The sequence below is a fragment of the Cygnus olor genome, chromosome 3 (assembly GCF_009769625.2).
Source record: "Cygnus olor isolate bCygOlo1 chromosome 3, bCygOlo1.pri.v2, whole genome shotgun sequence".
Taxonomy (NCBI): Eukaryota; Metazoa; Chordata; class Aves; order Anseriformes; family Anatidae; genus Cygnus; species Cygnus olor.
Window position 1 is genome coordinate 36324069 of NC_049171.1, and position 144179 is coordinate 36468247.

The 144179-nt window shown below is 39.9% G+C and overlaps 2 protein-coding genes and 1 long non-coding RNA gene across 7 annotated transcripts; 2 read left to right on the top strand and 1 right to left on the bottom strand.

Moving 5' to 3' along the window:
• Nucleotides 1–22343: 22343 nt before the first annotated feature.
• IBTK (inhibitor of Bruton tyrosine kinase) lies at nt 22344–77874 on the bottom strand. Of its 4 annotated transcripts, none has more exons than XM_040554017.1 (29): nt 77647–77874; nt 69425–70082; nt 66669–66765; nt 65138–65262; nt 63398–63508; nt 62033–62203; nt 60714–60831; nt 58785–58965; nt 57446–57569; nt 54346–54523; nt 53028–53205; nt 51596–52192; nt 50307–50393; nt 49284–49366; nt 49161–49198; nt 47367–47463; nt 46873–46974; nt 45721–45838; nt 44841–44901; nt 44026–44153; nt 41627–41739; nt 41108–41256; nt 40566–40729; nt 38725–38817; nt 37293–37451; nt 32217–32369; nt 25309–25377; nt 25084–25216; nt 22344–23721 (listed from the first exon to the last, which is right to left on the bottom strand). In XM_040554017.1, exons 2-29 carry the CDS (start codon nt 69746–69748, stop codon nt 23596–23598), a joined length of 4077 nt encoding a protein of 1358 aa, XP_040409951.1. In that variant the 5' UTR covers nt 69749–70082; nt 77647–77874; the 3' UTR covers nt 22344–23595. The 4 variants fall into 4 exon arrangements, with proteins under 4 accessions (XP_040409951.1, XP_040409953.1, XP_040409954.1 ...); XM_040554019.1 differs by having other exon boundaries at nt 53028–53202; nt 77647–77871; XM_040554020.1 differs by having other exon boundaries at nt 37293–37448; nt 53028–53202; nt 77647–77849.
• Nucleotides 77875–78035: 161 nt separating this feature from the next.
• LOC121068662 lies at nt 78036–92224 on the top strand. Its single transcript, XR_005819018.1, has 3 exons — nt 78036–79531; nt 90749–90924; nt 91554–92224. It is a non-coding gene; the product is annotated as an uncharacterized LOC121068662 (long non-coding RNA).
• A 7663-nt stretch (nt 92225–99887) lies between these two features.
• On the top strand, nt 99888–106533 carry TPBG (trophoblast glycoprotein). Of its 2 annotated transcripts, none has more exons than XM_040554023.1 (2): nt 99888–99952; nt 100655–106533. In XM_040554023.1, exon 2 carries the CDS (start codon nt 100708–100710, stop codon nt 101917–101919), a length of 1212 nt encoding a protein of 403 aa, XP_040409957.1. In that variant the 5' UTR covers nt 99888–99952; nt 100655–100707; the 3' UTR covers nt 101920–106533. The 2 variants fall into 2 exon arrangements, with proteins under 2 accessions (XP_040409957.1, XP_040409956.1); XM_040554022.1 differs by lacking the exon at nt 99888–99952 and adding an exon at nt 100118–100274.
• Nucleotides 106534–144179: the final 37646 nt, after the last annotated feature.

The following is a 144179-nucleotide window of genomic DNA, read 5'->3' on the forward strand; positions in this document are numbered from 1 at the left end:
GCACAATTTATGAAATAATAACTCTAGGTATTATGCAGAGAGTAAGGTTGTTTTCAAGAGCAACTACCATCAGTCTCTGCACATACCACAAAAACACTTTGATCCTCGTTCTATGTGACTGCCTCAGACTTAGTAAAACCACTTTGGTTATATCGAATGAACATGAGCATCTTAAACATACCCGCTGAGGTACTAGAGGTGAGAGATGTAAGACGTAACATGCAGAAAAGCAGCAAGGAGGAAGCAATGAGGGACCTTTGAAAACTGCAGCATATTTTCTGTCTATAAAACACATTTCTGAAAATAAAACAAAGATGAAGCATTTCATGCAACACTGTGACAAGAAATTGTAAAAGAAAAGACACTGCATTGGAAAGAGTTAAAAAATAGAGCAGGAAGAAAGAGGAGGGAGCACAGCAGAACTCTTTTTTGCAAGAATCCATAAGAGGTTCAGGTTCCAGAGGTAATGCTCATGGTCAGGTTAAAACAGAAATAGATGCAAAATGTATTCAGACTTTGTTCATCCACAATGATCAAAATTATGCTAGCTTTCCTTCCAAGAGTTATTAATAGCTGTTAATACACAGGGTCTTACCTCTGCGCAAGGCTTGTACAGATACCCACATCTTAACCACCGTCTGAATCTTTCCTCTGCTGATTTAGAGGGTAGAGCTATGAAAAAACATTTGTAAGAATTAAGCCTGTACTTTTTACAGGCATTAACTAGAGTGGTGATTTCTGAGGTGCATGTCTGCATGTGGGGGGGCAGGGAGTAATGGGAGCACATAGCAAGAAGCCCTTGTTCTGGGCTGGCTTGGCTGATCCAGTTTCTATTCCAGTTTCCAGACCAAGAACACACTGCTTGTTCGTGGTCTGTGGACAGCTGACTGGTTAAAGGCTTTTTTGGCTCTCCTCCTCATTTCCACTTGCTAAATTGCCATATACAGCAGTTATGCTATGGCAGGAACTTTTACTTTTGGCATTTCAGAAATGTCTAGCCTTCAGCTTTCTTGTTTGTCTCAGTACTTCCCTGTGTCAACAACTGGTGTAACTTCAAGACACGTGGTATAGTCAGGATTAACAGAGAAACAGTCCTAAAGCACTGTGAACTCGTAGGCCAAGAAGTAAATGTGATCCACTTACTGGTATGAAAAATATCCCTGCTTAACCATTATGCCTTTGAGGCAACCTTGCTTAAAAGAAGAGGACCCCTAAAAGAAAATTCTGCTTTCTCAGTCCTATTGGTGTGTGTCAGAGATGCTGGCACAGGGAGACTCAGACCCTTCACCAGATCCATGCTCCAGCCCCTGATCCTTCTTCACCTTATACAGAGGTTTACCTCCAAGTTCACAGCCTAGACTCAGTAGAAGCTCCTGACCCAGAGGTCTGCTTAAATCTCCTCACAAGAGCAGAGGGCACAAACGATGTGATGGGGCACCATAGGAAACTTCATCATGTAACCCTCCACACAGACACCTTGATCAGACAAATCAGGCAATAAATAAATCTCTCCAGAATTTGCAACTAGCATTACTCTAACAATAGAGGGGAAAAAAAAAGTTAGGGCTGCAAAACACAGACAAAAGAGATGCTCTTAATGGTAAAATGTAAGTACTGGAGGTATCTGAAGTGAGAAGAAGAGATATCTGAAGGCAGAACAAAAGCTTTCCTCAAGATGGAGAAGGTTCCTTTTAGAGTAGCTTTTGCCTTTTTTTCAAAATTGTTTTGTGTTTTGCATGTTGTTTAGCTCTCCGTGTTATTCACAAACTTGCCTTTTCCGTAGGCCAACACAACATGCAGCTGTACAGTCAGGTCTAAATGCCCTCTCTGTACTGCACTGTGACTGTTCCTTCACCCCCTTTGAGATCAAGCACAAGTGGATCACATAATGTGGGGCTAATACTAGTTGTGCTTGTAAAAACCAAACCTATAACACCAATGCATACAGGTGCTACATACTGGACAGTTCTTGCTACGGTGTCTAGCTGGAGCAATCTCCAAATAAAACAATGTGTTCCTTCAGTACCTTCTCAGCTTTGCTCTTGCTTTTCTCAAGAAATATTAATTTATTTCCCTCGTGTAGATTTCATTTCTTTGCATTTCCGTAATAACATTTCAAAGGAAGAAGTGAACCAGGCTACAGTTACTTTGACTGAGCTAACCATAAATGCTACCAAGTACAAAAAACTTCAGGAAACCATCACCACAAGAAATGAAGTTACAATAAAAATATCACAATAAAGTGTGATTGGGACTAAATCACTGTGTTTAAATATATATATATATATATTTCTCTTTTTTTGATTGTTTTCATGCAAAGGTCACCAGAAAGTCAACTATGATGTCCTGTAAGCATAAACTCTGAAAGACCTCACGATTTCATACCAAAACAGTATCATACCCTGTGTTTTTCTTGGGGAAGGTTTATTTAATCTGAAACACACAGTTACAATTCCTAATTAAGAGGTTGGGCACTCCAGGGCACTTTTCACAACATGGCTTATTTTCTGCTTCTGTAGATGATTTGACACAAAAGAAGGTGTTAACAAGGTGTCTAGTAATTAATACTCTGTAACTGAGGGAGTTGGGGGTGGTATATGAAAAAGGTCAGGGCTAAAGAGATCATGCAGTAAACTATGTAAAATAGAGCAGATGCATTCTGTTGTTTGCATCAACCTCCTTTACTTTTCCATATGCACTTCCACATTCATATTGTTATTGAACATTTCCACTAAAAGTCAGGTACTTGCATTCTACACTTTTGCATCAGATTCCCAAGATAAAAGCACCCGTCTCTCTCTACAGTCACCAGATTTTCCAAATCACGATCACCATTTTTTAGGAATATAATGGGTTTTAAAAATGAGTGTTTTACATAAATTCACACAGGCATAGTAGTGTTAGTACGTTATTTTCATTGAGACAACACCAAGCTCTAGCTGCTTTGAATGGCACTTCAAGTGCATACATGCATATTAAAAGCCATTTGCTGAAATAAATTGAAATAATCATAATAATTCCTGATTACATTTAAAGAAAAGCAGTTTCAGAGCAGTAAAAATTGGTAGGCCAGTCAAATCTTGTTATTCAACCATGACACATTGGATTTATGTTTTGATGTCTATTAGTTCTTTAATTGTTTTCCCCTCAAGCATATATTTGTGGAGGTTTGATAGCTCTCTAGGGTTGTTATCAATTACTCTAAAATAATTTGTCCTAAAAAAATTGTCAGTGTTCTTAATAAGCGGTGAGTCTGAATGCCTAGCTGCATGATTCATGAATATCAACTGTTATTAAAACTCCTCACAAAAAATACTAAAAGTTCATTGTAGTAATAACAGTCTTTAATGCAGAAGCTTTTCTCATAATAACTATCTTTATGCAAAGGTCTCTGTTTCATACAGATGTCTGCACAGGCAGAAAGTTCTTCCTTTTGGGGAGGATTTTGGCCATGATTTCAGGCCTACTGCTAATCAGGAGGGTATCTGCACGAGAAATTGAATAAATGGTTTGGATTTGTACCTCTCCCACTTTATCCTGAGGTTGGCTTAATTACACTTGCCTTAATCCAGCCTGTTTTTAAAGACTTCAGTGATTAAGACAGCCTAGCAAAGTCACGGCAAGACTTCACCATCCTTGCTAGTATAATGGTTTTACCACTGTTTAACCATGGTCCTTCATGCTCCAGCATATTTATTCCTGTTTCACCATGGACATCAATGAGAGGTGTTGCTTTTCCCACAGTGCAGTATATTCCCACTGCCCATTACAATTCAAAGAAAATCTTGAGGTTAAACTACTTCAATATCTCCAGCCTTTCCTCAGTTGCGAAATTTTCAACACCTGAAATAATTCTTGATAGCCAACGCGTCCATCTCAGCCAGAGAAACTCCACAGTAAAGCAAGTCCATCCAACTTCCACCATTTTGCTGTGGAGGCATAGCAGGAGGTGCTCCAAAAGCCCAGTGTGCTACCTGAATGTAGCAGGTGCTCTGTGTGGGTGCTCCTGTGCAGAGCCAGGGGTTGGACCTGATGATCCTTGTGGGACCCTTCCAACTGGGAACATTTTAAGATTCTATGAATTATCCCCCAATGTCATATGCAAACACACTGAACAGATAGAGAATAATTAATAAAACAGCGATGACAGGAAACAAAAGCATTACAGGATCTGACTCCAGCCTCCACCTAAATCACAAACAAAACCTTAATATGAGCCTTGCTGATAACCAACACAGCTTCACTAGTGCTCCTTTCATTTCCCTGTTGCAGTCTGCTGTGATCCTCAATTTCTTCTTGGACCAGGAAAAAAAAATAAAAAATAAACAAAAAAAAAAAAAAAACATAAAAAAGTAGCATCTCTGACCTCCTCTGGAGTATCCCATTGCATGGGAGAAAGCCTTTCCCTACACCTTGCAGTCAGGCCCAGAAGAAGAGAAAACCCAGCAGAGACCTTCTGAACTACTTGTTTCTGCACACCAGAATGGCCAGGCACCATTTCTGAGACAGAAATATGCTGTTGTGCTTCCCATAACAATTTTAACATATGCTCCTCCAGTATCAGCTCATAAAAGCCTGGCTCTCCTTTCTCCAAAATTATGTCAGTTCGTACAAGAATCAGGATGCAGGAATCAGTCTTGGTGCTGGCAATTTTCTAATAGAAGTTGCTGAAAGATTGTTTTAGTTTCCTGGGCTGGCAGGGTTCCACTATTGATTCACATTATCTCACTTAAATGTCTTTGACTTATCTTAATTTCATTTCACGTAAACTTAATTAAGTTACCAAAACCATTAGCACTAACTACTGAAAACATATGTGTGAGATAGTATAGTAAAGGGATAGTAAAGGGTATCAGGGAAGGGGGATTGCCAGGTGGGTGTACTTCTGAAATGGCTTTGACTATGGCTTTGACTGTCCAGTGTGCTGGATTGTCATCAGCAAAATACTGTGGGAACAGAAAATTGCTTCCAAGACATGTATAACTGTAGCTGTACAGACCTCTACAGAGGACAGAATAGATAGCAAAATTTAATCCAATTTCTAAATTGTGTTAAAAAAAAAAAAAAACTTTAATATGGGCTAAAATGGGGGGGGGGGGGGGGGGGCAGGGAGAATTGCTTTAGAAAAAAGCTGGCATATGATTTTGGCTTCACAATGGATCAAAGCTAGAAATACAGCTAGATACAACATTGCAGAAGTCCCAGAAACGCTCATGAAATCAGACATTATGAATACTGCAAAGGCATATGTAAATAAAATATAACCAATGAGAATCTGGTAGCAGATCTGATAATTGCTTCCGAGCAGATGAACTTTACAGGGAAAATGTTTAATAAGTAAGTTTTCCCTAGCTAATGGCAGACACTATGAAATTGCAGAAAGAGGAGATAAAAAGAGAGGGGGAGGCAAACACAGTGGAAGAAGGAGCAGCAGTTTAAAAATGCTGCTACATAACACCAGATCATTTAAATAAACCAGGAGATAGCAGGCGGTAAGGGAGGGGAACCCTGGGATTTCTCCAAAAGCAGTTTAAATCCACAAAAAATGGCATGCATGAAAGACTTTTTTGAACAGTGTAATCAAGAAGCTGAAGGAACCACACAATAATATTTCACCAAGCTACATCAAATGTCTGACTCATGTAATTACCCAGTTTTCAGAAATGAACAGATGGCATTAGTAACAGAAATGGAAAAGGCAGTAGCTGAAATGAAAGCACAGAAAGCCCATCCAAACTCTACCAAACACCAGAGTATCAAGCCAGCTTGATAAACAAGCTTACATGCAAACACAAGCCACAAATCAAACAGAGGCAGAGACAATACACTGAGGAGGAGGCAGCAAGCAAATGAAAATAAACTAGCATGGAAAATAAATTGCCACTCACTCAGTACCAAATGTACAAGATACAAAGAGAGCACAAGAAGAAAACCAGTGATGCTCTTGCTCTGTAGAAACCTTAATGAGAATAATCTTTACACAGAGTCATTCTGTAAAGGGTTTCAAAAAAAAAAAAAAGTCAGTGACTTAGAAATTTCTCAAGTAAGATAATGCAAAAATAAAAGGTAAAGATTTGTCAGCCCCAAATAAAGAAAATAAAAAAATAAAAAATAAAAAATAAAAACAGCAGCAAATGAATCAGAAGCCAAAGAGAGAAAAATGGCGTGCTGAAACCTGTACCAAATAGTGTACGTTAAAATTGCACAACAAGACGGTAAAGGGATCTTCAAACAACTACTAGACACGTCAAAAGTTAAAAAGATTGAAATTTCATAAAGGGTGGAGGAGAAGTCAAACCTTCCAACAAAAACTAAGTGCATATATTAACTTGCACTAAACTTAATATAAGACAAATAAAAGACAAAAGCAAGATGGTGAGTCAGTCACAAATTCAGAAGTGAAAGATTTGTTGCTCATCAATCCTGAAGAAGTAAAAGTGCTACTGTGGGTACCCGTCCTGAGCGTTATCAGTGCAATAATCACTGGGGTTTTCAAGCTATCTGATACTCAAAGACATCCAAGTACATTCTCCACCTGTGACGACAAATGGAGTAATCTTCTACAAGATACTACCTCAGCATGCTGCAACTTGCGTATTGAAAGGAGATGGAAGCCAGCTACCACATCCTGAAGAATAAGGCGGTGAGTGAAAAGGCAACGAGCACACAGCGTGAAGTCAGCCCGGCAGAGCAGAACTACCGCGCCACTAAGAGGCAGCGACTTGCTGGCTTGCACCTCAGTTTCCTTATCAACTGATGATCAAGTAATACTTGAACATCTTGAAACAACTGCCTGCTTGAGGAAAGCTTTGCCAGAATTTTAAAAACTACCAGATAAGGAGCATAGCCAGTGGAAGAAAGGGTGGGTTTTGTTGTTTTTGTGTTGTTGTTTTCATTGTTTTCTCATTTATTGATTACTGGGTTTGGGCGGAAGGGCAGGAGGGGGTGGTAGGAGGGGTTATTTGTTTGTTGTGGGTTTTTAGTTGTTTTTAACAAAAATACCACAAACAAAACACGTACTTCACTAAAGGAGCTGACAGGTACCTAGCTGACTGCTGAGACTGAGTGGCCCTGCTATATAAAAATGCATTAGCTGAGCAAGAACATGAAACTCTCAATCAAATAGAAAGCACCAACCATCCCACTTCAGTAAGAGTTTTAAGGCTGGTGCCGGAAGGAAACAGGAAAATAAAGCAGAGGTATCCATGTGTTTGTATTCATCGCTCTGTCTGGCTGACCCTGCAGGGGAAGGAAGCCTTGTCTGTTCCCATAAACACATGAACTGTAGGGACACACTGAGCCACCTTGAAAGCATTACGTAAAAGGTAGAGTAGATCATTGAGAACAGAAGTATTGTAAAAAGAGACACTGTCCTGAAAAACCAGAGTTACCAAATTCTAATGAGGCCGTGGGGATGGAGTGGGCATGGTACTTGCAGAAGTCAAGCTAAGTGGCAAAGAGAGAGTGACAACTCATAGCACCAGCAGCAGGTCGGGGGGGGGGGGGGGAAAGGGGGGGAGGGGGAAATGAAGTGAGATTTTGCAGCACTATGGATTCATTTTCTGTCTCTCTCTGACATTTGAACTTCACAAAACTTAAGCTTTAGCTTCTCTCCCCATGAACTGTTCAACAAGGCTAAAAGGAATTTAACATCCAGCAACTGAAATTAATCACCATGAGACTGTCAGCAGTAAAGTCCAAAGAGACGCTATTAAAAATTAGAAATATTTAGACAAGAGTGGGAACCAAAATGCAAATTCCGCAGTCTCTTGGATGTGAGCATACTGCATTACAAACATCCAACCCTGAGCATAGCAATGTGACTTTTAATGAGTTAATTAAAGAAATATTAAATATCTACTCATAAAATCTTCCTCCTTCCAGAATGGGCTTTGATTAATTAGTTTTCAATAAACAAAAGATCATCAGCTTTTATTCTATGATAAATCTTTTAACTGCAATGAGTTCAGTCTCCTCTGCTACCCACTGCATCCCCTCTAGCTACTCTGAGTTCTCAGTAGTGTCTGCAGAATGAAAAAATGCAGCAATTCCTTTCTCTTCCCAAATGTCAGAACTGACAAAAATGAAACAGAATGACATCACCAGTGGTTTACACCTGCTCCCGTTATCCTTCCTGAAAATAAGTATACAAGTAATAACACAAGGCATAACTCAATCCCACTCCTACTTAAGCTAGCCAAATTTTTTCCTTCAGCTGAAGTGGGAAGAGACTCTTCATATGCCAATACACAACCCCTAACCAGAGCAGATATCTCTCACTCATTTCTCACCTGTAATTTCATTTGGGGTGAGAAGGCTGACTAACAGCTTTCAGTATCTCACAAATAGCAAAAGCCTTTTGATACTACCTGTAGTGGCTCTAAGGATGCCCACTACACTCCAATGGCATTTCTAGTAGTGGTTCAGCTTGCAGCAGGTAGAGATCTCAACTGGAAATTTCCTGATAGATTTGCGTGTGTGTGTGTACCCACACATATGCTCATGCATGAAAATAATGCAGCTGAGCTACAGGAATACAGTATCATACAAACAAGGACTGAAAAGTTTATTCGTTAGGAAGGTAACACTAGCAGGAGGGAAATATTTGGTTGTTATCCAGTTAAGAGCAGAGAAGTCCATTACCTCATGAAGGCTGTGTAACTTCCACTTCCAAGCCCCCTGTTTGTGTTCAGCCCAAGCACTGAGGGCCACTGTACAAGTGCAGAAACACTTCAGCATTCTGCAAGGTTTGAGAGCATTGGCACAAATTTATGCATGGAAACATAAAAACTCTATTGTGTTACACCACCACTGCACAAAACAACAACAAAAAAACATTAGGTTTGTGATGTTGTGATGGAGATGGTCTCCACTGCACCCAGGGCAGAAACTGCCCCTTTAGATTTCTTTGCCTTCCTCCAGCCAGAATCAGCAAGCACCTCCTGTATCGCAGATTGAAAGCATCAGAGCTTTCAGAAGAAAACTATTAAGACAGCCACAAATTGACAGAGCTAATTTGAAATATCCAGCACTGCAGACACCACACCAAGGCTATCAGCTCTAGAGTGACAAGGAGAAAGGCAGCTTTGAGAGCCAGGAGGTAGTTACACTGCCTCTGATCCTATAGGTTTTTGCTTCTTTGTTTTCATAAAGGCTTTCCTCTGCTTAGTGTAAATGTCACTCTATATAGCTCCTTCTTTATTTTTTTATTTTTTTAATCTCATCCCCTTAATGAGTTAAATTTTTGATCTTCAAAGCAGGAGACTTCGTTATGCTTTAAGTATATGATGAATGAATGCACATCCCAGGAGAAATTAAATCCAGCTTCAGAGCCGTATGCACTTGGACATTACTGAAATTAAAGTGGTAATTTCAGTTTCTGAACAATGTAAAAATCACACAGTTTAATGACAGGTATGCAGGGAAGACTTTCCTACTGGAACATTAGGAAACTTTGGGTACTGTTTATGTCCACTCTTTAATTACAAAAATAACAATAATAATAAATTTAACAAATCACACATTTCATCATTGCCATCAAAGTCTTGCAACTTCTGCAGCAACAACTGGTGCACTTTTGACATATCCAGTAGCCTTCACAGAACAAGTTTGCTCTACAGCATGTCACATAAATCATCACATCTCCTTTTCCACCAAAGCTTTACCAGAACTGTGATTTAGTTATTGCTGCTCGTAAAGCTGCAAAGGAGGAGGGAGAAAAGGACTGAGTAAATCCTAGAATTAGTGTTTCTAGGAAAGGAGAGGTTGGAGTTTGTAAGATGAGAATGAACATGGGACAGCATAAACAATTGCAGCTTGCAATTCACAGAGTTTTCAGAAACCCAGCCAAAACCTCCTTTTTGATGCCATCAGCCAGCAGAGAGCCCTGGGAGTGCAGTTTCCACCCCTGTCTGCTTGCGTCGCCGCCCAGCCCTTGAGGCTGCTCTGAAACTTCACACAGATCCAGTGACATAACATGCTTTGAAAAGTAACCAAATACTAGGGTTTTTTTTGCTTCAAATAATGAAATCAGGCTTATGATTTTACATTTGTATTGTTTTGTCATTTCCCTCCCCATTAACATTTTCAACCCCAGCTTAAATTTTAGTAATCATTTTGATTTTTTTGCTCAAAAAAAAAAGAAAAAAGGAAATTCAGATCAGACTTCCTAGATTTTCTAACAGAGATCTTAGAGACTCACGAGGTATCTCTCTCTACTAGATACTTCTATACGGTCACCAGGAAGCCACAGAGGACACAAACTCAGTTTTTGTCCCTGCAGCTTGCCCTCAGCGATGTCATTGACAGCCCCTCCAGGCAGGCGGCACGGGCCTTACATCTTGATGCCTTTCTCCCAGGAAATCATCCCCACCAGTCCCTCCAGTTGTGCTTCCCTGCTTCAAGTGAAATCACCACGCTAAAACCGCCTGATAGTAATCATCATAGGCTTGCCGAATGTTTCTTTTACAAGAATATTAGTTTACAAGATCAGAGAGCTGCGGCTTGACCAGCTTGCGAAGGGTGCGCGGCTCTGTCAGGCAGGAAGCAGCAGGAGCTGCCCAGGTCAAGCAGCTCAGACAAGCACTTTCTGGCAGCAGATCCCCTCGCTTTGTGAAGTGCAGAGATGTTTGCGAAGTGCAGAGATAAAGCTCAGATGGAAAGGTTCACTACCAATTTATGTATATTAAGAAAAATAAAATCTGCTGTTTTAGTGCCTGCACTATCAAATGAAAAGATTACTCGGTTACATAAAGATGGAGATAACAGATAACGTACTAACTCTGTTTGCTGAAGCGGTGCAATAATTTGATTTTACAAGTGCAAACAAATCAGACAAAGAGCTCTGGTTATGCACACACACATACTCCGTCAGCCCTGATGCTATCGGCCATTTGTGCAATACATTGACAAAGATGGGATCCTGAAAACCCTGCTGTGTTCACAGCCTTACAGCTTCATTTCATCTTCACAGCATGCTTGAATGTGGGCAGCGTGTCTTGTAAACATCTTAAAATATACACAGTTGGAAAAGGACTAGGATTTTATATATATATATATATATATTTATATATATATTTCCCCTTCCATTGCAATAAAGATAGCATTTAAAAGGCAGGATAAACAGAACAATCCTTAAATGTGCATAAGGAAAACAAGACACCTTTGTGCTTAATACAGTCTTTGTGTTTGTTTTTGTTTGTTGATTTTGTTAGTCTGTTTTTCTGCTAGGTTGTTCCAGGCATCGTGTCAGCAGATGGCACGAGCACAGTTCTTTCAGTGAACTGTGCCACAATCGTTGACATTTAGCAGAAGAGAGGTAGCGCCTGCTTCACAACAAACCTATAGACAGGAAATAACACTGAGAGCTCGGTCATCCTGCAAGACAGCAACAGCTGATGAATCATTACATCTGTAGAGAAGTGAGCCGGAGCAAGTTGCTCGTATTCGCAGTGCAGTTCTCATGAACTCTTCACCTAGCGTAGAGATTACGGACAGATTCACAAAGCAGATACAGCTCCTGTGCTTAAAGTAAAGGGTGCCTGGCATTCTCCCACCTAGAACAGCATAACCCACAAAACAGGCAGCTGTTTCCCTGGGGTCAGGGTTTACTGGCTGAAGAGTGGACGTGACATATTCCTGCAGAATTACAGGATGGTGAAATGGTTAGGTTAAGGCTCATCTACTTAAATGCCACTTCAGTCAGAGGAGACGTAGATTTGTAAATGGCTTAACACCAAAAGAAAACAATGCATTCTGGGTTGTTGTATTCTCCGTATCTTCCTAGAATAAACTTTCAAGGAATAGGAAGACAGAAAATGGCAGGAACAACAGAGAACCATAAAGTCACTTTTGGGTCAATTTTCCTTGCTTACTATTTTATTTGAAAACATCTCATGAAAATTATTATTTTTTGTATGAGGAGAGAAAAGTAGCCAACTCTTGGTTTCCTCCTAGCTGTACATTATTATTTCAGGGAAAACACTGTGGACCTGTTAAAGTGTGCTCTTATATAAACTTGCTTTTTGTGTGCTTGCTGGTTTTGATCAGTTTTTGACATGTGATGTACCATGCAATCAAAATTATAACTGTCCTGGTTTCAGGTAGGACAGAGTTAATTTTCCTCCTAGTAGCTGGCAGGGTGCTATGTTTTGGATTAGGATGAGAAGAGCGCTGATAACATGCTGATGTTTTAATTGTTGTAGAGCAGTGCTTACACCAAGCCAAGGACTTTTCAGCTTCTCGTTCTGTCCTGCTAGCGAGCAGGCTAGGGATGCAGCAGGAGCTGGGAGGGGACAGACCCAGGACAGCTGACCCAAACTGGCCAAAGGGGTATTCCATACCATCTGACGTCATGCTGAACAATATATAGGGGTGGCTAGCCGGGGTGGAGGGGGGGGCCGGCTGCTCGGGGATAGGCTGGGCATCGGTCAACAGGTGGTGAGCAATTGCATTTGTGCATCACTTGTTTTGTACACGTTATTATTAATACTATTATTATTGTTATTATTATTGTTATTTTCCTGTCTTAATAAACTGTCTTTATCTCAACTCACAGGCTTCACTTTCCCATTTCTCTCCCCCATCCCAGAGAGGGAGGGGGGAGGGTGAGCGAACGGCTGTGTGGTGTTTGACTGCCAGCCGGGCTAAACCACAACAGTCCTTTTGGCGCCCAACGTGGGGCTCGAAGGGTTGAGATATCGACAGATTTGACCAGAGTGTGTTAAACTAAAATTGGTATAAGTATTCGACCTGCTTAATAGTTGCTAGTCACAATGTTGATTGCCTTAATCTCAAGTCTGCTGTGCCTGTTTCCCAAATTGAGTTTTATAGCAAGTTACTTTCTGTATGTGCTCTCTGTCGCGCTGTTTATCCTTTCCGGGCCCTGGTTTAAGATTGTTATGGTACTGTGTGGTGTAATGATGGCTTATGAAATGATGAGATTTCTGGTCATGACTCTAACCTGGTATTTGTACTCAGCACTGTCGTCGACTCTATACTTCGGAAACCATATCTCAGAAACTATTAGCAATTACACCTATTGCCTTTTTTCATCAGGGAGTCAATCTGTGGAGGGGACAGGGGAAGATATTTTTTCCTACCTGTTCACTCTCCCTTCCTCCTTCACCACCCTCTTATCCCCCGAGCTAGTTACAGTAGCTCTCCAAGATGTTGAATATCCTTGGGATACTCAGACCAGCATGTTCTTGTTGTTATGTCTCCTGAATGCGCTTCAGGTTTTGTTTAAGGTTAAACAACTACTTAGGAATCTCATCCAGAGATCTGTCTTGAGGTGGGATATTTGCGAGTGGCAGGGAGTGTGGGAGGATATGGGCAGGTTTCTAGAGCAGTGGGCACCTCCAGTGTTTTGGACATTCACCCCTGAACAACTGCAAAATCCTAAAAAACTGGTAGAATGCTTGAAAAAAAGGTGTCATGACTCTGTGTTGTGGTTTAGCCCGGCTGGCAGCCAAACACCACACAACCGTTCGCTCACCCTCCCCCCTCCCTCTCTGGGATGGGGGAGAGAAACGGGAAAGTGAAGTCTGTGAGTTGAGATAAAGACAGTTTATTAAGACAGGAAAATAATAATAACAATAATAATAATAATAACAACAATAATAATAATAGTATTAATAGTAATAATGTGTACGAAATAAGTGATGCACAATGCAATTGCTCACCACCCATTGACCGATGCCCAGCCTATCCCCGAGCAGCCGGCCCCCCCCTCCACCCCGGCTAGCCACCCCTATATATTGTTCAGCATGACCTCAGATGGTATGGAATACCCCTTTGGCCAGTTTGGGTCAGCTGTCCTGGGTCTGTCCCCTCCCAGCTCCTGCTGCATCCCTAGCCTGCTCGCTAGCAGGACAGAACGAGAAGCTGAAAAGTCCTTGGCTTGGTGTAAGCACTGCTCTACAACAATTAAAACATCAGCATGTTATCAGAGCTCTTCTCATCCTAATCCAAAACATAGCACCCTGCCAGCTACTAGGAGGAAAATTAACTCTGTCCTACCTGAAACCAGGACACTCTGGCAGTTCCAAAGTGACACAAATCACTGTGGCGTGCTGGGGTCTGGCTTGTGCCTATCGAGCTGCAATTGATGCTACTATCAACCTAGTGACAGACCCTGCAGCTGTTCCAGTTCCAGCTCCTGCAGCCGTTCCAGCCCCTGCACCTGCTCCAGCAGCCTCTCCCACTCCTGTGGCTGGGTCAGAGAAACGAACTGTAGCAGTGCAAGTTGTCCCTGCAGAGGGTATTCCAACCCCTGTGGCAGACCCTGTAGCTGGGTCAGAGAAGCGATGAAGTGGCTAAACAACTCCAGCTGTACGAAGAAAATCTCTCCTCTTCCCTACAGGCCTGCGTCTCGGCTGTGGAGAAATTCTCTGAAGAGTTCCACCAAGTTAAAGAGAATTTGTCTTCCCCCCACCTGAACGAACCAGTGGCCACCAACTAAAAGAGAATACTTTGGAGAAACTTTTTGAAGAGGTCCACCAACTTAAAGAGAGTTTATTTTCTTCCCCACCTGTACAAACCAGTGTCTCGGCTATTAGGGGTAAACGTACATCCGTGCAAAGAAGACAATATGGTGGGTACACATCCCACGCCACCCTGTGGTTTTACCTACGTGACCATGGAGAGGACATGAGAAAATGGGATGGAAAATCTACTGCAACCCTAGAGGCACGGGTACGTGAGTTGCAAAAGAAAACAATTGGGAAAAAGGGGTTCTCTGAAAAGTTTGCTGCTCCAACTTCCAGCAGGCAGTCCTTTAAACACAGAAATGAAGATTCTGACCAGGACTAGAGGGGCCCTGCCTCCAGCCAGGGGGAGGAAAAGGGACAATCGAGTTTATTGGACTGTGTGGATTCGATGGCCTGGCACGTCAGACGCACAGAAGTATAAGGCTTTAGTAGACACCGGTGCACAATGTACTCTAATGCCATCAAGCTGTAAAGGGCCAGAGCCCATCTGTATTTATGGCGTGACATGGGGATCCCAGCAGTTAACTGTATTGGAGGCTGAAGTGAGTCTAACCGGAAATGAGTGGCAAAAGCACCGTATTGCGACTGGCCCGGATGCTCCATGCATCCTTGGCATAGACTATCTTAGAAGAGGATATTTCAAGGACCCAAAAGGGTTCCGCTGGGCTTTTGGCATAGCTGCCTTAGAGACAGAGGACATTAAACAGTTGTCTACCTTGCCCGGTCTCTCAGAGGACCCTTCTGTTGTGGGGTTGCTGAGGGTTGAAGAACAGCAAGTGCCAATCGCTACCACAACTGTGCACCGGCGGCAATATCGCACCAACTGAGACTCCCTGATTCCCATCCACGAGCTAATTCGTCAACTGGAGAGCCAAGGAGTGATCAGCAAGACTCATTCACCTTTTAATAGTCCCATATGGCCAGTGCAAAAGTCTAATGGTGAGTGGAGACTAACAGTGGACTATCGTGGCCTGAACGAAGTCACACCACCACTGAGTGCTGCAGTGCCGGACATGCTAGAACTCCAGTACGAACTGGAATCAAAGGCAGCCAAGTGGTATGCCACAATTGATATTGCTAATGCATTTTTCTCCATCCCTCTAGCAGCAGAGTGCAGGCCACAGTTTGCTTTCACTTGGAGGGGAGTCCAATATACTTGGAATCGGCTGCCCCAGGGTGGAAACATAGCCCTACCATTTGCCATGGACTGATCCAGTCTGCGCTGTAGCAGGGGGAAGCTCCTGAACACCTGCAGTACATCGATGACATCATTGTGTGGGGTGACACTGCAGAGGAAGTTTTTGAGAAAGGGAAGAAAATAGTCCAAATCCTTCTGAAGGCCGGTTTTGCCATAAAGCAAAATAAAGTTAAAGGACCTGCACGGGAGATCCAGTTTTTAGGAATAAAATGGCAAGATGGACGTCGTCAAATCCCAATGGATGTGATCAACAAAATAACAGCTATGTCTCCACCAACTAGCAAAAAGGAAACACAAACTTTCCTAGGTGTCGTGGGGTTTTGGAGAATGCATATTCCAAATTACAGTCTGATTGTAAACCCGCTCTACCAAGTAACCCGTAAGAAGAATGCTTTTGAATGGGGCCCTGAGCAACGACAAGCCTTTGAACAAATTAAGCAGGAAATAGTTCATGCAGTAGCCCTTGGGCCAGTCCTAACAGGACCAGATGTAAAGAATGTGCTCTACACCGCAGCCAGGGAGAATGGTCCCACCTGGAGCCTCTGGCAGAAAGAACCTGGGGACACTCGAGGTCGACCCCTGGGGTTTTGGAGTCGGGGATACAGAGGATCTGAGGCCCGCTATACTCCAACCGAAAAGGAGATATTGGCAGCATATGAAGGAGTTCGATCTGCTTCGGAAGTGGTCGGTACTGAAGCACAGCTCCTCCTGGCACCCCGACTGCCAGTACTAGGTTGGATGTTCAAAGGAAGGGTCCCCTCTACACATCATGCAACTGATGCTACATGGAGCAAGCGGGTTGCACTGATTACTCAGCAGGCTCGAATAGGAAACCCCAGTCGCCCAGGAATCTTGGAAGTGATTATGAAGGCAAATACTTTGGGATATCATCAGAGGAGGAGGTGGTCCGTGCTGAAGAAGCCCCACTGTACAACAAGCTACCAGAAAATGAGAAGAAATATGCCCTGTTCACTGATGGGTCCTGTCGTATTGTGGGAAAGCATCGGAGATGGAAAGCTGCTGTATGGAGTCCTACACGACGAGTTGCAGAAGCTGCTGAGGGAGAAGGTGAATCGAGTCAGTTTGCAGAAGTGAAAGCCATTCAGCTGGCCTTAGATATTGCTGAACGAGAAAAGTGGCCAGTTCTCTATCTCTATACTGATTCATGGATGGTAGCAAATGCCCTGTGGGGGTGGTTACAGCAACGGAAGCAGAACAACTGGGAACGCCGGGGCAAACCCATCTGGGCTGCTGCATTGTGGCAAGATATTGCTGCCCGGGTAGAGAACCTGGTTGTAAAGGTACACCATGTAGATGCTCATGTGCGCAAGAATCGGGCTACTGAAGAACATCAAAACAACCAGCAGGTGGATCAGGCTGCTAAGATTGAAGTGGCACAGGTGGACCTGGACTGGCAACATAAGGGTGAATTATTTATAGCCTGATGGGCCCATGACACCTCAGGCCATCAAGGTAGAGATGCAACATACAGATGGGTTCGTGACCGAGGGGTGGACCTGACCATGGACACTATAGCACAGGTTATTCATGATTCTGAAACATGTGCTGCAATCAAGCAAGCCAAATGGTCAAAGCCTCTCTGGTATGGAGGACGATGGCTGAAATACAAATATGGAGAGGCCTGACAGATTGATTACATCACACTCCCTCAAATCCGCAACGGCAAGCACCACATACTTACAATGGTGGAAGCAACCACCGGATGGCTGGAAACATACCCTGTGCCCCATGCCACCGCCCGGAACACTATCCTGGGCCTTGAAAAGCAAGTCCTATGGCAACATGGCACCCCAGAAAGAATTGAGTCAGACAATGGGACTCATTTCCGAAACAACCTTATAGACACTTGGGCCAAAGAACATGGTATTGTAAAGGACTGCTGTGGTATAGCCCGGCTGGCAGCTAAACAGCACACAGCCGTTCGCTCACCCTCCCCCCTCCCTCTCTGGGATGGGGGAGAGAAACAGGAAAGTGAAGCCTGTGAGTTGAGATAAAGACAGTTTATTAAGACAGGAAAATAACAATAACAATAATAATAATAATAGTATTAATAGTAATAATGTGTACGAAATAAGTGATGCACAATGCAATTGCTCACCACCTGTTGACCGATGCCCAGCCTATCCCCGAGCAGCCGGCCCCCCCCCCCCCGGCTAGCCACCCCTATATATTGTTCAGCATGACCTCAGATGGTATGGAATACCCCTTTGGCCAGTTTGGGTCAGCTGTCCTGGGTCTGTCCCCTCCCAGCTCCTGCTGCATCCCTAGCCTGCTCGCTAGCAGGACAGAACGAGAAGCTGAAAAGTCCTTGGCTTGGTGTAAGCACTGCTCTACAACAATTAAAACATCAGCATGTTATCAGCGCTCTTCTCATCCTAATCCAAAACATAGCACCCTGCCAGCTACTAGGAGGAAAATTAACTCTGTCCTACCAGAAACCAGGACAATAACAAAAAACAATCAGGCTTCTAACAGTGTTATTCCCATTGCTATCTGAAAAGCTTATGTAAGAACTGGAAAAATTGGCCTGCAATGTTTTTTAAAGGTATGCATTTTAAAGAAGTTCTATAGACCAATAGAGTTCATTTAAACCAAGACTGAACTCAGAGAATTCCTTTGCTATATCAAAAACAAAAACGTTAGCATATAAAACATATATTGCAATTGTGAATTTATCAGCCTTCTACAATTAATAAGTGCTTTTGAAAGGTTAGATACCTAAAATGACACTACAAGAATAATTCCAGAAGGAATGTAAGTATTCAAAGCTACTTTAACCTAGAAAGCAGGTAATGGCGGGGGGGGGGAAATATATATATATATATACATACACACACACACACACACACAAGATGACAGTGGAATGTGTTTTTTGCTAGGCACGGTTTCTTGCAGCTGCTGTATGAAAAGCTGCTGCTTCTAGGTAGCAAGATGAATAAGAGCCAAAAGGAGCCATTCAAGAATTGGTGGTAATTACTGCTTCAAATCTAATCTTCCAGTTTTACATCAGTGAACAGACAGGCTGTTCCACCACCTACACCCAGCACAGGTGCAGACACCCAGCTTCCTATGGGAATCACCATTGCAACACTCAAAGATGCTTTTCTAAGACAGTTTACACTGAAAGACTAAAAACTAACTTGAATGTATCAACAGATCCTGCCTGTTAATATTCCTTCAAGAGCATACATAGAAATACTATCTACATCGCTCTCACCGGGCTGAAGCAGTTGCAGGCAAACAAATGCATTAACAATGAACTTTCGGGTTTCACCGTACTAACCCATGGTCGGAAAGATTTCTGTCTTCCAGCGCACAACTGGTCAGCTATTCTGGGTCGTTTCCCTCTCAGCATTTCTGAGGTTTGCCACAAGCTAGACCCCAGACAGGAGGGACTCACCTTTTGGATACCTCATCCACATCTCACTTGCCCAGGGTCAAGGGCATTGGATTTTGCAGAGGAAAGAATTTTCCCTTCAGTTAACATAACAGGCTCCTTGATGGAGTTTCAGTTTTGCTAACCAGTTCCCTGTTACTGCAAAGGTCTTTGTAATGGTAGCACCTCAATCTTGCCCATCCTCAGATGGTATCACCCAAGTCAAACCTTCAGGGTTGAAGTTGCTTCATTCCAGTATAAATCTTATGTTTAGAACAAGATCTAGTAATTCAGTGACGTATTTTGACTTAAATTGTACGCATTGGAGGAAACATTTCTTCAGGCAATGTTGAAAGTTCAATTTGGAATCACGTTCTCCAATTCCTTAGCAATAATGGAACAAAAAATGGACTTTTCAAGTTGAACACAAAGTCACTCTTTTTATCATTTCCCTATTCCAAGCGTTTAAAAAAGGGGGGGGGGGGGGGGGGGGGGGGACAAAACCATTTAAAGTCCCAAAATATTTAAAGTAGTACCATAATTTCACTTTTCCCACAGAAAGCTTTGCTAGAGCCTTCATAAAGAAATTTAGGAATTTGTACCTAAAATTTCCTGTTGTCACTTGTAAATAAAGACTTACCCATCTCGTGGGCTGAGGGGGTGTGTAAAAATTAGGTTAAAATGCATACGTTAAGAGGGTATTATCCAGACTTGTAACACAAGTGAGATTAGTAATTTTCTGTTAATGTTCTTCTTTGAAAAATTGCAAAATCAGTCTTTACGCAGAGATTCCATTCAACAAAACTCTAGTCAATTTATTCACTAGAAATAGCCTCTCTTCCTAGGGAACAAAGGCTCAGAAGGGTTCTTGAATTGACTGAAGTCACCTACTTTTCCTGCGTTTTCATTTCAATACACAATGGAGAAAAGTTACACATTTCAAAAGTGCCTTGACACAGACTTTAATAAGTGCTGAAGACACTGCAGTAGTATTAGAATATTAGATGCTTAGATGCAATTTTGTCTCAATTTTAATGTTACAGTATTTTGAAGTTCTACTTTTCCTTACATTTTTTAAAAAGCAATGGAGGTTTGAGCTAATGAATGATGGAGGAGAAAAGTGTTTATCTGTACTCAAGAAAGTTGTTTTGAAGGTTTGTTTTTGAAATATAGCAACAATTTCATAAGAAGGCTTCTGCCAACTTTTCTTGAGCCAACTAGCTATAAGGTCTCTCCTGGAAATTATACACCAACATGCTACATATATACACACAGTTTTCACAGTAAACTTTCACATGGTGCCTTATGTTCATTAGGACCTGGGAATTCCACCCTTGACTTAGCAACAAGTTTTGATAGAGATGCTGTTCTGATGCAAGCTAAAGGAGTTAACATGCTCAGAAATGACTAGATGTTGTTAGAGCTAATGAAAGATGGAATTCACATTTAACATATGGAGTTCATGTTTTAACATTACAAGAAAAACCACACTTAGGCATCTGAGCTAGAAAATGCCAGATATTTGTTGCTGAAAACCTAGCACATGCACTAGGTCATTTAATTCCTGGTTACTCTTCCCTCAACCCTGAACATTCTCCTCATGTAGACTGGATGCAAGATAGCAGTTGCACAGACAACTAAAATGTGATGTTTCTTTATATGCAAGCTTCAGGTATGGATACCTGTCAATAACTTAAACTATGACTTCAGCCTGTCACTTTCTGCTTCATGTAAAAACAGTTTTATCAAGGTAAAACACCTAGGAAAATGTCCCTGTGGGACTTTGTTTTTAATTTGTCTAGGAAAAATAACTAGAAGAAATCAAACTGTGAATATTCATTCACTTGACACATATAAAATCTGTAACCAGATTAATGGTTCTACTTGTTTCCTCCTTATATACGACATACTTATTTCTTTGGCCTTACGAATTCTGATAGACTAGAACAAAAAAATAGGATTGCCAAAAAAGATTGTGACATCAAATTTTCAAAGGTCATATGAAAATCCATTTAGAGATGAAGCCAGCATAACATCCACAGGCACATTTACACAGATCATTAAAATCAGACACCCACCTACCTATTGAATGAAGTGAGCTGCACATCTCAGCATATTTCACTAGATGAATACAGATCCAGTGCTATATATCAAACAGGTATAAATAGAATAGAGTTTTAGAAGTCTTAAAATACCCCCTGAATATTTTTTTAGAAGACATCTGGTAAAATACCTCTCGTGGTGAGCTTGCACAAACTGGAGAGAGCTCAGCAAAGGACCACAAAGATGACTGGTGCAGCTGACGTATGAGAAGAGACTGAAAGAGCAAGGACTGTTTAGCCCGGAGAAGAGAAAGTTCAGAGGGATCTTAATGTGTATAAAGAACTGATGGGGAGGGACAGGGAAGAAAATGGAGAAACTCTTCTCAAAGGTGCCCAGTGACATAAGAAGAGACAAAAAAACACAGACTGCAATACAGGAAATTCTGTTGAAATGTGAAAGGGCCTTTTTACTGTGAGGACGGTCAAACATAAGACAGGTTACCCAGAGAGCTTGTGGAGTCTCCATTGCTGGAGAAATTCAAAGCCTGATTGGTCATGGCCCTGGGAAATCTGCTCTAGCTGGGCCTGCTTGGCCAGGGGACATCAGACTGGGCAATCTCCAGAGGTTCTGCTCAGTCTTGATGATGATGCGATTATAATGTCTATACAAAAAAATATACACCTACATCACATTAATCCCAGGAAATGATATTGGTTTTAGATGAAAGCGAAGTATGCAACTGAGAATTTAAAGTTCTACCACTTCCACAAAAAGACATTTTTATCTGTTGAGGTAACAGATTTTTGTTTGGGCTTTCACGTGTACCGTATAAGCTATCCCCAAAGTGAACCAGTGAGTTCTTTTTACAGTGACTACTTTATACTTGAGAACAAATTGGGTTCATATCTGGAAAAAGGCCGGTGCTTTTATAGCTATTTCTCACAGTACATAAGCTTTCTTTTAATTCAGGATAGTTTCAGCAGGCCCTAAGGCACTGCACTGCATCAAGCAAAGCACTTAATGAAAGTATCCTCATCAGTATATCGAATGAATCAGCAGTAGAATTTAAAACAGAACTAACATCTACATCTTCTGTTTTCTGCGTAGCTCCACAACACCTATAGTTCTTGTTTCACACATAGAAGAAACTTTTATATTACTCTGTAGTTACCTAAAGCATTGATTATACATAAACAGCACAAAAAAGTATATTAACTTTGTGTAAAGCAAGAATTTATGGTTTATTGCATTTGTTTACAACTTCCATGGGGGATTTTTGGTGTAGCTTAACCTGAAACCATTAGACATATCTACACAGCTTTTTTCACAATTCAACTCTTATCACACAGTGATCAATTCTCTTCATTCATCTTCTGTAGCTCTCTCAATTCCAGTTTTCCAGAGTTCATGAGTACTGACACTATTGAAAAAGTGGAAGTTCAAACACACCTATACAAACAAACTAGACAGAATATTGTAGATAAGGCTATCCTTTTTTTCGTTTTTCTTTATATATATATAAATTTGTTTAAACCAGGCACAGAGAACTTCAGAAAACACAATACTGAAAGCCACCTATGATACTCTTTGCAGGTTAGGAGTTTGCAAATTCCACAATCAAACATTCATCCCCATAGCTTTAACAATGAACATACAGATCTTGTACTTCCTCAGCACTTCAAGTGAATTGTACCTTAAACACAGTGGTGCTAAAACTGTACCATATTTACCAGAATAAGACTATAGATGAGCTAATTAAGTGCCACCATGTTGCATTCAACTGTGTACTTTACTTCACAACAGAACTGACTGCTCTAAGGCCAGTCTCACAACAAGTGAAAAAAAACATGCACAACTGAACTGAGAGCAGGCAATGGTTGGGCACTTAGGTACAGCATAGAGGTTTGTTGTGGAGCATAACAGTAAAAAGTACTGGTTCTCTTACTGCTGTGACCAGTACTTACATACAGAAGTTAAGGAAAAACTGCATTATCAAACTGTACTTTTATATTAAGTTCAAGCACAAACTTTATCATATTCCCAATTTGCCAGAACGCTCTGAAGAACATAACCCCCCAAAAAACTTTAAAGATGTATAATCCTGCACAATCAATTCCACATTAAATCACAAAATAAGCACTCGCTTTTCAGCCACCTATGAATTTAACAAAAAACCCTTACAATTTAAATTAGCAAATGCATTTCCAATCTACAGCTTCATGTGACACTACTAATAATAGGCCTTGTTAAAGAAATTCTCTCAAAACATACATACAATATATACTGTGGGTAAAGGACACAGTGAACAAATTACTTCCATTTTCTCTACCAAATACCTACTGATTATGTGCAATTTTTAATGCTGATGTTAAAAGTTACATGATTTGTGTTCTTCCAGTCCCATTCTAATTGAAAAAGAATTAGGATTTCAGAAGTGCACATATAATATGGACTGTGAACAGTACAAATTAGTGCTTGTTCCACATAGGTGTTGCCATAGGTCCCTGCGGAGCCCTTTCAACAGTCACAAATTCATCAGGGTTGTCAAAAGCTTCATAGTGCATCAATAAATCTTGAATAGCACACTCCTCAATCTGGAAGGAAAAAAAGAATATGTATTTCAGTGCCAGACCCACATTTATACAGTTACAAACAGGTTTTTGGGGCCCTGAGTATGTCTGCTACAGATCTCCTCAAGAGGGAGTAATACTAGATGAGGTCTTCATGCTACTGGAAGAAGCCTCGTGTTTGCAAGCCCTGGTCCTCACAGGAAACTTAAGCCACCCTAATATCTGCTCTTATGGCAAACACAGCAGGGCACAAACACTCCAGAAGGTTTGCATTGGTGACAACTTCCTAATACAGGTGATCAGCCGATGAAGTCGATCACACTGGTGGATCTCAGACTCACAAACAAGGAAGGACTGTTCAGAGATGGTAGAGTCAAGGGCAGCCTTGGCTGCAGTGACCCGAGACAGTAGACTTCAGGATCTCAAGAGAAGGGACCATGACAAATAGCAGAATCACAACCACAGACCTTCAAGAGAACAGATGACGATCTGATGACGGATCTGCTTGGAAAAGAAATCATAAAAAATGGTGCTTGAAAGAAGAGGAGTCCAGAAAAGCTGTTTGATTTTAAGGGGTCACTGCTTCTAAGCTCAAGAATGGTCATTGTCAACAAACAGAAAGTCAAACAAGAATGGAAGGAGGGCTGCATCAATAACAGAGCTCCTTAAAAAAAAAAAACAATCACAAAAAGGAAACATACAAGGTAGAAGCAGAGAAGTGGCCCAGAAGAAAAACACAGACACTGAGCACGCAAGAACAGATTTAGTAAAGCCAAAGCCCAGACAGAGCTGAATCTGGCAAGTGACATGAAGCTAAGAGAGCTGCAGTTGCTAAGCACGGAGAAGAGAAAACTCAGGGAGATCTTAGCAATGTGTGTAAATAGCTGATAGGAGAGTAAAGAAGACTGAGCAAGACATCTCAGTGGTGTCCAGTGACAGTCTGAAATACAGAAAATTGCATTCAAACTTTTTTTTTTTTAAACTGTAAGAGTGGTTGGATACTGGAACAGGCTTCCCAGTGAGGCTGTGGAGTCTCCATCCATCACTGGAGATACTCAAAAGCTTTCAGGGAAAGGTCAAGTAACCTTCTCTAGCTGATCCTGCTCTGAGCAGGGACTTGGACTAGGCAATTTATGGAGATTCCAGCCTCAACCATTTTGTGATCCTATGGACTTCTGGATATCAGTTGTGGGCTCGATAGCCAATTTGACTTTAATATAGACCTGCCTTATCAAACAGTGATTTAAAGCTATTATTAAATTATATTTAATATCATTATATAAATGATACTGAATGTATCAATACATAATTAGTCCTAAAAACTCATCTCTGAAACAACTAGTGGAAAATCCTTGTGTACCCAACCACAGTAACTTAGCACTTTACCTGGATCAAAGCCAAAGGTTTCTCTCTGCTCCTAATAAGAGCAGCTTCTTGCTGGAGCTCTTCCTCTACAATAGCTGCAAACATGACAGGTGCCATCACAGGAGAGTTAGTTGGTGATGTTGCTAACCAAGGGCTGCAAAAAAAAAAAAGCAAGTGATATTATGAGGCAACATCAGGAACAAGGTTAGCACAACACACAGAAAAACTCCAGAGTTTATGCCTTACTTATGATTCTCCAGTGGTGGAGAGTCCAGAACATGGTCTTCCAGACTTGGGCTACTTCTAGCTGTGCATCTGGAAAAAGGCAGGAAAGAAAAGTAAAGTAAAAGTTACTGACAAAGCATTCTCCTAAATCATAATGAATTACAAAGTCAATTTATTTTTTTTTCCCATAAGATAGGCATTGGGAAGTAATACTGAGTTTGTCTTTAAATGTGACATTGTGGCTAGTGGGGACACTGATACTCATTTCTGACTACCAGAACTTAACAGATTTTCAGCTTGAGCATTAAGTCTGGCATTTCCCAACTTTTGAGCATTTGAACGTGTTTTTTTGTTTTTATTTTTTTTAAACCTGGAAAATAGTCAACTGAATTATACACTAACAGCATTTAGTATAGATCTGTTTGCAATTCACGTGGAAAGAGTATGTCTTTAAGATATAAAAACCCCTGTATTCAAATCAAAACATTAAGAGAGCCAGTACTATAAAAGCACTAGCAAATTATTTCCTGAAGTGTAAGACCAGAAATTATGGACTTTCAGCATGTATCCTGCAAACACCTCCTATATTCATTAAGGACAGCATACAACTAGAATTAATGGAATTGAAAAAACAAATCCTATCCTGAAATACCAATAAAGAGTTCCCAACAAGACGACGCTATTCCTTCGTAAAACATTAACCTGTCTACAAAAAGAAATCACATTTGGTATATTTTATGCCTTAAGAGACAAATATTTGTGTCAAAAAAATCCTACATCAATAAGATGAGAGAAACCTATTCTTGTTATTTAAAATCTATCTTTGGCAACATGTGCAACTTCCAGAACTCTAATAAAGTGTTATAGTATAATATGAAATGCTAGCAGACTTTTTCTGAATTATTCTATGGCACTGAAGTACTCTAATGGTGTTGGTATTTTAATAAATCAGTCTCAATTTTCTTTAAGGCTTTGGTAATCCTTTGAAAGTGGCCACAAACTCTTGGAAAAGAGGAAACATCTATAGAAAGCTATCTAGTAAGAGAATTCCAGTAACTGCTAAGTTCTCTGCCGGGAATTTTTTCCCCAGAACAAAACTCCAAGGACAACAAGAACCACGATTCCTACTGCTAAGCAATGAGAGCAGGATGTCAAAAAAGCTGAAAGACATCCATCAGCAGAAGTGACATTTAAATAAACCATGCCCAGCTTTTTGTCACAAAAGCTAATTTTGCCCACCAAACAGCCAAATACTCAATAAACAGAATGAACACAAACGTTAACATCTGCCAAGGCACAACACTGGACTTCAGAAGAGGATCTCTGCAGTGTCACTCCCATGAATCAAACCCAGCAGATCTACCTTCTGCCAGCTCATATTGCTTCTGTGTTTCCACTGGAAAAGTACAGTCCATATGAGCCAAGATGATCACTTGCCTCCATTTTCAGTAATGCTGATCGTATCAGACTCTAGCAAGACAGCCAGTGAGACACTGTATGGAGAGGAAGCCAAAAAGGTGTGGTACTTTCCAAACTGAGTGTTTCTGGATAACCATTGTTCCAGAACTTTGAAGGAACTGACACAAGAAATAAGAGCTGCATGGCAAGAGAGGTCAAATCTGCTTTATCAGTCTCCACACTGAGTATCTATAGAGCCGCAGTTCATTTAGTTTGACATTATTAATTTGCAATTCTTTTTCCATGAGGATTGAAAAATAGATGGTGGAAAAAAGGTAGAAAAACGGTATCTTTATTTTTTTTTTCCATTTTATCTTTGGTAAAAGAAAAATGAGGGCAGGATAGACAATCCTACTTTCTTCAATAAAGGTATCGGTCACGCCAGGTAAGTGTAATAAACCGATATGGGAATTCTGTAAGACACTAAGTGCCGCATAATCATTAGATTTAGTTTTTTTTTTAATGAACGTCTTCTACCTCTCCTCCCTAGCTGATTTCTTACTCACTTTACAGCTGGGTTAATCATTATTTAAAAAAATAAGTTAACTAAAATAAATCTTACCATAAATTAATGTTGGTGAATGCAATAAGCAGCAATGCTCAAACCAACAAAATTATGTGTCTGTGTATTAATGTGTATTATGTGTCTGTGTATTAATGTGTATTATGTGTCTGTGTATTAATGTGTATTATGTGTCTGTGTATTAATGTGTATTAATAAATGTGTCTGTGTATTAATTTAGCAAAGAATAATATAAACAGAGCATCTGTGAAACAAAGCAACGGGAAAGAAAATTCAGAAGTACAAACAAAAGAGACTGTGTGAAGTGCAGCTATTTAAGCTAGGAATTTTTCAGCTTGAAGAGAAAGAGAAGAATCCAGGGTATACTGATCATGAATCAGAAGTATGTGGCTGGGAAAAAACAATCTTGACTGAGAAGTATGTCTTGACTTGGACAAGTTTCCATTTGAAACAAATATTTCTGCCACCATATACCACGCAGGATGAATATTATTTGAAAGAGCTTTCAGTTTTTGCCTTCGAGATTCAATGGAGAATAATATAAATTGTCATAGATGCAGAGAAGGAAAAATTGGTATTGAGTTTTCCACCGATCATTTTCTGAGAGACTACAAGTTATCTCTAACCTTGCAAAGAAAAAAATGAGAGGGAATATGACTGCACTTCACAGACAGGACGTGGACTGATTGCTGATCTTCAGAACAGCCTCCTCCAGACACCAAACCAATCATTCCAATGTGCCTGAAGGCAAGCAAGTATGGCAAGAGGTTGGCATGAATTAGCAGGCAACTCTAGACTGAGTTCAGATACAAATGGGACAACAGTCAAAGCGGGGACAGACTACACAGGAGGAAGATGGAAACATTACTTCACTGTATAGGGACAGAGTTGTAAGAGCCAAAAGCTCAGCTGGAGCTGAAACAACCTGTAGATATGCGGGGCAAAGAGAAGTGCTTCTACAGTAACAGGAAGAAAAAACAACCAATTAACCACAGAGGTTTCATGATGACTACAAACAGCTAAATGTTATAATACCCACTTTTCAAGAAGACGGATGTGGGGAACTACAGACTGATCAGTCTCACCTTTATCTCCAGGAACACTGTAAATTGTTCCTCAAGTCATTTCTGAGCACATGAGACCAGATGGTGAGTGGGAAGAGCCCGCATGAATTTATCACCAATGGCAAATTATCTGTAACCTGCTTTCTACGAAAGGGTGACTGGCTCTGGACACAACCAGAGAGCAGATGATGTCATTATCTTTCTTTTTTGCTTTTGCAAACCAAATAGTTATACACAGCCTTCATGTAATTTGCATCCTTGCAATCAGTTTGAAAAATACGGACTAGGTAAACGTACTAGATGTGTGGAAAATGGGCTGGACTGCAAGGCTCAAAAGGGTTCTGGATCAGCTATATGAAGTCCAACTGGAAACCAATTACTAGTGGCGGTCCACAGGGACTGATACTGGAACCAGTACTGTTTCATGTCTTCAGTTATCTGGATGGAAGGATGGTATGCACTCTTAGCAAGTCCACAGATGGATAGGGACAGGCTGAGGATGCACGCAGCAGTCCATGTGCTGAATGCCAGGCTGCCCTTCAGAAGGGCCTCAAGAGGCTGAAAAATGGGCAAACGAGGACTGATGAAATTCAAAGGCAAAAGTAAAGTTACGTACTTGGAAGAGAATATCCCCATAGAGCAGCACAGGACAGGGGCTATCTGGCTAGAAAAGGCTAACTCTGCAGAAAAGGACCTGTGAAGTCTGGACAGGCAGCAAGGTAAATATGAACCAGCACATGCCCTTGCAAAGACGACCAATGGCATACTGGGCTAGCAAAAGCATAGCCATACAGTCGAAGGAAATGATTCTTCCTCTCTGCGCTCTATTTATGAGGTTATAGAGTATCATATCCATTCTGGGGCTCCTCAATACAAGAAAGATGTTGGCATGCTGGAAGAAGTCCAGAGGAGAGTTACCAAGATTGGGGACACATGGCAGGAAATGGCTGAAGGAACTGTTTGCTCAATCCTAGGAGAAGGTGGCAAAGCGGAGATCTCATTGCCGCCTTCAGCTACCTCACTGGAGGGTTGAGGAAAGATGCAAGAATCTTCTTAGAGGTGTGCAGAGGCAGAATAAGAGACAATAGATACAGGCTGCAAAATGGGAAGTCCCAGTAAGATGTAAGAAAAAAAACCACCATAGGGATGATTACGATTATGTTGCCTAGAAAGGTTGAGGTATCTACATTCTTGGAAGTACCACAAGTCAACTGGGCCAGGCCCTGAGCAACGTGATCTAGCCAAACCTATTTTGAGCAGGAGTCTGGACTACAGAATCTAAATTATTCTATGATTTCAACATAGGGGACTGCTTTTGTCTAAGGTCTAGATAAATCAGCTTCCAGCTTTTGCTACAGATCATAAAAATAATACAAGAATAAAAACCAGTAAAGAATCAAAGAAAAGGAAGGGCAGAGAACAGGAAAAGACGACGATTTTCTCCTTGCTAGTTCATTTAATTAAGAGCATGTTTGTACAGCTTACTGAATGCCTTTATTCTGGTGTCATCTCTACTTTCTCTCTTTTTCCACCCGCTCCAATAACGCTCACCTTCCTGAACATTGACAGTAATCTGCATCTATCCAGCCCATTTGAATGATACTCTCCCCTTCCCACTCATAATCCACAGAACTCACAGCACTACTATAAATAAGTCCAAATAGGCTGCTGTACTTAACCAGTCTGTTACAAGTATAAGGAGTTTTTCTCCAGAGTAAGAACTTCCACTGACTGCTATTCACAGTTCCAGTATCACAGCACACTCTAGTGATCAATTAAATGACAAGTTTAAGTACCTGTGTCATCTACCTCAATTTAAGTAGGGCTTTAAAATGTAGGAAGCAGTCCAGATATTTTGAAGCTGTTTACACATATGTACATCTGTGTTTCTTGCTAGAAAGAAGCTTATTCCAGATATTAAATCAACTGCAGATATTTCAACATGCTAGATTAATTCCTCAGCTGGCACCAAAATGACTAGGAGAAATGGAACAGAGGGGAAACGGGAAGCAAGGATATATAGAAAAATGGAAAAAAAGCCCTAAAAACATAAAACTTGGAAACCTGGAAGTCTCGAAAATTAAAGACTGATGCAGAGATGTAAGTGGCTCTGCATGGAAACAAACCAGCCAAGTATCGGTACTGAACCAGCCTGATTAACTCAGCTGGCTGAACTTGCTGCGACTCCTGCACAGCCACCGACATGTCCCAACGCCTGACTTCCCAGTGTTTCTTGAGGATTTGTTCACTTGAAGCCATGTCAGGTCTGGTGCCTCTGTGACCTAATGACTGCTCTCAGGAAAAGAACACAGAGGCTGGTCTCCTGCAGAACCTCTTGGGTTTTGCTGTACCATATCACTCATGCACTAGTTATTAGCTCAATATTAGCCAAGCCAAAACTAGGCCATTCCCATGCAAAGCCAGAGACATGTTTCCACTAAGACTCTTTCTTCACTGCTCCCTGGAGTAACACAGTGAAGACAACCCAGGCTGCCACAACAAAGTTAAGTCATGTCAGGCCTATGTTTTTAGCTTGCATTATGAGCTACATATACACAGCTGCGCAGCGTAACCCCCATGGCTGAGCTGTCCCTGGAAACAACAGTGATCTGCCTCTGGACCCCATCCAGTTCTCATCTCCACATTCATGACATTGTTCATCTACAGAAAATTTCTGGATTGCAGAAACTGGAAGGAGACAGTGTATGGAAGCACATTTACACAACCCCCCAAAAATCTCAAAATTTCATCCAGCGACTTAAGAAGTTTCAGTTTAATTACTACACAGTTAATCCAGGAAAAAAAAAAGACAAAGCAGAAACAGTAGCTGTGTAGCATCAGTAAGTCTGACATCAAGAGAGAGATGAGAATTACTTATGCTCTACACACACTCGATTTCCTTTTCTTAAAAAGGAAGAGGAAAGGATGCGGATAATTAATCTTCAGTGAAATAGTTCTTGAATGCCACTGGCAGAAGTCAGAGCCTGCTGTGACAAGAACTGTACAATCAAAGAATAAAGTTACCTAAAAGTAGAAAAGCAATTCCTAACTTTCAGATGGATGAACTAGTCACCTAGGCTTTTTATACCTAACAGAGAGAAATAAGCATCTTCAGAGACGATTCAAAACAACCTGAAATAGCTTTGGAAGTGCCCTTTTTTCCAACTGATGATAGTCAGTCATCTAGGCTCCCACTAGCTTAATGGATCATTTTCAGACAACTAACATATTATGCCTGGATTCAGCTCAAAGAATCCAGTTTGCGAGCCTGCAGACAGGCCAGACTGCACAGACTAGACAGAGCAAAGCAAAGGAAATGAAGTGGCTTTATGGAGATCATAGACCACATGTGACAAAACTAGCAATGGCATCCGGTGCAAGTTCCCTTATCACCACCCCATGCCATCTTCCATGGGATGAAAAGCTTTACTATTTTGCCAGCAATGAAACTTATCCTGAATGAAACTTATCCTGCATCTCCACTCACCACAGCAACCTCAGCTTTATCCCTGTTTCTGAAGGACACCCCTCCATTACACACACTCTCCAAAACCTTCCTCTCTCCCACCAATACTTTTATATACATACAGATGTGCATGTATTTTGTTTGTAGTCCAAAGTGTTTGTGTACATGTGTCCATACGTACAAACTTCAAACAAAATATTAGCAGCAGCATTAAATTCCTTTAGTCTATTTTAAGTTTCCAATTCATAATATTTCATTCATAAAATCCTATTGACATTAAAACCATTAGAATCATTAGAAGAGTGCTTAAAGGATTTTGAAAATATGGCAATTTCATCCTTTCATATTGCAGCAAAAGTTTAAATAGGTTATCGTGGTTCTTGTATAAAGAGTTGTTCTCAATTAGGAAAAAACTTACTTTACGGTGTTTTGGACCAGTGAATCTTCAGTTCCTTTATATACAGCCCTTTTGATACCAGTACCAGGTGAATTATTCACACTCAGGCATTTTTCTTCTTCCATTACAAGATCACGGAATGACTTCGGCAAAGCAGAACGTGATGAAGATGACCTTTTAAATAAATACATAAATAAATACATACACACACAAAGTAATATATCTTAGTTTCTGTATCTAGCCCTTATGCCTGCTAGACCCCACCCACTAAAACGTTACTTTGGATCAAACAGGTAAACATCAGATAAGTTCATTACTCTGAGGTACTTAAGCATTTTGGACTTTCGCAGAATTAACAGACACAGCTGTCAAACAGAACCAAGATACTGAACGAGTTACTTGGAAAAATCCCTTAACCTAAAGTGAAATTCAGAAAATTCATATGCTTCATTTTCTTTTACTTGCATAAGCATAACGTACACTGCTACTGAACTAGAGCCTGCGTATCATCTTTCAAAAATAAAGTTTCACGAAAATACAGCACTTTAAAGTTATAGCTACTCTTAATGCTTTCTGATCCAAAGTTTTATTTACAGAAATCAAGGTACTTACCCTTGGTTTCATCCCTCCCCATTTAGGCTTTAGATTTAATTCTACATATATGTGCTTACATTTAACTTTACTAACCAGAGCAGTCCCACTCATTTCAAACAACTATTCACAGTAGTATCAAAAACATGAAATACATTTTAGAACTGATCTGCTCATCATCTACTCATAGAAAAAATAGATTAATTATAAGATTAGTTATAAATACCATTGAAGTAGAACAAGCTATCTATACGATGCTAATTAATTGTGCAACTACTGTAAGAAGGGAAGCATTTGATGTCAAAGATGTTTGAACTACACCAATGTGGTATATAAATTAAGAAAACAAATATTAGGCAATTAAAATGTTACAACAAAAGCACTTGAATGCTATATATGATATCTAAACCACACTAGACTACCCAGCAGTATTTTTTTTTCCTATTGCATAAGCAGCACATATGCCATATACTTTATACATAGACATATAAAGCAGAATGGGAACCACCAAATAGGACTCAGAGCCATTCCCCACATCCTCTATTTGTACTACCAGTTGGCATCCAAGAGTCCGGGCAAGCGTTTGACCAGAACTTCCCAAAACTTACTATACTGACTAGGCAAATGGTTACCTTGGGATATGCTGTCACAGAAGCCTCCTCTGATACTAACTATCTAAATAGCCTACCTATCTTCATGAAAATTCTGTACTGTGATCAGATCCACTTCCAACACTGCACCAAAAAAAAGCACACCACCACCACAAAAACACAACCGAACTGTGTCATTCTCAGATTGTGATTCTATCTGAAACAATGCAGATGGCTTAAAATGGTTTAAAATGGTTTGGCTTAAACTCTTACGCATTTTCCCAACAGTAACAGCCCTAAGTTTAAGCTTGTTCTTCCTGATAAAATTAGATAGAAATGACAGAGTAACATTAAAAAAATCCTTAAAAAAAGCTTCTCTAAGTTGTAACTGCAAAACTTCAAAGCATGAAATTCCAAAACAGCTGATGTTTCAGAGTAAGCTGAAATACCAACAAACTGAAAACCTAGACATTAAAATAGAGAAGTATTGTATGTATCAATTCTGAAGAGAAAGTTTCCATTCTTGAAAAGCCATAGGCTCTCCCATCTCCCCCTAAATTTCCACCATTCTTTGGAGAAGGTAGCATAGCAGTAGCATAGTTTCACTTCCCCCCCAAACTATGAAACTGTAGGTTACTTTTGGCAGAAAAGGTAGGGCATGGTAGAAGATATACTGTGCCTTTTAGTCAACGAAAAAAGAGCCGGAAGGTCCCACACCCTTCTGGCAAGCGTTCTCGCTGCACATCCAAGATGAGTATCTCATTTCATTGGAACACGAGTTCTAGGGCTTTGACTATACTGCATGCACGGAAATCTCACTCCACTGCCAGACACACTCTAACAGTCCATTGTGAATTTACAGAATAGAACTTTGCAAATATGGTGTTAGCGCAGATCAGTAACACCCTTCTATTTCACGTACAAAAACCACTTCGAACAACTAGCAGGGGCAATCAAATAATTGCTGGCTTGCCTGAAGCAACTTAAAGTTTCTTCAACAAATGCTCTTTTTTGGCAGCTAGGCATACATTAAAATATTCATATACCTCCCACTGGTTCTTTGCTTGAGCTCAAGCTAGTGGCATTTTCCAGCTCAGCAGCCAGGGGAACACTGCTGAGGAACATACAAAATCGTGTGTGGTGACCACATGAGCATTAGACCGGATTCCATCCTCCTGAAGTAGACGCTGGCCTTTCCACTTCAGACTATTTGCATAACACAGTAGAGCCCAGCTACTTTCAAAACCTGCTAAATCAGAACCTTAGTGTTTTCTGGAGAGAGTTATCTGACATACTCAAAAATCAGTCCATACTTGCTTTTTAAATGTAAGGAACAGTTCATGGGCAGTTGGTAGCTTAAAACTGAACAACACAATAAGTAAAGAATTATCTACAGGAGAGTAAATGAATAGTGCTAATAGCTTACTCAGATGTCAGACAAATGAAGTTACATTCCATATTTTGATACACCTTTTATCAGAGCTTCTCTTAATATCATTGCCTGTATTCAGAAGTAAATAATTTAACTATAGGCCACCTATCTCGTGCTTAAGTTCATTGGCACAAACACTTCTAAGGTCATTTATCTTACACTGAAAAACAGGCCTTCAGGAACACAAACTTCTGAAGAAATTCAGGTAACTCTATAAGTCACTCAATGTCCTCCAAAGCCTACTTCAGATTTTGTATCTAAAAAGCTGTGTATGAAGGGAAGAAGAGAAAGACAGACACCCATACAAACATCAGCATTGACATCCCCCAAGTCACCCACCAGATGGTGCACAAGAGCATCATTTCCCTGGTGCTGCCACACTGAGTCACTGATGGGTACAAATGTGGTAGGTTTCTAAGAACACAAACTGGTGTGTAAGTGAGCCCGACCGATTTGTGTTTAAGACTGCATGCATCGTCACTGTAGATGTTGGGTTACACACGCTGTTTATGCATAATTGTAACATTAGCAGTAAGATTAAGAATAGTAGCTAAAATACTATTGTAGTAACGTAACTCTGTATGTTGGACACTGGAAATATACGCCATAATTTATTTTGTAATTATAATCAACACGTAATAAACAGATGCCTACAGAGGAGACTTTGTCAGAATCACTACTTGAAGGACACTTCATGCCACAATACCTTGAATCTACCACACAACAGCCCATTTCAGATCAGACTGATGCGATCCTTGAAAGGCCCTATAAAATACTAATGCCCTTTAACCATGAGTCTGAATGTACTGATTGGTGTCAGTAGAGAAGCGAAGCTTGTTCTGGTGCCATAACTGCAAGTAGGATACTATTTTTAGAACCACTTATCTGTTTTAAAGTGCGTGTTTTTGAGATGATTACAACATGCTCTCAAATTTTTCCTGTGAGTTACTGATAAATATTTTGTAACCCCAGCTCTACTCTACTACTATTTATGTTCCGGAATATTTTTGTTATTACTGTCGTCTTAAACTAAGGTAACAGCATACCAACAGACCTATGTGGAATCTCTAATAAATCAAAGGACACTCCAAAATCAAGGTGGTGATCATACTAACATCTGTGCAAGAAAGATGAGATAACAAATACATGAAATGGAACAGAGGAAGCAAGAAGTTCTAGATGTTACTTTATATCTCTTGACACAGGATAACTCAGGAAGCAACTACTGCCAGAAAGCAGCCTACCTTTTCCTCAGCCAGCTCTTCATGTGATTTTTTTTCTTCTCCTTACACTCATTAAATAGCTAACAGGCTACATGTCTGTTTTCAACTTACATAGCAAATAGGCAAAGATTCCAGCAGATGCATACTACTCTTTTTTCTGAAAGGAGAAAGCAGTATATACAGAGGATCAAAGAAAAGAGTCCGAAGACACAAGAGGGAGGTGGCTCTAACTGTGGAAAGCAAGTCTATCCTTTGAAAGACATACTCCACTTTTACTTTGATATCTATTCAATATGAAACTACAACGTGTCTAAAACAGCTAAACTGTCTAGGTAACAGTTCCTTTAAAAACAAAAAAGGTTACTTCAGTGGGTATGCAGCAAGCTTTGTTCCCACTGAGGCACAAACAGGTAAACTCTAGAGACAGCAAACGGCCTAAAATTCTTCTAGGTATTCTGTATAACAAGTACAGAAGCAGTTGCAATGAAAAACTAGACCTCCTTGAATGGGGAAAAGCAGGAGAACCATTCAACATTTGCCTCCACATAAAAGCATGCACATAAGCATTTATTCTGTAGTAATTAAACACACCAAATTCACAAAGCTTATGGCTACTTCTTCAGTTATGCCTCTATGCATCATACAACACCAATTCTAATTGTGAAAAAGAAATCGTGAATCAGGCTAGCTGTAATCGTTCACTGCTGTAAACTCAGTTTATTGAACAGATTATAAACCATTCTTGTTTGATATACTGATACTTACTTGAACATTTAAATTGTGTTCAAAATGACTTTTAATGCTGATTACACACATTATACCTCCTCCCACTTTAAGAGTCCTTAATAGCAGCATCCATCACTCCCTTGCTCTACTCCAAAATCTGTTTAGCCTTTTCCCCCAGGAAGAACAAACTTTTTTTTTTCTGACAAAGAAAAACAGCATTGCTAATGGTTATTAATAACCTCTTCCTGACTAAGTTTCAGAGCTTGAGTTCTAACTTCTTTTTCTATACGTCCCTTTGATAACATCTGCAAATACCACATCAACGCAGGCAAGAGCCAGACAGGATGCAGCCCTCTGACTCATTATAGCAACCACTGCATTTCCCTGCCCCCTTCAAGTTTCTGGATTACTACCAAATGTAGATACAAATAATCTTTTCAATGAACAGAATCTAGGTCATTTTTATTTAAGAAACTGCTTTTAAGACAGTAAAAACCCTCTAAAAACCAGAAGCGATATTTGACTTGTAACATACCATGCGTTCCCCAGTTTTGCAACTTTTGTAGGTGTGGGTGGTGCGGTTATTAGTGGAGTAGGCTCCGTGCTGGTAGTTACTGAACCGTTATCTTTTGCTGCCAAGGCAATCATTTTCCTCTGCTTCTGAGAAAGCTTGATTCCATGAGAAGCCATTCTGCTGTAAATTGATATTGCAAATAAAGACATAAGATCAGTGTCCTTTCAGATGACTTGTCTTTAAAATTGCATATTAAACTGAGAAATTTATTTCCGAGACCAAAATACTTTATCCAGTATGGTGACGATGGGCAGATGGTGGGCAGGGGGGTTGGTTGGATGGGGAGCAAAAGGAGGATCAGTAAGTATCAAGAGTGATGGAAAGAAAAGCACTATAAAATGACTCCTCATACCAATTCCTATAAAAGAAAATATAGGGTAGGAATAATTCTCTGAGAGAGATCCTCCACCAGATTAAGACTATTTTTGTGACTTTTCAGACTGACAGAAATTTAGTTCCCTTAAACCAAAAATATTCTTGTATTAAGAAAATGTACACAACAGAATATAGCCATTTTTTCCTATGTGTAGTAATTTGTTTTCTAAATTATTTCGATTCTTCATTCTCGGATGTTTGGTTCACAGCTTCTGAATCAACCTAGACAGCAACCCTTTACTTGGCTCAAAGAAAAACAAAACAAAACCACAACAAATAGTTTCTTCCAATTTACCATAAGCATATATTACTGACTGCATAATACATTTCTCTCCTGTGAAACAAAGAACTTGATCAAAAGGCTCCAGGACTCTTTTCCTAGCTCTCCTTTACAAGAATGTCACACTTTAAAGTTCATGCAAGTCATCTCCAGTTCTCTTCCATACATCACCATGTAATAAATGCTTCGTTTCTCTCACTATGTCTTTCAGATGCTTCTCAGAGCAAGAACCACCCTTGACTAAGAACTGCCAATATCAACATATTGATATGTTGAGGTGATGGGGGACAGAATGTAACAGAAAGAATGTGAGACAAGATAAAACTTCAGGATCAGTTACAATATAGTCCACAAGTAATTTGCTAAGTGCTATGTACAACAGTTAATTCTTTTTGGTTGAAAATAGTAAAGTTCAGCAGAACAAACCAATTATTTAAGACAGCAGCTTCCTAGCACTTCTTTGCTTTCCTGCTTTTCATTTCAAAAGCTAGGACGTTTTCACAGTAGTTGACCAAGCAAGACTACAGTGAAAATAAGGGGATAAATTTTGAATGATAAAAACACAAACAAAAAAACACTATAATGAACTATAATAAGTAAACAAAGTTTTTCAACAAAGAAAGAGGACATCTTTTCTCCTACTCGTTTTCAACTCTAAATTGCCAGAACCACTAAGTAAATTCATAATGGCCTAGTCTATCACACTTTTCTTTTATAGATTTTGGTTTTTTTACCAACCTTGAATTTGTCTTTGGCATGGTTCCGCATTTCTGCATATTTTCTTCAATTTCCATGATAGTTCTTAGATCCATAGCAGGAGGGCTGGCAGGACTAAATGAAAAATAAAAAGTTACCTTACAAGGCACTCATTTTTACTTACATTCCACAGTTCCAACCTTCACTGAAATCCTCTAAATCATACATAAGATTGGTAACCGGATGTATAATTTATGTCTGTTTCCTCAATTATGGCAAACCTCAAATACAATGTTTCTGACAAAACTTTTATAAATATATACATATTTAAGAACATACTATAAAAATACTCTCAAAACTCATTATACTATGAAACAAAGATGTGAACTGTGATTACTTTAAAAAAAATTAGGAACCTAAATCCAGGATACTTATTTAGTAGCCAACTTCTTGTGTTAAGTATTAGAGGAGCATTGTTCACAGCTTCTTCATGCAGGCTGAAATATCTTTCTTTGAAGAACTTGTTTAAAAATATTTCACATGGCACAGAACCTTCTTCGCCAGTTAAAGCTCTGTACAAACACCAGCTACACTGTCAAACTTCAGCAATCTTTTTTTCTTGTAAATTGCCTACTTTTAAACTTCCATGGAAATAAACATGAATTGAATCCAGACATTTCCAAGATGTAAAACTATGAATTAAAACCTACGTATTTGAAGATATTTGTAAATTAACTACATTTATAGACAGACCCTGAAATCAGACATAAGCAGCACTTTCTCTCTCTCTCTACATAAAACCAACTGCCGTGGACTAAGTAGTGAATTAATCAGTAGGAAGTCACACCAAATCCTGTCATCACTGCTCTGAGCAGTACTTCAACCAAATATGCTACGCTATTAATCCTTAAAACGCTCAATAGAACAGTGCTGCCTGCCTTTTTTGGACATCATGTGCTAGCAATACTAGAAAAAGGAAAAGAGTGCAAGGGAAACCCGTAAAGGTACAGGGATATAACACCGAAGTTCTTTGGCTTTATTTGTTCCCTTGTTCCCTTTTCCTGTAACTCTCTAAAAAATATCCCAGAAAAATTGTAAGGCAGAAAACGGAGAGGGTGGTACTTCCAACTAGTCTGAACACTAAAGATTCAGTTGGGGGATGTGTCACCCTCTCTGCACAGACTACGTGACAAGACAAAAGTCGAGACCTAACGGACCCTACAGGCTGAATCATATACTTCAGAGCTAGGATTTTTAATTTCTACAGCTTTATCACCTGCATTCACAAAGCTCATAAGACACAACCAACAGAGGCTGGGAAAACTCTGGCAAGTTATCACTGTATGATTCCCTAAATCCTTGACCCTCTTCCCTCATCAGCTTTTATTGACAACTGTCAAAGTCAGGACACAAAGCAGGATGGAACTTCAGCCCATTAGAGTACTGCTGCTCTTTCACATGTAGATACTACTACAGATAAAAAATATCATATTCAATTATTTTATTACAGTACCAGTTAAAGCTGAGGTGTTGATTTTCACAGACCATTTAAGTTTAAAGGAATGGCTTAAAAATGCCAAAGTACAATAGTGCTTCCAAAGGCTGCAAGCATCATCTGATTCCACAGAAAACGGCCATGTATTTTACAAAAGGTTAATGAAGCAGGCCTCTTCAAAATAAGCTTGCACAAGTCCAGACTGGTAAGGCTTAAAATTATCAATAGCTTTTCTCAAAGAAAAATTCTCAAAGAATGCATTTTTAATGCATGTCAAGTAACTTATGATCATTTTGAGGATCAATGAACTTTGCAGACTGAATAGCATTCACCAGCACATGAAGAATACTGACTGTAACTTAGGTAGGTACAACAACTATTACTCCACCTGAAACTGGTTGCTACCCAATTGGGAGAGGTTGCAGAGTTGTTTTTGGTACTGGGAATGAACTGTGGAACAGACTGTACCAATGCTGACGATCCCCTGTATGACTTCATCTCCTTGTTAGGTTGAGAGGCTTTCATAGGCTGACTACATGCTTTGTCTTTCATCTAAAAAAGACAAAAAAATGTTGCATAAATATTCTCCAAATATTCTCACAATTTTTCCCCTCAGAAAAAAAAAGTGAATCCCTGCTCTGACTATTATTTGTACCCCCCCCTTTTTTCTTGCTTCACACTTCACCCTGCATCATCTAAGTTCAAACATGCATCTTATTAATGGAAAATTTACTCTGAGATGTTCATTTCTAAAGCTCTAACACTTAATGTAGGCAGAATTACCTCAAAATTATTTTTCTTTGCCAGTTAAGCAAAAGTCTCTCCGTCTTAAGGACGACAGCTTCTCAGAAACACTCCAAAGACGCAAACCCTGCTTTTGATGGATTAGATAAACATAAAAATAAATTGCTAGGAACAAATAGATCCAACCTCAGTCTTCTCTGGATGAAATCCTTTCGTGAAGTCAGGGGACTGCAAGTCTCTGGGGCTACCCACTCCTGCATAACTACCTTCAGAGTCAGAGGTTAGGAGTTCTGGAAGCGATTCTACGGAGTTAGTTTTATCCAGCTTTATGGAGCCTAAGAAATAAGAACAGGAAGTAAAACTATTATATCATGAGAGCAGGACCAAACAATGCTTAAAAAAAGCAAAGCAAAAATTATTAGCTACATAGCATGGGTACAAAATAACTAATTTGTTACACTGAAGTGTCCATTAGTTTTGTTTTTTACAAAAGCCATGCTTTTACAGAAAACTTTGCACACAAGCTTAAGATGACAACCATCGCTTTAAACAACTTAGTCTTAGGAATTCACCATTCAAATTCAACTGTGGTGTTTGCTAGAAAACAAATCTTTGCAAGGTTAATGGTTGAAGTATAAAAACTGCATTGCATGTTAAACTTTATGCTCTGTTTTTATACCTGAAAGGAAACTCTTTCCCACTGACCTGTAGAGGCTGGACTCTGAATAATGTCTGATAGATTATATCCCCCAGAACTGTCAGAGCGTTTCCGTGGCTTCTTTTTTGCCTTAGTTTTTGCTCTTTTGAAAAGGGCTTCCCTGTTAAAAACAGAAAATTACAAGATGGATTAAACCATGAAGGAAATCTAGTCTTAGAAGTATCAATGTCAAGTTTTTCAGGCAGCAGCCGTGGTTATACTTTAAGTAGTAATAGTCGCTCCCATCAGCTGTCACTAGCTGCTTCCTCCTCCTCTGGCATTACCCTTGTTTATGCATTGGCATAAATATTTAGTAAATGATTCAGAGAGGAAAAATAGGAGGAAAAGAAAAAACCTCTCATGTAGATCTAGTTTCTGATCTGTTCTACTGCACAAACACTTCTGCTGAGACAGTGGAAGATACAGCAGCTGCATAGGCTGGCACTGCCACCTAGGTCAGGTTAAGCTTGCTACACATCACAGCAACTGGCAGAAAGCAAAGTAGTTCCTTATGCCCAGCACAGACACTGACACCAAGTTAGCACCACCACTACAATAGAGTAGGTATGTGGTCATGTAACCAGAATGTCACTTGTTCCTACATATCCTACAACATTAGGGATAGTGGAATCAAATAAAAGGATTCTTTTATTTTAACAAAACTACTAGAAATTCAGAATTAAATGAATCACAGCTACAGTACCTCAACTTCTTCTCTACCTTGGGGAGATAAATATATATGAACCTATTCATTCCTGCATCAATACTGTAACCTTAAAATATTTTTCTTTTTAAAAGAAAATTTCCCTATCCCCTAAAGGCTATCACATAGCCTGTAAAAAAGACTGAAAGGATGAAAAAAGGATGAAAGGCTTTAGGTCTAATAACAAAACAGCCTCTCAGTTCCTTTGATCTACCAGCTCTTATCTAAACTAGTTCACTTTAGCACAACTTCACATTACCAAGTCATCATACCTTATTAACTTTTCATAGTTGTGAACATGTCACAGTCAATTTCTCCAGTTTAAAAACTGTACCAAAACAAGTAGCTGTAAGTTTATTTGCTCATCAGAAAAGCAGCATATTAAGTTAGCCTGACAAGACTCTACAAATCCTATTGGTCTCACCTCCCTGTCTTTAGAAGTGTAAAAGCAGAATAACAGAAGTCCAGAAAGCTACCAAGAACAAGTTACCTGATCTACAGTTGTTTGAATCACATTTTCTAACACTTCTTAAACATAGGCAGTTTGTTTTAATCACTCTTCAGCAGATAGTACCAACAGATTAAAAACTCATGCTACAAAACTTGCTATTTCACATGACATTCTGTTAACATTAAGAAATGCAGATTAACAGTATTTTCCAAATATATAGTACATTAAAAATATGTATTTTTCTCTTTTTTCCTAATTCAGTGAATTTCATAGTTTTTTCTCATACATACATAGGTGCTGCCACATATGCACAATGCCTAAACATTGTTTTCAATACTCATTTTCCTACTTTTGCTGGACAGAATAGGACAGATGGAAGGGACCTACAAACATCATCAAGCCCAAATGCGTGCCTGTTTCAGGGCTATCCAAAAGTTAAAGCATATTAATGGGGGCATTATCCAAATGTTCCTTGAACACTGACTGACATGGGGCATCAACCACCTCTTCAGGAAAGCCTGTTCCAGAATTTGACCACCCCTCACAGTAACAAAAATCCCCTTTTGATCTATCTAGCCTGAACCTTCCCTGAAGCAGCTTTGTGTTGTTCCCATGCATCCTATCACTGATTCCCAGGGAGCAGAGACCGGCACTTCCCTCTCTCCTCCCCTGCTCAGGAGGCTGCCGAGAGCCACAAGGTCGCCCCTCGGCCTCCTTTTCTCCGGACAACCCAAGTGTCCTCAGCCTCTCCTCATAGCACATGCCTTCCATCCCTTTTTACCATCTTTGCTGCTCTCATCTGGATGCTTTCAAGCACCTTAACATCCTTTTTATATTGTGGAGCCCAGAACTACACATAATATTCAAGGAGAGGCCACACCAGTGCTAAATATAGCAGGAGGATTACCTCTTTTGACAGGGCACATAGCTGGCTCATGTTGAGCCTGCTGCCAACCACCACCCCCAGATCCCGTGCTGCTGAGCTGCTCTCCAGCCACTTGTCTCCCAGTCTGTACCTGTGTCCAGCACTGCTCTGTCAATCAGATAGGGAGGGGGAAAGTGCTCCACTGCAATTTCACAACATTTTGTAATACTTAAGGGCACTGAGAAGTCTTTGAAATCTCCATTGCTCCTATTTCCTAATATATTTCAATTCTGAACCCAAAGGGAGTCAGTCAGGCACCATACAAAGGGGTATAAATACCATATGTACCTCACTTAGTTACAAATGTTGATGTAAAACAGATACTTACTGAGAACTCTGTTCCGTATTCATTTCTTCCTTTAAAAAAACAAAGTTCTCTCCATCTTCAGGCTCAAAAGAACTCAAATCAGGTCCATCTGGATATGGAGTAATTACCCTCCTGACCATAGCTGGAATCTGTAGTTGTAAAGGCTGTTAAAATCATTGCTCTTTAATTGCTTGCTAGTAAATATTTGATCTCTTGCGAAAGGACCAAAAATGATAGTTATTTAAAACACTTTTATACATTAAGCAATTGATTATTTAATCAGTTTACAAACTTCAGTTACTTCTCTAAGTAGCATGGAAGAAGAATTCTTTCATTTAAGCCATAGACTCAGAATGTATATATGTTTCAGCTGCCTCTAACTCCTGACAGAAGACATTTCATGTTTGCATGAACTCTTGTCCTTTACTTCCATACAGTTAAAGAATACAGGATAATGCACCTTGGTTTTCCCCTTATGCATGGAAGTTCAACTTTCACATTATTTTTCTCATTGCCCTTAAGATCTAATGACAACACTGTACTTTTCACTGGTGAAAGTCTTATTTGCTTTCTTCTCCTTTCTTCTAAGGGATGTCCTTTTCCACAAATCTTCCTTAATTTTTCCCACACAATTGTTAATTAAAGAGCATTTAATGGATTTATAGGACTGTACTGTTGTAGCAATGGCTAGTAACTAAGGAAATATGAGCTCCATGAGAGTGGTAATAGCAGCAGCTAACCTTCATTTTTTGAGTCATATGTTCCACTTGCAACCTGTCATCTACAGACCCTGCAGGTATGCATTATCCACCTTACACTTAAGTTGCTCAACTTACCATTTTCCTGTAATAAACAGAAAGATCCTTTACAACTTCATCACTTAAGACATCCAGAGTCCTTAAAAACAAACAAAAACAAATATTGCTTTTTCAAGCTTTGAAGATAAGCTTAGCTTGAAAAAGATAAAAATAAAAATTACATTAATGAAAAGCTCAAATGAATGTCCTAAATAAATCTCACTTAGATGCATTATTACACATCCATAGTAGTCACACAAATGGAAGGAAGTATAAACTAGTTAATGCTCTTGTTATAAGGCAGGATTAAAACCCTAACCTTTCCAGACAGTCTACATTTCCTTAAAGCCACAGCCAACACAGACCTATGTAGTTGGATTACAATGAACTGATTAGTGCCTTACCTGTTTCTGCATAGATGTGTCTTTGACACAAATCTAACATCCAAGTCTAAGCAAATTCTTCTGTAAAACTCAGCCACAATATCCTCTGACATTTATGCCAGAAAGTAATACTATAACAACAAGTTCTGCAACAAAATTTTATCATGCCTGCATGAATGGCTCTCCTTGTCCAAGGCTATAATGGCTAAGTTTTGTCTCAGGCCTACCAGATCAGAATTCTTGCTACCTATTAATGACTGGGTATGACTTCATATGTATGAAGATGTAAAGAGAAGTTTCTCCCCCTAATTCGGGCTTTTCATGCCAGATTGTAACGTAGTTTTTTGTACTCAGAGTACGTACAGATATGTAATTAGCTTCTCTCTCCGTTTGGCAAAAATGAGCCTTCCTTTACAGGAACAGCATTCAGTTGCACTTTAACATTTAACCGTTCCTTATAGTTCTTGCAAAAACTGCCTTTTTGGAATATCTGAATTAAACAGCTAGTACACAAACACGTATGCATCTCTCCTTACCTTGCTTCAAGCAAAGCTGCCATATTGAGTCCTATGAACTGCAGGCAGGACAGTTTTAACTGTTCAGCATTATACATTGCTGAGAACTCCAGCAGCTCAGCAGCATTCTTTAAAGTAACTGCAAAGAGAGAAAACAAACTAAGCTCACAGAATCCCGAAGGCTGGAAAAGACCTCCAAGACACCTGGTCCAACCGTCCCCCTACCACCAATATCCCCCACTAAACCACAACCTTAAATAGTAAACCTTAATAGTTATCCTGTTCTCTATGATTCTATCTCATGTAGCATTTTTTCGGAGTTGTTGCACAGCAAAAACAAGTTAATAAAACATCAAGAAATATTTTTCCTTCCTAGAAAAAACACTAATGCTCAAATACTCATAAACTACAGCAAGCTCCACATAACTTCATAGCAGCTTGAATGCAAGGGCTACTTCACAGAAATATAAAGATCCTATCTACAGATATATTGATTTCAGTATATTGAAATTCAGTGGATCAAGGGGAAAAAGAAAGTTAAAACCAGCAATTTTCATCCACACAGCACAAAACTCTTCATTAATCTCCAAATCTTCCTTTAGGTGGGAAAAAGAAAAAAAGCTGGGGGGAAGGGGAAGTCATCAAGAAATGACAAGCAAAAATTGTATGCTGCCTTTGCATATGAAGCTGAGCAACATCTAATGTTTTCTAGAAGAGACAGATCTTCATAGCCATATAGGAACACTACTGTGTCAACTAAACAGAAGACATAGGAGAACTCAATGCAAGGACAGAAATAGAAACAAAACAAATTTCGTCATGTTTTAAAGACAAGGAATCTGAATTTAATGAAGAGAGAACAGAAATTGGCAGAAATAAAGCTCTGATAAAAGTGTGGTTTTTGTTGTGATTTTTTTCTTTTTTTTAATAATTAAAGATGGCGAAATGAAAAAAAGGAATAAAGAAAAGGAAGCTTAAAGAAATAATGATTATGCTAATCTAGAACCTTACCCAAACTAAACAAGCAACAGTTAGCACTGTGCAATTAATGGCAGAAGGTAACCAGAGCAAAGAAATATAAGTAATTCCATGCTGAGATAAAGACGAAAAGCCAACATCTAAAAAAGTCTATTTTAATCTTTGAGCCATTATAATAGAAGTGGAAGAACTCACGTTTTTCTGCAATGGCTACTTCACACATTTCTTTTAGTCTGGATATAAGTAGCTGGTCTGCTACCACAAGAACGTTACATATGAATTCCACATTTTGAGAATCTGGAAAACAAAGCATCACACAAACAATGGGGGCAAGTCATGAGCAACTGTAACACACAGAGCTTCAGCAAGATTTTAGCTGGAGACAAACGTACTGGCTCTGCCAATTCTGATAGGGGTTTTCACAACACAAGGAATAAAATAGAAAAGCATAAAAGGTGGTTTTTATTTTTATTTTTTTTTTAAGCTAAAGAAGAAGGGAAAAGGGAAACTGGAGAGTCTGACAAACTGGGAAAAAAGGTACAACACAGCTTGGGGTAAACAGCCTCAAAATATAAAGACACACCAATTTGGATTTTCTACATAAAACTTCAATGCAAGCATTGAATTTCTATTTTAAAAATAAAAAACATGCAGAAGCTGCAGTTGAGTTACAAACACGTTACTGGCACCTTTTATTGCAAGAGCTTCATCTGTATACAGGTAATCTATAATTATCTGCAGTATGTCAGAATGGATTGGCATTTCCAGAGCAGAACAACAGGAAGCCTAAAATGCAAAAGGAGAGGAAAAAAGGTAAAAAGTTGACTACTTAGAATAAAATAAATTAAGCCAGTAATTATATTTAGCAAATCACTCAGGCTGAAGTTCACATTTTCAACGTTAAATAATTATTTAAGCATTTGGACAAAATCTCTTCAAATTCTTAAAGAATTGATTGAAGCAGTACAATTAAAGTCTGTCCAAACTTCTAAATAACCAGGAAACTGCTCAGTGTTTTTATCAGTTCAAGGGTCTTCTCTAACAATCCTCTTTAATTACATTATTTTAAACACAACCGTTCAAAAGTAGAGAACTGAACTTCTTTCCTTTCAAGGCAGAACATCTAGTGAAATCACAAGTTATCATTTAAGAATAGAATTGTAAGGTTAAATTTAGCATTTTCTGTGGGATTAACAGTAAAGAATGCCCTCATCAAACCCTTCATTTGAAGAACCATTGTAATCATTAAGGCAAAGCTTTCGTATGAGCAAACATTAGCCATTAAATCATGTAATTGTCATTGTTCAAGTTTATTCAGTGTCACTGCTTAACAATTTCTATTTATTTCAGTCAGGGCTGAAACAAAGTTTCATACTAAAAGATTTCTTTTGCTTAAAAGTGTGTTACTGGTACTGACACATCTGCCATCCTAGGTTTAAAAAACTCTTACAGACATTAAGATTTTTATACAACATCTATAGCACTTGATTCACAAAATATTTACTTATGAATACAGTATGATTTAGATTTGCTTATGAAATAATAGACAACTGAATCTACATACAGCTGATACAGCCATCACCAACGCAAATAGACACTCAACACCTCAACACTTTTTTTTTTTTTTTAAATCACTCATCTTCCAGTGTTTCAGATATGTTTTCTCATGGATGACTGAGGCAGCACAGTAACTTAAATGATATGTAAAGTTCTGTTACTCAGCAAAAAGAGCTGCCAGAATTTCACCAGGTTCTTAGATTCAAGTATTGCCAAAAAGCTATGGAAAGTTGAGAAAACTCTTGAACGTTGCTTCAGCTTTCAGTCTCTGAAAAATGCTCATCCATCTACATCTTTCCACTCATCCACTAAAAATTATCAAGAGTATTCAGACACTTAAACAGAAGCATCTAGTGAAATCCCAATGTCCAGGAACAGCTGAGACATTGATACACACAACTAGCAAATAGAAATAAGACACACAGAATACCAACACCTTTTGAAGCAGCATCTGGGGACTTCAGTGGAATAGCCTTTGATATACTCTATTCTATTAACAGTAGAAGTCAAATAGAGATTCTACACTTTGACTTTCAGTTTTGCTGTACCTTTCACTTATGAAAAGCTACTCAATAATGCGTACTAAATTTGTAAGATCTTTCACAGAAAAGATATGATAATACAACCAAAGGCATCAGTGTCTTATATGAACAGGCCAGCATCGACCTATGAACTAGCTCAAAATAAACTGCAAACAAAGTAGTAATTTGATCTCCTTTTATATATACTCTTACATTTATTATTCTCATATAATACAAAATCTCAGCAGTACAAATGTAATTTAACCAAACATGTTTTTTTCCTTGCAAATGGGAGCCAAGAATCCAGCCCTTCCCTTTCCCCATTATTTAAGATACATTAGTCTAGAAAAAAACTGAAAAGCTGTCACAAAACATACTACCACACACATTTATTGGCAAGCTTACCTCAATCCATGAGCTGCTTAACATGCTGTGAAAATAATCTGTAAAGAAAGGCATTTCAGTTCAAGATGCAATAAATGTTCAGTTTTAAAAATATATATATTTAATATATATACACACACATACCAAGTCTTGCACAAAGTACACACTTATGACACGGGAATTCCTTTCCATCTGAAGATTTCAGGGTCACATCACAGAGGTACGAGCTAGAAGACATTTAATAAGATCAGAACTGTGACTGTTCAGGAGACTGTCAATTGTATGCTAAACAAATACATTCTTACTTGAGCAAGTTAGGACTTCACATAAAATACATTTGAATTTTAATAATTTTAAATAAAATGAACCTAACAGTAAAGACACGATAGTTTCAAGGGAGAAGGGCTTTTGGGGCAAAGAAAAGATTCACAAAAGGCAGTCATTCCATCTCAGGTTTTTCCTTCAAAACTTTGTCAAGTACTGTTTCAAACAGCTACGACCAAATAATTAATTATGGCTAATTTTAGTTAATCTCAAGTGGTCTATATTAAGTTAGTTATTTCTGTTAAATTAATACTTGCTACAAGCTTTGGCAAAGCATTTTAAGAGTAAAGTAATCCAACTTCTTTTTAAAAAGTTACTTTTGCACAACATAGCTTTTATTAGCTATATAAGCAAGCTATTCAAGCCAATCATACCAAGGGAATTAAAGAACAATGAGCCCTTTTATAAGTGTAACAAATTTCTTCTACTGAAAGATATTCCAGAGATTTTTCTCCTTAGAAAAAGGCATCACACATTTGCTTATTTCCAAATCCATGTAATCTCAGTGTCATAGCAAGCATATTTGCAAGAAGTCAAACTGCTTTTGACTGGGCTACCCACAAAATCTCTCCTGGCATTAGTATTCTATGACAGTTAATCAATGGAACATATTAACGTACAGGAGAAAGAAGCCAAAATATACTACATATGACCTATCCCAGACTATTGAATCACAGATCAGGGTATCTACAGAGAACTTCCAAATACCTGTTACCGTGAAGGGGACAAGGGTACACCAGAAGCTAAAAACATGGCTAATCAACCTTAGCATACACTTAACAGGTAATGAGATGACAAGAGGAAGATGGCAGAGCTGAGGAAAACTTAATTTTAAAAGTTTACCATTTCTTCTGATTAAACTTCAGTTTGTTCCCATTCTTCCTGTTGATAACATTAATTTTTCCATTTTCTAACCTGACTCCATCCAATCTGCAAATCATTAATATCAGTTATAAGTAATATAATTAGTATACAGTCCAAACTATTCAGAAAAACAGTTTCAAGAATTAATAGCACTTCAGCGGGCTAATATTGTAAATACGAAAAAGAATCAAAACAATTTTTCATAGAAAACTGCAAAGAGCCAGTTGTAAAATATAACTGACATTCTTTCTACACCTTAGCAATCTTATTTATCTTTAATGAACACTATACGTAAGGCCAAAGTCCAATATTACACAGTCAAAAAATCTAAGAGTTATGTATTCTACTACCAGTCAGTTATTTGAGCAAAGACAGTGGTGTGGAAGAGGCGTATGTTTCAGCACAGGCTTTTTAACATCCTAATTTATGAAGAAGGTTTGTGAGTCAGAATGGTGAAGATGCAAGAGTGTTGCTGGTGGATTACGTAGCAATATACTTTCAATGAGAAAGTGTTTTATCATGACAATTTTACTTGGAAACTCAGTTTTAGCAGCAGCTTTACATCTTTGCTGATTAATTCTAGTGTTTGTGAAAAATACAGTGAAGACAACTGCCACAAAACAGCTCATTACCTCCTCCGGAACGGAAAGAGGAATGCAGGAAAAAGAGTAATATAATTCTACAGAGAATATTTGATCTCATTTCCATTAGTTTCAATACTAAGAGTGCATCAGTTAAACGGGAATTTGGACAAATAAATAAATAAAATAAAGAAAAGTTATCTGTGGAAAAATAGGTAGACTATGGACCACAGCATAGAAATCCATCAATCCAAAACTCAATCAGATCAGCTGAGTCTTACAGAAGAGATAATGTTTTATGACAGTCATTTTTGGAAAGTCGGGTCATTTGCAACAGATGCCAAGTCTTGGCCCTTAGAATTAGGGCCAACAGTACATCTACATCATGTAAAAGCTTACTGGAAAATGTTGCTTTAAGTACAGAATTGCACTAATGAAGTCTAATTCTGACATTATTCGAAAAAGTCATGTATGCTTTGTCTTAGGAAAAAACATCAGAACTAACTGATGTTGCTTCAAAGAGGTGACAGTGTATGCTGTAAGCTTTTATACCTAAAAACAAAAAAAAGCAAAAAAGGCAGACTCAGCAACCCTAACTAGTCTTCAACTTTAATAACAAGTTAAATCAGCTTAAATAACATACCATGAAGAGCTTGCCAGAATATAAATGTATTTCCTTTCACCTACCTTCCACTTAAATTGCTGAGTCCAAATTTTTTTGCAGTACTTTGCAGCATTTTTATGAGGTTAGATTCTTCACCAACAATTTTGCCTTTTTTAGACTTGTTCTTCTGTTTTTCATTTAGAACTTGCACTTGATTATTTCTGTAAATTTCAAATGCAGACTTTCTGTTAATATCTTCATCAAAACTCATTTTGTTCAGGTTAGAAATTAAAGTATTTTCATATTCTTCTGATTTTTCTTTATGCAGGATTTTTGGTTTATAACCATGAGTCAAAAGATCACAAGTATCAGTGTAAATGAATTGCAGAAGGTATGCAAACAGATCTGGATGAACTTTTTCTATTACATAAAGATCACATCCAACAGCATCTTCATCTTTACGGTAGACATCTGGAGTGTCTAGCTGATCATCACTGGAAACAAACAGCTTCTTGAAGAAGTCAGAGCGTACAGCCAAGATGTATTTGTGCAGAGGGTAAGTTCTTGTGCCAATCTGAAAAGTCACATCATGGATGCTGTCCATTTCATCTGTTTCATCTAGCAGCTTGCCAAAATCTTCTCCAAAACTTGATAATGACACACTTGGAATTTCATAGAGACTAGAAAAAAATTAATCCCATCAAAGAAAAGTCATTATTTACAATCCCATAAAATTTTACACAGCACAGTTAGTGAAGAGGATGAGGGCGTTCTCATTTGTTTTTTATTATTATATTTTCTTACGTTGCTGGACTACTCCATTTCATGCCCTATTCTTTACTAGAAGAACCAATAATATGCTACTTAGACTATTAAACCACATACGTAAAACCCATCATGTTTCAGAATAGCAAAACCAGCATTTCATCTTTATAATTAAGCCCATATACATGTATTATCAGATCTCTCTCAATTTTCCAACAACAGGACACAAATATTTGCTTTGAATTGTAATGTGAAATACAGCAATAAGAAAAAAGCTAATATCTACTCCTGTATCAGATGTATTAGAAACTATTACAGGAGTGCAAGGAATGTCATTCAGTAGTCTATTCATTTTTCCAAACAAAGATCCACTTTTCACTTTCATTTAGAAGTTGATTACTGAAGGGATGAATTTCTACAGTGCTTAGATCTCAGAGTGTATGAAGAACTACATTGCAAATGCTTGCCTTAAACTCTTTATCTAAAGATATCAACGGTACCTATCCTAATTACTCGAAGAACTCAGCTTATTCATTTGCATAACATGGCTGATTACTAACAAGTGCTATTCTCTGGCAGTATAGATAACCACATATACTGTGACTTCTATATGAGCTGAAAATTAAGCTTTTTTGAAAAGCAGAACAATTTAATTGTTATCACATGCATAAACACAGAGGAAGAAATATAGTCATTGGTATGTAATGGTAATCATTGGTATTTTAAATGGTTTAAATATTTTAAATATACCTTGTTTTAGGATCTGACTGTAAAACAGCAAAGTTGCATCCATTAGGATCTGTAGCAACACTAACTGCTCGGTGGACGAAAGTAAGTTTCTGAAGTCTAATTCTTTCATAGACACTGTTTGTTTCAGATGAAGAAGGCGTTTCACATGAAGCATTCTGAGGGCTCGATACAAGTTCTGCTAAAAAAAGATGTGAAAAAACACGAGATGGTCAAGCTAATTAAAATGTGCAACTGATAAAAGAAGGCAAGATTTATGACTTCAAGTCCACTGATGCAGTCACTGATAAAGTCTGGACTACGCTGAAGATTTCAGCTCACATATCAACGTGTGTATTAAAACTTTCAAAACAGTAATACAAAGAAAGCTCTCATTCACTGCCAAGCAGTCAGAATGTCCACTAGGCATTCACCCAGTCAACAGATCTGGATTCTAAAGTTTCCTTAAAGATACCAAAGCCACAAAATGAACATTAATAAGCAGAAAGATCAGAGTGCCTACAGATATATACCAGCACCACGACAAAGAATGCAAAAAGGTGTGTTTGGGAACTACTATATGATGTTGAATAAAGGAAAGTAATGACAGAGCAAAACTAGTACGCCACTCTGCAATAAGCAACAGAGGAAAGATTTTTGCTGTCAAAAAATAAGTCAATTTCTGCATAAAATTAAAGATGGAATCTATATATCAAATGAGGCAGAACTACAAAATAAAGCTGTAAAGCTCAAATACAGCCCAGGCTGGGAGTAGATCCATTGCTATCTATAGATTTTTAAGACATCTAAATAAATAGAGACCACAGTTTCAACTAAAATCCTGTCCTGTAGTAGAAGGGTATCTTCTTTGCAGAAAAACAATCCATTAGGACCTATTCTCAGCAATATGAGAGAAGTGAATAAGGAAGAAATTGCTCTGGAGACCATACTACTTTCAGATAAGGGTCTGAGAGGCAAAATAAGGTTTCACTGACTGAGCAATGACAAGCAAGTACGTGCTCCTCTTTTAATTCGATGCCAGTTTTCTAGGACTGGTCATTTAATATGTGACAAAATTGTTACAGTGGACCCTTGTACTACCACTGCGTTTTTAGAAGTACTCTTCTTCCTGAAAATCTCTACCTGAAGGTTAACCAAACTGTAAGCCTTAGGATTACTGAGGAAAGAAAACAGTAGCAGTCAGTGTACCAACCATGTAGAAAAGAAAGAACTTGACACACAGTACCATTAGATCAAGCAGCAGAAAACAAAGAGACTGCAGAAGTTTGATTAAACTATTTTACTGATTTAAAGTACTTCTAATTAGGAAGTCATAACTAACCTTTCTTTTCTGATGTTTTTTTCCCTTCTTCCAGCCACTTGCCAGTAAAGGCTTCACCATCCTGTGTGACAAACATCATTTCATTCCTATTTAAAGCAACATCGGACATGAAGACTTGCCGGCCATACACCCAACGACATTGCTTCATGGAATTGTTAGATGACTTCCAGCAAAACACCTGTAACATCAGTACCATTTTTTTCAGAGAACGGGAAAACACCCATACGGTATAAAGACAGTTAATACTATACAACACAGTACTTTTTAAACACAAGAACGTGCCACCTCAAAGTCACATATAAAAAGATAACGACATCCTCTAAAGTCTTATCCTAAAACATTATGAGCATCTATTACAAAGAACCTACAAGTAAAATGGGGAAACCCTATTACGATATCTAATCCATTTGCCCACGAAGAGCATTTGAAAAGCTGCTCTGAATATTTAAACATTTTTGTAACACTCATTTACAGGACAGCTTTTACTGCCATTTCAGTAAGGACAGCAAAAGGTAACAAGTCAAGTCAAGCAACAAGCTTAATCCAGTTCTTGATTTACAAGTTTGTTCCCCTGGTTTGCTTATAAATTAGGTCAAATTCAAAGCTAACAGAGCAAAAACAAACCATTTCTTGCTAATTGTTTGAAAAAAAACTTAAGTTTCTCTGAAGCATCCAAGGTTCTGCAGTGGAGACTATAACCAAACATAAACATGAAAACATGCAATACAAACATGAAGGACTACAAGCATGAAAAAGAAGCGTGGCCAGTAGGCTGAGGGAGGTGATTCTATTCTCCCCCTCTACTCTGCTCTCGTGAGACCCCACCTGGAGTCCTGCATTCAGCTCTGGTGCCCCCAGCACAAGAACGACATGGACCTATTAGAATGAGTATAGAGGAGGGCCTAAAAAATGATCAAGGGGCTGGAGCACCTCTCCTACAAAGACAGGCTGAGGGAGTTGGGGTTGTTCAGCCTGGAGAAGAGAAGGCTCCGGGGAGACCTTAGAACAACCTTCCAATACCTAAAGTTGGCCAACAGGAAAGCTGGGGAGGTACTCTTTGTCAAGGAGTGTAGGGTTAGGACAAGGAGTAATGGCTTTAAACTAAAAGAAGGTAGATTCAGATTAGCTATAAGGAAGAAATTCTTTACTCAGAGGGTGGCGAGGCACTAGCAAAGGTTGCCCAGAGAAGCTGTGGATGCCCCATCCCTGGAGGTGTTCAAGGCCAGGCTGGATGGGGCCTTGGGCAACCTGGTCTGGTGGGAGATGTCCCTGCCCCTAGCAAGTGGTTGGGTCTGGATGATCTTTAAGGTCCCTTCCAACCCAAACCACTCTATGATTCTATGCACAGCAGGACCCCACACACAGGTGTACTGTGGATGTCTGTAAGAAGTGGGCACACAGCAACAATCCTGTGGAAAGTAAGCCCAGATGTGACATCAGCCTGACTTTAGCACCACTTTCTTCTCGTCCCATTGAAGGAGGTGCAAAGGTCTGTCAACACCTACATAAGGGACAAAGGAGTTTGAGTGACCTGTTTCACTTCCCCTCTCTTATGCCTTGCAGAATCAGAGTGGTTCAACTGCTCTGCTCAAGCAGTGCCAACCACAGCAGGCTGCCCAGAACCATGTCCAGATGGCTTCTGAGCATATTCAAGGTGTGAGGCTCCACAACCTGTCTGGACAACCTACATCCATGCTCGGTCACCCTAACAGTGAAAAACTTTCCTGATGTTCAGAGGGAACCTCCTTGTGTTTCAGTCTGTGCCTACTACCTCTTGTCCTGTCACTGGACACCAATGAAAAGAGACTGGATCTGTCTTCTTTGCACCCTCCCTTCAGTTATATCAACATATGTATATATATATACACATACATACACACCTTCTGGTACATATATATCGACATTGGTAAGATTCCCTCTAAGGCCTCTCCTCTCTTGGCTAAGAAAGTCTCTCTTGAAGAAAGTACTAGACTAGGTAGTGTTAATTCAGGAAACAGAAGTACTAAGATCCCATGCCTCTCTTTACTCAACAATGCCTGTATCACTAAATCGCAAATCCTAGCATTTGCCAGCATTCAGCATGGAAAGTAAGCCATGTCGGTTGACACAGTTCCACTGATGCAGGAAGATAAGTAGTTTCTCACTGCTAAAGTGGTATCCCAAAGATGTCAAAAGGATGCTACCAATAGTACAGATGCTAGAGGCTAAGCCTCACATGAACAAATACTGAACTGGAAGTTTTGTCATCTCTGATACAACTAATGACCTAATAAACTGATAAGATCTGTTCAAATAAATGCAAGGAGAGAAAGGAACATACACACACTGATCTCCATTTTGATGTACAAAGTCACTTTTTAACATTCCTTAAGGCAGCACTTCAGCAACAAAACCTTTTCTTAAATGCCACTAGATGGCACTGAAGGCTTAGGTCTCCCAGTGAACAGACCTATGCTAGAAAAGGCTATTGAAGTACCCCATAAACTACTCCTCTATTAGAGAGCAAGGAAAGAAAACAATGAATCTTCCATAGTATTGCAGCTTTAAGAAAACAGAGCGTCTACATTTAGCTGTAAATCCTAAGCTATTTACCAGGTTTAGCTATAAAACTTTTCAGCAATACAAGGGACATTTCATTTACAGAACTGCTGCTTTTCAGCATATTCCAGAGGCTATTTCTGAGACTGTTTCTGGAGAGCGTAAAAGTGACCAGGGAGGTGGGATAACAGGAGAGAAAAAACACCACGCATGCTATAGCCACTAGCAGGCAAAAGTAAAGGAGCTTCAACCTCCAATGAAAAAGCATTAGATGTTCACAGATTTAAAAGTGAACTACTGTACATTACTTTGGTAGTTTTTTTTAATGAATTGCATATTCTTTATGAATGATTTTGTACCATCAACTTAAAGTAGAACAGTAAAAATACAGTTATTTGCTTATTATTTCAGCATGCATTTTAAATCCTACCCAAGGTAAGTTTTATTTCCATTCTTAAATTGAAACACAGGCTCACCAAGGGAGCCCAAATGGTTTCATTCTTATGAATCAGCTTATTTATGCAGCTTACTATATAATTATGATTTTAGGAACACAACTTACTCTTCCAGCTTCATCCAGTGCTAAAATACATATCTTCTGACCCCCATTTTCTTTAAGATGCTGGGTGTCTACCTTGTATTCCAAGCAGCCCCCATTAACCAGAACTTTTTTAAGGTTCAGCTGTCTGAAAGAACATAAAAGATTAAAGTAGTATTTCTTCATCATGTACAGACATTGCTCCTATGATAAAATGAGTTCTCTCATTTAGAGAAACAATTTTAAAAAAGCTGAAGTAGTGACACTGAAAGGCTACTTAAGTTTAGTTATCCCCTGATGGTACAACTAACAATTGCTAATAAAATACTATTAGTAGACTGCATTCTTTTGCTTTGTTGTTTTTTAGTAAGTCGCATCATATCCACACGTTCTTCACAAAATTCCATGAGTGAAAACGACTGTATGGTTTAGCTTTGATCTTAAGCATTACAAAAACTACAGTCGTAAGAGTTTCATTTAGCAGTTTGTATTAGAAGACCTATTCTATCCCAGTAAGCTGTTTCTCACTTTCATTGGGGGCATTGTTTTTTAACCGATCAAAACCATGCAAGATAACACTTTTCAGTTTCCTAATACAGGAGCGTAGTAAATGGAGTTAAGTTTTTCCAAGTATCAGCACTGTTATTTAACATGTAAAAAAAAAAGTATAAAATAAACCTTAAGCTAACACATGTATATGAACATTGCTACAATTTTAATTGTAGCTGAGAAGATATAACTGGGAGCTGTCAAAATTTGTTAATTACCTCTTCTGAACAGTTAATGCAAACTAAGTAAGAGAGAATAGGACCATATGATTTAATACTAACTTATGAGTCAGAGGCCTAGTTTCTTCAACAGGTTTTACATTCCGGTTTTAGCACATGGACCAGATGACTTCACAAGGTCACCCTTTCAAACCTAAGTTACTCCGCATAGCGTGATATATCCACATGTTCTTTATGAAATACTGAGCCAAACTTACTGACTCAAAATCATAACAACGTAACTAAATACAATAGCACACCTTCAGTGCCTCTGCTAAGACAAATTTAAACAAACTGAGTTCAACAGATGAACAAAAAATACCAGTTTTAAAATTTTAAAACCTACAGCATGGAATATTTCTTGCTAATATGCTTTTTTAAACTTCCTCGGTGTACTATGAGTGGATCTTAGTCTCATCTAATAATAAAAAAAAGGATGGCTCCAGTTGGTATGTAAGAACTGCAAATGAAGAAAACTTGGTGAAACACTGTATTAGCACTACTTTATACACAAGTCTTTAAAATAGTTGCAAGCATAAGACTACAGTGAAATCTTCACCTCATAATTCATGACAAATTAGAAGAGTACCACATACTTTGAAGCCATCTTTTTGCACTGATAGTCTGCAAGCAGATATATATCTCCTCTTTCAGTGACGCATACTGTAGCACCATCACTTGCAGACACCAGGGACACAGAAATATCTTTATGGTGTAGAGCAGAAACTTGGCGAGGTGCAGTTACACATTTTTCACCATTAGGATCCAGCAGATAACCTAGAAAATACAACCCACCCCAAAAGCATTATTTCACATTCCACACATTGTTCATTTAAAGGACGTTGTTATGCTACTCTGAAGAACCTTTAAGTTCTCTAGGACTTCCTCGGTAGTTAGATAATTCATCTTCAAAATAGTAAGACAGGTAACAGATGCACCACACATACACGTGTTAGTTTACCACAAATACCAGAAAATATTCAAGATCTGATACAAATAATAAAGTAAGACATATTCTACAGGGCCAGCTATTTAATAAGGTTAGACTCTACAGTCATACTGCCTTTCATTCCAAAGAAAGACCATTTGTTTGATCATATTACAGTTCATGACACTCGAAGTACTATCACACTGGCATAAACTATGGGTTATTCCAGCCACTGAAATAAACTAAGCAAGCTTGTAATACAAATTGCTGTAAGTGCACATAAGCACAAAGGCAGGGAGTTAATGTGAAAGAAAAGATAAGGTTGGGGTTGTAATGTAAGAACTCTGAAAACATAAAAATCAGGTCATCACTGCTCCGCTGCATTAAGAATCCTAAAACAAATAATCTATAAAAAGGTATACAGCATAATCCTGCTCTGTGTGCACTTATGTCTGCACCACAGAGCGGATCAGGGTACAAAAATCCAGGAATAAGCAGCAGAGCTACCTCTAAAGATGAAAGCAGCCCTGTTCTGACAGTGTAGTGCTATTCCCAAACCTCCTATAGAGGGCAAGGTTTATTACCACAGGTCCATCACAGTTCCCAGCTGATAAAACTATACCACTTATGATAAAAGTCACTGTCTCCATATGGTCCTGCACTGGGCCACGTGCATATCAGAAGAATCTCAACAGCACACGCAACCACAAAAAAATGTGATAGATGCATATACAAAAATGCATCAAAAAGAGAACAAATATGCAGTAGTAAGATACTTCTCAAAGACATTTTTTCACATGCCTTTCCAATCTTAAATAGGAACACAAAAGTGTCTAAACCTGATGTCAGAAGCAACAAAGATTAACTAAGTACCATTAACTAAGTACCAAGCTAGCTAAGTTTTGTATGCACAAAGATACAGAACTGTGGAAGTGCAAAATCCAAACCAATATTGCAACATCTGTTTATTAGAAAAGACAAATGCAATTCAAATATCCCATTTGTACAATAAATTAGGAAGTTCACTAGTTGGCAAAATATTTTTTTTTAAATGTTTTCTTAATTTCAGAATAATATTGAATTAAGTGAAGATTCTGGTAATGGTGTTGAAAAAAATCTACATATGGGAAAGCATTTCACTTTAAAACGTTAGTACAGAAAAAGCTATCAGTAGCTTGTTTACAGTGCATGGGGAAAAAAAACATAGGCAGGATCGATAAATGCTAGTTTATGATTTATTAAGGACAGCATCAGTGAGACTTGGGGTAATCTGCAACACAAACAGTAACATTTTGTTTCCTGAATGTCTTCAGTAGCAGAACCACACCAGATACACAGAAGGGAAATGAATTATAAAGAATTCAAATACCAAAGCTAAATCAGACTGGCTCCCATTATCTCAAAATGGGAAAGTCATTGCCAGTAATGAAAAATATTCTTCAAAAGAAGTGTGGAAGGTTGAAATCACCAGATTGGAAGAAGAAAAAAAAAAGAGAAAGCTTTAACCAGGCTTCTGTTGGAAGAAGCAAACAACAGCTTTAGTATGAGTAACATATTTTAATGGCTGGGTTTTACTTTCAGAACGCTTCTACCTTACCTAGTTGGCCGCCATTCAGCCCCATGGTATACACTGCTTCCTTAGTCCATAGCACTGTATGGAATCTGCCTGCAGCCACTCCAATCACCATTCTACCTTTCAGGTTTTTTGCCTGAACCTAAGCACAAATCCAAAGTACATCTTAATATTAAGCAGCGATGGGTAAATTTCACATGTACAAACTTCTGACAACATTTAACTTCCGAAGTCATTAAGAATACAGTATTGGTACAGTATCCATGTACAGTCTAATAAGTCAGGATTATTTCAGAAGTTTGTCAAGTGGGACACTATTACATTTGTGACCAAAAAATATTTTTTTCACTGTCTAATTAGAACTAGAATCTAATCTTCTTAGGCTGTCTTCACATGTAGGATGCCAAACAGGACTGCACAGCACACATGTAAGACAGGCAAAGACAACTCAGGTGCTGCTGAAGCATCAGTTAAAGTTTCAGCTTGTAAGCCCTAATGCCCTAAACGCACTGCAGAACACTATAGTACTAATTCCACGTGTCAAACTTGACTTGATATTCCAGATAATTCTTGATGATCAGGATTAAAGTAAATACCATGGATAAACAGTTATCATTACACAACTGAAGAGCATCCCATTGTACCCCAAAACACTGCCCTGTTGCACTTTTGCCAAATATTATTCCCTACTTTTATAACACTGACAATACGTGTTTTTTTTTTTTTTTTTTAACTCCAGATGAAACTTCTTTTCAATAAAAGGTGAAGTAATTCTTACTTCCTTTAAAAATATATATATATTTTGATTGAGCATAGAAATATAGTGAAGTTGCAGATGTTTAACCTCTCCTGAAGCCTCATGGGTTCTCTTTGGTTATTCCTCCTTCCTGTTTCTATTCTTTCCGAAGTACTACAATTCCAGAATCAGTGCTTCCACCAAAGGACACTAACGTCAAACTCTTTGGATCACTGAATGATGGATGTAAAAGTTTTAAGATTATTAGTCTCAAGTAATATATACTTGTTATTCTTAGTCCATTTCAGCTACAGAACTGTTTGGGGGTAAAGGTTTTTGGAAATTGGAGCTTGTACTATGCTTGTTACTAAGAACTTTAGCATTTTCCAGGTTACAAACTGAGACGTAAATCAGGACATCAGTAAGTATTTAAGATTGAGATGTATGATAACAGAATCAAGATTTTATCTGAATTCCGATTCCACTCCACTGTCCTGAAAAGCTTTAAAAGTTATTTATATAATCTTTATATTTCACTTTCTGTTAAAAGAAATAATAATAATAAAAACCAAACCACACCACAAGTAAGTTTTTGGCTGATTTTTACCTGTCTGGGAACATTGCAATTAGCAGGAGGAGGAAGAATACCCAACTGATGGAAAGTATTTAGACCAAATGTGTAAACACATCCGTCTTCTGTTAAAACAACAGTATGATCCTTAGCTGCTGTTATCTGGGAGCACTGGTGGCCAGCTAAGCCTTCCACAAGTCTTGGAACCTAAACAAGAAAAAAAGTTTAATATTAATCATTGGCCGCATAAGTAGTTACAATGACAAAGTCATGAAATATTGAAATACAGATGAAAACCTACGTGAAAATACAATATACTCATTAACAAAGTTACCACCTCCAATGCAATGGGACAAATTACTTTCTTTGAGCTCTGTGAAACACATCATTTGCTATCAAGGGAGAGATTATTTTTAAACTACCCGCTCTGAAATCAGGGTGGGAACTATACCTTGAGGACAGGTAAAAACGTATTAACTGTTACATCTTTTGTTTTTCTTTTTAAATTACAATGAGCAACAGGTTTCTCCCTTCCACCCGAATACAGGATAATCCAAAGAAAATAACACAATAAGGAAACAGTTCTGTATCTTCAACACTTTATGCCCTCTACCAGGAATTCTCCTTTATTTGACTGGGCAACATCCCATTTTTAAAACACCAGTTTGCATCCCTTCTGAAAAAAAAATAAATCTGATTTTCTAGAACTGTGTTCTTTAAAAAGTGTATTCAAAAGAGATCTCCAGTCTTCACCTTAGCATCCAGCAACATAGTATCAAGTTCTACCAGATGCCCAATATTAGTAATTTTTAAAAATTAGAAGTACTGTGCTGTAAACTAAATACACACTACCAGGTAAACAGGATAAAATACTGAAATCTGAATTGTATTGCCATCGTATCTGTCTTCTCTAACTTTGGTTTTGTATACTGCAACACTACTATTCAAATGAATTCACTTAATAGCTGTGCAAGTCTAACAAGAAGCAACCACTACCAACTCCACAGTACTGCTTCTGCCAGTCTTGACAATCATCTGACAGTATCATAAACCTATTTAAGAAGCCAGCCCCACAGAAAACCATTTGCTTCCACTTATCTGACATCATCTACCTTTTGATCCAACTTTACCCTAACCTGAAAGTTTCACCTCAGCATAAAGTTATCTTAAATTATAATACATTTAAATGTACGTTCTTCTACTCTTTGCCACATCACTTCTAGTACTGGAGCAGTTTTCTTCTGTTATTTGGTGGGGAAAGGGGATATTGTTTATTTAAAATCAACAGTAAATTGACTAAAAAAGTTTTAAGAGTACACTCACAGAAACTCTAATTCAGACTTCCTGTTTGATATCAAAGAAATATCATGCTAGACTACACACAAGACAGGATTAAGATACCAGGCATGTCTGTTCATCACCATGACCCAAACGTCCTCCTTGTCCATGTCCACACGTATAAATTTGACCTTTGTGGGAAAGGAACACCGAGTGGAATTTGCAGAGTACCACCTGAAAGAAAAGGGATAAAAAAAAGGGCAGGGCAGGGGAAATACAGGACACATTAGCTTTCTTAGATAATCCCAAAACACCTGTGAAAACTACCTCACAAACAAGTTCAGCGTTATTAAAGATAACTTATCACAATACAGACAGAACTCGTAACCATGAAACTGTATGCAATGCTGCAATACAGAATCTTTAACCCAAGGCTTAAATAACCTAAGCAGTGTTTTCAAAAATGCAAATAATCAAAGTTGTTACTATGATATCCTGTTTAGCATGCTTTTATAATTATCTCATCTGAATGCTAACGAACTAAAAAAAGAGAAATTGTAATTACTGAATAGATAAAAACACAGGGAAGAGGCATGATTACAGCCTCACACTGTTGGTCCCCTCAATTGCAAAACCTGCCCTGAAGTTAGTTCAGTTAGCCAACGTTTTTTCTATTACCGCTGTAACCAACACAAACCTCACAAGGAAAGGGAGAATTCAACTGAAAGTGAAACGCATCTGTTGCATGCATCTCCCTGACCTTTGCTTAGATAGCGAAGTTACAGTAGCTTGTCATACAGATCTGATGACTAGGCTGACCACAGTACAGAGTCCCCAGAACAGATTAAACTACGGTGTAGGCCACTTTATAAAAGAATTCCCATGATTTTAAGTGACAAAGGTACAGGACACCAAGATTTAGGCATACTTCTAGTTATTTCACTGTGTTACCTGTGTAGTAAACCTCTTTAAAAGCTAAGATTTAAGTGAGACAACAAATACTCTCAAAGGTTATGATTTACCTTTTCATGAAAATATGGGTAAGATTCTAGTATTACAGCACAGGCACTACCAAATCAAGTCACAAGGAACACAAAACGCTTTAAATTTAGTATATATTGCCTTAACTTACTTGAAGAGTTTGTATTTATCAAAGGCACGGGCCCTGCAGGCTAGCAAAAGCCCAAAAGATTCAGTTTTAAGTGCAACAATACCAACTCAGAATTGCTGAAAGAAACACATTAAAACTGCTGCAGATTGTTTGCACTAAACACTTGTTCAACTTCTACTGTAAACTATTCTTAAACAGAAGTCACAAGTTATTAGGAACAAACTACATTAACAGAAGTGCTGTAACAGCACAAGCTGCTTTCAACACAAGATGACTTTTAATTAAACACATACCAAACAAATTCACTATCCCACTTCAGTTCACTATGGGAGCTGCATAAGAGGTTAGAAACTTAGAAGATACAGAAGCATCACACTTCTGCATTATTTTAGTCATCTATAAGCCATATATCCAAGGTAAATCATCAATAACTATCAAAAAGCATTCTCCCCACCAAACACAGAGAACCATAATTTCATTGGGGGATATGGGGACATAAAGCAGCAAAAACATAATACAGCAGGCCAAGTCAAATATTCCCTGGCTGCTCTAAGCTGCTTGCCAGATCAATGGAGACTGCTTACTGAGAAAAAAAATAGGAAGAAAAAAAATGTAATAATAAAATAAAAATCAGACCCAAGATTTTTTTTCCTCTGTATGTTTTCAAAAGTTGACATTTTTGATAGTTGTTTCCCCCTACACACCCCTCCAGGTTCACTGAGTAAGATGCCTACGTAATACTTCCAGAATACCTGTTTGATATAAACGCTGTTACGAGGAAAGAGGTCCACCAATTCAGGATGATGTTTACTCTGTTGACCGCCATGACCCAAAGTAAAATTTATATTGTTTCCCCAGGTGTAAACTTCTGTGGGATCTGCAATGAAAAATATTACCTCTGCAGCTTGTCAATATAGCAGTTTCATGCATACTGAGTTTGAAAAGTAACTCCTGCTGTTTCTATTAAAGATTTGAAGAGAAAATTTGTTTAAAAAGATATATTCTTATGAAAAGTAAGATGCTACAACAAAATACTTTGACTACAACGTATAGAAAACAACCACCATTATTCACGCTTATTTTCCAGCTGCATAAAATGCAAGCATTCTACAGCAGTAGATTTACTGTAGATGTTTTCAGAAGATCATTACTACCACCTTAGGTTACATATGCTTTTCTTTTTCAATTTAGTAAAAAGCCTTTCCCAGAAACTCTTATGCACAGAAGCCATAAGCACCTTCATTATCCTTTATTATTTTTTAAATAACCTCTCAGTTACAGTGACATCCGAACACCATTTTCTGATGAGTAGGAAATTGAAATCAATGCACATTCGATCATGTTGCACTACTATTATAAGAACTAAAGAATTTCACAATACATTGCAATGTAAAATTAATACATGAAACTCAGGATTTGCATAACCAAAACCACTTAAATTGACTGGAAAAAAAGCTGAAAAGGACTTTCAACGTACAACACTACATTTGGAGACATGGAGAAAAGGACATAGAAGAGGGGTACAAAAAGAATAAAATAGCATAAAAATAAGTAAAAAACACCGGAAAAACTTGTTTCCTGTCAAAGAAAACCTTGTGTGCTATGAGTTATTCTTACACAATCATTTCCTATTTCAAGTTACTGTATTTAGAGTGACTGTAGCTAACATACCAAGTTATCTTACCTTAAAAGTATTCTGAAGCTTCAAGAACATATTCCCCCTCTTTTCACAAGAGACACAGAAGTGATGTAAACTACCCTACTGAATTCAAAGACATTGTCTTTGGTAACTTGATAGTCTCTCTGATAACTTGAATTGAGATAAAGAGAAGAATCGTGGAATGGCTTGGAAGATTCCTCTGGAAACCATCTAGTCCAACACCCCTTCTCAAACGCAGTCAGCGAGAGCTGGCTGCCCAGGACCACGTCTTTCTCAGGTTTTGAGTATCTCCAAGGTCCGAGTCTCCACAATGTCTCCGGGCAACCTATTAAATCACTTGCTCTCCCCATCTCCCCCCCACCCCCCCTTTTTTTATTTATTTTTTTTTACCTCTAAGCCAGTCATTATTTGTCCATTCAGGCTACATATGTGCATTCAGCATCTACTGCCAACATTTTGCACCTGCTGTCTTATGACATTAGTGACACCACATCTTCAGATATTTGATAACTTATACAGTCCTGATCAGAAACTGAAAATACTGTCTGTGCTGGTATAGACATTAATATGCTGTTGACGTATATCACCTTGTAAAATACAATTGAAGTTATTTGATTTCCTACCAGTTTTCTTGAACACCACATGGATTGGCCTGTCTTTCATCACAAGATCCAAGGCTGATAAGCCTTCCTTATCCTGAACATACAGACTAACACCATGCTGAAATAGAAGCAGAGAAGGGGAAGAGAAAAAGAAAAGCTAAGGTTAACTCCACAGCTCAAAGTAACCCAGGTAAACATTTACAAAGCTAAATAAATCTTTAACTGAACTTTAATAGTGATAAAAGAAAATCTTCAGAATATTTATGGTTAATTTTAAGTAGATCTGGGGAAAAAAATAACACGACAAAAAACCAATAGTTTAATTCTGTTCAGCTACACACATTTCATGTTGATTCATTAACTGCGAAATTACTGCATGAAAACTGATTGAGTAATAAGACAATCAGGGAGACACAGAGGAAACTCACTTGAAGGTAAAGCACTGCCATCTAGGAAAGGCAAGAAGCAACTATGTACCAAAAAAGCATTTACTATCTTTGAAAAATACATTTTCTCCTACTGGCAAGTTTTTTTTTTTGTTATTTAAAAAAAAAGTTTTGACATGCTAGAGAAGTGAAAAGATTGAAAAAAACTACTATGACTTTGAAAACAAGCAGGGAACAGTAGTTCACAGTTGCTGAGAAAAAAGCAAGAGGACACAAATAGCCAGACAAGATAGACAAGATGATTAACCTAGAGAAGATTTACTGGGGGGGGGGAAAAATCTTATCAACAGGTATAAAAAAATACCTGATAGGAGATGGGTTAAGAGGCATTATCAGTGGTACCCAGTGATAAACCAAGTGGCAACGGGCACAAATTGAAATACAAGAAATTCCATTTAAATATATAAAAACATTTTTATTGGACTGGTGTTAGAACACCAGAATGCAGGTGTTTGGATGAGATGATCACTCAGAGATCCCTTTATAGCTCAGCTATTTCATAATTATATTCTATAATCCCTTCCTGTCATTGCTATAATACCTTAAGAACACTTGCTCTTAATAACACAGTACAGCAGAGAGACTTTGGTTAAGGAACTGGAAGGTAGAGCACTCTCTCTGACTCATCCTGCTTCTTAAAGAAATATCAACAGAGCCACCTATCATAAAAACCTCACTCATTTATGCAACTGATAGAACAGTAGAATACATTTGGGGAAACCAGCACAGATCTCATATAAGCAAGCATCAAAAATGCAGACACACGTTAGAGGATGGAATACCTTTTCAAATATCACATACGGTTTTGAGTTTTCTAAAGAACAGAATCACTTACAATTCTCATAAAAACATTTATTTTGAAAAGAAAACCTCTTCACTATGTAGGAGTATGGCACATGAAATATGTATTTATCAGTTATGAGAACCTCAAGAATAACTACTGGAGCCACAGCTATTTTGGTTAAACTGCTTGTTGAAAGCAGAGAGTTTAACACTTAAAATTCCAATGACTAGCCATTTGTAAAAGGCTAAACTCAAAATGGAAAAATCTCAGCCTTAACAAGTTTACTTTAAGTCACCCTGAACCAAATATTTATCTCACATGGTTAAAGGGAGCCTGACCCTCTCAACCACATGTAGCTCTTCCTGTTGCTGTACTTGGGGTAGGAGGAACAGAGGGAAGAGCAAGCAAAAATTAAAAAAAAAAACTTGCTGAGAAGCAGGGAAGAAACAGCAATTGCAAGAAAGGAAGGAAGGGAACTGAGTGAAAGCCCTGGTTAAACCATAAATGAAATGGAGATTCACTTAATAAAATGCTGTGCATCTTGAACTGCTTCTCTCTCAAACCTAAGATCCATTGCTAATTGCTACTCCATCCAAGCTCATGTTATTTTACGCTGTCTAAAAATACTAATTGGTATAATTACTGGCGGGTTGTCCTGGTTTCAGTTAGGACAGAGTTAATTTTCCTCCTAGTAGCTGGCAGGGTGCTATGTTTTGGATTAGGATGAGAAGAGCTCTGATAACATGCTGATGTTTTAATTGTTGTAGAGCAGTGCTTACACCAAGCCAAGGACTTTTCAGCCTCTCTCTGTCCTGCTAGAGAGCAGGCTAGGGATGCAGCAGGAGCTGGGAGGGGACAGACCCAGGACAGCTGACCCAAACTGGCCAAAGGGGTATTCCATACCATCTGACGTCATGCTGAACAATATATAGGGGTGGCTAGCCGGGGTGGAGGGGGGGGGGCCGGCTGCTCGGGGATAGGCTGGGCATCGGTCAACGGGTGGTGAGCAATTGCATTGTGCACCACTTATTTCGTACACATTATTATTATTAATACTATTATTATTATTGTTATTATTATTTTCCTGTCTTAATAAACTGTCTTTATCTCAACTCACAGGCTTCACTTTCCCATTTCTCTCCCCCATCCCAGAGAGGGAGGGGGGAGGGTGAGCGAACGGCTGTGTGCTGTTTAGCTGCCAGCCTGCTAAACCACAACACAGGTCTATTTTTGCAACATCTTTAGTCTCACATCAAGTTCATTCTGCACTTTTCAGATCCTAACACCGATACTGTTCGTACAAACCAGTCTTTAAGGAAGTCTCCAATTGATCAAGCAGCCTGACTCACTGCTGATTTCTGTATGGGCAAAGACAGACACCTTTGATAAATACAAAGACAAGTTTCAAGTAAATCAGTGCACTGTGATCTAAACATAAAGTAAGTCTCAAGAGGCTTTCCATCAAGTTTAAAAATCTACTTTTCTAGAAGTGATACAACTCTAAAAATTGTAGATACCAAGGAAAATGGCAGCTGCAAATTACTCACCTTCAGTAATGACAAAACACAATCAATGTACCCATAAAATATACTTCTGTGCAAAGCTGTCCATCCAGATTCCTTGTCTTTTGCCGAGAGATCTACTCCTTTGGTCTCAGCCAACCAGTCTAGCACACCCTTTTTGCCACAAGATGAAGCAAGATGTAGAACGTTTCTACCAAAGGCATCCTTTATAGTTGCAGCATTGTAGCAGTAAGAAGAGAGAAAGGCCTTGATCTGGCCTTCACTTCCTCTGGTTACTACAGAGATCACATCCAGAGCATGCTGTAGAGATCGACACTTTGCAGTGCAGTCTGGCATGAGAGAATTCATCTTCACTTCGGAGGCTGCTCCTCTCCTTAAGGGGAACAACCATCAAGGTATATCAAGGCACTCCGATTCAGTATACAACACAGTGCCTTCAAAAAGTTGTAATTCCAAGGATGTAAATCCAGTTTTATTGAGCTGCCATTAGAAAACTTATGTTTGGCACTTGATCCAAATAAATATTTATAAATATATATTTTAAGAAGTCTTATTTCACCATCATATATAACAAATATTGTTGTCCACAGAAATTCCAAAGAGAACTACCTCACGTGTGGGGAGGGGGATTCCCCCTCCACACACCCTTGTTCTTCTAAAACTCCATAATTGCAAGGGAGACCTGAAAGAGAACAAAACAGAACAGATCAGTCAACAGAAAATCTTTTCCCCATCAACTGTACCAAATTAAATGCACATCAAATTAGAGCTTATGAATACAAGAGCAATGTGGCAAAGGTTAACTGACTCCTCATGCCATCTGAGCTTAAATGAGGCATTCAGCCGGTCTAAAAATCCATGACTCCCTTCCCCACCCCATCCTCAGAAAACACCTCCTCCCTTCCTTTGACATAAGTCTTTGAGGCTACACAGTGAACTGCTGCAAAAAGTAACCTAAAGAACAACAACAAAAAAAAATCCTTTTCCAGCCTCCTTAGGATCCTAATAGTTTCCTAATCATATTATTACTTTGTGATCATAAAGCAAAGACTGAACTGAAGGACTGCTGGGAAAAACAAACAAAAAACACACAGGTGTTGAGTACATCTTGGCTGACAGAAGCTTTGTCAGTCCCACCCAGGCAGAGGGAGGGACCACCGCAGTTTCCTTTGGCAACTTCAATGACGGATTATCCTCAGGTTGTCTTCCCTGGCTTGAACGTCCACCCATTTCCCCACAGAGCAGGCTTCTCTCCACCACTCCCAGAGCTACTGACAAAGGTGAGAGGGAGGACAGCAAGAAATCAAAGAAAAGCAACTAGTACAAGAGACATGAATTCAGACTGCTGCAGTCACGCAAGGCAAAGGTCGAAAGCTCCTGGAATTGGCAGGAAGAAATGATGGTCTAGGTTGGATGGGGATGGGGCACATATCCGTGCATACTTATATATGTATACTTTAATATGCAGATATTATGGATATGCTTACTGTATTTTAGCATATCTATCCTTCTTTGGCATATACTTTATGAAATGTAAGCAAGGCCTGACAGAAGCACTCATCTAGCCTATTAAAAATGTGCAGGTATATTTAGAGTGTTACAGCTCACAAACTCGAGAGAATAAAAATTACACATAAAACCATCTAAAGTAGAAAAAGTGAAGTATACACATCACCAATGCATTGCATAAAGCAAACTGCTATTCAGTCCCAAAACACTTCACACTAACATTTCAAGCATAAGCATCAAACTGAGTTGAGGAGTGTTAAATCACATCAAACTCCTTGATGGTTTTGCTCGCTATTCAAACTGCAGTTTAAAATCATTCTACCAGTGAGTAAAATATTCCAAAAGAAGTCAGATAATGCTACCATGAAAGATGGATAAATAAAAATGTTAACAAATCCTCAAAAAAAAAAAATCTATCATTCCAGCTCAGCAGTCAATGTAGACCTGCATAAGTATAGCCATGCATGCTCCACTCCTTGCCCTCTCCCCAAAAGCCTGTTGATCTCAGCTTCCTTTGTTCTCAGGCGCTGAACATATAACAACATTTTGCTACTGCCTCTACCTGCAAAGATACTTCAAGGAAAAATGACTGGAACAAAAATCAGAAATCCCAGTCCTCCTCCTGTTTCAAGAATTATCATTGATTGCCACACAGTTTAAAGCGATCAGTGTAAAGCAAATGCTAGTGATGGAATCTAAACTTTTGAGAGAATAAACAAACTAATAAATAACCCACAGTTCTAATCCAAGAGCATTTAAACATCTCATGACAAAGCCTCCAACAATTATTTTTCCTCCTCATTCAGAAGGGATTAAGTACTTGGATTGGAAATCTACAGATCACAGTTGTTCACTAGGTACTTTCAAAAACAATTTAAGAGCAGTGGAGAAAAAGTCTTTATTCCCTATAATTTAGTCCCTCATCTGTCTGGGAGCAACATTCAAAAACGTTTCTGACTTTTAGATTGCCATTGCATCACACACTCTTCTAAACAGCAATCATTCTAAAACTTATTTGAACATCTATAGGAAAAACATCAGAAGTGCTATTATTATCTTCAAACCACTTTGTCATATTTCATCAATACTCCACTAGGCAATAAAATCATGCTGTGGAAGAAGTAGGAATTTCACTTCATGCCTTGTGAAGCGCATATTACGTATTATTAATTTTTAAGACATTGCTAGTAGTGCTACAAAGAAAAGTAAACATAAAAAGCATGAAGAAAAATTCCTCAGGGAAGTCATAAATAAAGTTGACTAATCTGTTAGGCCCAGTGGAACGAAATGGCACCACCACCCAAGGCAGCAGCCCTGCCATGCCCCACGGCATACCTTCCCTTGGCAAATCTCATCTATTTACAACACTGAACTGCACGGGTAAAGGGTTCAAGAGAACGTACATCCTGGTTCCAAAAACGTGCCATTACAAGAAAGGAACAGACGGGCAAGAGAAAAACTGCTTCTTTAAAACACCTGAGCTCTAGCCTAAGGAACCAAACACCAAAACACTGTGGACAACAAACCAATTATCAAAAGGATGAAAAGTCTTCAAATAGACAGAAATACAACCCTGCCTACCTCACACGAATGCCATTATGGTGATACTTACTGCAGCTATGTGAAACATGACTCTGCTGAATTACTTCTTTGTAAGTCATCCTAACCCAGCCCTCCTTTTCTATAAACATTGCAACACTAGGTACTATATTTGTACATCGATACATGCACCTTGCGTTTCAAGACAGATGGCTGTCACTCAAGGTTTCAACCCTCCACAATAATGACACATCAATAACACAGTCACATTATTACAATATCTGAAAGGAGTTGATAAGCAGATCTTGCTGTTTTGAAATATGAAGTAGGTCCTTAAGTGAAACCTTTCAACTTTAAAATTGTGAAGTGATGCTCATGTCTGCGTGAAAATCTTGCGATTGCTGTCAAAATGCTTAGTTCTAGTATATGTCTCAGCTTAATGACCAGCACCTAAAACAAGCTCAAAATGGGTACAGCACCAGCAGATACTTCTATAGACGTTTCACCATTATCTAAATTCATGCAATAACACTAGTGTCTTCCTAACACTGCAGTTATTGAAAGGCAAATATGTAAGTAAGATTAACACCCTTTAAACATTTTTACGATACAATGGGTTGGAATTCAAATTCTTCTTAATTAGCATTTTCATTATAGAAAAAAGTTGACACAAAATGGAGGAATTGGAACAATACTCAGACTATCTCGAAGATGTCTTTATTTCAGCATCAAGTGGTTTTCTGCATTTTCCCCCAAGAGACACGAGCTACTTAGTACAATATTCACAGCCCAAGAAAACTTAAAAAGATTACCGCCAAGCTGGAGGCAATTGCAAAGCAGGAACAAAGCCTTTGTGGTATCTGGCCTCCTGGAAGTGAGACCTCCTACTCGGCTCTTTCTCTAGAGAGGGCCAAGCACCACCGCTCCTCAGCTGCCAGCCTCCCTCCAAGCAGAGCTGCTTTAAAGGAATGTTTTCTCTTTACATGCTACCAAGTATAAGGGCTATGGATAGAGAGGAGCCCTCTGACTTTACAGAGTCAGAATTCCTCCAGCAGGAGAAGTCTCTACCTACTATGCTGTCTCAAATTTCTGTTTCTTTCAAGGAGTTACTGCAAATAGGCAGAAATTTGTCACTCTTACGAAGTCTAAGCTCAAAGCTGTCACATCTCTCTCAAGTATGAAACTAAGATCCTACACATCTGTCAGAGTAAGCTAAGAAATCCTATAACAACTAAGGATGACAATGGTACATGTCTATTCCTGCAACCATCAGAGTGCATCTTGAGATTCTGTTCAATGTTTGGAACAATAAACAAAGCAGGCAGAAGCAGCTTCCCACTGGGGAACTCTAGAAGTCTCGCAGCACATCAAAGCTGCTTACAAGGGATTGCTGGTGGGTTAGGGGTCTTCTAGTTCAAGGGTTCTGTTGAGCTTTCTCATTATCTGAGATGCTTTCCAGAAGAGAGAAAAATATATAATCAATTATATTCTGGTAACATGAAATCTCAGAACAATAAAGCCTGAAGAAAGAGGTGCCAGCATAGAGGCAGCCTTAGGAACTCCCGATCTGTTTCCTGGTCACTGTCTTCAGAAGCCAAATCCAGCAATGGCAGAGCGTATCCAACAACATTTTTGTGATGTCTGGAACACTGACAGTCAGCACAGAGAAATCACGAGCTAATAGGCAAAGGAAAATACCAGACTGTTCACAGCCACTTCTGCACGATCTTATTCTCTATTAACACTTTCTTTTTTTTCATAAAAAGCGTTTCCACACACACCTGGCTTAAAAGTACAGGGGTGCTCTCAGAAGAGAAGGGTAACCAACACCTACCTGGCATTTGCCACAAACAGACACTGAAAGTGCCAGCCTGCGAGGTGCACACACATTTGATACTGGAATTCATGTCTACGGTATTTCAGATTCTTCCTGAGGACAGCCTATTATATCGAACAATCAGAAATTATGTCTACAAGAAAAAGTACTGTATCTAGCAAAATCTGGCTAACACGGACGTGGACACCATACCAAGGCAGTGGCCAACTGCTGGGTAGTTTCTTTGTTGTTGTTCCCAATAGCACAAAAGACAATGGCCCTGGCACAGAAGTGAAAGAGAAAACAAGAAGAGATTCCGGCAGGGAGAATTCAATGCTCCATGAGGACAGACTGCTGGGCTTGCATCTCCCATGTGCACTGCATTACAGTAACTCAGCTGCTGAAAGAGCGATATGGCTTTGAAACCCAGCTTCTGGATGCTTTAATAAGAACATATTTCTTGAGACCTTATTTAATCATTAAATTAGCGTAACCTGTCCTCATCCCATTCACTGTTCTGTTTTTTTTTTTCTTTTTAATTTATTTTTAAGTGGTATTGATTTTTTTCTAACTAACAATTGCATCCAGGATGCACTTGGTGAAAAATTACCTGATGTTGGGCTCTCCTATAATCAAAGTGTGTAACGGTTTCTATTTTTCATAAAAGAAAGAAGACTAGAGTTTTCTTTGTCAATACTAATATCCCTCTTTTTTTTTTTATTAGTGTAAATAACATTGCTTTTAAGAAAATGCAAAATTCATTCACTCTTTCTTTTGATAGTAAGTTGCTAGAAGCTTAAACGAAGACTTATGACTGGCAACATCAGACTTCAATATGGTAAATCGAACCTACTAAGTGCACTGTGAGTTCTTAAAGATTTCCAGGGTGTTTTTTTTTGCTTTTGTTTTGATTTTCGAACCAGTATACTGATATTTACTAATATTCTCCAAGTTAGTCCATTCACAGTGGTTTCATAACATTACAGAAGACCTGTAGACATAACAGCATGGGAAATCTGAAAACTTTACTAATCAAGTAATCTGCTTTGTGAAGTAATCATAAAAAAAGATTACAGCTTACAGAATTGAAGACCTGGTTGTTTGCTAGCATGTTACTGATTTTCCAGGATCTTCTGATGACTGAAGTCTTACTTAAAGACATTAACACATGTTAGAGTAGCAGTTTAGAATCTGACAAAAGGGACTAGCAAATTGAAGCTAGGTGGTAAGGCGGTAGATGTAGCACTGACATTAAGCAATGTATCCTCAAGGATGCATAGCAAGATGCCAATGAAGACAGATGAATTCCTAGATAAATAACAGCAAACACACCCTTGAGCTATAAGCAGCACATTGACCAAGGCTTTAAAGAAGAGCGAGATTACTTCTAATTCCTACTCAGAAGATTACATCTCCATAAAGCATTTAACCTGTTCAGAAATCCTCTACACATTTGCTGGAAGTCTGAACACATCAATCAAGATTATTGAACCCCCTGAACAATATTATTTGAACATATTGGGGGGGCGGGTTTGTGGTGTCTGAGTATCAAAAAAGGGGAAATTAAGAAATTTAAGCTAGATGCCATCTCCAGGTGATTTGGAAACAAGATGGTCCCAAATTGAATCCTAAAAACATAGTTTTCTCAACAATTTTAATGGGGCATTGCATACAAGACATGGAAAGTAATGGTTCTGCTCTTCTCAATACACAAAGCAGCAGGTAGAACTCTGCCTCTAGTTCAGATATTAAGTTTTAAGAGAAGCAGGTAAGTGGAAGACGACTGTGGAAAGAGCAATTAGGATTCAAACGGTTTACAAAACAACCTGTGAGTACAGCCTGAACAAACAGGATCTGTTTTATCCCTCAGCTGTGCTTTCTACAGACCACAGTCTTCAAACAGGAAGGTTATTTACAAAAAGAACAAATATCAATCTGTTACCCCTGACAGTGGAGTACGTACTCATTCATTCAAATTTCACAGAAGATTAAGATTATGTCATGAATCACTTTCAAAAGATACGCTGATCGCAAATAAGGCTACCCACAGGTATTCTCAAAACGGACTAGACAAGCAACCTGGCAAATTTTAAATAGATATCACCTGCCTAGAAGTAAAGCTACGGACAAAATTCAACTGAATTTATAAAATAACAGGTTCCACTATGCCTGCTATGCTCCCTTAGTTGCGGCAAATCCAAGCTGCTGCATTTACTAGGCTGGGGCTTCTCTGCTACCACTTAGAAACCCTGCAGCTGGTGGCCTTTAGATGTTCTCCAGACTTTCTGCAACTTTTGCCTTTGCAGTGAGGACAGCAGAATCCTTATGGGGATGAGACAATCAGTGATTCAGCCTTTTGACATAACTTCTTTCTTTAAGAGAGTGCCAACGACTCTAGCCCATTTGCTCCCAAGACTGCTAACAAACACTCTGAATCGAAGGCAGACGGTCTGTCAAACAAGCACCAAAGTATCACTGAGCACTAAATTCAGCTGCAACACCTCAGAGAAGTTCAGCTTATCAGAAATAACAAGGTATCTCTGTTAACAGCTCATGAACAGGAAACTGTGAAATACCGTGCTTCGCTTTTCTGGAAACAGTGAAAACTACATAGTTTAATAGCATTAGCAAAAAATTAAAACGTAGAAAAAATGGTAACACAGAAGCACAGTTACACACATTTCCACAATACACTGGGATCCTGCTCTAGATTTTAAGAATATCTGTCTTTCAGTAAAAGTGAAGAGTAACGAACCAAGAGTGCCTTCTAGAATTTCACTGTATTTAAAGCTCCATGAGATAAATAAATCAAGTCTTAGACTTCGCAGACTTTTCTGTATGAACTCGGAACTTTTAGTAAAGTGTTGTTAAAAAGTACCCACATCAGATGTTCCTATGTGCTTTTATATTTACTTTTTGTAAGCCCCAAGCTGTGGTCCCTGAAGACAGACAACTACATTGACCACGTCAGCAAGGAAAGGGCCGGACGCCGAAGATCAGGTGGCCGGCCTCAACAAGGCCACACACAGACATTTTTTTGACCCAACTAGGCGATTTCAACTCTCCAGCGCTCAACGCTGCAGCTCGGCAGCAACACCGTGAGCTGCTACCAGAGGCAGCAGGCAAACACCCCCGGGAGGGCCAGACACAGCAAAGGCTTCCCAGGAACCTCCAGCTAAGGAGAGCGGAGGCTGCCGCCAGCGCCTGACGCGTCTCTCAGAGCCAGCCCCAGACTTTGGGGGGCGGCAGGGGGGTCGGTGGCCGCTTTAAGAGCCACGTAGCGCGGCAGCGAGAACCGCGCGGCTCCCCGGCTGTCCCAGCGGAGCCCCCCCCGGTGTCCCCGTCCCGGTCCCCCCGGACACACCGGCGGCCCGCCCCTTACCAGTCGCTAGATGAATGGACTCGGCCGGGCAGGGCGTGAGGCGCGCTGGGCAGCGCGGGGGCTCATCCTCAGTGACGCCGGGGCAGGGCCAGGCCGCTACGGGTACCGCGGCACCTCAGCAGGAGGCGGCGGCCGGTGCCAGCGGAGCAGCGAGCGGCGAACGAACAGCGGCCGCCGCACCCCTGAAGAAGCAAGCAGCCGATTGGCCGAGGCGCCGCCGCAGCTCGCGCGCTGATTGGCTGCGGCTCACGCCACGGCCACGCCCGCCGCGGCGGAGCCCGGATTGAGTGACAGGCAGGGTGGAAGGGGGCGGGGCCTGCGCGTCACGGCTGTGGAGGGACGCCGTGAGGCGGGCAAGGGTTAAAACAAAATGGCGGCCGTGCTACCACGGGGGGGCGCGCAAGGGTTAAAACAAAATGGCGGCCGCGATCGTAGTCCGCGTGGTATGCTGAGCGCGGGAAAGGACAGCGGGGAAGGAGCGAGTGAGGGAAAAACGTATAAGGTGGTTCACGGGTTTTTCCTGTCAGTTTTCATGGGAAAAGGAAAATTGTGGCCACGCAGCTAGAAGCGTTGGCTGCGATATCGTGAAACACTATCAATTGGTAGAATGAAACAGGCAAAGGGCACAGGCCCCTGCCTAAAAAAAGTGTTAAAACCATCTCGGAAGAATTATTATCAGCATCTGAGGCTGTCCCAAAGGAACAAAAGGTGAAGAGATGCAGCTTGCCTGGCTATGAGCAAAATTTCTGATAGGGCAGCGCCTCTCTGGGAGGTCTCAAGCACAAATCATTAAATAACCCATCTGTAGGTCTCTAGGAAATAAAGAAGTAAGAGAAAGCATCCAGAAGGCTTTATCGAGACAGATTGTCTGAAGCCAATGAAATTTCTCACTGACACTGCAAGTGGTCTAGTTTACATGATACACCTTGATTTTTCTGAGGCTTTTGACACCAACCCACAGGGCAGTCTCGTAAGCAAGCTTGTTAAGTGCACAAGGATTTGACAAATCAGTCTTGCAAAGTAATTACCTATGGTTCACTTAGTGGGTGTCTGAAGTAAACTCCACTTATACTTTTTAAATATATATATATATATTTTTGGATGATGTAATAGGAGGTGCAAATTACAGTTTAATCTGGAATAGGATTTGGATTTTGCATTGTTGGGTGGGAAGCTAGGAACTAGAACAAGTAGTACCCAGTGTAAAATAGAAAAAAAAATACCACTTTTTTCAAAATAGAACGGAAAGACAGGCTGTATTAATGTTTATGCCAATGGCCAGAATTTCTCTGTGTTTATTTAACGCCACAATTTTATTACCAGATTAGTGAAAGCATTAAGGAGTTTAAAACAACCTAGCTATTTTTTAACCACAAAACATTTGAAGTTGAAAAAAAAAAAAAAAGTATTCTTCAGCAGCAGTTTAATTTGGGGAAAATTGAGTAGAAGTTGTGTGTAGGTGAATCACAGGCATTTTTTACTCAGGCCATCTGCCCCAGTTAATGTGAACTCTGCAGTCAGCCTTCTGTATTTCACTGTACAAAGTTCAGTTTGCCAAAAGTCATTCCTCTTTGTAACTAACCCTGCATACTGTGTGAAGTTTATTTATGCATTATTTTCCTAGTGATAGCTTCTTTCTCCTTCAGTCACGAACGTGTCTCAGAGGTGGCCTTGCTACAAGTATGCTGCCAGCTGGCCTACAAACAGTAATGACCATCTGGGGAGATAAGGAGGTCCAAATACAACTGAAGTCAGCCATAAACAATGCTTTGTTGTACAATAATAAATTCAAGTGAATAGCTTGGGCAGGCATTCTTTGGAGAGGTAAACAGCACAGTGGAAAGATCAAGGGGCTTAAAAGAGAACAAGGCCCAAGACAACAGTGGTAAGTTCTATATGAGAAAAATAATTTCTAACGTGCTGGAGTGCCTTTTAGGTGCTTACTCTTTCACACAGCTCAAAATACAACTGTAAAGAATAGAAAACTACGGGGGATACAGAAAACTTTGAAAATAATCATGAGTCATGAATAGGACCTGATGTAGTCCATTGGGTCAGAAAAAGCCTTGGCAGAATAACCAACAGTCTTTTAGCAATGGGTTTCAATGCAAAAGTTTGATCTCCTCTGCAGGAGTTTTAATATTTTGGTAGAAAGGCAGGATATTAACTACTTTACCTATTGTTTATTGTTGAGGCTTTCCTACTTGTCTTCAGCTCAAAGGCCTACAGTAGAAATTCCTTCTATCTTGCATCACCTCTGCAAGAGCAGCCAACCAATGAATGCCATTCACAGTATCAGGATGATGTAGTTTGATTTGCAGAGATATGTTGAGGTGATAAAATAACTTGTAATAAAACAAAAAAAGGCTAACTTGAACCTCTGTTTAAATTACTGGTTTTGTCAGTTTTGTTTTTGTTTTTCAGCAATGGAAAATTACAACGTAGTTGTGGAAAATATACTATTTTAAGCCTTTCAGGAGGCTTCATCTCCAAACAGTGGAGATGAAAAAACTGTAGCAAAACCCTGAAGAATCTTTCCTAAGTGGATGATCCAATATCAAGATTTTGGGGTTCTTGAAGCATGTAGTACATGTCTGAGAGTTTGGAACTGTTCATCTTTCTTTTTTTTTTTTTTTTTTTTTTTTTCAGTCTATGGTGGAAAGGTCTGAATTATCACAAATAAGTATGTAATTGTTGTATAGGAAAAAATATGTCTCTGACCATTGCAGTTACCTTTTATAATAAGAATAGATTTGTAGCCAAAAATCCCTCAGAAATGGAAAGAGCAACACTTAAAAAGGAAAAACAGTATACTTACCCATCTCCATAATTTGCAGAGGAACAACAGTTTTGAGAGTCTTAATCAGCCTCCAGAGTGTATTTTTTGTGTTAGTATGCATCTCAGTTCATTGCCTGTTGAAGGAGCTATAGATTGACTGTGCTCCAAATGTGTATACTCATTTAAGGTAAGGGGAGATTAACCTAGGCTATAGGGCAGACATTATCCCATTAGGCAGCTTTCCGGCAATCCATGAATCCTTTCGATCCATCCAGAACAGTCTGCAGAAATACTGAGTTCTGTGCCTTGTCTGCTGCGCCAAGCTTAGGTCAATGGAGGAATTAGGGGAGAAGGTGTAAGTCGTCGTAAAGAAAAAATGTACTCTGCACTTTGTGCTATCTCTGTAACAATCTCATAACAGATTATTGAGATTGATTCTGAATGTTGAAAAAAGATAGTAATTACTTTCATCAGCCAGTAATCCAAAAGTTCAGACTATATATCAAAAGTGAGCATAATTAATCTTTTTCCTTTTCAGCTACACTAAGAGTCTGGTGATGGATTTCTGCCTTCAAATTTCTATTTATGTGCCTCAGATGGCCTAATTATTACCAGTGTCCTCTGGAGCCTTGAGTAATAATTCTTATTGGCAGCAGTAATACTCTCCACTGAAAAAAAAAAAAAAAAATCAACTCCAGGCTTATCTTCTGCTCATACTAAATAAGTTTCCAACGATCTTTTTGTTTTATGAACTTGAAAAGAGCAGAAGAATATAAAATATTTGGAAATTTGTATTACAAAGCTAACAGAGGAAGATTCACTATAGCACCCCTTAGCAGGTAAAGCTTGTGCTTTGCAATGCAAAAAATAAACTATTTATCAGATAGCCACACACTCAAAAAAGCTATTTTTATTACCACTAAGGGATCTCCAAATACATAAACAAAATTGCATTTTGCTTTAAGAAACCCTATTAAATCAGAGAGACAGGTTTACTGAATTCTATATACCAATAGTGTCTGAGAAAATATGAAGTCTGAGGCTAAAATAGCACGGAAAGGAGGATGGTGACGTGTGGAGACTCCCTGAAGTCTACTCAGTCTTCTTCAGAGCTTCCCTGTGAAGGTAAAGTAGGAAATGAAGGTGCAAGGAGTATCAAGGAGCTTTCACTCAACAAGCTTCAGGAAAGCATTTTCTTCACCTTGCAAGACTGGGAACTCCAATGTAGCCAAGGCGTGTCAGATACTCTGACATCTCTTCTTTAACGCGTGATATCTCCAGAGCGTCAAATTAGACCCTGACAGCATTTCTGATATCCAAGGTATATTTTGTGTTACTATGCTAGTTCAGAGACACAGAAAGAATAGTTAGTCACGAGCAATACAAGCTGTGTTCAATAAGAAAGCAGTCCCACTTTTGTACAGAATTGCAGAGAATGCACAGAGAATGAAATCCCCACAGCCAGTAGACACACCTTTGCACTTACCTTGCAGTGCCATCTACAGTCTAAAAACTCGTCTGACACACAGATGATACCACAGTATTATTTGGTTAGCAGCTTAGAGTTAGCAGAGTAATTCTGCAACAAAACTTGAGAGCCCTGCTGTTTTGTTCATACTCAGAGCTCACTGAGTGTCCAAGGACTTAAGGCACTTGTCTTGAGCTAATCTCAGCTGTGCCAGTGGCACACTGAGTATTGTGTCAGATACTGGGGGCATGTTCATAATTCCTCATTCCCAGCATGGTCTGTCTCCATACAAAATCAGAGAGAGAATATGCTCCTCAGCTAGGACTGCTCAAAACAGGAATTTAACTTACCTGCTTTAAATTGTCCCTTGTATGAGACAGTTTCTGACCGTTGACTCAGTGCAAAATAGGGTGGAATGCGATTTTGTTTGTCCAAAATTGTGTTGAAACCTGTGAATGAAAGGCTGTATGTGAAATAATAAACATTTCATTACTTACAATTTGAGATTCACTTTTGCTTTAGTGTATGACGAAAGTACAAATGAAGATGCAGGCAAAACTATAAAAGGCATGAGTAGAGTTTCTTTTTCTACAGTTTTTAAAATAAAGCTGTGCCAAAATTGGGGTGGGGAGAGAAGGAGATGTTAAAAAGGTTCATATTTCCTCTCAAGTAATTCCAACTTACCCAGCTATCGTCTAGGACCACTTTAAAAAGGTCATGCATATGTACATTTATATTTCAGACAATGTATCAGGAAATATATAGAATATATACGTATACATTTTAAAAAGAAATGCATTATTTATTTTTTTGTTACGGATTTCAAGTTTGATTATAGCAATTTTGATACATCTGTCTCATTTTTCTGCTGCGGATTCTAACTACAAAACCAAGCAGCAGCGTATTTATGAACCACTGCTTTACAGTGCATAAATATACACTGTACTTTTTTATCACCACAGAACCGTGGCTATAGTCTTTAAGGTTACTGAAAATTTATGAGTATTTTTTTCATCGTGAAAAATGCATTTTCATATGCTACTGAATGTTCATTGTGTTTGGTACAGTGTTTGGCCACTAGATGCCACTGTCGAGACACATTTGCTTTCCTTTCATCCGGCTTCTCCATAGTCAGGAAAACCAAATTATGTATATACATATGTATGTGTATATATATACACATATATATATATATTTGTTAGCAGCATTTTGGAAAGCCTTGTTCTTAAAACAAGAATTGAAGAAACTCAATTTTCTAGTGAATATGGGATAGTTTCCTGAACAAGAACCAGGGAATATTCTTTTGAGACTACTGCAAGTAAATGAATTCATTTTGTATTTAGCCACTTTAAATAGTTGTGGTACCATTTAGAGCCAGTGAATTTACTTCACCTAATCACAACCTATTCAAATATTACAGATTCAAAAACAGGGAGAGAAGGTGAGATTTCTATTTAATGTTAGTTCTTCCCTAGTTTTTGCCAAGGTCCATTTGTCTGGGAAGATACGCCTTCCTCGCTTGGGTGAGAAGCCCCCATTCCTTCTCACATGACAGAAGGCTAATTACCAGCAGCCAGGGGAAGAGAAAAGGAGCCCATAAACTGGACTGTTCTTCTCCCTTCTTTTCCCAGCAGGGAAGAAAATAAGAATTTTCCCATTATCCTGCAGGTATTGCATGGAGTAGGACTCCATCCAGCTATCTGATGGGGACTAAAGCAAATCTGCAATCCTATTTCTAGACCTTGGAAACTGCAAATGCCCCTTAGTCATGTGCAGTTCTGAATCAAAGTGTGTCAACACATTCCCACATTTGTTTGGTCTAGTGGTTATCTGAACAGCTATCCACATGCTAAATATTACTCAGCTCTTGATGAGGTGCACTGCAGGCAGCGGTATCGCTTACAGCCTCGGCAGGGCTGGCAGAGCAGAAGCCTGACCTGAAGTGCAGACAGGGAAATGGTCACCCTGTGCTGTAATTCTGATCCCATTCTGAGCAAGCACAGTGCTGTTTTAATACGGCAAATAAAAGGACTTACGCTCAAAATCTCTAAGTGGCAGTTTAATGAAAGTTAACTTCAAAGAGTGAAATAAAAGGTGTAGTATTTCAAATTTTAAAAGATGCTAAAAATGCAGAGGCATTCATTCGTTCTTCATTTTAAAAGTCTTTTTATTTTTATTTTTTTAAGACTTTTAAATATATCTGTGCATACATCCTCCCTTACTGTTGTTGCTTGAGAGTTTGGTCAGGAGTCAATTGCTTCCAGAACATGTGTCCACTACTTCTTGAAAAACAGTCTAATCAGCTTGTTGCCTTTTAAAACCTTTTTTTAAACAGAATAAACCTGTGAGGGCAGATTACATGCAAGAGCAAATTAAGTTTTTACCAAACCAGTAAGCACTTGCTCAGGTCAGTGAAGATGTTGTAGGCTCACATCACAAGACCTACACTGCATCCTGAAGTGATGAATATTTCAAAAATACTCTCCTTTTCAACCCAAAGTAGACCAAATCTTGTTTTCACCAGAGCCTCAGAAACCTAATTTAGCACAACAGAGCAAACTGCAGCACGGACACGGGAGTGAGCATCTCAGGCAGAGGACAGGATGGAGAGGCAGGAGAAGAAAACCTCAAGGACCTGCCCTGCTCCCAGGGAGCACCTGCGGCTCCCACTGCATGGCCCCGCTGGGTCCTGACACTTGCTTTATCTCAAGGAAGGGACAGTAGAAGCAGTAGGAAGTGTTATTTTTCCTTTTTTTTTTTCCTCTCCTAATGGTCATACTTATTTGTTTGCCAGGTAGCCTTCCTCTCTCAGCTCTATTTTTGTAGAAAACAATACGAAGGAAGAAATAAAGATCATTTTTCATGTCGAAGCTCATTAAGCAAATTTGATTCAGCTCTCCTCCCCTCCAAAAAAAATAAATAAATAAATATTAGGAAAGGAGCAATGTAACTCGTGAGCCAGTTTTCCCCTATACTTCAGTAACATCCTTAATGAGCTGAACTGTGAGAAATTATTTTTGTACACCTTTTGGTTCCCTTAGTGAAGAGTTCTCAGCAATGCCTTACCTCAGCATTGTCTTATGTCTTGGCTCAGCTATGCAGCAGCACAACAAAACCTTTATTATGTCCTTACCAGTGCAGGCATATTTTAGCCTAAGTGGCATTATGCTGTCCTTCCACCAAAGCACTTGAAAAGAAAAGGCTGGGGCAAAAGATACTCAGAGGTGGTATTGGGAGCTCAGAGTCACATTAAGGAATATTTGAGTGATTGGTGTTGCACTGCTGTGAAAGGGATGAGACACAATACAAGATTTTTGTAATAAACAGGCCCAAATAGATGGGGTTTAATGGTAACGTGTAGTGTGTGATGATTCACTGGCTACTCTGTAGGACATTGCTGTTACAAGCCTTCCTCTGGGTCCTTTTCTTTCTGCATCCTGCTTTTATGTGACTTAAAGTTTCGTGCTCAGCCTTTTCCAGCCTGAGCAGATTACAGCCAGGTTTTTCTCAACTCCTGACAAAAAGCCCTGTGTTACCAGTGCAGACAATATCCTTGCACAACCGTGTGTTCCCGATACCAAAGCTGGCGTGGCTTTATGCAAAAGCCAGGCTGAAGGAGAGGAAAATAACAGAAATAAAAGCTGTTTCTTCTGAAAAAATAGGAAGGTTAATCTGTCTGCTGCAGTCTCTTTACGGAGTGTCTCCCTTTAGCAGCTAGTAAATCTCTGATCTGGGACTCAGCTGCTTCTCACATGAAAATGGCATATGCCACTGAACCTTCAGATGCCTCAGCACCTACAGATATTTTAAACTCATAAGCACTCGCATGTCCAGATGGTATAAGACTTAAACATAGTTTCTCTCTCACGCTGGGACTTGATTATCTCCTGTCTTGCTCTCTAAATTTCTTGTACTGCTTGTACCTTAAAATTTATACCTCTGTAAAACATTGCCATTTGGGTAAGGTGACACTACACGCACACCTGTAAGTGGCTGCATAGGATATGAAGTAGGAGAAAATTAGGTCTTCGTATCCCATCTGTCCTGCAGGAGGAAAAAACAATCTAGAGAGAAAAGGAGAATAGGAATTGCCAGCCAACTAGGACAGCGGGAGATAAACAAAACTATTATTCTCCCATCACTCAAGGAAGCAGAAAAAAGCAATCTGTAGTGAACCCAGACACTTCTTTTACGATTGCTTTTCACAGATCCCAAGATGTAAGTATTTCATGAAAGAAAGTCCATTAAAATGTTTTCAGGAGTTTTCTTCCTGAAAGCATATGAACCAACGTGATCCCCTTACCTTCAGCAGAGTGCTAGGTCACTCTCGCAGGCAGCAGTGATTCATTCTACAGCATGCTTACGTGGCATTTAATCAGTCTTTATCTGTGGACAGCAAGCACAGCAATGCCTATTCCAATATAGCTGAAACACTAGGCATCTGCCTCATGCACCTGAAAAACTGGTAGGGAGCTAATTTCTTCTCTCAGCACAAGAGAGAATAGTCCCAATGCCTCTGTCGAGCTGCAAGAGAAGTACTGAAAGGATTCTGAGTAAGGAACTGGGCTGCCAGCTGCCCATGCTGCTTGCATGGGGAGGGAGGAGAGCAAAGGAAGGGGACAAGACAGCCTCTTGTGAGGCTGAGCTGCTGGAAAAAGCTCAGGTCTGTGACCCTCTCACATGCCTAATTGGTCTTTTTTACCAGTATGTGTAGTACTCATGCAGCAGTACTCATTTATAGTGTTTGTACATATTTCAGATGTACATATATACAGCTTATAATCTAATCGTATACACAAATGCTATACCAGCCACCAAACAAACAGAACTGGCTCAATGTACTGTCACCCACCAATGTGTGACAGCTATGGCCCCTGCTAAAGCTGTTTCACCTCGAAATACTTTCTTGTTTTCCCCCTGCCCCCCCACCCAAATATATCAACATTTTAAGTCTTCAAGATAAACACATAAACTTTAATACACCTTATGAAGGATGTAGATAGAAAATGAAAGGAAAAGAAAAAATTGCACAAGCTCATAACTGTCAGCTTTTCCAAAATGTAAGCTTTGAAGCCATCCTGGGAGAAGTGGTGCTGACAGTTAAGAAAAAAAAAAAAATTCAACTGTGTTCACATATCTATTGATTGCTATGAAACATTAATACTTAATGCATCTTTTATATTGTCTAGAGGCTGCTCTTTATGGTCAGTTAAAGAAAACACTGGATATCTCCAGGATGCTCTCCACATTGCCGCAGAAGCTTTTCAACAGCTGACGAGTTTCTTTGTCAGTGCATGGAGTATCAGAGAGCTGTAGAAGTTGTAGACACATTCAGAATACCAAAATACCGAAAATGAAAAACTTCAGTAATAAAATGGTATGATCTAATGGTATGATCTAAGCAATACTATCTGATGAACAGGTTTAGTCAGGCTCCCAAGGAAGTCCAGAAGTGGAAGGGAGAAACTCATAAGGGACAGGGATGGTTTAAAAGAGTTCAGCATTAGCCTGACTCTGCTTGCATTGAAATCACTGCCTTGCAGAGGAACAATGTGTGGTAGATGTTTTTTTCTTGTTGTTGTTGTTTTGTTTTGTTTTGTTTGTTTGTTTTGTTTTGTTTTTGAAAGCAGCACCTTTAATCTTTTCTTATTCATTGCCTTTTTTTCCTAGAGGAAGGTTTTCTTGTGAGGTGATAGGCAAGTAGAAATATTCTAGTTGATACAAATACCAACACAGGTCTGATCTTTCTGTCTCTGTGTAGATACTGCCCAATGGCATGCAGCCCGCTTCATGGGACACAGCTAGGAACTGAAATGTAACATATGTGGCAGTTTGAAGTGTAGTCAAGCAACTTCTGTAATTTTAAACCCATTCTGACCTAGCAGAGTTATTTTCTTTCCATAATTATGTCCATCGGAACTGTAACAGGAGCTGTATCTCATATTGAAGAAATGCTACTTTAGCAAAAATGAACATGATAAAAACTACCTCATCAAAAATGAAAAATATTCAAAGATATTAAATTTTCAGTAAGAAACAGGTGAATAAGGTATCTTATTTGACATGCTTACAGAAAAAAAAAAAAAAAAAAAAAAAAGAAAAAGGAAAAAAATTGCAATCCAGTCCTGTAAAAGTGATTGGTCCCATAATACAAACACAGTCCAAGCAATCTGGCATGCAACAGAAATGAAAGCAGCTGTAGCAGGTCAACAGTATAGAAAACAAAAGAAGACAGTGTAAGAGATGTACTTTAAATAAAATGAAAAGTTCTGGTTGATTTAAAAACTACAGAATGAGATCACTTCACTGATTGCCAAGGCTCTTTGACAGTGCATGAAACAGCCCAACATAGCTCGTAGATGGGAAACCAACATTTCCATATTTCACAACAAGACCAGTTTCAAGCAGGCAAATGTCACTGCCAGTGAGAAAGTGTTTGTTTACTCCAAAAAGGCACCTGTGAAGTGGCTGAGGCTACTGGCTAAGATACCCATATTGCAAAGGCTTTCTATTACAGACCTCCTCTCTTCCACATAGGATTGAGGTGTATGTGGACCCATTCTCCTTTAAAATGAGGAGGGCTTTATCCATGAGAAAGTAGGTTTGTACCAATCCAAAAATATAAATGGGTCTGAATGTGTAAATATAAGACAGGCTAGTTTTCCCAAACCAGAAAAGTTTTATTACTGCAGGTAGACAAGCCAACCACTGAGATGTAGAAAGTCAATAGTGGGCTTAACTAAGAATTCTCCTCGCAAAATTCACTTGACATCTTTGCCTAAAAAAAAAAAAAAAAAGTTTCAGCCTTTAGCAAACATAATGCAAACACAGAAAAGATGCTTTGTTCAAATCTTCCCCAAACTTTGAGGTAATGTTATGTTTTCAATTAACTGAATGAAATACTAGTTCTCTTCCCCATCCAGCTAAAGATCTGTACTATACACGATTAAGATTTACCTGGCCATGACTAGCTCTCTTGCCTTCTAAAGTTCAACATCTGACCTTCTCACACACTCAGTATTCCTTTCTACAAATTATTTTTATTTTCAAATTAAATAATTCAAGCACTTTTTTCTTTTTTTTTTTCTGTCTCATATATGAAGCTGTCATTAAAAAGTAAGTCCAGGGTACATTCTCCCCATTTATGTTTCACTGTTAAAGGATTAAAGGCATTGCCTAAACAATGAATAAACCTTCTTGAAGACCACATTTGACAAGGTAAGGCATGAGATTTAGTAACGTAACCCAATTTACATTTTTTTTCTGCATTATAGGCTGGATAGTAAAATTTAAGCAACAACAAAAAATGCTAGTTCTATTTTTTTGCTATCCCCAAGGGAGATATTTTGATATTATATGCAGCATATTAATTTCTTAAGTAGTGCTATTCTATTATCAGGAAACTGCAACCAGTATAAATCTGCTTTGTAGAGGTGCTGACTGTGAATATTGGGATGGAAGTATCTCTGTAACCTAGAAATAGTTAGAAGTCTTAAAAAGTGCCCTGCCTCAAGAATTTATCTACTTACGATGAATAAATTAAACTCCTGGAACCACAAGGTTAACATTTGCTAAGGTGAGGGTTTTGTTTGTTTGTTGTTTGTTTTTCTATTTTCTGTGTGAATTCATATTCACACAAAATCAGAATCTGAATTCATGTTATGATGGCTTATTCATTAGAATATTATCATTTATCCAGAAGAAAGCAAACAAAAGGCCTTAACTGAGGAAGAAATAATGAGAAGAGTCAACATGTTCTAGAGAAAGCAGAAAAGGAAAAGAGAAAGAAAGAAAGAAAGAAAGAAAGAAAGAAAGAAAGAAAGAAAGAAAGAAAGAAAGAGAAGGAGAAAAAGAAAGAAAGAAAGAAAGAAAGAAAGAAAGAAAGAAAGAAAGAAAGAAAGAAAGAAAGAAAGAAAGAAAGAAAGAAAGAAAGAGAAAGAAAGAAGGAGATAAAATGATTGTGCTAGCTTTCAATGTTCCGCATCTTCACCAGTGTAAACATGGCAACTATAAAACCTGGGAATTACTTCATCCAGTCTGAATTGAAAAACTATTTAATTCTGAGCCTGCAATGTGAGCAATTGTGTAATTAGATGAAAGCATTTCTACAGAGCTCCTGCTCCCATTAAAAACATCTGCAGTGTCACATTACCTGTGGCATTCATGACTCCACAGTGTTGTCTGTCTCATGCACATTTGGTTAAGATGCCAGTTCAAGCTTTTCCTGAGAGATTTTCTACATATGTTTTCCTTCTCTACTTACACGGACTCATTTTATACACTGGTCGACACCTTTAAAAAGTAATCACATGCCATCCCAGACAAACGTATAGGTAGGTAATGTTCCATCAGCAGGCATCACACAGCCAGGGTTTATTTGTCTTTCAGAGAGACTTAGGAGACCACTAATGAGATGCTGAGAGTTACGGCAAAGCACAAAATCTTCAGTGACCCACCTGTTTTGGGGGAACTGTTACTGCTTTACCAAGGCACTAAAATCCTTGACTCATGAAAGTGTGGTGTGTGCTCCAGTAAGGCAGCACCATGTTGTCACTGGGAGTGTGATTTTACAAGTACCCATCCCTGAAAATGCTGCTGTTTGTTCAGACTACAAGATAAAAGTGATTAAAAGCACCTCTATGTGGGGGTAAAGGATGGCACTTAAAGTCAAGCTGTGATCTGGAATACTTTCCCAGGACACTGCATGTACCCAAGTAAAGGAGTCAGCAGAGGCTATGCCTGGCCCTGTGTGGGAAGGAATGGAAGGAGCAGCTGAACACCCTGGTGGGAAGCTGAGAGGCACTCAGGGCTCTCTTTCCACCCAATGACTGGACTCATACAGTCTTTTATTTCAGAGAACTGCCAGAACTTGATGGAAGCTTGATACTCAAGACACACAAAGCTCTGATCCCCAATTAATCCTTCTACCAGGAATAACCGATTGAGATCCCAAAGACTGGTGACCATTTTGAACTCATGGAACAGCAGTACGAAGAGAGTGATCCCAAAGTGCTGCTTCTCACACGGCCAGGTAAGAAGAGCTTATGGTGCAGTGAAACCATGCTTATCAAACAGCGGTGGAGGGATGGCAGATGTCAGCCACTTCTGAAAACAAAAGTCAGAAACATAAATGAAGCAGCCTCCATCTTTACCGTACATTTCAGTGTAAGGGTAGAGATACCTGAATTAGCTCAAAACAGGTCAACTGAGATACTTTGAGCTTTCAACGCAGCCCCAAAAATCAGCCTCTGGCAGTGGGCATTGTGTACTTGGTTTTCCACTGGGTGGCTCCACTGGGTTTGAGGTACACAAATGTATTCTTTCCTGAAGGAACAGCACAAGAATACAGGCTTTTGAAGCAGGTCTAGCCAACACCAGAGCTCCTAGCAGCGTCAAATGAAATTTTGTCCAAGGCCACTCTTTTTTCTCCTGCATTTTTCCAGCTATTGAATTTGCCTTTGTTCTCCTGTGAGCCTGAACTGTGACTTGGCAACGTGAGATTGGCAAAGTGAAGGCATTTTTCACTCTGATACTGGATGCTGGACAAAATACCAGCTGACTGGAGATTCAGCTGTCATAGCATATAAAAGCTACCTTTATCTTATGTAGAAGCAATAGAATATTACTTTTTTAATACTTTTTTTTTTTTTTGAGTTTCAGTTGGAAACACAGTGAAGAACAAATGAATGCATCCTGGTCCTTTTTTTTCCTGCCTCATCTGGTTCTGGCTTGCAGCAGTTGTTTGAAGATACGTGAGTCTGCAGTTTGCCTAAGCATGTTGGAAAGGATGAATTGACTGGAAGGAATAAATGAAATACTGAAAGTGTGAAAAAGTGAGCAGGCTGCTTTTCTGTGACTGTAGAATTGTAGGAAAAAAAGAAAAAAGAAAAAAAAAAAAGTTTTACTTGTAGCCTCAATAATGCCAAAGATTACACAGCTTCTATTCACTAGAATATGAACATATAAATGTAACAAGCCGTGTCCCTGCATTTTTGCAAATACTAAGAACTGGTTTTTTCACAGTAAATAGTAAATTCTGAAAATGTTTGCCATTCAAGACAGCACTGGCAGCCTAATACCTGACCCCAGCTTAAATGAACCCAAGACCTCCCCACCCAGTGTGATCAATCCCCAGTTATGGTAATAAACATCATCAGCAGATTTATATTAAAAGCAATAAAACATTTCCAGCACTGAAAACTTCAGTGGGATCTTTTTCTCAGTATGACCTAAAGATGATTTAGCCCTGTTAACAACTGCTTCCTGGCCATTTTCCCTGGCACCACATTAATTTTAAAATGTCATGTTTATTTACTTGATATCATCATCCTGAACTTCAGAATAATTTTACCTACCTGTAAAAGAAACAACTATTGTCAGCTTGGATCTAATTTTGTGCCATAAATCTCTCCAAGCAGAAAAGCCTGAGCAAGAATGTCTTTCCTACATTGCCTACACCACCACCTTTGGAGGCTCAGCCAGGCCAGCACTTGTTACAATGACAACTCTGCTGTGTTTTAAGTGATGCATCTTTTTTTTATTTTATTTTTTTTCAACATCTCATCACAAAAAAATAGTTTAATTCAGCATTTAAAAACATCTTGTAGAAGCAGATTTCTCCCAGTTATGGGAACTCCATGTATGCTCATGTTGCCTTGAGATTAGAAGCAGATGGAAGCTTTTTTTTCCGGTTCTTTCTTTTACCTTTCTGGGGTATGAACAGTAGGAAAAGGGACGTGGGGAATGATAGCCCTAGTCTGTACTGTAGACTGTGACTGTTCTGTCCCAAATATCGGTCAGAGCAGTCTCAGTTATTTTCTGCTTTCCTCAATCCTCATGAAATAAATTGTAGGTATACATGGTTCACCCTAATACTACTCTTCAACGTGTTGCATGTCCATACCACAGTTCCATTTAGGTCATCTGCATCCAAAGAAGGGAAAAGGCTTCAGAAAGCCATTTTACCCATTAGGGCACATTTACCCTGTGAATATGGCACAAGGAGGTCCTAATAAAACAAAGAAACAACACAGAAACTTTATCTGCAGCACTTACATGGTGTGTGCTCCCAAGAGTTTACTCAACAATATCAAGCATACACTGTGGTGCTGAAATGCATTGATAGCCACGTATAGATCAAAATCTAAAATGAATGGGCTTGGCATTAAGGCATCTGTTGAATTTTAAGAGCTGGAAGTTTTAAATTCATTAATAAATATTTGTTAATAAATATATGCAGGTGAACGAAGAATTTCATAACTAAAAATGGTCAAAAAAATAAAATAATCTCCCAGAAACACGTTCAAATAGTTTTTCTTGTCATGTTAGTTACATGGCAGGGAAAGACAGATGAAAAATATTTTTTTAATGTTTTCTGTTTCTCTTCCTGTTCAAAAATTAATTTTTTTAAAAATTTATAGTTTTGCCCCTGTTATTTTCATGTCTCTCCCTTTATTTGGCCACAGACTGTAATTGAATTAATTAGATACACTGCTACACTTCCTTTTTTTTTCATTGTTTTTGATCCCTCCTGAGATCAAAATCTTTCAGAGCTTGAAACTGAAAAAAAAAATGTTGTAGAATTTTAACTGATTTACTTTTTTCTAAACATCCACAATATTAAGTGATTTGTGGAAGAACTCTACAACTCAAAGCAAATGAGTTATAAAGTAGGTATGTGGTTTATTTTGGCGTCGGGCACATGCAAGATAGCTCCCAAAGGCATGCACACCCCAACATGGCAACTTGCCTTGGTTATATGCAGTAAAGAGTTACATATGCATGAAGTTTCCCAGTATGTCTATACATATGCATAACCTATCCCCACTTCATATTAAAATTGGTTCCAAGAAGTCATTTCCATAAACTCTTCCTGTCTGTGCTTGCGCAGTGCCTTCTGGTGGTGGTCGCCAGGGGTCATGGGGATGAAGGCTGATAACTCTTCTTCATCACCACTAGCTGACCTCCTGCCTTTGTGCAGACTCAGCTGCTCCTTGGCTCTTGTCCAAACCACAGGGTCAGTTTCAGCTGGTTTTTGAGACAGGTTCCCCATTTTGGGCAGGAACCATCCTTTGTGAGGGGCCCCCAGGACTCCTTGTTTCAGTTAATTTGCACAGTAGTAAGCAAAGACATTCAGCAACATCTATTTTTAATGCGATTAAGCAAGCCCCCATTCTTCCATTCCTGGCTTCAATAATAATAATTGTTTTATCTAGAAATCATTAATGCGATTAAGCAAGCCCCCATTCTTCTATCCCTGGCTTCATAAGGATGCACAATTTTGTTTTGGAATTTCAGATTAAAAGAGAAGCTCTGGCCTGGGAAGTACTGAGGAGTTCACGTTTGGATGGAATTTACAGTCTTTCTTCAGCAATCTGTGCTGGCCACCATAAAAGGCAAAATGCTGAACTAAGTGGACTCTTGCTCAAACCCAGAGCAAGACTTTGTCTCTTTATCTGGGACTGAAGGTTTTTTTCCAGTTTATATTCATGAATAATAAACCTAATGGGGCAGACCTCAAACCATTTATGACATCAGGCTCATAATTATAACTGAATTTCTAATGTAAAATGCATGTGATACCCATAAAAGATATTAAAATTGTTCAGTAAGTGCAGTAAAATTAACTTTCAACGGCTAGCTGGTGATGACACACATCAGGTTCATTATTGTATTAAATCCATATAACTACTGTATTTCAAGCAGGCAAATTTGGACAGAGAAAGATGATGTATTTTGATCCTGATATTCATTTTATCAGAAAGAGAGTGACAGAATAGACATGTAATAGACTCTACATGTAATTGCAAAGGACATTGTGATTCTTGGCCACAATGTCACAGCAGTAGACAAAGGGAAAATTAAGGATATGCATTCCTCTCAAAACATTCAGTTACTGCATAACCTTTCTATTTCTCACCATAGCGGACTTAAAGACAGATGGTGGACTTCCAAGGGATAAAAAGATTGGACCTAAGTAAGAGGTTCTTGGATTGAAGCAATTGTGAGAAACTGCACAAAATTTTTAAGTGTTGACAACCATGATCTAAGGAAAAGAGATTCCCAAAGCTGTAAGAAGTGGTCAGGAAAAGTCCAAGATTTGGCTTTCATACATCAAGACTTACCTACACACACCTGCTGTTGTGATCTTTAAGACTCTTTCCCAGCATGGCAGAAAAACAGGTATGTACTACAGTCATGTCTTCACTGGTTTATTCAACTGAGTATAGCACAGAGATTGTATTATTAATTCTGAAGTACTTTAATTAATTAAGGCAAAATACCACTAGCACAGCGTGCTAGGAGACAGCTCTATAATGTAGGCAACTTTATTTTATACCAAGCATGCAGTTTTCTTTTCTGCGTTTTATCCCATCATCTCTGCCCACCTTGAATAACTACCTATAAGCAACTCCCTTCCTCACTCAGTTTTACGTTCTGCTTCCAGAGATATTTTCTATGGCCTTTTGCTTGTGCAAGCTTTTTAAAGTTAATTTAGTCTTTCCACATAAGTCAGTATACATCTAGCCTCTGAATCACTTTTACTGCTGTTTTCTTTGTTTCTTCACTCTATCTTGTCATTTTTTCTAGTCAGAGGATGCCAGAATGGAATGCAGTATTTCAGGTGGACTCACTGGTGCTAGAGGGAAAGGAAAGTATCATCTTCCTCCCTTGCTGTCTGAATGCACTATACAAACGAAGAGCGAAAAAACAAGTGTCTTCCTGGTCCCTCTCATCCCCTTCCAGTTCCTAAATATACATTCCTTTCCTAACACAGGGGGCGTAGAAACCCCTAAGATGCGAGGAATTGAGATAAAGCAGGAGAAGGCTGGGAAGGCAAAGCAAAAGAGTTCAGTAGACAAGGAACATACACACCTCAAGAGTTTAGAGATCTCACAGAGACAGGTCGCAAAGGATCAATGTTCACAGAGGAAAAGAGGTCGGGAACTGATTCACCAGGCTTTTTAATCTTGCATACTTGCATACAGGTATGATTTTTCAGTCATGCTTGTCACTAAGGGGAGGCAAGTCCTAACCAGGCAGCCAGGCTGCCCTTTACATTCACCTTGCCAGAGCACAGACAGCAACACAACGCAGAAGACAGTGGGGAATCAAACCCCCTATGTTCCCAAACCTGATGAGCCTCTTCTATGCCATTTTTTGTCACTGATCACAAGAAAACCAGGGCAAATGGGGGAAAACTGCAGCACCCCACAGCTGTGAAAACACGGGCCTGCACAGCCATGTTTTCCTGCCCTGTGTTTCTTGCCCACAGGTGGGAAGCGAGTGGGCCCAGAGGAACGCTTTGGCCTCGATTCCTTGCAGACTGGGGCTCTGCTTCTCAGAGCCAGGAGGGATCGGGGTTCAGCTCTCCTTTCCTGTCCCTGGATGCAAATGCCCTCACCTATGCCATCTTCCAGTCTCCTAGATATCAGCAGCAGATGGGAGCTGGAGCCCAGCACCTCGACCCAACCAGGTGCCTCCCTCGCATACCGTAACCATGACAAAATTGCAAGTTGGCCCAAGAAATGGGATTTTGAGCTCTCAGTGTCTGCTGAGAGTGCTTGTGCGAAGCAAGGCAGTCACTGTGGCGCAGAGGGGCACTAATCCAGCCGACAATCTGCTCTGCCCACATCCCAGGTGGACACGACCAATACACCAACATGCCGGCTGAAGCCTGCTCACATAAGCCATAACAAAAAAAATTACCATTCTTAAATACGTATAGCAATATATCAAAGGAAGTTAGAAAGTAAACGACCTGTATCGTTCCTCAGTAAGGGAAGAATAAAGCAAGACTGAATGTTTACCCTGACCCGTTTAAGCATGTTGAATTCTCAGTTGTATTTGTCCGAACCTGGAAGAGGCTGCTCAGTCCTCTGCACGTCAGACCATGCAGAGCCAGAGTAGGACAGAGGGATGTGCACACAACGGCAGAGCCTGGATCCCAGTGAGTTCTCCTCCCAGGTCTCTTTTCCTAGTGAATACTTGACCCCAGCTCAGGCGGCCAGCTTCGCTGACAGCAAGTCTCCATAGATTCCTCCTCATTTGAGAAACAGGGTTTCATAATAAACCACTACTGGGAGTAGAGATGGGCTTTCTGGAAACTGAAAGGGTGAGCTGTGTCTCTATAGCTCTAAGAATTTTTGGTGTTGCATATATTCAGGTGAGGACACTTTGTCTGCTATCATCCCTTCCATCTCCACCTAAAGGAGAGTCTCCGGAATTCATAAGAGTGCATTATTACAGATACCCAATTAACTTATCTTTTAAGACAAAAATGTTACTTATAGCTAGAATCTTTTTTTTCTGATAGCACCAGGAATATTTAACATACGCTTTCACTATATTAAAAATCGACATGGTTTGTATTAGACTGACTTGTGGTTTCTTCAACACAAAAACTGACAGTATGTGAGAAAATACAAACATGGTTTTATCTTGTATAGTGATTTATGACTGAATGATTTCCACAGAGGAGCATAGATAATCATAGGATTTATCCTGCATTTATCATATAGACAGTGAAAACCAGAGTAGGTCAGCAGATCATTAGGGCAGGGTGTTTTTGTGACTGGAACTAAGTGCTAATTAAAAAATAATGCGAAGACTGAATTCTGTATTGTTTCAATTTATATAAAAATCAATAACTACCATATAAATCTACCATATAAATTTAAGTGTACCTAAAAGGAAGACAAACAGAACATAAATGTTTATGTGTGTAGCATGTGAGTACGGAATAAAGAATTCACAAAAGAATTCAAGGTAGCAGTTGGTTGCTCAAGTATTTTTATGGCACCATTTTAAGTATTCTAATGATGTTTCTTCAAATGAAGCTGAGTCCCGAGGGAAACAGAAGGTGTCCTTTGGAGGACCTGCTGGATCTCTCCGTGTGAGGAAGCAGATGGAACTTGCAGCTTGTTCTTCCTTTTTTGTGGGAAGATATTTTGGTGAAAGAAAAGAATTCTGGTCCCTGTGCTATTGCTCATTTGGTGTATAAACTTTAGCACACCACAAACACCCTTCCAAGGCCACTTCCTATGAGTATCTTCAGGCACTGTTGAGGCAATGTAGAAACATTTCACAGAAAAGGCATAAATTTTCCTAGTTATTGCCAGTTCTCTCTACAGCTCTCTGCACTCCTTTAGGCAGGCATCACATTTTCAGGCTGGGGGAGCTGAAATGCTGGAGTACTGATTTTTCCTGTTAACAGAAGCTTCTCAGCCAACCCAGAGGAATAACAGACACAGGAACAATTTGCTTATGGTAAACTGTCTTCCAGTTTGAGTCTAGTCCAGACTGTGTCTTTTCAAATACTGCGTTTTAACTCAGTACAAAGTTTTGCATAAGCTTTATTCAAAAAAAAACAAGGAGATGAGATTCTATGGGCTGTGCAATGCAAATTCCCAAATCAATCAATCATAATATCCAAAACTGATCTAAAAATACATTTTTTTAATTATATTTTTTTCCTACATCTCTTTCCTAGCACAGATAGCAAACACATCCAGGAAATCCACTCAATAAAACTGTACTTACCAGAAAGCAGTTTCCTTCTTGGAGTGCACATCGGAGAAAAGCTGTTTTATGTAAACGGGAAGAGAACAGAGCAGATTAACAAGTGTTTTTCTTCTTGCAAACATAAGCAGGGTTAGCAGATGCAGTTCAGCACTGGCTAATAGGAAAATCCTTGTTATTTATTATTTGCATTACTGCAGCACTGACAAACATGGAACAAGGAGTTCCCTGCATGAGGAGCTAAGACTCTATACAGGGCAAGAGACGCAGATGCATCTAGACGCTCATGAAGTGTCAGGAGAACAATTTTGGTCAGCACAGTATGATCTGTATTTTTGTTCTTTGCATTATTACAGTAAAATTGACATTGTATCTAAACGTTTTATCAAAAAAAAAAAAAAAAACACAAACCAACAAACAGTTATGGGTACATTCAGTATTTTTTCTATGAGTGACCTCAGAGTTGTTAATATTTTTAGTTAACTATTTTAAAGGCTATCTTCTTTTAGGAGACTCCTGGAAACTTCTTACTGGTCACTGAATTCCACTGTTGTCTAACAGGCCAACTTTATTTTTTTCCTTTAACTCCTCCAAGGAACTCTAATAGATTAGAGAAACGTGTCTTTCTCTTACAAAACGCAGGCTCTCTCTACATATCCACTTCTCTAAGCTTTTTACTACAAGAGCCATTTGGATCTGGAACTCACATTCCCTTTAACAAACTAAAAACTCGTGCGGTGTAGTGCCACTGCTTTTCTAACCACACATACAGGCAGCAACCTCCCAAACTTCTGGGACTGCTCGTGACTCCGAGACCCCATGTGGCATCTCTGTCACTTCTGCTGTTCCCTATTTCGTTTTCCCTGTGACCTTCTCATCCAACACACTCCAGTCTGGTGGGAGCCCCATGCCACCAGGGAAGAGCGGCCCCACAGACGGCGGGCTTTAACTGGTTGTTCCACAGATCCTGGGGATCCTGCTGGAGGAAGTCTGAAAGAAGACAAAAAAAAACAAAGAATGGAGAGGCCATGCAGGGAATCTAGCTGGCCAGGAAAGCAGAAGGAAGATAACTCTGACGTACAGGGAAAAAAAAAAAAAAAAAGTGTTTCCCATGTGGGTGGGTATTGAGGCTTTTGCCTTACCACAGTAAAACTTTTATCTCAGTGTCAATCTGCCCATTTGCAGCTCCGGTTTATTTATTTGTTTTAGGGCCTCGAAAGGTCCCGCCAGCTTTATCTCCGTTTAGTTTTGCAGCTTGTTTGGGGCATTTTGTTGGTGGTGCTGCCCTTTTTTATTTCACTTTTCTCCCCACAAACGGTCTCCCCGGCAGGCATCGCCCCTTCCCTGCAGGAACCCCAACCCCTGCCCCTCGACGGCACGGGGCCGCGGGCCCCCCGGGCTCCCTCCTCCCGGCCGTGGCTTTGTGGCGAGGCTCGGGCGGCTCCTCCCCGCCGCCGAGGCGAGTATCGGGTACCCTCCCGCGCACCTCCAGACTTCGCCGGGCCACGCCGCTTGTGGAGACTCCGCTCGGCGGCCAGGTAAACCTCCGGCCGCACCACCACAGCCGGGGGGACCGAGGGGAGAGGAGCTCCGGGCGGGCCCCTCCGTGCCGGCGGGCCCCGGGGTCGGGCCGCCCCGCGGAGGGAGCGGGGCAGGGGAGCGGGGACGGCGGGCTGGGGCTGGGCGAGCGGCGGTGCCGGCCGTGTGGGGCGGGCGCGGTGCCGGCTCCCCCCGGTCGGGGCGGCGGTTGGTTTCTCCTGGCAGCGGAGGCAGGGCCAGGCGCGGCGAGGGTGGGCGCGGAGTTGGCGGCGGGGCTGGGGGAGGCGGCGGCGGAGTTGGCTCCGGACGCGGTGGCAGGAGGTGAGGGACGGGGCTCCGGCACCGGGAGTCGGTGCGAACCGGGAGCGGGGAGCCCCGGGGCGGGCGGTTCGGGTACAGGGAGCCCCGGGACGGGGAGCCCCAAGACGGGGAGCGCGGGGACGGGCAGACCCAAGACGGGGAGCGCGGGGACGGGCAGTCCGGGGACGGGGAGCCCCAGGACGGGCAGCCCCGGTACGGGCAGCCCTGGGACGGGCAGCCGGGTCTCGTCCTGCGTTCCGCCGTGAGCCGTGAGCGGGCAGAGCCGCGGGGCCGGAGCCGGGGCCGGGGCCGGCCACGTGTCGGGGGCGGCGGGCGAGGCACAGGGCGGCGGGGAGCGTGCGGCTCCGCGCTGCCCTCTCGCTTTCCTTCTCCCGCCGCAGGTCCGCGGAGCGGAGTCGGCTTCGCCTCGCCTCTCCTTGCCGGCCGGAGCCGAATGCGCCCGGAGGGGAAGGTCCCGTCGCGGGCCGGGCCGCCGCCGCCCGCCGGTGCCGGAGCCGGAGCGATGTCGGGGCGCGAAGCCGAGCGCGGCGGGGCGCTGTGCCTGGGGCTGCTGCTGCACGTCCTGTTGGGCTGCGGCTCGGCGCAGCAGCCCGGCGGCTGCCCGGCCGGCTGCGAGTGCTCGGAGGCGGCCAAGACGGTGAAGTGCGTGAACGGCAACCTGACGGAGGTGCCGCCCGACCTGCCGCCCTACGTGCGCAACCTCTTCATCACCGGCAACCCGCTGCGCCGCCTGCCCGCCGGCGCTTTCGCCGCCCAGCGCCTGGCCGAGCTGGGCGCCCTCAACCTCAGCGGCAACCACCTGCGGGTCGTGGAGGCCGGCGCCCTCTCGGCCCTGCCCGCCCTGCGGCAGCTGGACCTCAGCGGCAACCCGCTGGCGTCCCTCAGCCCGCAGGCCTTCGGCGAGGGCGGCAGCCCGCTGGAGGAGCTGGCCCTCCGCGGGGCTCTGCACGACCAGGGCGCGCTGCTGGGGCTGGCTGCCCTGCTGCAGGCCGGGGCCCTGCGCAACCTCAGCCGCCTGGAGCTGGCCGACAACGGGCTGCTGCTGCTGCCCGCCGGCATGTTCGGCGCGCTGCCCGCCCTGCGGCACCTGGACCTCAGCAACAACTCGCTGGTGGGGCTGCGGAACGTCTCCTTCCAGGGGCTGGGCCAGCTGCAGAGCCTCAACCTCAGCGACAACTCGCTGGGCGTGCTGAGGAACGGCACCCTGGCCCAGTGGCGCGGGCTGCCCGCCCTGCGGCGCATCGGCTTCGGCCGCAACGCCTGGGTCTGCGACTGCGCCATCGAGGACCTGGTGGCCTGGCTCAAGGAGAGCGACCAGGTAGAGGGCAAGGAGGCCCTGACCTGCGCCCACCCCGAGAAGATGCAGGGCAAAGCCCTGCTGAAGATCAACGCCTCTGACCTGAACTGTTCCATGCCCATAGACCTGCCTTCCCAGCTACAGACTTCCTACGTCTTCTTAGGGATAGTCTTGGCTCTCATCGGGGCCATCTTTCTCCTGGTTTTGTACTTGAACCGAAAAGGAATCAAAAAGTGGATGCACAACATCCGAGACGCCTGTAGGGATCACATGGAGGGATATCACTACAGATACGAGATCAATGCTGACCCCAGGTTAACAAACCTCAGCTCCAACTCGGATGTCTGACAGAGCGCCGCGGAAGCGGGGCAGCGCACAGTAGCTATGCATGAAACGTAGACTGATGCTTTACCCTTGTGCTTGCTTCCCTCTCCCCAGAGAAATCTCAGACGTGCTTGCAACATGAGGGGGATATGCCTCCATGTGATGTTCATTACCCTTCTCTCTTCGTTCTGAGATGCTGGGGAGCTGCGCATGGTGTTGGGCTGTATGTAAGAAACAAGCTGCTACTTCTCTTCCTCCTTACCTGTTTTCGTTGGTACTCATGGGAAGCTTTTTCCAAGATCTCAAACGAAAAAAAGGATTCTCTCTGTGACGCTCCAAAGCCACCAGAGTTTATATTATATATACATATATATATACATACACACACAGATACAACATTCAACAAAAGCTGCCTCAACTTTTTGGGAAAAAAGATTACAATCTTCTGTGCCAGTTTTGGTCCTGTATATCTGAATTGTGATGACAATGATTCCATTTCATAGACTTACACTGAATCTCAGAAAAACAAAGAAACTCCTTTTAACAAGTCCTCTGTAACAACGAAGGAAATCAAATAGTGAGCATGCACAAATACTTTATAGTTTTACATGTTAGGTAATTTACAATCTCAGTAAGTCTCTTAGTATTTTATACTAAGTTATTTTTGATTGCAGTTTACCTGAAAAGACTTTTTTTTTCTATATAAGCTGCATCTAAACTCCGTCTGAACCATTAAATTCAATAAACAGTCTTACAAGAACTTGTGTTGAAGTTTGCTGTTTAATGAGAAATGTATGGACATCTAAGAATGTTAATAACTTTAGAGTCTCTGGAGTATTAGCCTTATGGTAGTAATCCGAATAAAATTTTGTACGAACATGTAGCTTAGAGACATAAATATTTATGACAATTTTGTGAAATAGGCTTTAAGAATTACACTGATCAACGGCGAGAGTAGTTCCACTTGGCACAAAAGCCCCAGTCTGCTCTCCCTAAACAACTGCAAAACGTCGAGACAGATGCTAGTGTCTATCTAGCTGAGAAGGTACGAGCTAATAGAATTTACATAAGCTCTTCTCTACCAAATTCAAAAACATTCAAATTAAATTGCAGTGTTTGCAAGCTAAAGAAAATTTTACCGGAATGGAGTTGTTTGTTATAAAAGATATGCTTGCAGGTCCTGAACTAAATTAAATGCAGCTCAGTCATGTAGTCAGTGAGCTTCAGACTTGTAAGTCAGTGCAGTACTTAGTAAATTAAGTTCTTACTGTTTGATTTTAAACTCTGGGTGCGATCCTGTAGTGACTACATTGAGTAACTCGATGGAACTTTGCATTTATCTTAAGACTTCTAACAGGTACATTTAAGTATTGTGTAATTTCTCATGCTTATTACTTGCTTGGGAACGCATTTTCATGTAAATATATGAAGCATGCGAAGAAAAACTTCAGAAATGCATCATTTACTAACTAACTCTGAAGGCATATCGAAAGGTTAGCAAGAACCTTCCAATGGCCGTCAGTAATTAATGCACTTTTCCTAATACATTCTTAGATTTTCAATGAAAAAAAAAATACACCAAATGTGAAAGTGTAATGTAAATTGGTATCTGTCAGTATATTGGTGGAGCTTTTTCCATGGTCACTGTTAATGGAAGCTCGTAAGCATCTCTAAAATTTTATGAATTAGCAGCAAATTTCCTTCATTTTCAAAAATGACGGTTTTGTCATAGATATATGCCTTCGGTAAGAGCTCATAAATATAAAATAGTCCTTAAGGAATCAGAAGAAATATAATCTATCTGGGGCATCAGTATTATTCAAATGCATTTTTCTCTCCTTGTAACTTCAGACATTGTCAAAACAAGTAGCACAAGTTGGTTTAGACTAATTTTCTATTTCTTTAAATGGGCTTTATTCAATACCAGCAATTTTTTTAATGTGCTTTTGTACATTTGCCCTCAAAAGTTAAAAAGAACATTAAGTACAATCAATATTTTGATAAATCAGTGTATTCTACAATTAATATGTGTTCAACAATAGCCTATTTCTCCTGCTTTATTTAAATGTATGAGCAATACCTGAATAATAGCATATGAATTTAAGTTTGTGGATTCTTAAAAGCAAACTGCTGGCCTGAATGTTAGCTGCACATATTTTAAGAATAGTGTAAAAAGCCCGGTGTGAATAATTATTACTGTGCAACTATGCAAACTGTTCATACTTAGCATACGTCCAATAGTTTATGTAACAAGGTAGAGTTTACAATAGCTATGCAGTGTGCTGTGTTGTATTGGTCATTTTGGAGATTATCAATTTACAGTCATCTATACAGTGCCAAGAGGAGAGGAGTGTCATTCTTGCTTAAGATGCTTCTCTAATGTTATAGGTAAAATATGTACAAAGACATTTCTTGGGCAATTTCTTGTTTGTTTGTTTTCTTAACAGATGCTTTCAAGTAACTGCAGCGAAAACCTATGATCCGTAATGTGTTAATGTAACAGACATGCATTTATAGAACTGTGTAAGGATGGGCAACGACTTGAATCACCGTCTGTCACCACTGGACTGAGTATTTGTATAGTGAGCAAGTGTAACTCTTGTACCACACCTATTATTCTAAAGATTATTATTATTTTTGTATCATGGAACCTCATTGTAATAGACTTTAATTAGAGACCTGGTGATGGAGACTTTAAAATATTTTTTCCATTTGCTTGTATGTGCATTTGTTAGGATATAACAGTTAGCATGTGTGAATATTGTGATGGATGACATTCTCTTACAGTGTTTGACCGACAGTGAATGCTTTGGTGTTTTGTACAATGCATTTGGTCTTAAATCCCCTTCTATAACCAGTGCTTGAAATTTGTTTTCCTTTCCTATTATGAAATAGTTACAGTGGTACTCAGAAGACATTTAAAAAGTAGCTCCCAAAGTGCTTCAGAGCTTGGTTAAAAACTATTCCATTTAAAATAGCGTTAGTTTAAGGGTTCTTCTGAAGCATATTTTATTCTGCTTTGACACCTAAAACTTCCATTGATTACTATTTCCAGAGCAGCTTAATTAGCCAGGCTGTTTTATTCATTCATTCTTCAATAAAACACGTGCAGTACTAAACGCCTCTAAAATGTGTTTTGTATACATAAAACCCCAAAGTTCTGCATGACACAGTTGTCAGTGATGTTTCATGGAAATCGGAAGGGAGTGGGCAAATCTGAAGGGAAGGCAACGCAGCTAAGAAGCAAGAACGATAGATTATCCAAGGGTCAGCTGCTCTCTTAAAACTAGTTTTAGTAATAATGAGCTTAAAACTTTCTTAGAGAAGTAACACAAGGAATTGAAGTTGTTTTAATGTATCTTCCGTAAATATTTTCTATATGCCCTGTTGCCAAGTAAGAAACAGAAAATTCCCTAAATGTTTCTTTACCCAAGGTAGCTCAGTTTTAGATCACCTGACGTTTTTTACTCTCAGCAAGCCATAATATTCCCAATAATTTTTACATCCAAAAAGTACTTTGAATCTTTGTGCAACTGCTTTAAATCTTTTTATTCTGGGTAATTTACCTTTTAAGAACTAGTGGCAATCCCCGGCGACGTGGTAGCTCGTGAAGCCGCCTGTTCAGACCCATATGCAGTTGTTGACTGAGATGTCACTGAAGATAGGCATGACAAAATATTCGCAAGATGACTGTGCCAAGATCCCAACTCTCATTATTCTACCAGCATTTTCCCTGTGATATACTCTGCTCTTTGTGCATCTACATAATTTCTTTTTTTTGCTTCATTTTCCCAAGAAATCCATTAAAAGTAGTATCATGAATCTGCGCAGGTGGAGAAATCAGTCTGACTGCACCTGTATTTATGGTTTTGCATCTTCATTTCCCGTTACGTCTTAGCATGAAAAAGAGCCTTTGTCGAGGTGGACAGAGTGATAATCTGATATGCTCTTTTTCTTTAGCAGCTGAATGTTCAAGAAGAACCATTCATTCTCAGCATATGATGAAGGAAAATAGCATTTGGTAAGAAAAACATTTCAGTTTCAAGCTTCCAAATGGCATTTATATTCTTCAAGAGACAGTTGAAGGGAGAAGCTTATAAAGGAAAGAGAGATATCAGCACTGAAAATCAGAACGCTTATCGACAGGAAAAATCTGCATCTTTTATGTTATGGTCACAGTTTATGGGTATGGCTCTAATTTCTTCCTGTTGCTATAAATAGAGTTTTTGCTAACAGGTGGAGTCACGTCCTATAATATTTGCAATGCAGGTGGTTTTGGGGGTTGTAATAGAAGATTGAATTTAATTCAGTTTGCTGATTTAATAATGACTAAATGAGGCCCACAGCTCCATGCTCTGTTTTTATAAATGTGCTGCTTGCTAGTTGCAAAGCCCTTGACTTAAATGAAAGCCCACCAAGGCAGAGGGAAGGACAGTCTGTTTGGGGAGTGTGACATTTACTGGATATTTCATACATGCTTAAAGAAGAGAAACAAACCATGTGGGTGGCAAGGGTCCTTTGCTGAAGCAGGATTAAAACGCGTTTCTCTGGTTTCTTGAGTCAATTTAGCAGTAGCAGAAAAGTGGTGCCTTGTACTGACACAACAAACCAAACAGCACTCCTTTCCCAGCTTGGAGGGAAAAAAAAAAATCACAAGCTTTTCAAAGTGGAAATATAGGTCTGCAGTATAAGTATGCCCTTAAAAAGGAATTTTGCTTTCTCAACAGTGTTACAATTTTCATGTAGTCGCATCCTTGGAAAACCTTGCTATGCCAGAAGTCGTCTGTAGTGTAGGCAAAGCTTGAAATCAGGCCTTGCATTCCCAATCTTATCCTAAATAGAAATAGGGAACTATTAAGAGAATTAAAATGGTACTTTAGACACTATTTGTATTTCAGTTAATAATCTAATAGTTGCAATTACTTATATTTTTCAAAGTATTCATTAGATAGCTTTTCCTTTCTGATGACAGACTAACAAAATAACAGAACAGATTCGTGTTTTCCTGTAATTATGCATGAAAGCATCTGAATAAATTAGCAATGTTGTTTCAGTGCATACAGTGATGAAAAGTTTAGAAATCCATCTAGTGTTCTAGAATGTTTCGCTATTCTAGACATTTTAGATATGCAAGAAACTGTTGTTTTTCAGATTGAACTTTTACTTCATAATTAAAAAATGATACCTCAATAAAATAAAATGTCTATCAGATTGCTTATTAATGTTATGTGTTCTCAGTGTTGATTTAATTATTGTAAGTCCTCATAGATATTGAGGTCTTTGCTAAGTGTCATTGTTTTCTCTATAGGTCAAAGTGATTATTGCACTGTGAATTTGCATGACACGATAGTGAAAAAGCAACTTCCATCTAGGTAGTATGATTACTTTCTCTAGAAAGAAATTTCGTCAGTGAATTTAAGGGATTGTGATTTAATTATTCTTGTTATTTTTGGACATGATTTGGTAGCTTTTTCTTTTTAGTATATGCATTACTGATTTTCAAGTTCATTTTAGATTGTAAATTTAACAGTAATGGATTTTTGAGTTTTTAATGACTAGATCAAATTGTGTATTTTAAAGTCTTCAAATGTCTATTTACATAGTGAAATATAGAGGCACTCTTATTGGTGGCATGCATTTTCTTACTGTGATGGAAGTATTAAAGAAAAGTGTTGCTGAAATAGAGAATGAATGAATGAAAACAGAGAATGAATAGAGAATTTCAGAGAAAAAAAAGCATTCTGGTGGCAAACTATTTTGTTCTTACAACTTCTTTTAATGTAAGTACTTGGACTGTGACTATGTGGAAATTCAAGGGGGCAGATGTCATTTCATCTTGTCATAGCTATTGCAGATGTCTGAAATTTTAGCAGGACAGAGCAGTTTCTGGGGGCTGTCCCAGTAGTATACCTGATGACTTGGTTAGCCGTGTATTTAAGCTGCATGCTGTTGCTGTTTTTTCACATTCTTAGGGACACCAAACAGGGGAGGATGTTCAGTTTTGCCAGGAATGGGCTGATCTATCCTAGATTTTATCTTCAGGCTGATTTGTCTTAGTATCTGTCCACAGCCTACTTTAGCTACTCTGTTTGATCCAGTATAAATTTTGTCTGTGGCATACCCTGCGGTAGCTTTGCGTGAAATCGTGAGCATTTATGCAATAAAGAACTCATTTGTCAAATTGACATTATCAAATGTCACATAGACATTTTAACAGAATCCAGGGTATACTTCATGCTGGCAATGTACGAGCACTGAGTAACAGCAGTAAAATATCAAAATAATAAAAAATACCATTCCTTTCAAGAGTGCTGTAAGTGATCGTGGACTGACAGCACTTTGGGGCATTTGAACAATCTAAGCTTGTTTTGAAGAAGGAAAAAGAAGTACTGTATTGACAATTGTTTTTTCATCCTCAGGTATGTGTCTTCACTCATTCTCTTTAACAGCTTAAGAACAAATAGTAGCCAAATCCTGCAGATAAAAAATTGAGTCCGTTTAAGCCAGTGGCTTTACCCGATGCTTTTGTTTCCCTGTTTTCAGGAATGGGTGTTTTTGTTAGCCTGGAGGAGATCGAGAGAGCTCTTAAACATCAGAAACAAGAATTTTCATTATATATATAATATGTATACACATGCATGCATATTTTTCATATATAAATACATATATGATGTAAATCGAGGAGACTGAGGAGGAGCAAAGTCTGAGCCACACCAATCTCTTCAGTATTTTCTGTTGGCTAGGTTAGGTGCCTAATTTTCCCCACACATTGCAAAGAGGATCAAAGTGTCCACGTGGAGCAAGTATGCCCCTGACAAGCACTGGGGATTTACACTAGCACTGGCACTGAAGTTGGCACAGATTGCTGCTAAGCAGCCAAGGTTTTACTAAAGCATTTTCTAAAGAGATTGGGGATCAGCTTTCAAAGTAGTTTAAGGGGCTTCATTTTCAAAAGCAGTTGGAACACCTTTCGGAAAATCACGTAGTTGTTCGATTGTTTCTTTCAGGTGAATTGAACTAAACGTGGAAAAAAAAAATCAGTGTGAAAATGCATGTATCCGGTATACACTCGAGAGATGTTATAAATACATGTAAGAGATTTTCAAATCCCCCAGTCTTTGCTCTTTATTGCTTCTTGGATTAATTGAGATCTCCATAACACCTCTGTGCAGAATATCCTCTCTCTTCTCCAGCTCACTTATTTAATAATCTGTGATCCAAATACCCTTTTTTCCATTGTGCCAGGCTTGATTACTTCGCCTCGGTAAGAAAAGATACAATTCCTATGAAACAAGTCAAATAAAATAAAGAAAATCAAATATTGAAGATTTGTTGCTAAGTTAGTATGTGGTATCTGTTGTTAGACTTGCACATGGGTTTTCTCTTTTCCTGTCTGCCCCTTTCTATTTGGTTTTCCAGCATACCAGAAAACTCCTGTGGAAGCCCAGAGGCAAAAGAAGATTTTAGTTTGAGAAAATAGTCTAGAAAAAAAAATGCAGAAAAAGTGCTCAAACTTTTCTGACACCCGGGATAGTAAAATGGCACCAAAAATAGCTCCACTAACGCAGTCTTCATTTGTCAGAAACCCTACGGATGCAGGAAGAAACAGAGTGCTGAATTTGCAGTATGGGTGTGTGTGCTGTTTTAAGTGGATCGGGAGACTTCGAGCACAATAGCTTACTGCAGCTCGACTCTGGTGTCTCCTCCCCGAAACCCCCTACAATCCCCCATAAGCTCCAAGAAGGCTCAGATGAGTTTGGGACAGGCATTCAGCAGATCATGGCACTGTGTTTATATTAATAATCACACGTGAAGGCACTTTTTTAAGGCACATAAAGAAACACATCCTCGTGCTTGTCAATGTTAACACAGAAACAAACTAGCTGGCATAAGCCTGTTTTTGTCTGTAAATACAAAAAAAAAAATGCTCTAAATTTGAATTTAGAAGGAACAGATGTCTTTCAGCAAGCTCAAGTGTAAATTCAGCAGGATTTCCGATTTAATCCAGGATATGATGACACTGAAATTTATTGCAAACAGAAGAATGACTTGTTTCTCCTGGTAGCTATGCAGGCTATGCCTTCCCACAGAGCAGTGCAAGGTGTTTTATTCTATAGGTTTCCAGGGAGACAGTCACAATCCAGTAGGGGTTACTGTTGTTCTTAATAAAGCACTCTAGATTTTGTAGTTTTAGCAATTTTTCTGATGAAAATCACAGAGACAGCAGATAGCATTTGACAAATGACAATGAGTAACATGAATTGATTTGACCTATTTCAAACACATAATGCTGTGGTGCACCAGCTTAGAGCAGATGATACTGGTGCTTCCACCAGCTAAATCATTGTTTTAACCACTAAGAAAAAAACTCAAAACTGAGTATTAGTCATTACAAAATGTCCCCATCATTTAGCAGTTGATACAGCATTTAGGATATCCGAAATATTTTCGATACGGGGCAAAGCACCTTCTTCCTAGCAGCAATTCTAGGTTTGTTCATATACAAATTGTCCAATACTTCACAGAAAACTATGTTTGCTTTTTGATTCAGAAGGAAAACTGGAGCAAACAACACTGCAAAAATCAAAATCAAAAAACAACAAAAGTGAAATTAACAAATAAAAAAGTGTCTCATCTTTAAATAATAATAATAGTTACCGGTTGCATTAGTGATGAGAATTCAAGAAAATTTTGTCATAGAAATATATTTTTCTTCATCATACATTGGACGTCGTAAACACTGACGTGCTGAGGCAGCGTGTAGTGCCAGGAGCCACGTGGATGGTGCAGAGGAGCTGCTGAGGACCCTCCCAGTCCTGTTTTCCATTATTCTGCCATGCGGAAGGGAGAAGTAGAAAAGAGAAGATCTTTGACAGATCTTTGTTTAAGAGAGAAACGTGACAGAGCAAAAACCTCGTGTAATGTCAGCTGAATGACGTGGCAATGGTAAAGATTCTGCAGCAGAGGTACAGTTTCTTTCAGAAGTCTCAGGTTATTTAGGTTTATTCAGAGTATTATTGGAGCCACAGCTAGTTCACATATCAACATTTAATCCAGCGCAGCAGCAGATATCGATACCAGGATGTGCTATACATTTTCTTTCCATTATCTTTGTGCTGTACCCCATGCCTTCCAGCAATGCCTTAAACAGTTGTTCCCTCCTTCCCTCCCGAGGGGAGCGTGTACCCTGTCTGAGGGACAGCATCTGCACTGCCTTGCCTCATGTTTCGGAGAGAAGCAAATTAAAGCACCTTGTACTTAAAGCAGAAGGTTGATTAGTTTTGTATATTTCCTAAATCCTGGAGGTGTTATCCTTTCCAAATGATATTTGCAATATCCGAAGTAATATCCCTTGGAACGCCTGCTGCTTGGAGAATTTTGTCTCCTGTGCAAAAAGCCTTTTGTCTGCAAAGAAAAAGTTGTTTAAGACACTTTCTTCTCCACTTTGATTTAGTCCTAAATGTTCATCTTTCCAAAGGAATATAATAGTCTTAAAATTTTCTTTTGCATCATGAAGTAGAACATAAGCTATGCATAAATTTGGCGAGGCCCACAGGAAAATAGTTGTTTAGAAGCAGTGAAAAAATACGGAGCAAAAATCATACCAACTAAATAAGGTCTTAAATTGCATCGGAGTAAACAACCCCACTCCCCCCACATCCTGCTTAAGCTCGCACCGCCACAGACATCCCTGCTGCTCCTCGGAACAGCAGCAGCACTCCAAGCAGCACCCCAGTGGTAGGATCAAGCCAGCTCTCAGGACAAACTCTTTCAACAGCAAAACATGACTTTTGCTTCAGATTTAGGTCCTTTCTGAGGGTTTCCTACGGTGCTGAGCCTTGTGATATGCCAGGCCATATCCAGAGCACTCAGGTGTGGGTGCCATCATCTCCTGCAGGCTGCATCCCCCTCTCCTCCCACCGTACAAAACCACTCTCCCGACCTGCCAAATCCTTATCTCAGGATGTAGGAGACAGGAACTCTCTAACCCAAAACTGCCAGTCAGCCACTTCTCCCCTCGTTTTATTGCTGGTGCCGTGGTATTGCTCACAGAGGGCTTCCTCCCGCCTGTGACTGCAGCTTCTCACAGCAGACTGCACTGACCGAGCCTGCCTTGTTCTGGGGGAGCAGTGTCCCACCATCCAGATACAAAGGACATGAACTTCATCCCCTTGCCTCCCTGGACACGCAACATTTGAACCTCAGGGTTGCTCTAGTGTTCTTCTGCATCGGCCAAAACTCAGCATGTGCTGATCCGAGCTTTGCAATCTCTTTAGGTGTATGAGGAGTGCAAGGGGAGATGTGCAGACAACTTCATTATCTTGGGAATTGTTCTTACTGCCTTTAAAAGAAAAAGGGAAAATCGCTTTTTCCCCATGCCCTTTTGTTTTTCACCTCATAAGCACACAAATAAATAAAATTCATTTTATACATTTTCAAATTATATATCTATGTACAAGTACACATATATATATACACAGATTTATATGATACATTTTAAAATTTATAACTCTTTCTGAATTAAATATATGCATGAAAACATGCTCCCTATACACAGGTAGGGATGGATATACAGTTCTTGTTGGAAATTAATATTTCAGTTTTATCTCATGATCAGACTTCTAGAAATAATGGTAAACAAAAGCTATTTACATTCTGGTCACCATGTTTTTTTGTTGTGTGGTGTTTTTTATTTACTTTTTATTTTTTGGAAAATGAAATAAGTCTAATGCCTTAGAGCTCATTATTGCAGTAAAATTTTGTAATAAACACTTTTGATAACAGGAATGATAGTGCAGGTTAGCACGGCAGTTTTTAGCATCTATTACGTCTTATGAGTAGCTTTAGAATTCATAACTTGTGAAACAGTCAGACAGAAGCCTATCCTGGGTGAATAGTTTAGCACAAAATACTCCCTTGCCTCCACTTGGGTTTTATTGCTTCTTCAGCATGGAGATGCTGCCAATATTTTGACATTTTTTTCTCTTTAAAATCTGTGTAGCTCTGTCTGATTGTATGCCTTCAGAGAAAAAGAGCAAGGGACTGGGATATTCTTGCATTTTCTTGTCAAAACAAACAAAGGATAATTAGCAGGAAACAATACCATTCCGCAGTAGGAGAGCAGGTACACTCAATGCAAGTATTTATGCTTCATGGAAGGGTATCGGCATGGTTAGCACTTCGTTTGGGTATAACATTTTGGTTGTGTACCTGGAAAGGGTTGGTCTTGGTTTTCAGGCAACCCTGTGCACAGAGGTGACTTCAAGATGCAGAGTTGCCCTAATCCTGTACCACCTACGTGCTGGGCAGTAGAGGAGAGGACTCTGTGTTAGGCCAATGCTTCTCAGTTCTCAAGAGCCACCAGAGCAGAGGTGCCAGAAGTTGTGTCACGGCTTCATGGCCTTCCAACACCCAGGGCTGTCACACTGCCCATGGGCAGCGAAGCAATGATTTCAGATCCTGGAGGGTCTCTCTGCAATGTCAGCGATCCTCTTTCAGCCAGTAATCCTGGCTTTGTGGCTGTTTTGTACAGGCAACAGGACATCAAATGTAGTGATTACAGGGGAGGGCTGGAGCTCTGTCCTTTTTCCAAAATTATAAAAATGTCTGACTCCAAGGGGGACCTGGGGCATTCCAACAAGGAGAATGCGAGCTTTGGAGGTGTGTTCTTGAGCCCTGGGGGTATATCCCTCTTGGCAGAGATATTTTGAATTTGCTCAGAGACACAGATCTCTGGTGGTGACAGGGAAAATGTTCCATGGTATTATTTTCATAAGGTTCCTCTCAGAGCTCCCTTTAGCCCATCAATTGTTCTTTTTTTTTTTTTTTTCTTTTTTGGTGGCGCAAAGTACTACAACATAGGATTGCATTTGAAAAAAGGAGAGAAAAGGCACTACACTTACTCTGATTTCATTTGCAGCTTCATTTTTGCTAATGGATATTGCAAAGTGCGACTTGTTAATACTGCAAAAATTATCATAACTTTTTGACTCAACAATAAAATTCTATAAAGTAGTAGTAGCTAGGCGTTCTAAATGCTTTGAGAAAAATATTTTCAGAAGCATGCCGTCATTTTTACTGTGAGCTTTTTGGGGTAGAGGGTAGCTTTGTTCTGTATTTCTATATTGCCTGGCACATTGGGTTGCTGATCTCTGTCAGGAGCATCCAAATGCTGCTGCAAAATAAATAATGGTAGCACTATGCAGAGCAGTACGCCACACTTTCTTGTTAGCTGCCCGGTATGCTTACTGTTTTAACAAAACCAATGCATTTGGGATAGTGTAACAGATCCCCCAACACCCAGGCCTCCTCCTTCAGTTCTTAGCACGAAGTAAATAACACCTTCTCAGCACAAAGTACACAACATTATAATAGCGCTCTGCCAGGAAAAAGATTTTTAAATGATTTACTTCAAGACAGGCCTAAGAATTCCTCAGACACCTAAATACTGCTTACTAAACTGGGGAAACCCTACGGTTTAATGTAGAGAAACACGAGCTGGCTTTAAAAGCAATGCTATGCGCATGGGAAATCTGGTTGTGGCATTACAGAACTCCTTGTGAGAGAATTTACCCTGCTGGAGACGCTGCCTCTTGCAAGAGCAGCAACAACAACAAGATGCCTTCCTTCTTGTTCTAACAGTTCTTCAAGAAAATCCTGAAAAGCCTAATGAAGGACAAAACTCTCATATAGAAATAATTTTAATGAATCCCTGTCTATGGACTGAGATTGCAGTTGTGAAAAGACTTCAGGGAAAGAGGATGCCAGGTACTTTCAATTGCACCAGAAATACACTTTCTGCTGGAGTCCTCTGAATATCATCGACCCCTGCCCTGTTAAGCCGTGCTGTCTTTCCTGGAAATAGAATCCCAGAACCCCAGAAGGGCTGAGGCTGGCAGGGCCCTCTGGAGGCCACCTGCTCCAACCCTTGCCCAAGCAGAGACACCCAGAGCAGGCTGCCCAGGCCCAGGCCCAGGCCCAGGTGACTTTTGAAGGTCTCCAAGGAGGAGACTCCAGCACCTCTCTGGAAAGAGAGACAGCCCTCTGAGACAGATGTGCCCAGTCCCTCTGTCATCACAGCTGTACCTTTGCTCAGAGCCAGGTCCCAACAGAGTAGGATAGCAGTGAAGGGGGTCATGAGATTACCTTTTTAAAATAAATGAATAAAAATATCTGTGCAAGAAGACCTGGCAGAAACCTCTGCGGGATGCTCTGGTCCGTTAAGTCTTAAGGGCTGTAGCTAGTTTGCAGTGAAGTATTTGTATCAAAGTAATGTAAACAGTGCGGTGTTTCTGCTTCATTTATTTTCTTACACATGCTTCCAAATGTGCTAATTTTATGCAAAGATGTCTGTTAGCTGTAACAAATATTTATCCTCCACAGGAGCTGAGCTCTTCCGAGTGCACAGCGGCTCTTGCAAGCAGGCTTTTGAGCGAGGCAGGTGTACACCTGCTCTGTCTCTTCCCTTTTTTCCAGCCAGCCACCTTGTGTTACCCTCCTCAAAGGAGCTGGAGCTCCCAAGGTCTGCTTCTGGCTGTGGAGCTGTAATAGGCTTCAGTGGGAGTTGGGTGTGAGGTGTCTGAAGGTAGGTAGCAGCTCAGAAAGGCACATCTGATACCTGGCCAAACTCTTCATACTCCTGGCCAGCAATAAAGGCTTGCCTTGAATTTCAGAATGACACACGCACAAAGCATTGCATTGTTTTTCCAAGTAAATGAGGCTTAACACAGCAGCAGGAGGCAGGGGCTGGCTTTCCCTTTCATAGTCGTGCCTGGTAAATTTTGAATCCACTCCAAAGGAAAACAGACAGACGTGCTTTCCTTGGATGCTGTAGCCCAATTATCTTCAAATAGTTCATGTACATTCTGCTTATGATCACGTCACATCAATGATGTTTCTTAATTCATGAGGGGGGAAGACATGGAGAGAACAGGCAACTCAGATCATTTTCTGTTCTGTGAGAGCAGATCTTAATTTATCCCATAATTCTTCTGAGTCATCACTAGAAAATATGCTTAATACTATTTAATACTAATACTAAACCCAATTGTTAGTACTTTGTTAGTAAAATTAAATTACAGTACTCCTCTAATGATGTAATTTATGTTAAATTTTTAGACATTTATATCACCCAAAGGCCCCATTAAGTCCTAACAGTCATCTTCTTGTACAATGTATGGCTAAATATCCTTAAAAATTCCACCACTGAGGTGAATATGACTTGCTCATCAAATTACGACATAAATGCTAATTTGCTTTCCATATGTATGTTTTAAATTTATATATCACATGCATAATTACACACACACAAGTATATTTTTAGGAAAGACTGAAATAATCACAGGACACGACTGTGTCTTAGAGGATATCTAATGCATTTGGGAGATTTTTGTGCCTGTGAGCTCAGGACATAGGCAAACTGTAATTCAAGCAACTGTGTGCCCCTTCTTGTGAAATTGTTCTCTGGAAAATTCATCCCTGGGACTCAATTCTTGCCCCAGGCCCACTCCTATAAACACATCTTTTTTGCTGTCTTTTGGAGGGATGGCCTGAACACTTAAGCAGGAGGCCTGTGCTGTGGGATCGTGTGGAGTAAAGGCACTTATCCCTTCTGCAGGTTGGCCTCAGTAAGAATTTCTCTTCCTGGTCCTGATACAGAGAGGAAAGCATCTGGGTTAGTTCAACAGCTACACTGAACTGATAGGTCATACACTACATGGATTTTGTGAATGGAAAGTCTTCAGTGAGGACTTTTCCGGCATTCCTGTAGCCCATATGCATGTGTACTTTAGTGCTATACACTGTCAAGACAGCATCTCATAGCACTGTGAAAGAAAAAGTCTAGAACAAATACCACCTTCAGTTCCAAAACAATGCACAAAGACCTTCTTAAGTGGTGAAGTATGTGATGGACAGTTCATGTTTGAATATGGCATGAATATGAGCCAGCAGTGTGCTCAGGTGGCCAAGAAGGCCAACAGCATCCTGGCTTGTATAAGAAACAGTGTGGCCAGCAGGTCTAGGGAAGTGATTGTCCCCCTGTACTCGGCTCTGGTGAAGCCGCACCTTGAGTACTGTGTTCAGTTTTGGGCCCCTCGCTACAAGAAGGACATGGAGGTGCTTGAGAGAGTCCAGAGAAGGGCAATGAAGCTGGTGAGGGGTCTGGAGAGGGGTCTGGTGAGGGGTCTGGAGAACAAGTCTTACGAGGAGCAGCTGAGGGAGCTGGGATTGTTCAGTCTGGAGAAGAGGAGGCTCAGGGGCAACCTTATCGCTCTCTATAGGTACATTAACATTAAAGGAGGCTGTAGCAAGGTGGGGAGTGGTCTATTCTCCCACGTGCCTGGTGACAGGATGAGGGGGAATGGGCTCAAGTTGCGCCAGGAGAGGTTTAGGTTGGATATTAGGAAGAACTTCTTTACTGAAAAAGTTGTTAGGCATTGGAATGGGCTGCCCAGGGAAGTGGTTGAGTCGCCATCCCTGGAGGTCTTTAAAAGATGTTTAGATGTAGAGCTTAGTGATATGGTTTAGTGGAGAACTTGTTAGTGTTAGGTCAGAGGTTGGACTAGGTGATCTTGGAGGTCTCTTCCAACCTGGACGATTCTGTGATTCTGTGATGTTTCATTAGCATATCCTAACTGGGTTGTTCACTGGTAATATTTCTAAAGCATTTAATAAATGAAACTGTAAAAGCTGTATTGTCATTTATATACATATGAAACTTATATGTATTTTTGTACAAGTTTTTTGATAAACCAAAACTTATCATTAAAGGAAAGATAATTGTGAAATGTGATTAATTTCTCCTCCCTTTTTCTTTAAGAGCTGCCTATAATCTAGTGCCCTAAGTCTGTTTGCACAAGTCAGAGTTCAATGTTCAGTGAAGTAATACAACCACAATATGTAGTTCCACAGATCCTTTTAAGCTCCCACATAATTAGCTTACATGATTTAGTTAATGAATTAGCTTCCATTAATACCTTTCCTCTACAGTTACAGAGATCATCTGCAAATGCAGGGTAGCCTGGATTTCCCTGGATGTAATTCTAAGAGATGGAAGCTATTCTCATTGATAGCTGGGGATGTTAACTCTGAAGCTTAACGAAGACTATTAAAGTTTGAACAGTAATATCAAATTACTTTTTACCTGTCATATTCAGAACAGTGAGACCAGACACTTAAGCCTTCACCTCTCCCCAACATTCCTGGTCCGTGATCACAGTTGTATCCAGGATGTATTTAAAACAATTCACTTCTTATGCCTTATTGACAGACACATGTTGGAAATATCATGGCCAAAATCTGTGCCAGCGCTCTCCAATATCAGTGTTGTTTCGATAATAAAGATATCAGCACAGCGACTAAAGCAAGAGAAGTGGGAAGGAATGGATCTGGAGGCTGTGCTGCCCAATTAAGTCTCACACGATGCAGAGTGCTGTCTGCTGGGATTGCGTGGAGCCAAGCAAGGGCAGCCTTCAGTTTTCCAGGGGGAACTGTTAGGAGATTAGTTTTCTGCCACAGGTGCCTCTGCTTCCACTCAGAGCTCAGTTCACTCGCTCACAGTTCTTTTGCTTGAGAAAGAGCTGTGGTATCAGTCCCAGTGTAGCCAGGTATAGAATATTAAAAAGAAAAAAAATGTGAAGAAGTATTCTTCCTATTTCTGACTGATGCATAAAGTGCCTGGACATTTGATGTAAAACCACTTTGAATTTTGTATATGTATAGAGAAAGATTGAATGGCAGACATTCAGGGAGAAAAAGGGATTCATTAGTTTATATATATATATATATATAATATATGTTTTTTAAATATAATAACTACAGCAAGAAGACCCTTAGAATGGAAATGAGAGTTCTCTGCAAAGATTTCTCATGGCGATCAGCAGCAAGATTAAAAAAAATAAATACTGATGACAGAAAGATCACTTCATTTGCAAATATAATAGTCTTTAAGGGAGATGCTCTTACAGCCAAAGACATTACTCTCCTTGCCACTCATTGCCTCATGGTTAGTAAAGGGTCCATTATGATCATGAAAACAGCAAATGAGGAAGCAGGTAACTAACCTACAGTGCTTTGAAAGTTACGCATTGAGACCTGGCCTCCTGAGGAAACAGCATAATACCCTCAGATGTGATATAAAACATTTATAACCTCCCTTTTAAAAGGCTTCCAGAGAGGAAGTTTCAGGTTTTTTTTTTTTTTTTTTTTTTTTTTTTTTTTTCCCTAATGCTTCACTGTGAGAAGTACACCAAAAGAAAGGGAAAAGCAGAGAAAGTTAGCAATAATTGTCTTGCTTTAGCATTTTTTGTTTGTTAGCCATTTTTTTGGCCATTTCTATGGACTAAAATATTTCAAAGCAATAAAATATATAGAGACAGTAATTCCCATTTAAAACCTGGTTGGGAGATATACTGCTGAAAATATTTTTAAAACTTTATCACATGCAGCTGCCTCTGAGTTTCAAACTGAGTAGTCCAGCCACAAGACAGACCAAGCCTCAAGTTTCAAGGGCAGAGCCTAGAGACGTAAAAACTAGCAGTTGGAACATCCAATATGCCTTTGTAGCCATGAAATGATCTCTTTTAATTTATTTGCCTGTAATATCTGTATTTTAACAGTTAAATAACATATATGGTGCATGAATTTCCTCACTTAGTACCAAAATTTGTGGCACATGATGGAACATCCACTTTATTTAATTTTGCTTGGAAAAGTTAATCAAATTTAGTACAATAATGTAAAAGTAAAATGAAACCTTATAGAAAAAAAAAAAATTATTTTCATTTACTTCCACCTCTTAATCTGGTATCCCGAGGAGAGAATTTTATATCCCAGCCCAATTTATGCTGAGTTTTACTACCTGAAGACACATGTTTAAAAGGAATAGTTTTAAAAGAGAAATCCCATTTTAATTACATCTTAATCCACCCACAGAGATGCTGCATTTTATTGATTTGATTAGTCAACGTCAATTCCTCTTGTGTACTCACAAATGAAAATTTCTCCAGAGCAAACTGAGTATTAATAGGCAATTTCAGTTATGCAGATAGGTAGATATATATCTTGAAGAAAACACACACAAACAAAATTCTTCCTCTCCCTCCAGGCTGCACTCATTCTTTCTAAGAACATGTTATCCTTACTCTGAAATACATTTGTGCATCGTACCTCCACAAAAAGGAAAAGGGTCAAAACAAGGAGACGTTTTCACCTCCAGTTGTCTCAGTTTCGTACCAGAAATCATTTTTAATGAGCACGTTCCCTCGTTTCAGGGCAATCCCCATAATATCACATTGCTCTGAGAAAGAACACCTGGGAGCCCTCAGTAAGGTTGTGTGTAGAGAACAGACCAAAAATAGGCCTGCAGAAGATCCCATGATAAATTGCTAGCTAGCATGAGTCACCTCTGAAACAACAACCGGTGCTCTTTGTTCTTCTGTTGGCATCATTTGTATAAGATCAGTAAACTTAGCCATAAAAATTTATGGCCAGTTTGAATATGTACAAAAGAAGTGATTTCATGCATTTCCTGATGCAGATGATGAGGGAAACTCAGAGCAAATCATACTCCAAGTACAAAATCCTGCCAAGTTTTATTTAGTGTGACCTGTCACTGCCCCCAACATGTTTCTAACAAGGGATCAGCATTGCCTAGCACGTTGCATGACAAACTGCTTCAGGGTGAAAAATAACACAGAGGATACTTCTTATACTCATAAACACAAATTATAATACTTGGTATTGCTGGCAACTGAAGTCAGAGAAATCTCAACTAAGGGTTATGTAGATTTAATTCTGCTTTCCTTATAACATAGGCTGAAGACCCGCAGTTTACCCTTTTCTTCTGAGTGCTTTTAGACCCAGAAATCCATCTTTAATTTCCCCCAAAAAGCTCGCAGCTTCCAGCACAGGGTTGGTTCAGACAGTGGAAATACCCAACCCCAGCCTACAGGAGCCCTGCTGCCTGTCCTACAGCTGATACTGACTGCTGCTGGTGCAATGGATGAAGATCTCCTGCACAATATTGCTCTCACTCTTGTGGTAGCTCATGGAGCAAGTTTGCCCTGTAGCCTTTTACGTCCTCTGGCTCTTTTCTATACTCTTTGCAGGAGTGAGGTGAGCCTGCTGCTGCAGCATGAGGCCCATATATTGTGCTTCTCGGGGTGTGTTATGCGTATTTTATTATCATCTCTTACAGCCAAGCCAACAAAGCAGTCTTCAGATAAAGGTAAACCACTCCTGGTGGCATAGCTCATTTCTCAGCAGTGACAGAAATGCCCAGCAAAAGATTTGCTGTGCAGTCACTGAGCAGGATGCGGTACACGAAATTATTAAGCCACCTTAATAATAGGCAGTGCTTCTGCTCCATCTCGTACTAAATAAATCTACAGGCAGATCTCGCAGAGAAGCGTACAAGCATGATTTTATCCTGTCCATGCTTCTGACTGGAGAAATAGAGTTTGGAGATGTCTCCTCTCCAGAGTCTCCAAACTTGGATGTAATACTGCAGTCCCTTTCAATAAAAAGTGGCACAGTGGTAGAGAAACTTCAGACCACTTTAGGAGAGGCCTGTTCTTCAATCACTGCACCATGTTTTGTTGGGTGATGAGTTCCCTTCTGCAGGTTATTTTGGATGTATTTCACTATTAATCTGTTTTATATAAGGTAAGACATTATCTTCCTTGGAAAGACCAAGAACAGTAGCAAAGCTAGACTTGTTTTACACTGGGGAGAAGTAAATCGCAAAATCAGTTTCCTAATGAGAAGTTTATTACTACCTGATAATGGCTTAGTCTCCTCACTCAGACTGAGGATTACAGTCTAGCTACCCTTTTCCTGTAGTTTCATGAACAGTCTGATGATTCAAAGACTAACCATTTCAAATGAGATACTAAAGCAAAAATAAAGCAGCTGTAAGGTAAAAAGTCCAATATAACTAATACAAGTCAGAAAAAGCAAGAGTAAAAGAATTACTTTGCTAGGGAAACAATAATATAGATTAAAAAACTCGATCCTTCTAAGATTGAAGATATTATTATATCTGCTATTATTTTTTTACAATCTTTAAGTCATTCATGTATTAAATTTTGGAGCAGAGATGTAAAAGGAGTGTAGACCCAAGGGAATTCCTTAGGTTGCTCTGGGAATTTGAGAAAGGACATCTGAACACCTCTGGGAGTCTAATACTCTGAAATAAATATAACTGCTGAATTATTCATCAAAAGAGCATGCACTCATAAATAGAAAGCAATAGCTGGGGAAGTGACCAGAAGACTATTTTCTAGGAAGACTGGAGAGAGTTGCTCAGAATTTCATTGTTCAAATTATCTGAGCTAGATATAGCTGCTTTGGTCTGACTCAGTAGCCTTAGGAAAACACGCTCAACACCGAGTTCTTTCCTGCACTCACATGGGCTATGTCCTCTGTCCCTCATGCTCGGACATGAGTGATGCCAAACTGTGCCCTTCCATCTCATTTTTTGGCCAAATAGTAGCATTTTGAGCAAGCAGCCTGCTCCACAAAGCCAAGAGGAATTGCATGAGACAAGACACAGCTGATGGACCTTGCTGAGCCTGGCAATGCTCCCCATCAGTTCCTCCAAGCCCCTTGCTAATACACAAGCCACCAGCTGACCCACGGTAGCTTGCCAGAGCACCTGTAGAAGGCAGCAAGAGCCAGAAACCACTGAGAATGGTTAATGGATAGGATGTTGACCAAAGGGAAACATCAGCTTCCAGGCTTAAATGCAGTTCCTTGCTTCTTTTTGCCCTCCTTCGAGTGCTCTGCAGCCCTAACCGAGAGCTGCTACCTGCAGAGCCAGGGCCCTGGCTTCTGTGTTACAAGAAATGTCAAACCCCAAAAGAGTTGCCTCTTTCTGCAGGTACTGAGAAATACATAAAATCAGTACTGTGATTCTGAAAAATATTTCAACATTGTCTGTGTGTCGAAGACTGGAGTAGGAGCACTTGGGCTTGTACTGATACATAAGAAAAGGGAAGAAATGTGAGATAATGGTGTCCTGATCTGTCCCCAGAAGGTAGGGCAGCAGTTATTTTTACCTTCCTTGAGACTGTGAGGTGGGATATGGTCTTGTTGTTTCTAACATCTGAGGAAACAGAGGGAAGAGAGCAGAGCAGACATGTCTAAGAAAGTACAATATGCATACAAGGAACTGCAAGCCTTGCTGGTGATGTGCATAACTGATCTCTTACAGCAAGTAAATGGTGGGAAGGAGGTGACCGGAGGCACCATAGCTTATATTACTCTCTTTCTAGAAGGTAATTGCCTATAATACGAGAAGAAGAAATATATCACAGGAAATAAATTTTAAAAGCTGTTTAGTTGTCTGATTAATTATTTTAATAATGCACAACCTCGGGTAGATTATTCTGAGATTCTGGCACAACTGCCTATAAATTGCCCATCAGCAGTCAAAAAATGGAGAGGAAATTTCTACTCGCTTTCAATCAGTTTTTTTTTTGCAGCAGTTGTGCCTGCTTTTCTATGCAGGCAGTGCACCCAGAAGGGATGGGGGAGCTAATATTTATTCAACGACTTTTGGCATCTTTGTTATCCACTGGCTATTCTAGGCTTCCCATCATATCAGCTGGGATGGGCACCTTCAGAGGGCAGCTATGAGCATCTAAACAATTTCCCTCTGTGGCTACATTCACACTGCTAAAGGCTTTTGTCCAGTGAACAGTGCTTGCTCGCAGGCCAAACCAGGGTACGGAGTGGCTGGAGCCCATCCTGCTGCTACTGGAGAAGACTGCCCACACACACACTGCCCCATCATCTCACCAGGCCTCCTCTGGCTGCTCCTCCTGCAGCTGGCACGTACTTATTTTCGGTGGAAAGTGCCTGAAATATTGTGACACCAAGCCCTGTGGCCTCTGATCCAGGTGCAAAGCCCGGCCATCCCTGTATCAACCAGGAAGGGAGACAGACAGAACAGGAGAAGTGCTGAGGAAACAGTTGCTGTCCATGTCTCAGAACCCTGAGCACCGCAATCCTCAGCACTGCAATCCCCAGCTTTATTAAATGTACCATTACCACAAATATGATATCTCTTCATCATATAAGTGTGAAGTAGTGCTTCTGCTGCTGGCTGAAGTAGAGCCTCCTCACAGAAACATGCAGCTGATGCTTGCTGCTGCATACACATCTCTAATGTGGAGATGCATTTTCTTTGCTTCTCTCCTTTGTGGTTGTCCTCTGGCCCCACACTCCAGTGACTTCCATGTGCAACTGGAAAGTCTGGCTGCACGATGACAGTGGACAGCGGTTTGTGTTACACTGCCTGGGTGTGAAAAGGGGGCCAGACAGTGTTCAGTGCCTGCTGGGGTGATGTTAGAAGGCCATCATGAACAAAGAGAGACAAACTTGTTGTGGTTTATACCCAAATACTCTGTTCTGGAGTGGGGTGAAAAGTTCTGCCAAATGTTCATAAAGGTTTCCTTTAAGAGAGGGCTAAGTGGTTCAGAAAAACAACTCCCCTCCCCACCCCACCCCCCAAAAAAGACTCTAGATTATATCTAATGAGGCTGCAAGAGTGCAGGAGTGAATGAAGAAGCTAAGTGATTTAACAGTTCAGCATTTCTCACATGCTTCTCAATCTTCTGCACCCTTTGAAGCGGAGAGGTTTTCCCATGGAGTGACTGACTGAGGCAGAGGGTAGGTTTGGGGAGCAGAAACCCTTGCCTCAGTAAGGCAAGGAATCATGAAGTGCAAGCCTTGCATCCTTCGAAGAGGAGAGGCAGCATATGATTGCACTGGAGGGGCAAAGGGTGGGGAAAATCTCTCCATCTATTGGGATTCCTGCTTTTCCTTGTAGGACAATTCATGCAGAGTAAGTATCCAAAATACAGAAACATAATTCTTGATTCTCCATGCCGTGCTAAGTGCTTCTGGTACTAAAATCATGAATTGCACTGTCCCAGATTAGCAGACATTAGAATTGTGTCCTAGGATGCTCTGGCTCTGAGTCCCAATCTGTGGTAGAGAGTGTGAAGAGTTTCAGAGAGACTTGGGAAGGGATGCAAGGTCCCTGAGGCACTGAAAGAAAGGATGCCAGGTTCCTGGGGTGTCCCAATGGCACTGCTGATGGAGAGCTCAGTGCCCTCCTGACGCTTACCCATCAGTTTTACACAAAGCCCATACTGCTGCATGCTCACCCCCGAGCTACATGCTGTAACCTCCAGTCGCTGCACCAGAGCAAAGGATTTGCCCAAAACTGTGGCCAAGCACTGTGTTTGCTAGAAAGGAAGGTTTGTGATGTGTGAATCCTCAATGAAGAGACACATTTTTCTCCATCTCTGAGTCAGGGACATAAGCTCCAAAGAGGGGAGATTCTCTCTTTCCACATTTTCTCACTGTGTGTGTTTTCTGCTCAGTATATAAGTTGGTTTTGAGCACCACTTTGAAGCACTTCACTGTCTCACTACAGGTAGCCTAAGGTTTCCTCCTGCAGCCAAGCATGTAGGCAGCTACTTAACTCTCCTTCCACAACAAGGGTTTTTGGCTCCTTCTCTGTATTCTTAATTTAGGCAAAGGTAGAGCTCCTGACTGCCTCAAACCTTCTTTCTAACAGTAAGAAAGAGATTTTTCCTTTCTCCAGTATTTCTATGTGTAGAAATATGCATGTGTTTCCAGTATTTCCACTCTTCCAAATACACAGTGAGAAGAAAAATCACCCTCTTCAAGAAATTGCCTACTTTGCACCAGAAAGCACACATTTTAACACTAAGTTATGCAGCACCTATTTGCAGTTTACAAATTTGATTTAAAAAATGATCCACCAACATATGTATCTGGCCATTTTTCTTTCTAGAAACAAAAATATATATTGATTTCTTTGAAAAATCAAATACCAGAATGAGAAATTGTCAAAAAATAGCCTTCTAATTCAGTTTAGTATACATATACAAACTAAGTATCTACAGTTCCAGTTACATTTTTTGTCCTTTGATAAAAAGATGGATTATCTGATCCACCTGTTATTTTATTTATTTTTCAATGTAATGTAAGTAAAAGCTGTCTTCAATGAAATGAGGTGGAGCCCATCAATAATTTACTTTCAACAGCTACAATATTTAAAGGTAATCATCCACTGTGGCATTTATTAGCCCTGAAAAAGTGAATATAGTATCAGATATCACTGAAAGGCCTGGAGGATTAAGGCACCAACCCTACAAATTCTGACATGCTTGACAGTCAAACTAGTCTCCAGGATATAGTTAAACCAGGTCATAACCCTTTGCTTGAAGTAAATGCATTTAAGTCTATTCACACTTTGGATCGTCTCTCTGGCTGCAGGGAAAATGTGAGAGTTAGCTCAGTACTGGAGGAAGAGATTTATATAAATGCAATATGGTCTTTTTTCTTGAAACATTGGTTAACATATAACTGATAGCCTGTATGCTTTCTCTGTAAAACTGTAATTATATACTCTGTAAGGTATTATAAAAAATAGAAATGAAAAAAAAATTAGACCGACATGCTTTTTCAGCAAGATCAGGAATTTCAGCAGGCAGGTACCTTGTGATTCCTTTAAATCCATCAGTGATGTATAAGGAAGAAAACTTTTGCTTCGAACATTTGAATTATATTTGTTTATATAAAAAACAACTTCTTTTTTTTTCTATATTCAGGTTTAAAGAGAGACATAAAATCAGGTTGTGCTTCTCTAGCATCATGATGCATTTTATTCATTCATACCTATGATAGCCAGGATTTTCTGTGCATCCAAGAAATAATAATAATAATAATTAAAAAAAAAAATTGCCTCATTTAACACCTTTTCATATTGGGATAACCAACGATATATTATGATTAGAAGCAATGCTGCTAAGGGAGGAGAAAAATGAAAGACTGAGTATTAAATCTGATCCATGCATCCAAGTCGATGTTGCTACCTCATGCAGCAAATACCATTTTATCGGCATCGCCCGCCCCCTTCTGTGGTCTGCCACATTGAACCACACAGTGGCTGACAAGAGTAAATTAGTCACGTTTAACACACTTTGTCTTGAGCAGCAAACAGGACAATAATTGTGCTGGGGAGAGTTTGGAGAACAGCCCCATCACTGACTGTGCTCAATGACTCCTTTAAGAAAGTTGCCTTTGCCTTGGTGCCCATATGCTTTTCGAGGGGGGCAACCAGCAGCACCATCGCCAGCACAGATGGACCTATCTGTACCGAACACCTGAGCAGACAAAAAGCAGCCTGAGAGTGAGTTGTGGCACATTTCCTACCCGTTCCTGCTGCTGTTGCAGGGACTACCCCGCTGTGCCCTGCGGAAGCATTTGGCTGCCCCCATGAGCAAAGAGCTTTATCTCCCTCCTGCAGCACCCGCCGTCCCATTTGCTCCCTGGGGGATGCCTCGTTCGTGCAGCTCCTGCCAGCAGCATGACAAGCAAGCCTATCGCATGCCTTGTTGTCACATCAATGGTACAAGCTGCTGGAGAAGAGCCAGAGAAACTTCTCCTGCATGAAAAATTAAACTTCTTCTGAGCAAAATGGAAAAAAAATCCTGCCGCAATCTTCACCGCAGCCGTGCAGACCATGGCCCATGGTGATGCATTGAACAGGTAGAGCAGGTCTGAATGCCTCTAACTTGGGTGCAAAGCCAGATGGACTTCTCTTGCTTAGGCTATGCTTAGCTTAAACTCATGTTTTCATGATTAAAATGTTCATAATTAATTCCATCAAACTCTTTCTACCATACAAGTGGCATCTTTGTAAGATTTTCTTCTTGCTGAGTTTCACACTCTTCCTAGAGTAAAGAATCTGATTTCCCTTTGTACTCTGGATCTAATTTGTCATTTATCTTGGAGCTATAACATCTCAAAAAGGTCCTTTCCAACCCAAACCATTCTATGATTCTGTGATATGCAACATTTTTCGCTTCCCCACAAACTGTGTTTTCCATGAGCGCTGCCAGAGCTAAAAGAAAATACGGAGAGTATCTGAAATTCTAGGAGGAAAGAAAGGAGAGTAAAGGAACATTTGTTTTTATTCATTTTATTTAGAAAATCAATAATGTCAGATTATGACAGAAGGACCAGTATTATGAACTAATAAAACCCAGCCAGTTATTACATGACAGTTGCTGAAGGCAATTAATGTGCTGGGTGCCTTCTCATCATAATAAAAATTAATAAGCCTATTAAACTCGTATAAAGAAACTTTTGCACTCTGTAACTGATTCAGGTTTTCTTGTGTTGCTGTAAAGACCAGAAATGGTCTTTAATGCCTTAAAATTCATTGAAAAAAAAATGCTGAGAATGAATACAACACCCAAAGTTTTACCTGGAAAGGTAAGGTAGCATTTAGCACTATCCCAAACCAGCAGGCTCATGTATTGCAGCGCTTCAGCAGTCCTGTTCCCAGAAGCTGTCTGCCTGGTGGATTCTCAGCTGTCAATACTACAGCGTTGCAGTAGTGCACAGCGTTGGGAGTGTCGCAGCATTTCTATCAGTGGAGGAACTAATTTGGCTGTTTTATAGGGGGGAAAAGAGCCAGGAGAGGTAGTCTGTAGACATGGAATACCTTTGAAATCTGTACCATCTTGGTCAGATACAGATGAAGTTAGCTGACATATGAAAAATTATAAAGCACCTGAAAAACAGATCACATAAGCCCAACTTCCTCTTGAAAGCACGGTATAAAGGCAGAATGGATGTACTCAGCTTTTTTGCCTCCATTATACACTTAGAAAAATGAACTCAGAAAAAGTAGGTAGAATGGCTGATAGAGGCTGTCAGGAGGAAAAAAATATATATATACACAAATGATGAATAATTAACAAAGTCCTCAATGTCACTCTTTGGCACCAGTAGTTTAAGCCAAATTTTCAGTGTCAGAGAGAGAGAAGTAGAGCATTCAGTACAGAAAAGGTATTCCTTCAATAAAGACAAAGTTTGCTAGAAGAAAACACTTCAATAGAAAAACAGAGTCAAATTTATCCTTGGGGCATGTCTCAGATAATTCCACTGACCCCAGCAGAACTATATCCCTCAACCAGGGATGTTTTCTTGTTTTGGTAGAAGAACAGACTACAGAGAGATTTGCTGTCTCTGCTTTTGGCTTCCAGTGCTAGAAGCCCTGTTTAGATACCAGCTTGAGACCTCGTGTAATTGCTCTCAATTTTCGAGTCCTTTGCTGAGACCTGACCTCTGTGTGTTACGATTTTTGGTGAGATGACCATTTTGCCTGTAGTAGACAGACAATTACTATGTAGACTTAACAGCTGTTTTCAAACACGTTTCCAAATTTGTAACTTGGTTCACATGTCAAGCCATTATCAGATTGCTGTGCTGAGCATTATCAGTACAGCATGCTTTAAATATCTAGACTGAGACAGCTACAGAAAATGATCAGCAAATGGCATGAAGCAGATGTACAGTAGCTATAGAAACCACAGTTTACACAAAACAAATAAGCACGGACCATTACCTACAATTTGGTTCACGTTCCTTCAAGTGCGTCATAACATCTGCTGTAAGGAACCTTGTAGGGAGTGCTGAGAAAATATGTTGAACACAAATACTGCTGAACGAAGAATAAAGCCATTTCTGACTTAATGGTGCTAAGAAGGTATTTAAATGTACTAATAAAGAAACTAATGAGGGATGCTGTTGGTTCCAAAGAAACACGCTAGAGAAAATTAGCTACAGCAACCTGCCTATGGAGCAACACACATTACATCACATTGGTACAGGCAATAGCAAGACTGTGTTGTAATTGCTTTAAGTATCAATTAAAAAAAAAAAAAACTGTTAAGAAGTTTGCACTATTTTTATTGCTTAATGGCATACAACTGCCCCCCTTGAAGATTTTGGTCTTCCCCTGAGAATCTGCCTCTCACTTCAGAAGTAGATTTGAAATAAGAGGATTTGCAAAGAGGATTAGATTTCAGCCAACAGCAGTGACCACAACCTTCTTCGCCTTTCTATGGGCCTCCAAGGGTCTACCAAGAAAATATCTGTCATGTTTCAAGCAAGAAAATTTCAAAAGAAAACATAAGAGAGTTATGTAAAAGAAAACATCAGAAGTAATGAAATATTATGTCTCTGTGCTAAGGTACAGGCAAAATTCCCTCTTGTAGCTCACCCAAAGGATCTCTTGCTCTAATCAAAGACCCAGTGGGCTGATGCCCTGGGGAGCACTCTGATGTCAGGAAGGTGCTTTTAGACTCTAAGGTAAGATGCTGAGTTTGAAAGGTAGCTAAGTGCATGAGAAAACAAAGAGAAAATTAATCTGGGGGTCAGTGTTGTGGATGGTCATGAGGCTTGGTCCATAGATAAGGCTGCAGCCCTTTCTTAAGAATGAGTTGGGTGAATGGGGCAGGAATATTCACTGATCAGCAAGACTAAACCCCTGGTCTGAAAATGCTCTAATTAATCCCTGCAAAAGCTTGTTGCACGTCTATTTAGTAAAAAGGTTTTGCTGACTCTGTGCCTTTAAGTGCAGTCAACCTGCTGCTAGCATCTGTACCCAGTTTTGATGAGGATCCTTTGTAGAGGACTGAAAAGGAAAGCTAGGAGAGATGAGCAGCCATATACACTCTGAATCCTGTCCTCATGCGTCAAGCAGCAAAACAAGAAATGCGTATCAGGGGATTAACTAGTTTCATATCAAAATATATCAGATAGACAGTTCCACTGCATTGTCTGTTGCAAGTCCCATACTAAGCCTTCTCTTGAAGTCAATCATCAAATCTCCAGTGTTTATTCAAAGGCCAATGTCGTATTCCAGATTACACAATTTTATTTTGTAATATTGTCAGGTTTATGATGGATAATACTAATTTTCATTGCATTGTCTAGGAGTTCAGTCTGGTAATACCCTGTTAAAATGTCTTATGACAGCATCCAGAGGCTGCATTGCACTAGGTGATAGACAAATAAATAGAAAAGAGACAATCCTTGTCCTCAAGACATTGCAGTTTTAGTAGACAAGAGAAAAGGACTGCAGAAAGGAAGGGCTGTTGAGCATATTTTACAGATAAAAAACTGACATACAGGGAGATTAAGACTTCAAAACACAGAATCTTCAAGTACACTTAAATAAGTATTCCTGCTCTGTCAAGCATATGGTGAGCCAATGGAAAACGTTGCTTGTGCATTGTGAAAGACTGTGATGCATCTGAATGCAGTCTATCACCAGCCTTTAACTAGGTTACATGGTCCATGAATGTGCTTGGAACATGTCACAGCAATGGTAAAGCAGAACATACGTATTGTTATTTTTCTTCTTCCTTTGATAGGTACAGGAGTTAGAAATGAGCTAGTTAAGCTAATAATAGGAAGAGGAAGGAGACGGAAAGTTAATAGTTCATCCCATGTTTTCCACTCTGCAAGTAACAAGGTGTCATTTTCAAGATATCTTGTCTGTGGTTATCTGAGTGCATATACTGAATCACTGACCTGCTGGGAACTTAACAAGCAAAATCCATGTTTAAACTGAGGCTCTAAGCCCAATTTTCACATTTTCCCAAGGGTGGACTGTCAGCTCTTAGTCTATATAATGCTTTCACATCACAGGTGTTGCATTAGGCCTAACGCAGCTTCCCTGCTTGAGATCTGTCTAATTGGTGTTGACTAAAAAACTCAACATGAAAATCTGTGGTAGCCAAGATAAAGGTAGAGGGAAATGATGTTAAAAATGAACAGAAAATTGCTTAAACTATATTTTACTTTACTTATTATGGAATACTGAAAATGTGCCAAGAGAGAAAACCATGATCACTGGCTACCCAGTCCTGCACAGGTGCCTCCCAAATAGGAATCATTGTCCAACACCCCTGTTCAAGAAGGACCACCTAGAGTAGGTAGCACTGGGCCATGTCTGGTTGGGTTTTGAATACCTCCAAGGAGGGAGACTCCACAATTTTTCTGGGCAACTTGTGCCGGTATTTGGCCATCCTTATGGTAAAATAAAATAAAATAAAATAAAATAAAATAAAATAAAATAAAATAAAATAAAAATAAAAATAAAATTTTTTTCTACATTTAAATGAAATTTCCTTTTTCAATTTGTGCCCATTGCCTTCTGTCTTGTCACTGGGCACCACTGAAAAAAGACAGGCTCCATCATTTTTATGCTTTTCATCAGATATTTACAAACATTATTAAGATTTCCCTGTGTCTTCCCTTATCTAGGCTGAACAGTCCCAGCTCTCTCAGCCTCTCTTTGCATGTCACATGCTCCAGTCCCTTCATCATCTTCATGGCCCTTCACTGGACTCTTTTGAGTATGTCCATGTCTCTCTTGTGCTCAGGGAGCCGAGACCTGATCACAGCACTCCACATTTATCTCATCGTGTTGTACAGAGGAGGAAGATCACCTCCCTTGCCCCTTTGGAAATGCTCATCCTAAGGCAACCTGGGAGGCTGATGGCCATCCTTGCTGCAAAGGTGCATTGCTGGTGCATGGTCAATTGGTTGTCCCCCTGGTCCTCCACATCTTTCTCTGCCAAGCTGCTTTCCAAGCCAGTTGGCCTCAGCCCATACTGGTACACTGGGTTATTCCTACCCTGGGACCAGGAGTTCACAATTCCCCTTGCAGAATTTATTAAGCTTCTGAGTGAGAGCTGAAAGCCTAAGTACTTTGGCGGACCTGGTGTCAGCTTCTTGCCTTTTCCCAAACAGGCTGACAGGGAAAACCATCCCAATCGTTAGAAGTTGCTCCTTGGATGTTGGAGACCCAGGCCTAAGGTCCTTCTCTGCTTCATCCATAGGAAATGGTTTTAAGCATTCGTGTATGCTCCTGATGGGGCTGTTTCAGTTCATGTAACCTATTGGTATAGGTCTTCTTGATCCCAGAACAAATCAGACACTTGTTTTTGACTAATTCTTTTACAGCTGTATCCTTTTAACTTCCTTTTTCTTCTCAGAAGAGCTGAGAGCATGGCAGATCACACCCTTTAGACTCTATCTGACTTTGCAGAAAATTCTTGGCAGGGCAGGTGATTGTTCCAACATTTCTGGTTAGTATCTACAGAGAAACGAGAGCAGTGCTGAGTGTATATTCACATGAAGGTAGAGCCTCTTAAAATTCATCAGTACCTGTTCTTTATTCCTTATTTTAGCCCTTAGCTCAGCCAACAGAAGCAGGTGCAATCAAATAATTTCTTTTAAATCATATAAAGAAGAACAGATAAGCATTAAAAAAGTCATAATTCCTCAGGATGTGCAATATCCTGAAAGGACCTGTATAATAAGTAAATAAATAATCTGTTTTTCTCCTCAGAGAGTAACGTTTTCTTAGGAAAACATCATCTAGCATGCCAGCTGTGTTAGAGATTGTACCCATTTTCACTAGTACGCAATATTTTTTGCCCTGCTAGCTACTTAAAATAAGTTTGACAGAGGAAAGAAATGGTCATTGGGCAGAGAGAGAACAATTCTAGTTAAAAAAATTGCCTGTCAAAAATCAAATAAAAGGAAAAAAATCTTCATTTCCATGGCAATAGTTCTTTAAAAAATACAGACGTAAAAATATGGAAACGAATATGAAATACCTAAATTAAATTAGTTGGCTCTACATAGTCCTTTATGCCATTTAGTCTATGTAGGAGACTGGAAAGTTGGCTTATTTATACACTGTGGTAATTATTTTTTATCAGTTCAAATCCAAGTTACATTTACATCAGTTATCTAGGTTTTCTAGGTTCTGCTTCATTATCCCCTCCTCCAAGAACTTCAGGGCACATAGGCTTAATTACTTTCAAAGTGGACTTCACAGTGGTGTTCATTATCTGTACTTTAACATCTTTAACAATCATTTTTAAGAGAAATTTGCAAAAGTTGGTCTGCCAAAGCCATTTTCCTGATGTAAAGTTGTTCTTCATGTAGCCCACTGCAGACTTCCATATCTTTGACTTCATTGTCACTATTTGCATTCTTAATACTTTACATATTGTTAGAACAACTAGAAGTAACTCAGTCCAGCTGTAACAGTGTCACTTTACAGTTAATTTAAATGAGTGTATAAAGAGAATACAAAGACTCCTATTGTCTCCACCTCTGTTTTTTAGAATAGAAGCTACCAGCATTGCAGATTTAGGGCCTGATCTTATCACTTGCTCCATGTTCAGTTACTTTCACAGGTCCTGCTGATGACACAAATGAACATAAGATACTCAGGAAAAAATACAATAATAAATAAAAGAAGAATACATTTCACGTAACCCTATATTTAGCTCAGATTTTTGAACCTTTTGAAGGAAAACTTGATAACTTTTTTCAGACTATAAATGGTGGAAGAATGAAGCTTCTGAAATCCATTTTTATATTTCTAGGAATTTTTGTAATATCTAATGTTGTATGAGATATGTTATTACTCTAAGGAAATCAATATTTAAAAAGTACTTGTCCATGGAAAGAAGCAGAGTTAACTTTCTGGAGGTACAGACACTTAGTTTATCATCCTGGACTCATTCTGTGCACTCTGTTTTGCTTCTCACTGACTTGCATATTTCCCATGGAAGATTTATGTTTTAAACACATTTACAGGCCAGAAAAGTTAAGGCAGTGTGTTCTGTAATACATACCTTATGTGTTTTCGGTCTGGTTTCCCAGGGGAATACAGTTTATGCGATCTTGCTGTCTCGGCCCATCCATCCATCATGTGCTGACTACAGCCCAGTGTGGCAGAAAGGTAAGATATCAATGACAAAGAATTTCCTACAGATTTCATGAAAGTCTGTGGCAGGGCAGATGAGAGAGATCTAAATTAATGCCTTGCAAAGAGGGAAAGGCTGCAGAGTGAGTCTAAGTGTTATTGCCAGCAACCCGGTGAGAACAAATCCATCACGCATACTGGCTGCCTGGTCGGTCAGCACATGCGTGATGTCAACCCATGCACAGAGAAAGGGACATGACTGAGACGTAAGAGTACTGTGGGTATGGGAGGATGGACCACACAGGGTACTCTTTGGCTATTCTGTGTCCAAAGGAAGAAGGAAACCAGAGTCAATGTGGGGCAAGCCAGGTGAGGAGCCGAGGGACTGCAGGGTTATTGTGGCATGGGTAGAGGGAAAGTGCAGGTTTAGTGTGGAGAAGAAAAGAAGCACTGCAGTAAAGAAATACATATGACAGCATCTGCATTAGTTCTGCTGGTTCTGAGGCAGTTTGCTCACTTGGAATAATAATGGGAATTTTGTGTTTGCTGTTTAAATATGACATTCTTGAGTATGTCAGGGTGGTGGAGGCAGAATCCAAAGCTATGGGATCTATTAGCATGAATTTTGCTGAAGGACTCGAAATGCTCAGCTTGGAACAAATATTAGATTCAAGCCTCTTGAGGGGAAGTAGAGCCACATTTGAAAATGCATTTTATATATGCTATTTATTTATTTATTTATTATCCTGTAGTTTCCCAGACGTTTCCTTCCTACAGTCATTGTTGGAAAAACAATCAAACAACAAAATTACATTTTGTGTTTTGAATAAAAAGAAATGAGAGTAAGATCTGTAGATAGTGTATCATTCTGGAGCCCTAGTGACTGAAAAGATTTAATGCTCCTATTAGCAACAGCAAATGAAGAGTACTTGATTATATTAAGCCCAATAATTTGTGTTCTGCTAAAGTATATCTTCTATCCAGTTATAATTTGAAGTTATCTGAAAATTAAGAATCCACTACCAATCCTGGTAATTTGTTTCCCATTGATTACAAGCAATGAATGTTCTTAATTTCTCATTTGTATTTAACAAGCCTGAGCTTGCAGCCATTCATTCCTTTTATGCCTTTGTCTGTTAAAATAAAGAACCTTTTGGGGTCCGTATTTTCTCTCCTCAATGTACACTTTAATCTTGTCACTTCCAACTTTTCTTCTGATAAACTGAACAGACTGAGCCTGTAACTATAACTCTCTTGCTGTTAAATCATTTCATGGCCCTCTTCTGACCAGCCTCCAACTTCTCAACACCCTGCAAGCAAAGCATGAACAGCAAAGATGGGACTCATCTCACCAGACTGCAAAGCTCTGAGAGGTTCCCTTTGCAATCACTTTCTGCTAGCAGATAAGTCATCTTCTCCCAGCTCACGTATCTATTTCTGGATGAGAAAAATCTCTTCTAAGCTAGTGCTGATGAATTCCAGCCTGTTTTTCTGATGCTGGGCTCACCAACACCATGTACTGAGGTAAAATTACATCCTACTAGGGTGTGCTATTTCTTTGCTTTCATATCCAAAGAGCGTCTTAAGCACTTTCTGCTTCAGCACCACTCTGGAATTTCATGTTGAATTGTTTGCTCACTGTGACCCCTAAATCCGATTCAGAGTTGTGTATTCAGGACTCAGTACCTGACCTGTGTTTTTTCTTAGGTCAAGTTATTGAGTTAGTTATTGCCGTTTGAAGGGTTTTCAAAAGATTCAGCTGTGTTGCAGTATGAACATGGTAACAGGTATAAATGCCACTCACAGGATGGGATGGAAAACAAACAGAATCCTACAACAAAATTTAGGTCCAAAAGTAGCTAAAGACTGGTTATTTCCAAACATTTCCAAACATTGTCCTTTCATGTGTGACACAGCTTCCAGCTCTTCATTGCTTGGATGAAGACTGAAGTTAATATATTCCTATCAGTGTCTCTGTCCAGCTTTGGAGCAAAGAATTAATATTTCACCTTGACTCTGTATACTAATATTTTTAAATGTCTTCTGCAGCTGTTTTGGGAGCTGCCAAAACAAGAACAAACAAACAGAAGGGCCAGGTGTAGAATTTATCTGCCTACATGCCATACTACTCCTGTAACTCATATACTCATTTATCTATATTCTTGCAATAGTTCCTCATATTTACTTGAAAATCCTGTCTTAAACACATAAAAAATGATTACATATATATATATACATATACATACACATATATATATCCACTGTTTCTACCACTATTCCTGTTAAAATATACTCCCCCTGCCTTTATTATATCTCAGGACTCAGAAGAAGGCCAGGATCTTGATTCTTTAGTCTGCTGTGCTTATTCTTAAACTGTTAGCTCATATCACCGAGCTGTGATACAACCCTTCACCTGACTTAGATATAATTGTCAAGGAATCCCAAAGGCTACAATTCTTAAGAAATTAAGTAGATATCTTTGCCCAAGTTTACATGTTTTTCTTTATTGTAGTGTGTAGAGAAGTCTGTAAAACCAAGACATCAAAACAGTATTTAAAAATATAGTTTATGCATATCACTGATGTAGGTGTGTGTTCCTGCATCTCATTGATCCTGTTAGTCCCAAAAGCTTGTCTCTGTTTATCTGTAACCTGTACTAAGACAAATTTTATTATGTGTTATATTCACATAAGGTAAAACCAGACATAGATGGTAAACACAGGCAGGCACCCACTTAGGTCAGGTCACTGATTCTCTCTCTTTGACTTCAGCTTACTTAGTATATGTAGCTTGTTGCAGAGAAAACCTCAGGGAGAATGAAAATACACAAGGTCTGGAAAGGTGAGTGTCTGTCCTTTCTGGTGTTTGAAAAATATTCAAATGCATCAGCCCTGAGATAAGGCTAATAAGATGAAGTATTTTATTTTTAAGCACCTGGTACCACTTGTGTAACAGAAACTCAGCCTTTTCAATATGAAATTATAAACACTTGATAAAACAATACCTAGGAGCTCAAATGGTGCATAATGTCAAGTTGGCCTGGCTAGATTTTTTCCTGTTGGCACAGTAAGAAAATAGAAGACTCCAAACTTTTTATTCCTTTTTGAATTGCTCTGAAACCAGTTGTCTTTCTGTAAGAGAAAACCAGGGGCATTTAATGTGATCACAGATTAACAGGCAAACTAATCCTTAAGATCGCTAATTCTTTATAATATGTATGTTTAGTATATACACTGTAGTTTAAATGAATCTTGTGCAATGTACTTTTCTTGCCTGTGCAATTTTTCTTTTATTTAATACCTTTAAGTACTGTAAAACAACATGTTTTTCTCTCTCTCTCCTTGAAATGTTATTTGGTGTCTGAAAACCAGGAACACTGTCTACTTCAAAGAGACATCTCCTTTGCTGCCATCTTGCTTGCTAGCACTTCTCTGGGCGCTCATCTCCCTTCCTGCTCCATACCACATTTTGCCCAGTGCTCTGGGTCCCTTTGGGCCTTAGCACTAGTAATGCTGAGGCCCTGCGTGCTGCAGTAGTGTATGCGCACAGAGGCTTAACAACTGATCAGTGTGCAAAATTTGCATCTGATCAGTACAGCCCAGTCAGCACTAGTTGCAGCATTAACGGGAACATGTTCCTGGGCAGGTCCTGATGAAAACATACAGCTGTAGTGAAAAGGCACGTCTCTTCCTTGTCACCTTCATCCTTGACACCTGCAGCTCTGGAGGCAGTTCATATGGAGACTATCAACCCAGACTTCATCACTGTTCTTCATGGCTGGGCAGTGGGTAGATCTTTTCCCATTCCTTTTATCTATTCTGGTTTTTGTTTTCTATTTTTTCCCAAAACTGAATTTTGTACCTTTAAAATCAACATACCTCACCAGCTACTGATGGTACTAATTAATGACTGTGCATGTGGTTCTACCTCTTCATCTCTTCATCTCTCGCAGTATCCTGTCTTTGCTAGCAGATATTAGTGAATGCCAAGAGGAGAGTATAACAGGATAAACCTATAGCAAAATTTCTCAGAACACCTTCTTAGGCTCAATAATTTGTGGTTTAGGAACTTCCCTGAGCCAGACATTCTCAAGTACTACGATTGTAAGTAGGAGTACTTGTTGGATTTTTCTACCACAAATTTGTGATTGCTTTTTAGGCCCAAGCAACCCTTTAGCATGTCAAATGCAACCTTTCAGCACATCACTTTTGCAAGTTCATTTCCACGTGTACTGTGTGGAAGGCTCCCTTCTGAGCCATTTGAACCTGCAGTTTTCTGTATCTTCATGGTGCCCCTTGTTCTTTTACTGGAAGGGACCATAAGCAACAGTTTCCAAACTCCTCCATGCCACTCCCTGCCCAGCATGACCTCTTGACTTTTGTTTTCCAGGCTGCAAAGCCCTAGTCATGCAAGGCTGAAAGTGCACAACTCCTGGAAGCAGAGGGAAAGGAGTGGGGTAGTTCTGCTTCAGTCGCTCCAAATGGGATTTGGAGTGACAGGCTGAGAATTTCAACAAACAGAACAAGGTCCAGCATTTTAGGGTAGGGTTTGAAATATGCAGTCTACTCCAGCACAGTTGCAGGACCATACAAAACCTCATGCTGAATGTTGCACCACTATGTACACGACAGAGTATAGAAGTACATGAACTGTCATGTGAATGTACATAATGGTATTTAAATGCTGATCATCTCCTTTCCCATCTTACTGAAAAATCCAGTTTCATAGTCCTTTCAGAGTTTTTTTCCAAGAAGAAAGAGCAAGACCCCAGAAGCTGGATTTGACTAGCAAGGACCTCCATAAGCTGCCTACAGCTCAGAGGATCAATCAGCTAAAAATTCAGAGAGCACAAACACTATTCTTCCAAACAATTGAAACTGCTTGTGTCTGACTTGCAAGACAGGCACAGTATCAAGAGCACCAGCGTGAGCACATGTAAATTCTTGACAAGTATCTTTAAAGGATAAGTGTACAGAGAAGTATGTAATTATCATGAGGGGACCCTTGCCTAAATGGGAAAGAAAGACTGCATGTGTCAGAAGACTGTCACTTGCACACCGCTCCAAATTGAAAGTGTTTTTTTATTCTCACCTGTAGCCATATAAAGAACTCTAGACAAGCCAAACTCTCCAACAAGAGAAACAGCCTTTCCAGCCCTTCCCTTTGAAAAATAAAAAATAAAAAAAATATTATAAATAGATTGCAAAATGTAATTTTTGTCATGGCATAGTGGCTGAGCAATAAAAGGGGATTAAGTTACATTATAACATCTTATAATTGCATCTTGAGTGCTCTAAGTGTGAAACTTGAACCACAGATGAGTTAAAATGCATGTTTTGATCCCAATTTGTATTTAGTTGGTTTAAGCCTGCCTTGTAAGAACCCTTAAATCTGCGTTTTCTGGTTTAATTAATGAAAGATATATTATAGCACCTTCTACATCATAGCAAGGAAGTGAGCTTTGTGAACTGCAGTTATTAGTAATTTTGTTAAGTTTGTACCACATCCCAAGAACAAAAATAGTACACGCTGTGTAGTGAGATCTGCAAGCTGGGAGAAGAACAGAAATAGGCAAAGAAACTCTTCCTGTCGTTTAATCTTGTCAAAGCAACATGGATTAAAGCCTTGTCCAAAGAATGTCAACACACACTCAGCACTCCATGGTTTCTAAGAACCAGGTCCCTACATTTCTGTCAAGGTGACAGATATTTTAATCAAGGTGATTTATACACTGGAGAGCAGCTGCATATAAACACTCTCTCTCTGAGTCTCAGTTGTGTAGTAAACAGATCCCAGGGGTGTGCGTGTATTGAACAATTAGTGTACTAAGCATATCCCATAAACAACAAGCAAAAGGAAAATGTTCTATCAAGATGTGCAGCACTGATTTTGCTGTGAGGTGGACTATATTTCGACATCTACTCATCTCTTATATTGTCTCAGATCTTCAGTTGGCCCCATTTCTCAATCTGAGACATCTATCCAGTCTATCAGAGAAGACATCTCATCCTAAACGGCTTAACTGACATGCAAACCAGGCTACAAGCCAACCTATTCCTTGGTCACTGACCTCATGTTTTCTTGTGGACTTCCCAAATGCAGACAGACAACTAGAGGGCAAATGGCAAAACTGAAAGTGTATCTCCCTGTGAGAGTCATTGCTAACAGAACAGGTTTCTACTTGGAGTGAGCATCCAATGGTCACGAGCACCCTATCTTTTCCTTCCTGGGAGGGTGAACATAGTGTTCACAGTCTTTCTACTGCAGGGGAAAAAGCCCAAGGTTCTGTGCTTTCAGATAATGAGGGTTATAGCACTTTGAGAAGCACTGCGTAGAAAAGAGAAAAGCCATAAAAGAAACATGAGAGCTAGCAGTTTACATGAGCAATTGCTTAACTCATCAAGATGCTCTTTGTATGCATTTCTAATGCAGTCATTACCATAATAGCACCAAAACAATTTCTTTTCTTCCTTTCTTTTTACTGTTATAGTAATAATTTATTTTATAAAGGAGCTATATCAGCCAATTTCATATAAGATATTACCCCTGCTTACAAATGTTACCTGTTTGGGCAAGCAAAGTTTGTAATTTAGAAAAGATTGATCTTCAGAGGATCACAGCTCCAACCACAACATTACTACATACAGAAAACACAAACCAGCTATCTTCTGCAATGAGAAACTGTATCCCGTGGCAGATAACACAATGTGTTAACTGAAATTCCCAAATAAACATTCTCTAAGGTGTCTACCAGGTTGAACATTTGGAACTAGTAACTGCACATCCAGATCACGTCTTCCCTGCAGGAAGAAACTTGTGCAGGAAAAGGATTTTCTTTCCAGGTTGGGATACATACCAGTGAAAAAATAAGAATAGACTTTGCCTTTACAACATGCCTGGGCTAGGAGAAGGATTCCGGGGTGGTCTGGCACACCTTTCCCACAGCTACCTAAGGAAATCAGGTCTAGATTAAAACATCATAAAAGCAGTTCACACTCAGAGAGACAGAGTGGGAAGACATTTTGAGTGTGACTCCTTATGAGTCTCTTCTCTGTTCATTCTACTCTATATTTTAATTAATAACTTAAAGAAGAGCTGTAACATGGTTAATGACCAGCTGTAGGGTGGCAAAAGCTGTGGAAGATCTGAAAATGAAAATGATCTGGCAATGTAGTTGTCCAAAATCAACAAGATGAATTCAGTCCATCTTCATCTCAAATGAAATGTGAAGGCACTATTCCTGGCAAGCTATTACAGAACAAGTCAACAGGGATAACAATCAGCTAGACAGCTGTGTGTCAGTGAAAGAGCTGAGTTTACAGGGGCTACAAATGGGTAGGGATACAGCAGTCTAGCAGAAGGAAGACAACTTTCATTTTGGGAAGTGTTACAGAAATGGTACATGTAATAAAACAGGGAAGGAGTTTCCTCCGTTATGCAGAATGCTGGCAAAGAGTTGCCTGGAGCACCACGTCCAGGCCTGTATTTTGTACTTGAATCTAAGTGAAAATACAATCTAAAGAAAATACAAGGAAATTTGAGCAATAGGAGGTTTAGAAAAGGAGATCTACAGAGAAAAAAAAAATGTAAATAAAACAAAAGTACTAAGGATGTTCAGTTTGGAAAGTTGTTCTTGCTAACTTTACGCTATTTAGGTCTGGTAATAGGGAATGCTTTTTAGTGATGATAGTGGAGAGAAGGCAGTATGATGACCCTGAGAGATTACAAAAACTCTGTCAATGCAGGAGGTAGGTTATGTCAATAATAGCAACTCATCAATACTAGAACTGGGCACTAGGCCATCTTCCCTGGTGACTGCCTGGGTTGTTCTCTGTCCATCAGCACTCCCCAGACAGTTCCCAGGTGCGGGCTGGCAGTTCACATGCGCCAGGGACCATCCCCAACAGACATGTTCAACGAGAGCATCCTTGGTGACAAGGCAGGAGAGCTTCAAAGTGTGTTTCTGTAGACCTTTTGGTTTCCAGATCAGAGAACTGCTCCAGGAACATTTAACTGGAATTAGAGCTGTAGTCCATCAGTAAAAGCCTGTGGTAAGGTAACCCCACCTCTTTAGGAAATGCTGCAAGGCCTTACCTAACCATGTGTTCTTGCAGTCTTGTGTTCAATGATCTCTGCTAGAACACAGCAAAATTTGGGTTACGGTACAATCCTAATTGAGTCCATTCTCCAGGATTCATATAAAGAGGCAGTGAGGAAGACCTTAAAAGAAGCAAACAAAAAAGGGGGGAAGAAAAGCTTTTTTTTTCCTTTCCCTGGGCGGTTTGTCTTGTAGATAACTCAATAGAAATAGAAAAAGCAGTCTAATATAAATCAAGTGCAACATCTCAGCTGGAGATAAACAACTTTTATCAACTAGAAGATGCAGAACTCAATTTATTGTTATATGGCATCACAGGAACAGGCATTAGCAAGCAGTGCAAGTATATTGCCCTTCCATCATTCAGAAATTCAGAGGGGGCTAGAGGCTCCATGCTGCAGCCTCCCCGCACCAGCTGTGGGCCTAACTTTATCACGCTTTGCAAACAAAGAAAATGTCTGTAACAGAGTCACTGTTCCGACTGTGCCGTGACTGATAGCAGCTTAGCTGCAGTAACAAGGAGCTCATTATGGGCTACAGATCCTCCTGAATTAGTTAGATTGCACAGTATGCATAAGCACAGTGTTGCCCAAGCTGGAGCCCTGCTGTTGAGCAAGGTGGTTAACTTCATCCTAGCTCAAGTAGGGCTCTGCTGCAACTCCAGCATGGACATGACCAAAGAAATGGTGGAAAACAGTCTCTGTGATTCCTACAGGGCTTTGTTCATGAAGGCTCAGCATCAAGAGACACCTTTCATGTGTACACTGAGAAATATTTCAGCACCAAGTCAAGGTTTCACTGGAACATACTCCTCACCGCCACCACCCTTCCCTCACACAGCAAAGTTCTTCTTCATTTCTTCCTTCATATCTTGGCATCCTTTGTGGGGGGAGATAGTGGAAAGAATGACACTCAGGTGTCAGGAAGGTATCACTGGGTTACCCAGAAAGCAGAGGACAGGGTCATTTACCTCTCCACTAATACTGAGAAAAAAAAAAAAATTGAAAAAAAAAATCTTCAGCTTACACTGAGAAAAGAAGCAGAATGTTTGTTGGCAAAGACACATCAAAATGGAGAAATCCTGTGGAAAGTGAATATTTTTCTGCTTTGTGAACTTCCCTCCCCTGCTCCTTGCTGTATTCAGGTTCAGTTCAGGTGCATTTTATTAAGATATTTACTTTATTTGATAGAAAAAGAATGGGTAAAGGCACCAGCTTTACGAGAGGAAAAAAAAATCAGATGATGAAGAACCCCAAATTCCTGGAATCTAGCAGTGGCAGGAGAATAATATAGATGGTTCGGTAATGTGCATTTTCTGAATCCAGAATAAAGTTTAAAAATAAAGAGGAGAGAATCTCAGTTACTTGGAGCAAAGCAGCTTTAAAATAAATCTAGATATTCAAACCAGCTTCTGAGGAGGAAGATGGCTTTGAGGAATGTTCAAAGGACCTTGCCTGCTGACAAGCTTCAGTCTATTCCCTTGTAATCCCACACCATTTATTCTAAGTCTCCTGAGAGAGCAGAGCTGGTGGGTGCATGATTTTTTTTTTTCCTATT

Bases quoted from the DNA above. Each gene is read 5' to 3' on its own strand.
- IBTK (XM_040554017.1), bottom strand. From the start codon at position 69,748: ATGAATTCTCTCATGCCAGACTGCACTGCAAAGTGTCGATCTCTACAG. The intron at 53,206-54,345 runs GTTAGTTATGAC...ATCTTTTTTTAG, and splicing joins AAAAACATCAGAAAAGAAAG to CAGAACTTGTATCGAGCCCT. The intron at 49,367-50,306 runs GTAAACTTTTAA...AATGTCTTCTAG, and splicing joins AAGTTTAATCAGAAGAAATG to CTCGTACCTCTGTGATGTGA.
- TPBG (XM_040554023.1), top strand. From the start codon at position 100,708: ATGCGCCCGGAGGGGAAGGTCCCGTCGCGGGCCGGGCCGCCGCCGCCC.